This window comes from Balaenoptera acutorostrata, chromosome 2, assembly GCF_949987535.1.
Source record: "Balaenoptera acutorostrata chromosome 2, mBalAcu1.1, whole genome shotgun sequence".
NCBI classification, from domain to species: domain Eukaryota; kingdom Metazoa; phylum Chordata; class Mammalia; order Artiodactyla; family Balaenopteridae; genus Balaenoptera; species Balaenoptera acutorostrata.
Window position 1 is genome coordinate 31,388,649 of NC_080065.1, and position 144,179 is coordinate 31,532,827.

General features: G+C 43.3%; 4 protein-coding genes and 1 non-coding gene across 8 annotated transcripts; 2 read left to right on the forward strand and 3 right to left on the reverse strand.

Annotated features, from left to right (window-relative positions):
• The first annotated feature begins 212 nt into the window (after window positions 1-212).
• On the forward strand, window positions 213-7,413 carry RXFP3 (relaxin family peptide receptor 3). The gene is given in 5 exon segments (XM_007192271.2): window positions 213-405; window positions 4,163-4,434; window positions 4,755-5,307; window positions 5,310-5,611; window positions 5,613-7,413. Coding segments are annotated over 5 exon segments (1,884 nt in total). The 3' UTR covers window positions 6,177-7,413.
• A 5,178-nt stretch (window positions 7,414-12,591) lies between these two features.
• SLC45A2 (solute carrier family 45 member 2) lies at window positions 12,592-51,687 on the reverse strand. Of its 2 annotated transcripts, none has more exons than XM_057539755.1 (7): window positions 51,104-51,687; window positions 48,755-48,931; window positions 31,662-31,987; window positions 26,995-27,138; window positions 26,237-26,321; window positions 15,459-15,673; window positions 12,592-12,846 (listed from the first exon to the last, which is right to left on the reverse strand). In XM_057539755.1, the coding sequence occupies exons 1-7, from the start codon at window positions 51,486-51,488 to the stop codon at window positions 12,622-12,624; spliced, it is 1,557 nt and encodes a 518-aa protein (XP_057395738.1). In that variant the 5' UTR covers window positions 51,489-51,687; the 3' UTR covers window positions 12,592-12,621. The 2 variants fall into 2 exon arrangements, with proteins under 2 accessions (XP_057395738.1, XP_057395737.1); XM_057539754.1 differs by having other exon boundaries at window positions 26,198-26,321; window positions 51,104-51,686.
• Window positions 51,688-60,436: 8,749 nt separating this feature from the next.
• On the reverse strand, window positions 60,437-74,745 carry AMACR (alpha-methylacyl-CoA racemase). The gene is made up of 5 exons (XM_007192234.3): window positions 74,369-74,745; window positions 72,052-72,195; window positions 70,522-70,682; window positions 67,600-67,786; window positions 60,437-61,197 (listed from the first exon to the last, which is right to left on the reverse strand). The coding sequence occupies exons 1-5, from the start codon at window positions 74,625-74,627 to the stop codon at window positions 60,788-60,790; spliced, it is 1,161 nt and encodes a 386-aa protein (XP_007192296.2). The 5' UTR covers window positions 74,628-74,745; the 3' UTR covers window positions 60,437-60,787.
• Window positions 74,746-83,390: 8,645 nt separating this feature from the next.
• C1QTNF3 (C1q and TNF related 3) lies at window positions 83,391-108,092 on the reverse strand. 3 transcript variants are annotated; one of them, XM_007192235.2, is made up of 6 exons: window positions 107,595-108,092; window positions 101,693-101,804; window positions 99,082-99,236; window positions 94,513-94,642; window positions 87,082-87,181; window positions 83,391-85,522 (listed from the first exon to the last, which is right to left on the reverse strand). In XM_007192235.2, the coding sequence occupies exons 1-6, from the start codon at window positions 107,895-107,897 to the stop codon at window positions 85,363-85,365; spliced, it is 960 nt and encodes a 319-aa protein (XP_007192297.1). In that variant the 5' UTR covers window positions 107,898-108,092; the 3' UTR covers window positions 83,391-85,362. The 3 variants fall into 3 exon arrangements, with proteins under 3 accessions (XP_007192297.1, XP_007192298.1, XP_007192299.1); XM_007192236.2 differs by having other exon boundaries at window positions 107,634-108,091; XM_007192237.2 differs by having other exon boundaries at window positions 107,814-108,077.
• On the forward strand, window positions 90,816-90,919 carry LOC114239140 (U6 spliceosomal RNA). Its single transcript, XR_003624322.1, has one exon. It is a non-coding gene; the product is annotated as a U6 spliceosomal RNA (small nuclear RNA).
• Window positions 108,093-144,179: the final 36,087 nt, after the last annotated feature.

Consider the following 144,179-nt stretch of genomic DNA (forward strand, 5'->3'; position numbering starts at 1 on the left):
TGCTCGTCCTGGTCTCATCACGTGCCATTCTTTCCAGCATGGTCTCCCACACAGGGTCAACATTGGTTCTTTGCTCTTCGCCTGCTGGAACAACCTACCTAAATCTGTTGGCCAACTAGTCTTTGGAGTTGGAATAAGAGGACTTTCAACCACCTCCAGACATATTACCCTGCTGTCTTCCTTTTTAAAACAAATATTCTCTTCTGGAACCCATGAAAACAAACTTGAGTCCACGTCTGTCTCTCACTGCCTCCGATATCACCAGTGAGAGCCCTGCAGGAGAAGATGACACCATTTGGCATGGAGCTGCATATGTGGCTGGCCGATGGCTCAAAAAAGTTGAAGGAAGAGATCTAGTGGGCATTGCAGGAGCTGTGACCCCAGCTGCTGCCCAACGCCAAAGAGGTGAGCCAGCAGATCACTGAAAATGTGGGCAAGACGCAGCAGTGCCTGTTGTCCTAAGTGGAAATAGCTGCTGCTTCACTTCCACCTCTGCGTCTCTGAAATCCTTGATGATAACACTTATTTCTCCAAGATTCCTTCAGGTAGGTGGTATGGTTTTGGTTTACTATTTTGGTAGGTAGAAGCAGTTCTAGTAGCTTCTACTTGGTCTTTCCTACCTTAGTAACAAAGATAATTATTAATTCCAATGGAGACAAAAAGTTGTGAAAGAAAAGAATAACAATCATATACTATATATGGCTCAATTGTTAACGTTTACATAGTCATTGCAGTGAAAATGCTGGGGTCTGATCTTTCAAAAGTACAATATAACTAAACTGGGGGGGGTGTCAGAATGTTGGGAGAAGTGGAAGGAGAGGATGTGTGAGAAAAAAGCTAAACTTTCACCTTCCATGGTAGGGAGTAAAATATTAATGCCTACAATGAAAAAATAAAATACCAATATAAGCATTTCAACCAGAGTTATGCAGTATATAGCAAAAGAATCAGTTAAAAGATTTGAATGTGCCTCTGGGCAAAAGAAATATGGAGGGTCCAGCTGTAGGGGAGCTGCAATTTTTTATAATAAGCCCTACGGAACTACATATCTTACTCTTAACAAATGATTCCCATTTTATTGGTATAAGGTCGGCACTGGGCAGCAATATTTTTAAGTGGTTTTAATGTGCAGGTGGCTTTATAGATGGAGGTCTAGCTTAGGTAAAAATGAAAGGTTTTTTAAATAAATCAATTCCCTGGAGTTAGACTTGGATATTCTATAGGAGTAGATAGTTAGGGGAAACTTGTAAGTTACCTTTTAAGGTCTTAGTAGGAAGATTGCATCTGAATGCAGAGTCCAATCAATAAGTGTGTCCTGTGCCCATACATGTGAAAAGTCTGAGCTCAGCACTAAAGGCAAACAACGATGATGATGATACACGCTCTGCCCTGCCAGGCTGACACTCTTAAACAAGATGAGAAATATTCAGAAAGAGCCGCAGCACTTCTTGATAGGGAGGCATGCCTTAAGAGATGTGCTGATAGAGGGTTCTATGATAATTGAGAGGGGAAAAGATCGATACCTATTTCTCAGAGAATTCAGAAAGCTTCCCCTCAGACAGTAACCTTTTGCCAGTAATATTAAACAGTGTAAGTAACATCGAAATATGTTGAAGTGGGGGAAGAGAGAGATGAGAATAGAGGAAGAACTCACACAAGAACATTGTTAGCAAAGGTACTAACTTGGGAAAACAGACTGGCAGGTGTGGATCCTCAGTAACAAAACTTGACAAACAATTAGATTAATGGGGCAGGGGGAGGGGTAACAGCTGGTTTAAAACCAACTAAAAAAGACCCTCTTTTAATTTTTCCATAAGGTTGATCCTTATGGATCAACATACAATTTGACAACATTGTCAATTTTCCAAATTTTACATTGGGAATGTATATGGTAAGATTTTGGTAATATTTTAACAGTATACCTAAATGATATTTGACCATGACTGATATGCCTCTCTCTTTGAATATTTTAGATGCTGGTTGAGAAAAACATGACCCTTGCCTTTAAGAAAAATGGTCTAAAATATCTTAAGGTCATACTGAAAAAGAACTTATTTGAAAAGGGATTTTTTTCTTCCATGACACAGACTTAATTGATACTATAAATTCCTGCTCACAACGTGTGCTTCATTTTCAGAGAACAGATTTGGAAATGAAGAGCCTTCTAGGCTCGGAAGCACTCTGGCAGCATTCTCTGGGAGTCACACTTGGGAAGAGCCTCTCCTAGGGGCTCAGTCTGAGTCCTGCTGCCGAGTACTCAAGGCCTGGCAGACCTCAGGAGCACGTGGTCCCCCCTGTCCTACAGTGAAGAAAATATCACTATTGGGCCTAAATGTGATTTTAAGGAAACTTGTTGAGACCTCCTTCTCTTCCTTTGCTTCCAATCCTAGTATGTGATCAACCACCAGTGGACATTAATATTTCTTTGGGACTTGAAGTTTTTCACATGGAGAGACAGAAAAGGAATAAAAAATAATCCAGATGTTCCCAAACTTGGGGGAAAATTAGTATCACCTGGAAGAATGTTTTTAAAATGTAGATTGTTGAGCCCCTTTCTGACTCCACTGAGAATCAGAATCTCTGTGGCCGCATGGGGCTGGGAGGAGAGCAGCAACTTATATTTTAGCAAGCTCCCCAGCTGACTCAGGTGTCACCTGCTCAGCACCTATCCTCAGAATATTTGAAAACCACAATTCCTCCCCTGTACATACTAGGAAACCGAGGCAAAAAGCTTTCAGGGTATGCCCTAAGCTTCCTTGTTTTTCAACAGCACCTTGAAATATTTTTTAAATTTTTTTTAAATAAAGGAGAAATAAAAATCTGATGGAGAAAGAGAGAGTAAAAATTTGAGTGAAAAGTAAACTTGAAGATGAGGCTACTAAAGCAGGGATAAGAGATGTACACAGAAGCGACCTGTGTATCGGTTCCGCGCAGAGCTGAGTTTCTCCAGATCAGAACTTCTCAAAGGAAGTGGTTTGGTTTGGTTTGGTTTTTATTAAAGCCTTGGCGCCCTCTAGCGGGTAAATGGAGTCGACCAGAGACTACCGTGAAGCGTGTTCTCCGGAACTGAGCTCCCGCTTTGGAATCAAGATTGTTTCCGTTTCCCTTCATATGTTTTGGGTACTGCGTTTCTTTTTCACTATGCTTTTTCTATCACCTCTGCTTTCAAGTCACAAACTCTTTATTTCTGTAAGTAAAGTCACGAGCTCTGCAAGAGTGAGGACAGTTACGCGTAGGATACTTTTGTTTCAGTTTAGCCCCGGACAGTGAGGAAAACATTTCAAATTTCTTAAGTTTATCCTAAGAAATGTACATTTTACACCAGAGCGGTTGATCTGGCATTTAAATAAACTGCAATTTAAGAAGTAGTTCAAATGGTTTATGTTGGTTGCCCTTGCCCAAAGGAACTTAAAAGATTCCTTAGAATTTACTTCCACTGGTCTGAAAAAAAAAAATCACTGGTTAAGAGTTCTGATTATAATAGTAGTGGAAATAGGGGGGCTGGTGGCCAAAAAACATCCCTATGAAATCCTCTATTCCAACTGCATCAAGGTAGAGTGTGGTTGTATATGAGTAAACAATCTGTTGAAGAGCTCTGGGCTGAGAGCTAAACATCTAATGTCTGTGAAGTCGGCGCACCAATTACATGCTCTGCTTCGCTTCAGTTCTCAGAATACACCAAAGCAGAGGGCAACACCTGAACCCAGAGTTTTGTTATGTGAAGACGCTTTGAAAATCCTGACGGTCACAGACACCAATTAAAGTGGTCAGCTAATTCATAAGGGGAAGTGGAGCTGGCGTTTGTGTATTCAGGAAGAGCCCTCATCTGATTTAAGGTCTGGGCATGAAAAAAGAGGCCACTATCATTGCTTTTAAAAAGAAAAATGGGCAGAAGATTGTGCATTTGGGAGTGAGAAAGAAAAAATTCTAATAGTTATGTTTGAGAATAAGAAAGGAAAAGCGATCGCAAATCAAAGGCGACTTTCTCCAGCAACATAGGAAAATAAAGGGTTAGGGCCATTTCCTTTTGAAACTGAAGAGGAAAAGGGAAATTGGCCGCTGGGCTCTTCCTGCCGCGCACCTCTCCCCGCTCCCCCGCGCGGGCGCGGCGAAGTTCAGCACCTCGGAAAGCGCCCCCTCTCCCGGCGCGGGGGTTACGCAGGCTCCTTGGGAGCCCGCGGCCTCGGTTTGGCGGGTGGGAATGCAACTCGCGGGAACGCTGCGGGCAACTCCCTGGGAGCTGACAACAGCGGAGAGACGGAGACGCGAAGCAGCGAGGGCAGCATCGAAAGCCCTCCAGAGAGTCAGAGCGAGGTACAGAACTCTGTTCAGAAACCTCGTCCGTGCAACTGCGGAGGAAAGCGACAAAGGTATTTGAAAGAGAAGGAGAGGGCCCCCAATAGCGGCCTTGAGCGGCAGGGCGGGTATGCGCTAGTGACCAAGTGACAGCGGGAAACGCAGGGGGCAAAGTCTGACTCTTACAGTAGGGGCCCGGAGACTGCCACCTTGGCCGGAGAACCTTTAGACGCCGACCGCTCGCCTTAGGGGCTGTGCTCCTCTGCTCTCGAATTCCCCTTCCGAACAGACGCTCAGCGCAACTCCCGCGCCCAAGGCCAAGCTCCGCTCGCCGGGGACGCGCCTGGCGCCCTGGTCCTAGGCGCTCTCTTCCGCGGCTGCTTTGAAAGCCCCCAGGCACGCCGGAACCCCGGGGGAGCTGGACTCCCTTAGGGCTTATCTCCCGAAACCTGACCTAGAGGCACCTGCGCAGGCAGGTGGCCGCTGCAGCCGCGAAAGCCACCATGAATAAGGCGGCTGGGGGGGACGAGCTCGCAGAACTCTTCAGTCTGATCCCGGACCTTCCGCAGGTGACCAACACTAGCGGCAACGCGTCGCTGCAGCTCCAGGACTTGTCGTGGGAGCTGGGGCTAGAGTTGCCGGCCGGCGCGGCGCCAGGGCATCCCCCGGGCGGCGGCGAGGCAGAGAGCGCGGACACCGAGGCCCGGGTGAGGACCCTCATCAGCGTGGTGTACTGGGTGCTTTGCGCGTTGGGGCTGACGGGCAACCTGCTGGTGCTCTACCTGATGAAGAGTAAGCAGGGCTGGCGCCAGTCCTCCATCAACCTCTTCGTCACCAACCTGGCGCTGACGGACTTTCAGTTCGTGCTCACCCTGCCCTTCTGGGCTGTGGAAAACTCCCTCGACTTCAGATGGCCTTCTGGCAAGGCCACGTGTAAGATCGTATCCACAGTGACGTCCATGAACATGCACGCCAGCGTCTTCTTTCTCACCTCCATGAGCGTGGCGCGCTACCCTCGGTGGCCTTGGCTCTTAAGAGCCACCGGACCCGAGGGCACGGCCGGGGCGACTGCTGCGGCCGGAGCCTGGGGGACAGCTGCCGCTTCTCGGCCAAAGCACTGTGCGTGTTGATCTGGGCCTCGGCCGCGCTGGCCTCGCTGCCCAAAGCCATCTTCTCCACCACGATCGAGGTGATGGGCGAGGAGCTGTGCCTGGTGCGCTTCCCGGGCAAGTTGCTGGGCCGCGACAGGCAGTTCCGGCTGGGCCTCCACCACGTGCAGAAGGTGCTGCTGGGCTCCGTGCCGCCGCTGGGCGTCAATCAGCCTGTGCTATCCGCTGCTGGTGCGCTTCACCTGCGACCACCGCGTGGCAGGGACCGAAGTGGGAGCCTCAGCAGCCGGGGGAGGCCTGGCCAGAGCCAGCGCCCGGAGACGCTCCAAGGCCACCAAATCAGTGACCATCGTGGGCCTATCCTTCGTCCTGTGTTGGCTGCCTCATCAGGCACTCGCCACCTGGAGCATCCTCATCGAGCTCAACGCGGTGCCCTTCAGCCAAGAGTACTTCCTGTGCCAGGTATACGCGTTCCCGGTGAGCGGGTGCCTGGCGCACTCCAACAGCCGTCTCAACCCCATCCTCTACTGCCTCGTGCGCCGCGAGTTCCGCAAAGCGCTCGAGAATCTACTGTGGCGCCTCGCGTCGCCTTCTCTCGCTAGCATGCGCCCTTTCGCCGCCGCCACCAAGCCGGAGCCCGAGGCCCAGGGCCGGCAGGCCCTGGCGCCTCTCCACCAGGCCGCGGAGCCCGACATGCTCTACTATCCGCCCGGCGTGGTGGTCTACAGCGGGGGGCGCTACGACCTGCTGCCCAACAGCTCCGCCTACTGACGCAGCCTGAGGCCCGGGGTACGCAGGAACTGCCAAGTGGCCTTCCCTCGGCGGAAAAGAGTAGAGCGGATTAGGGGATGCTGGGGGCCCCCGGATCAAGAGGTAGGAGGGACGAGGAGAGAGAGAAGCACAAAAGAGCAGCCTATGAAGTGGCCGGGGGACCTTGTCCGGAGAGGGGAGGCTGCGAACCCAGGTGGAGAGAGGAAGGTGGCAAAGTGGCCGAGACCAGCCTCAATGGACCAAGCCACCAGCCTCCGTCCCCCTTGTCTCCACGCACACCCCTTCCTCTCCTTATGCTGTCAACGCTGGGCAGTGTGGGGCGCCCAGAAGCGGAAAAAGGCATCGGGAATGTAAAGCAGCTCGGGGACAAGGAAGAGGGCCTCAGCCAAATGGCGCGCAGACAACTGAGCGCACTTATTCCAGCGACTCCCCCCACCCCCGCCCCGGCTCTTGAAAGGGTCCTCAAGGTGCATCCAGTCGGGTGAGCCACTCACAAAACCTTTGCACCTTGGCTCTGGGACTGCTCGGGCGCGAAGGTCTGATTTGCTGCTTGGCTGAGCGGAGAGCCTAGAGTATGGGACCAAGAAACTTCTTCGGAGTTGGAAGAAAGGAGTGACAATCTTGTTCCGCCCTCAGGAGAAATGCACCGCGAGAGAGCGACCTCCCGTGGGGCGTATGGTTTATCACTTGGGATGGGGAGAGCGGACACACGCGGAGCCCGACTGAGACCCTGCACGGCCTCTGCGCTCACAGGTCGCCGAGACCAAAACCCTCCGGCGTGCGTGTGAGAGCCCCTTCGCGGGGGAGTGGAGTCTCTGCGGGACGGAGCGGACGCAGTGTAGTTCGAGGGGCTGAATAGAGAGACCTCTTCAGGCTACGACCCCTAAAGGAGAAAGGGGGGCTCTCTGGGTCCCCCAGCAGCGACTGCGCCGTGCGCTGGAAGCTGGGCGTCTGGGTTCCCCTGAGAGCCGTGTGGGTACCTGGAGACACTCCTTGCGTTCGGGGCTGCGCGCTGCAAGTGAGCTGTGCCCAGGAGCAACTTGAACAGGTCTGAGTAGACACGTTACTGGGACTGGGGACTCTTCTGCAGCCTCTCCCCCCTCACTCTTTGGGAATCGGAATGCCGGTTTGATTGAGGCTCTGGACCAGCGAGTAGGGGGATCGTTCGGCCGCGTTTTTCATTGGCTTAGATGGAAGATTAAGAGATGCCGTAGAAATGTGATTCCTGAAACCCGAATTCCTGGAAGCTGGAGTCTGATCTTTCAAGGGGAGTTGTGGGGTGGGAGACTCAAGTAAAATCTGTCCTAAAGGGAAAAGAGTACTGAGAGTCTGTTTTGAGGGGATCGCCAGGATTTCAGGTGTGGGGTTTCTTATTGTTCATAACGTCGAGGAGAGAAGGCAGGGAATCAGAATTCCCATAGGACTCTACCTTAACGGAGTTCCATTCATTCTAAGGAGTGCTCAGCACGTTGACATGCATGATGAATTCTTCCTTAACCCCCAGTGTATGGGACCATCTGAAGGGTGATACATTTCTCATAACAATTCCGTTCTGGTCACGGCAGAGTAGTCCTTTCTTGAGGCTGCTCAGAGAGCGGGGATCGAACAATCTACCCATCCAGCTGCCAGTTTTGACAGAGGTGCTACTGTTGTTCTCTTTGGCGACCTAGTTTGGGATCAAGAAACAGGTAATGTAGGCACCTACTGGTGTGCTTATTTTAATACCATAAATAATCATTATACAAACATGTCTGCTTAAATAGCCTCTGGAACTGTCAATTGTTTTGTGATTTTGTTGGTAATTCCCAGTAGCGTCTGAGATTTAAGGCTCAGAATGTGAACTGCACGGCCCCAGCGTCCCTGGCCCTGCTTTCTGTTAACACACACAGTGCAAGCACTCAGACCTTGCCACAAAAACAAAAGCTGCCTGATATCCTCAATCCTGAGTAGCCTTGAGAAGTTACCTTTTTTAGAAAACAGAAAAATGCTTTTGTTTAAAAGTAGTCAAATTAGTCTCTCTTTGCCCTTTAGAAAGAAAACTTACTGATACTGATATTGAGGACCAATGGGCTAATAAAAATTGAACTGTAAGCCCTCCATGTCTCCAAAATACAAAATAAATGAACGAGTAAACACCCACAAAGAACAAATAGTAGCATGGTAGTGTATCTATGTGTAACGTTGATATTAGACATTTACGGAGAGATTCTCTTTGTTAAAGCAACTTGGCGTTTCAATTTTGACGATAAAATAAGGTGTGGGTAGCCCAGGATTTTGGGGAAAATATGCTGAAGTGTGTGCTTCTGGTATGATGGGCACTAGAAACACAGAAGGGGCTGGGGGCAAGGACTTCATGAAAAAACTCTATGAAACGAGTCACCTTGTCCCCATCCAAACCTGAGGACTCCTGAGAACACGGCTAGAGGGAGCAAAGACCAAGATTTCTGTCTGCCACAAGGACAAAAGCATCAACAAGGAAATGGTCAAATCCAGTTGACATCAGCAATTTATTTTTTGAATGCTTGTTGTGGGCCTAGCTCTATCCTGAATGCTGGGATCACAAGCACATTCCTGACATTTAGAAGGGGACAGCGCCATGTACACAAGGCAAATGAGTCATGGGACAGTGAGTTGAATGTCATAGTAAGGGCTAAAAGAAAGTGCTATCTACAGGAACACAGGGATGGAAAGCTTGATTCTACTGGGGGATCAGAGACTTCCTGGCCAAAGCAGTATTTGAGATGGACCTAGGAATATAGGTACAATTTAGATGGGCAGATCTGGCAGTTGAGACAGAGAGTGGTCATATAGAGAGGGCGTCTGAAGCTGAGGAAATGCAGTGATGGAAGGCTTTGAGGTTGGAATGCCAGGTCCATGGTGGGGGAGGGAAGCAAAGCAGTGTGGCTTCCCTTTCTCCTGCAGGATTTCCTAGGATTTCTGTGAAGAATGTAGATATCCCTATACTTGCTTTATTTGTCTGGGAAGGAGACATTTTTGTCTCAGAGAGGATATGTCATTGGTATACTAAGAACAAGTACTTAGGTTCCCAAAGGTGGTTAAAGGCTTTTGAAACTGGATTCTATTCACTCATTCAAACCTCAGTGAAGTTAAGGGAGTAAAGTATTTGAATATTTGAGTGTGACTGTGTGTGTGTGTGTGTGTGTGTGTGTGTGAGAGAGAGAGAGAGACAGAGGCTGTGTGCTCTAGCTCCCTTCTTCATCCCATAACCCATCCAGTGTTCCATCTGAAAAGAGCTTCCCTTGTAATAAAGACCAGGCCCTGATGCCCTGTGGTTGGTCAGAGATGACTACTCTTGACTTCTTGGGGGTCCAGGTAAGAGGACCCTCAGCTGTAGGTCACCCTCCCGGCTCACCCAGTCATTCATTTCAAAATCTTTAATCACCTGAGCAGTCCTTGGAGAAATGATCAGGAAATAAACACTGAACTCAGCAAATAATTCCATTTCCACAGCTTGCAGAGGTCAAGAAGAGGTAGGTGAAGCAGGAGAGGCGGCTGGGTGCTGTTTCTTTCACAATGCTGGGTGCTGTGTCACGTGGGGTCCCGGAAGCCCTGGCTCCTCTTCACCCCACACTGTGGGGTTGGGGGCAGGTGTTCTCCCTGGTCACTCCTCTAAGTCAGTCATGACCCTGCTGTGCTTAGATGGATAACGTGGTGGGGAGAGGGAGGAAGGAAGACTGGGGAAGATGGAATATTTTTGCATGTGAATGTGGTAACTTCATTTGGGAGCAAATATACCAGTAGAAGGCGGGGGGACCGGATTGGGGGGCAGAAAATAAGTGCTGCTGTGGAGAGGAGGAAAGCAGGGCGCAGAGGTTGATAAGTGAAGCAATAGCACGCTCAGTTCTGAGGAGAAAGTTCAGCCCAGTCTGGAAAAAATTAATCTGGAGAAAATGGGATACACTGTGGGAGCCCAGAGAGCCTGTGGCCAGATAAGCGAGCTGCGTGTTCTGCAGGAGGCAGGAAGGAGTGGCCACTTCGGTGTAAGTCCCTGCCTTCCTTCCCCTCACCCCCACACACACACAAACTAGAAGGGCCCAGATCCACAGGGGTGCCCCCGATGTACCGCCCCACACGCTAGCACTGCCCCGGCCACGACCCAAGAGCAGCAGAGATCAGGCTCTTAAAACAAAACGGAGGCAACCAAGAGAACTGCAGCAGCCTGGAAGCCCAAAGGTAGCGAGAGGAGAGCGAGTGCGAGAGAATACAGACCCAGCCTGAGACCACTGGAGAAACTGGGAAGGAGAGGGAGGCCGCCATGCGGTGACAGTGGATCTGGCCTTGCCCTTCGGCTGGTACTCTTTGGTACTCCCCTCAGACCCGGGCAGCCAGGACCCCTGCCCTGCCTCTGATTATTAGAGGGCACTGCTCTGTCCTCCCCTCCCACCTGTACCCCTTCCCACATGGCAAGGAATCCAGAGCCGCCTGGAGCCTGAACTCCACACCCACACCTTCTAGATTATGCTCCGGTACCCAAGACGTGAGAATTCCCCATCTAAGTGGCCCTGAGTCTACAAGGGCTCCGGGGGTCCTGTCCTCTGGAAGGTGAACGCCGCCGCTGAGCCTCTGCACACTTAGGTGTGAGGGGAGGCTGAGGGCGGCTGTTTGCAGGTGTGGTAGAGGCTGGAGGGGTTGGAAGGCTGTGGGTGTGCAGGTGTCCAGGTGCACACAAGGGCCCTCACAGTGCTGGGTGGGGCTAAGGGTGGGGGGAGGAGGGATGGGCCTTCATCAGCGTTCTCACCCTGGGCCCCGGAAAGCAGAAGTTGGGAGTGGGCCTGTGCGCCTTGTGCCCCCAGCAGTTTTGCGAAAGAGAACCCAAAGAACCCCCAGAGCACGGTTCCTCTTCTCAGAAGCCCTACCCCCAAATGAGCTGACACTGCAGGGGGCTGGCCACGCTACCAAACCATCCGTCCTGCTACACAGGAGAAAAACCAGAGAACAGCCCAAATCCCCATGTTCCTGTTCTCAGAGCAGCTCATTTCCTTTCTCCAAATTCCCTCCTAACATGGGAGGTTTTGATAAGCTAGAAATTCACCGGAGGCAACGACTACACTCTCAGACTCTAGGATGAGGCAGGAGGAGGAACCACAAACATTTTTTTCACCTGTCAAAACATGGGGGCAAATCGTTCTGCACCGCTCGGGCACATCCGGTGTTATTCAGACAAACACTTATGAAAGACTGCGGATGGCAGGATCGAGGTCGGGGAGAGCAGGATGGTGAGCCTCCAGAAATAGTGACAATGGCTATCATTTCTCTAGTGCAGACCGACTGCCAGCCTAAGCACTGCTCTTACCGGAAACAGCAGAGCCGGAGAGCCCGGGGTCGAGGCCCAGCTCTGCCACTTAGGAGTGGCGTAGCTTCCGACGAGTTCTGTAATGCCTCTCTGCCTCAGTTTCCTCATCTGTAAAATGGAGATCAGTAACAGCAGCCTCTCTCAAGATTGCTGTGTTAACACAGGTTAAACGCTGAGAAGGGTGGTAAGTACTCCATAAGTGTTACGTATTACAAATGGTCACAGCTCTCTGGGGTAGGAATCATTACCCCAAATGTACAGATGAACGAGTGTGGCTTGGGAGGGTCTGTAGTTTGCTGGGGAGCGGCAAAGCCAGGATCCCAAACCAGCCCAGCTCTAAAGCTCATGGTCTCTCTATTAAACCACGCTGCCGTCAAGAACTCTGGCTTCACCTGGAGAAGAGAAATGGGAGGCAGTTCTTTGAAAGGCTTCCATAGAGACTCCAGCGGCTGGGACAAAAGTGCAGACTGGAGAGAAAGATTTTTACTGTGTCAATAATATGAGCTGTTTCAAAGCGGTAAATCCTCCAGCGTGAGATGCTCAAGCAGACTTGTCAGGGATATTATAAATTAGCATGAATTAATTACGAGCCAGTTAAATATGAATTAAAGATGAGTGAATGAATATCTTTAAATAAATCATTGGCAATATTTTGAGTTACAGTGAATTTGATGAAAAATATGATCCCCCCAGCCGACTATACATGGACACCAGGCTTTAAAAAAAATCACATCACAGAATAAATCCCAGCATCACAGGGACGTGCTAGTCTGCTTCTCAGGTTCCATCAAGGCCTGAAATGCCCTGTGGAAAACAGACCCTGCCTCTCCATTCTGCTGCACTGAGACGGAGGGAGAAAGGCGCGGGGAGGTTCTGTCACCCACACTAGCCCTTCGCCCCCAGTGAACGGAGGCATAGCCCAGTCTCTCCTAAGACAAATGATGCCTGAAATAGGGAAACAGATGTGCAGAGGGCTGGCTGAGAGTGAGGGGTGGGCAGATCACCGCAGCTGAAGTCATAACACGCAGCATCCAATGGGCAGATACAAACAGTGCAGAGCTAAAGAAAAGATCGATTTCCTGCCCTGTGCTCCACTGTGTCTGGCGTTAGGAACGATATCTCTTTATTGACCTAATCCATGTATCTAACAAAGAGAGCCACAAAGCAACAGCCGATCAGTGCCACCGCGGAGGCTGTGATCACCACGACGACGACGCTCCCGGCCGTGTTGACCAGAAGGCCCAGGCCACCGCCGACCAGGATCTGAGCCAGCTGTACCACGCAGGTGAGGGTGGCGCAGTCCACGCCCTGCCCTCTCGCGCTGCTGTCCGGGCCCCCGCCCCGGGCCTGCTGCCTCTGCAAGGGAAGCACAGGAACAGCATTTGATCTGCACCAACCGTACCTCAGGGCAGAAGGCAGCAAGCAAACTTTTTCTATAGAAAGCCAGATAATAAATACTTGCAGCTTGTGGGTTGTATGATCTCGGTTGCAACTACACCACTCTGCCGTTGCGGGGCAAAAGCAGCCACAGAACATAAACAAGTTGGCATTCCAACAGAACTCTATGACACAGGTATTTAAATTTCATGTAATTTTCCCTTGTCACAAATATTATCCTTCCACTGATGTTTTAAAAATCATTTTTAAATTGTCAAAGAATTCCTAGAATTCCTGTCGTGTCTGTACACGACAGGCTGTACAGAAAAGCAGGTGGCAGACCACGTTTGGCCAAGAAGACAGTTTATCAACTCCTGATTCAAGCTCCACCTCTCCGCCTGCACCTTTCTTCCCCACCTGCCACAAAGTCTTAAATTCCACCGTTCACACCTATGGGAGCAAAATGGTTAAGAACGCAAAATTATCTCTTCCTAAGAAGTCAGTAAATACAGTGCGGTAGAAGCTCAATAAATACCCCATTCCTTCTCTTCCTTAGTGTTTAAAGTTCAAACATTTTTAGAAGGATGTTGAATCACAGATATGTGTAGGGGAAGCAACATAAAAAAGCAATTCAACCTTTCAAAATATGGCTGCTTTTTGCTTAGTAGACTAATATTTGATTACTGTTTGATATTTGGTCAGAATTGGTTGATAACATTGCCATTTATTGGGTATCATATATGTGCTAGGCCTTGTGCAAGGCTCTTTTACCTACACTATCTTGTTTCATTTAATTTTCCAACAATTTTCTAAGGTGGGTGTGTCATTCCAATTTCATTGATTAGAAAACTAAGGCTCGGGCTTCCCTGGTGGTGCAGTGGTTGAGAATCTGCCTGCCAATGCAGGGGACACGGGTTCGAGCCCTGGTCTGGGAAGATCCCACATGCCGCGGAGCAACTGGGCCCGTGAGCCACAACTACTGAGCCTGAGCGTCTGGAGCCTCTGCTCCGCAACAAGAGAGGCCGCGATAGTGACAGGCCCGCGCACCGTGATGAAGAGTGGCCCCCACTCGCCGCAACTGGAGAAAGCCCTCACACAGAAACGAAGACCCAACACAGCCAAAAATAAACATAATAAATAAATAATAAATAAAAATTAAAAAAAAAAAAGAAAACTAAGGCTCTGAGAGTCTGAATGATAATTCCTATACTATTAAATGAAAAAAAATCATTGTGCAGGAAAACGCACATTATCCTTTGAATAAGAAAGGGGAAATAAGAAAATAGATTCATAATCGCTGGATTTTCATTAAAAGATACTGGAAAAATAGACAAAAACCTGATGAGAGTGGTTACATGTAGGAGCCCAGGGTGGGGAGGTGGGGACAGGGAACGAGTGGAGGGAGGGGTAGGCGGGAGCCATATGAGGCACACTTGTATGTCACTGTGGTCGTTGAACCACATGATTGAATTACCCCACCTAAACATGAACTCATTTTGAGTGATATCTAATAAATAAACGAATAAGATCCCCAGTATCACAAAGCTGTCAAAAGGGGGAGGCAGGATTTGAATCCAGGGTTCTCTGAGTTCAAAGCCTCTGTGTTTTGGGCCTAGTACCATCCAACTCCCTCTTGGAGGGATAGTTCTTTATGATAGCTGTCTCTTTAGCAGCAAAGCACCTGCCGTGCACTGAAACATTAGTGACCATGTCTGCCAGGGAAGATGACAGCTACAACTCTTGTTTAAAAGGTTTTAACACCTGGTGCAACTCTCTCCTGCTGTGTTTACCAGATCAAATGATGAAAAAGGAGGCCAGCGTTGCAGTCACATGGACACGTGTTCAGCGTTTTTGCAGTTTCCTACTGTGATGGATTAAGCTAATAGCCATCTCTTTAACTTTTACAGTTAAAGAAATGTAAGCCTATTTTCAGGGGGAAAAGTTGCATATTTGGATAAGAAAACGTGGTAATCTTAGAGCAGAAATACCAAACCTAGTGCTTTTTTAGGGCAACATAGGGTCTTGCCCTCTGGCTTGAGTTCCGAGATGGAGATGGGGCGGGCCTCCCTTGAGGCAGCTGGTGAGATGACCACCTGCGACCAGCTTTCCTCCCTGCACACAGGGCATGACTTACTAAAACCCGGACTTCCGAGGAAAACGTAGCTCAACCAGTAACTCCCGGAAATTGCACCAGGCACCTCCGCAGTGGTTGAGGGCCGGGGCCCTCGTGTGGCATCCAGAAACACTGCAGGTACGCTGGACATGTCATGAGCCCAGTTTCCCTTGCTTTGTCTCTGTGTGATTGTGGGCTGGTTTCTCAGCATTACCAACCCCACCTTTCCTAATCTGAAAAATGGGAGTAATGGTACCTGCCCGACTGCTCCCAGGTGCACAGGGCTTCAGAGTAAGGAGGGGGTGGGCTGGGAAAGTGGTCAGGCCTTGGCTAGACCATCGTTACATCTGGCTGGACATTTTAGTGCCGCTGTTTCAAGAAGCCCTGTTTTCCAGCTCTGCTCTACATTTTCCTAGCAAGTTCCCCCAGCCTCCAGGTGAGTCCGGGCGTCACTCAGTGCAGAGGTTCAGCAACGCACCTGCTTCTCCTGCTCCTCTCGGTGGTACGCGGTGATGAGGTTAAAAGGCACGGTGTACAGGGTGCTGGACATCACGCCAAACAAGGTGCATATGACCAGGGTGGAGTAGACATTCGGGAAGAGCCCGATGACGCCCGTCCCCAGGCCAAACAGCAAATACCCCATGAAGTAAAGACCCTTTAATCCGATGTAGGGAACCAAAGCTTTCTGAAAGTCTGTGTGTGGGGAGAAGAGAGGGAGAAATTACAGCTGGCAGTGCCTCACATCATCTCATAATTTCAGAAAACCTTTCCTTTTTTTTTTTTTTTTTTTTTTTTTTTTAAGATTTTTAGAAATTTCATGTAATGTCTGAAACATTTATATTAACATATTTCCATACATATTTCCATACAAATACAAATATAAGATTTTTAGAAATTTCATGTAATGTCTGAAACATTTATATTAACATATTTCCATACAAATAACCCAATGAAAGTTTAGTATTAGTTGTTTTGTTTGTTTTTTTATACTGCAGGTTCTTATTAGGCATCAGTTTTATACACATCAGTGTATACATGTCAATCCCAATCGCCCAATTCAGCACATCACCATCCCCACCTCATCGCAGTTTTCCCCCCTTGGTGTCCATATGTCCATTCTCTACATCTGTGTCTCAACTTCTGCCCTGCAAACTGGCTCATCCGTACCATTTTTCTACGTTCCACATACATGCATTAACATACGATATTTGTTTTTCTCTTTCTGACTTACTTCACTCTGTATGACAGTCTCTAGATCCATCCACGTCTCAACAAATGACTCAATTTCGTTCCTTTTTATGGCTGAATAATATTCCATCGTATATATGTACCACAACTTCTTTATCCATTCGTCTGTTGATGGGCATTTAGGTTGCTTCCATGACCTGGCTATTGTAAATAGTGCTGCAATGAACATTCGGGTGCACGTGTCTTTTTGAATTACGGTTTTCTCTGGGTATATGCCCAGTAGTGGGATTGCTGGGTCATATGGTAATTCTATTTTTAGTTTTTTAAGGAACCTCCATATTGTTCTCCATAGTGGCTGTATCAATTTACATTCCCACCAACAGTGCAAGAGGGTTCCCTTTTCTCCACACCCTCTCCAGCATTTGTTGTTTGTAGATTTTCTGATGATGCCCATTCTAACAGGAGTGAGGTGATACCTCATTGTAGTTTTGATTTGCATTTCTCTAATAATTAGTGATGTTGAGCATCTTTTCATGTGCTTTGTGGCCGTCTGTATGTCTTCTTTGGAGAAATGTCTATTTAGGTCTTCTGCCCATTTTTGGATTGGGGTGTTTGTTTCTTTGATATTGAGCTGAATGAGCTGTTTATATATTTTGGAGATTAATCCTTTGTCCGTTGATTCATTTGCAAATATTTTCTCCCATTCTGAGGGTTGTCTTTTCGTCTTGTTTATGGTTTCCTTTGCTGTGCAAAAGCTTTGAAGTTTCATTAGGTCCCACTTGTTTATTTTTGTTTTTATTTCCATTACTCTAGGAGGTGGATCGAAAAAGATCTTGCTGTGATTTATGTCAAAGAGTGTTCTTCCTATGTTTTCCTCTAAGAGTTTTATAGTGTCCAGTCTTATATTTAGGTCTCTAATCCATTTTGAGTTTATTTTTGTGTATGGTGTTAGGGAGTATTCTAATTTCATTCTTTTACATGTGGCTGTCCAGTTTTCCCAGCACCACTTATTGAAGAGACTGTCTTTTCTCCATTGTATATCTTTGCCTCCTTTGTCATAGATTAGTTGACCATAGGTGCGTGGGTTAATCTCTGGGCTTTCTATCTTGTTCCATTGATCTATGTTTCTGTTTTTGTGCCAGTACCATATTGTCTTGATTACTGTAGCTTTGTAGTATAGTCTGAAGTCAGGGAGTCTGATTCCTCCAGCTCCATTTTTTTGCCTCAAGACTGCTTTGGCTATTCGGGGTCTTTTGTGTCTCCATACAAATTTTAAGATGATTTGTTCTAGCTCCGTAAAAAATGCCATTGGTAATTTGATAGGGATTGCATTGAATCTGTAGATTGCTTTGGGTAGTATACTCATTTTCACAATGTTGATTCTTCCAATCCAAGAACATGGTATATCTCTCCATCTGTTGGTATCATCTTTAATTTCTTTCATCAGTGTCTTATAGTTTTCTGCATACAGGTCTTTTGTCTCCCTAGGTAGGTTTATTCCTAGGTATTTTATTCTTTTTGTTGCAATGGTAAATGGGAGTGTTTCCATAATTTCTCTTTCAGATTTTTCATCATTAGTGTATAGGAATGCAAGAGATTTCTGTGCATTAATTTTGTAGCCTGCAACTTTACCATATTCATTAATTAGCTCTAGCAGTTTTCTGGTGGCAGTTTTAGGATTCTCTATGTATAGTATCATGTCATCCGCAAACAGTGACAGTTTTACTTCTTCTTTTCCAATTTGTATTCCTTTTATTTCTTTTTCTTCTCTGATTGCCGTGGCTAGGACTTCCAGAACTATGTTGAATAATAGTGGTGAGAGTGGACATCCTTGTCTCGTTCCTGATCTTAGAGGAAATGCTTTCAGTTTTTCACCATTGAGAATGATGTTTGCTGTGGGTTTGTCATATATGGCCTTTATTATGTTGAGGTAGGTTCCCTCTATGCCCACTTTCTGGAGGGTTTTTATCATAAATGGGTGTTGAATTTTGTCAAAAGCTTTTTCTGCATCTATTGAGATGATCATATGGTTTTTATTCTTCAATTTGTTAATATGGTGTATCACATTGATTGATTTGCGTATATTGAAGAATCCTTGCATCCCTGGGATAAATCCCACTTGATCGTGGTGTATGATCCTTTTAATGTGTTGTTGGATTCTGTTTGCTAGTATTTTGTTGAGGATTTTTGCATCTATATTCATCAGTGATATTGGTCTGTAATTTTCTTTTTTTGTAGTGTCTTTGTCTGGTTTTGGTATCAGGGTGATGGTGGCCTCATAGAATGAGTTTGGGAGAGTTCCTTCCTCTGCAATTTTTTGGAAGAGTTTGAGAAGGATGGGTGTTAGCTCTTCTCTAAATGTTTGATAGAATTCACCTGTGAAGCCATCTGGTCCTGGACTTTTGTTTGTTGGAAGATTTTTAATCACAGTTTCAATTTCATTACTTGTGATTGGTCTGTTGATATTTTCTGTTTCTTCCTGGTTCAGTCTTGGAAGGTTATACCTTTCTAAGAATTTGTCCATTTCTTCCAGGTTGTCCATTTTATTGGCATAAAGTTGCTTGTAGTAGTCTCTTAGGATGTTTTGTATTTCTGCGGTGTCTGTTGTAACTTCTCCTTTTTCATTTCTGATTTTATTGATTTGAGTCCTCTCCCTCTTTTTCTTGATGAGTCTGGCTAATGGCTTATCAATTTTGTTTATCTTCTCAAAGAACCAACTTTTAGTTTTATTGATCTTTGCTATTGTTTTCTTTGTTTCTATTTCATTTATTTCTGCTCTGATCTTTATGATTTCTTTCCTTCTGCTAACTTTGGGTTTTGTTTGTTCTTCTTTCTCTAGTTTCTTTAGGTGTAAAGTTAGATTGTTTACTTGAGATTTTTCTTGTTTCTTTAGGTAGGCTTGTATAGCTATAAACTTCCCTCTTAGAACCGCTTTTGCTGCATCCCATAGGTTTTGGGTCGTCGTGTTTTCATTGTCATTTGTCTCTAGGTATTTTTTTATTTCCTGTTTGATTTCTTCAGTGATCTCTTGGTTATTTAGTAACGTATTGTTTAGCCTCCATGTGTTTGTCTTTTTTACGTTTTTTTCCCTGTAATTCATTTCTAATCTCATAGCGTTGTGGTCAGAAAAGATGCTTGATATGATTTCAATTTTCTTAAATTTACTGAGGCTTGATTTGTGACCCAAGATGTGATCTATCCTGGAGAATGTTCCGTGTGCACTTGAGAAGAACGTGTAATCTGCCGTTTTTGGATGGAATGTCCTATATATATCAATTAAATCTATCTGGTCTATTGTGTCATTTAAAGCTTCTGTTTCCTTATTTATTTTCATTTTGGATGATCTGTCCATTGGTGTAAGTGAGGTGTTAAAGTCCCCCACTATTATTGTGTTACTGTCGATTTCCTCTTTTATAGCTGTTAGCAGTTGCCTTATGTATTGAGGTGCTCCTATGTTGGGTGCATATATATTTATAATTGTTATATCTTCTTCTTGGATTGATCCCTGGATCATTATGTAGTGTCCTTCCTTGTCTCTTGTAACATTCTTTATTTTAAAGTCTATTTTATCTGATATGAGTATAGCTACTCCAGCTTTCTTTTGATTTCCATTTGCATGGAATATCTTTTTCCATCCCCTCACTTTCAGTCTGTATGTGTCCCTAGGTCTGAAGTGGGTCTCTTGTAGACAGCATATATATGGGTCTTGTTTTTGTATCCATTCAGCCAGTCTATGTCTTTTGGTTGGGGCATTTAATCCATTCACGTTTAAGGTAATTATCGATATGTATGTTCCTATGACCATTTTCTTAATTGTTTTGGGTTTGTTTTTGTAGGTCCTTTTCTTCTCTTGTGTTTCCCACTTAGAGAAGTTCCTTTAGCATTTGTTGTAGAGCTGGTTTGGTGGTGCTGAATTCTCTTAGCTTTTGCTTGTCTGTAAAGCTTTTGATTTCTCCATCAAATCTAAATGAGATCCTTGCTGGGTAGAGTAATCTTGGTTGTAGGTTCTTCCCTTTCATCACTTTAAGTATTTCATGCCACTCCCTTCTGGCTTGCAGAGTTTCTGCTGAGAAATCAGCTGTTAACCTTATGGGGGTTCCCTTGTATGTTATTTGTCGTTTTTCCCTTGCTGCTTTCAATAATTTTTCTTTGTCTTTAATTTTTGCCACTTTGATTACTATGTGTCTCGGCATGTTTCTCCTTGGGTTTATTCTGTATGGGACTCTCTGCGCTTCCTGGACTTGGGTGGCTATTTCCTTTCCCATGTTAGGGAAGTTTTCGATTATAATCTCTTCAAATATTTTCTCTGGTCCTTTCTCTCTCTCTTCTCCTTCTGGGACCCCTATAATGCGAATGTTGTTGCGTTTAATGTTGTCCCAGAGGTCTCTTAGGCTGTCTTCATTTCTTTTTATTCTTTTTTCTTTAGTCTGTTCCGCAGCAGTGAATTCCACCATTCTGTCTTCCAGGTCACTTATCCGTTCTTCTGCCTCAGTTATTCTGCTATTGATTCCTTCTAGTGTAGTTTTCATTTCAGTTATTGTATTGGTCATCTCTGTTTGTTTGTTCTTTAATTCTTCTAGGTCTTTGTTAATCATTTCTTGCATCTTCTCAATCTTTGCCTCCATTCTTATTCCGAGGTCCTGGATCATCTTCACTATCATTATTCTGAATTCTTTTTCTGGAAGGTTGCCTATCTCCACTTCATTTAGTTGTTTTTCTGGGGTTTTTTCTTGTTCCTTCATCTGGTACATAGCCCTCTGCCTTTTCATCTTCTCTGTCTTTCTGTAACTGTGGTTTTTGGTCCACAGGCTGCAGGATTGTAGTTTTTCTTGCTTCTGTTGTCTGCCCTCTGGTGGTTGAGGCTATCTAAGAGGCTTGATGGGAGGCTCTGGTGGTGGGTAGAGCTGACTGTTGCTGTGGCGGTCAGAGCTCAGTAAAACCTTAATCCACTTGACTGTTGATGGGTGGGGCTGGGTTCCCTCCCTGTTGCTGTGGCGATCAGAGCCCAGTAAAACCTTAATCCACTTGACTGTTGATGGGTGGGGCTGGGTTCTCTCCCTGTTGGTTGTTTTGCCTGAGGCAACCCAACACTGGAGCCTACCCGTGCTCTTTGGTGGGGTTAATGGCAGACTCTGGGAGGGCTCACGCCAAGGAGAACTTCCCAGGACCTCTGCTGCCAGTGTCCTTATCCCCACGGTGAAACAGAGCCACCACTCGCCTCTGCAGGAGACCCCCCAACACCAGCAGGTACGTCTGGTTCAGTCTCCCCCAGGGTCACTGCTCCTTCCCCTGGGTCCCGATGCACACATTACTTTGTGTGTGCCCTCCAAGAGTGGGGTCTCTGTTTCCCCCAGTCCTGTCACAGTCCTGCAATCAATTCCCACTAGACTTCAAAGTCTGATTCTCTAGGAATTCCTCCTCCCTTTGCCGGACCCCCAGGTTGGGAAGCCTGAGGTGGGGCTCAGAACCTTCACTCCAGTGGGTGGACTTCTGTGGTATAAGTGTTCACCAGTCTGTGAGTCACCCACCCAGCAGTTATGGGATTTGATTTTACTCTGATTGAGCCCCTCCTACCGTCTCACTGTGGCTTCTCCTCTGTCCTTGGACGTGGGGTGTCCTCCTTGGTGAAGTCCAGGGTCTTCCTGTCAATGATTGTCCAGCAGCCAGTTGTGATTCTGGTGCTCTCGCAAGAGGGAGTGAGAGCACGTCCTTCTACTCCGCCATCTTGGTTAATCTCAAAACCTTTCCTTTTGAAGATTCACTTTTTTTAGCCTTCCTTTAATACTGAGTCAGGAACAGAAGACCCTCCTTATCTGTGCTTGAAAACAGCTGGCTTTTGGAATAAGGTTTGAATCCTTTGTGTAAAGAAGAGCTGGAGATTGCCTTGCTGGGTTGATTTTCTTTTCTGCAGAGAAGGACCAGGCACTGTGTACTGGGCAGCTGAATAGCAACGGGATGCAAAAGAGCGATTGAAAAGCCCGCCTTGGTTATGGGACCCTGGGGCTTCAAGCCATGGAAGAAAAGCGGGGATCTTTCGATTCACAGAGATCTAGCCTAACAAGACCAAAATGACAATCCAGGTCTCTATTAGCCCCACAGCCCAAAGTCAGGTTGGAGGAAATTAACACAACCAGATTGCACAGAATGATCCAACTCATTCAGTTTCTTTGCCCCACCTGAATGCCATCTGCACAACCTGAGAAGGAAGTAAAGAACGTACATCACCTGTAGATGCTCTCCCTGCCTTGCCAGCCCTTCCCAGGCTGGTCAGGGGGTCCTGCTGCACCGGGCAAGTCCCCCTCACTGGCGCCTTCACCCTCTATGGGCAAGTTCCACAACTTCTCAAACCCTCAGTTTTCTCATCAGAAAATGGAACTAATAAAACCCTTCTTGGTGGTTGTTATCAGGATCAAACGAAGTAAAACGTCTAGGAAATCACCCAGCCCAGTGCCAAGCACACAGAAGACATCCAGTTAATGGTGGCTATCATTACTTCAATAAATACAGAGTTTGCTGAATATGGTTGACTCTTAACTGGGGTCCCCTCCCAGCAGGTAAACTTGGCTTGCTCATAAAGAACTCATGGTAGAGCTCATTTTTTAAAATTGGAAATTCAGCTTAAAACATTTTACTATGTTTTCCACCACAGTAGGGAAAATCCCTAAAAAAACCTTTATCTTCCTTTTTTAATCGGTTATTTATTTTTTATTTTTTTTTACTTTTTATTTTATATTGGAGTATAGTTGATTAACAATGTTGTGATAGTTTCAGGTGTACAGCACAGTGATTCAGTTATACATATACATGTATCTATTCTTTTTCAAATTCTTGTCCCATTTAGGTTGTTACATAATACATGTCAATCCCAAACTCCCTAACTATCCCTCCCCTCTCCCCCTTCCCCCCTGGAAACCATAAGTTCTTTCTCTAAGTCTGTGAGTCTGTTTCCATTTTGTAAATAAGTTCATTTGTATCATTTTTTTTTAGATTCCACATATGAGTGATATCATACAATATTTCTCTTTGCCTGACTTACTTCACTCAGTATGACAATCTCTAGGTCCACCCATGTTGCTGCAAATGGTTTTTAATCCGTACTTTCCTTATCTTTCCTCTGCCCCATTCTACTGGAACACATGGACCCAGGGGATACACAAATGATAGATACTAGAAATGTGCCTATTCAAGAGTGAAATTTTCCATATCTATTCAAATAATGATTGGATTTACATTGCATAGACAAGAAACCTAATATTTATCACATTTGTATCAATTATGTATTACATTTGTATCAATTATGGAATTCTGAAAATGTTAAATGGGCCACATTGCTTCCTCTGTTAAATTCATGCCATGCTTGGAGGGCTGTTGTCAAGGTTGAGAATAAAAGCAGTATAAATTTAGGTCAGTTTCTGTTTGCTTAATGATTACATTTATGCAGAAAACATAATCTAAGTTGTCTCAGTACCTAAAAGATACCATCAGTATTCATTAGGGAAATGCTCTCACTAAGTGTATAGGCCAGCCAGGAAGAAGGCGGAAGAGGATAAAGAGATATTTGGAAACATAACTAACTTCACTACGAAGACGGAAAGTCTGGCAAAGAATGCTTTATTCATAAAGAGAAAGCAGTAAGTTTAAGGGCCAAGTTGACTTGTCCTCTGCTGGGTCTGACACCAACGCATACTGTGCCTCTCCTTAGGATTGTAGGGAAATGATTGATTTAAGCCCCAGCTATGGGTAGTAGTGTATGATATGAATAATTGGCTATATTTCAGTACTCAGCGTGGCTATTCTCATTGATCTAAGTGTGCCTGCTGTGCAAAGGAGCTTAAAAACAAGTCCCTTATCACCATTCCCCATGCCCCGCCCAGCAGCCAGATAACCCTGCTAAGCTCTGTCTGGATAGAAATTCTGGGTCTGCACCTGATGTAGTGTGATGAGTCCAGAATACAGGGTTATCGCGTGTGCTCTGGAATTGAGGGAAATGATTGATTCTGCCCACAGTGGGTTGGAGTGCAGAGGAAAAGACTTGAAAGATTGCACAGAGAGGGACCTATTGGAGTTGGGTCTGGGTGGGGAGGTAGAAACAGCAGTTCGGGTGGAAGAAACCAAAAGCAAATACACAGAGGTGAGAATGTCTGTGCAGTGGGTCATTGGAGGAGTTCCTGCGTGGGAGTGACAAAGGTCCAAGTGTGAGCCCAGCCAAACTGTGAATCCCGGAGTGCCAAGATCAGGACTTTTACTCTATCTTATGGGCACGAGAGCCCCTGAAGATCCTTGGGCAGGGCTGGTTGGTATTTTATAAAGGAAATTTTAGTTCTAATTCACAGTGATAGGGATCCCATAGATTTATACATTAATATAACTTTGGAAAACTATTCAAATAGTAGGGATTCTTTATACACAGGGATTTTAACTGGAAAGGCCCTAAAAAATAACATGCTTTTGAATTTTTCAAATGCCATGAAATTCATACAGGAACTCAGACTAGACTAATGGAAGGGTCCCTAGAAGGGATTTTTTGAGGAAAACAAGTTAAACTTGACACAAAATTCAAATACTAATGACTTTTAGAAAAATGTTTTCCTCTTACAAGAATGAGAATAGTAGTAAATATTCCCCCCACCTCTTGAAAGCACAAAGGGATTGAGATGGATAATTTATTAAATCCTTTCGGTCTAACACTCCCTGATTCTAGGTAGTTGAAATCGTCCTCCTGGAGTTTTCTTTTCTTTTCTTTCCTTTTAGTATATGTGCTGCCAAAGCAAGCACCTTGGAGTTTTCTTAATTCGTACACTCTAAGGGGAAAAAAATGGGTTTGCTGAGGAAATGTAAGCTTTAAGCCACCACTATTTGGTTACCATAAATTTGAAAGTAATGAATTTTATGGTTTTATGATTATTGGGCTCATGAATATGCTTATATTAGGTCCCCTTTTCCCAATTGTGCTATACTTTGAAGAGATTTTTCTTGATCTCGAAGCAGGTTTCCCACTGTGCTATGGCTGGGCAAAGGGCTAAATGCCAGACTAGGGGTCATTATATATATTCAGCCTCCGTCCCCACAAGAAGCACAGTTCAGTGACAGAATGATGGCCCTGAGAATGGTAACAGGGATTGTCCCCTACCGCCTCCCCCCCAGCCTGGGCCATACCCCTGCTGTCCCCTGGGCCTGTCCAAAGCCTGGAGCTCTGCCCTGGGGACCAGCTATTCTCCCCACAATGCTGGAGAAGCTCTCAAATTTCCACTCCAAATGGGGGACCTGCATACATTTTATAGGCCAGAGTTTTTACTTAACTCAATGTGTAGAGCACTTGGAGATTTCCATACAAATTAGCAATCACAAAACGAGCCTGTGTGATGCCCTAGAGTTGGAGTACATCTGTTTGGACTTATTTAAAACCAATCCCAGAAATCCCTTTGTTTACAGTGTCCTCACAGGTAATCTTAGCCAAGGGGGGGTTAATAGACTCCAGACCCCATGGAAAGCTGGTGTCTGAGAAGGAAAGCTGTTGTTCTCAATCTGGAAGAGTGGTCCTGTAACATACCACCCCACCCATCTGAGCTTAAGTTATTTTATATGTTCATTTTGTCACCTAGCTTATTAACCAACCCTCTTACTTTCTGTCAAGACTGATAAGCACATCTATGAAACGCTACCAGTGATCTTATTCCAGCAGAACACAGACCTACCGTTAATCAATAATCTTGGCTGTGACTATCCCTCATCCATCCAATACTCCACCACATTGTTTACAAGATTTCCTTTTACTTTCCAAAGCATTTTGATCAGGATCCCACTGATTGCAAGTACAAAGTAATCACTGAGGAAAATGATACCCAGAATTCACTAGGGAAAAGGCTACTTGATGTGGTCCTTCCTAAGGAAATAGTTTTTCCTGACCTCCATATATTTATCAAGAATATGGCATTTTAGAGAGCAAAAGGATAAATATAGAAATACAGATGTATAAAATCCAAGATTCCGCTAGCCCTTAGAAGACACCCTTAGGAGGAGGAGACTCACAAGAATAAAGTGAGGAAAACACAGAGTTGATGCACAAACCCCAACATCCAACCTCGACCCCTCTTTGGTAGATGAGGAACTCTGTGGAGTTGTGTGCGCCGTAGGGATCCCCGTGGTACACAATCTGCAAGAGAGATTTGGGGCCACTGAGTTACCAGTGCAGGGTGGTAAGGAGCCCTTCTCACATGTTCTGCTTCTTCACCCCTTCCTGCGGCACAGACCTCATTCTCCCATGAGCACATCACCCTTTCATCCTTTCACACCTCCATCCAAGGACCCTCAGGAGGTCTTAATGCATAAAGTCTAAACAACATCCCCCTGGATTTTTAACACCCCTCCTTCCGCCCAACAGCTGGCTCCACCCGCCTTAGGCAACCCAGCCACCCATATTCTGGTACAACCAACAGGTTTCTGACTCATCTCTACACATGCCATTCCTATCCCTGCCTAGAACGTTTTCTCCTTCACCCCTCCCTCTCCAACTCCTTCTCACCTTTCAAGATCCAAATCACACTGCACCTCCTTTATTAAGTCTTCTGTGACCGCTACAGTTCACCTTGATTTTTGTTCCTTATTTGTTGTATTTGATCGAGTACTGGTCCCATCGCATAGTGTCCTCTAGCTGTGTAGGGTATAGTAACTTCCCTCTGGAACCTGTCTGTAAGCCAGCTCCTTGAAGGTACTCTTTCCTACACTCTTACTGTGCCCATCTTAGAGGCTGGCTCAGAAGCTCCACAGGTGCTGATGGAGGGATTGGTGTGTGAGATAATGAGCGTGTGCACAGACATGTGCTTTACCTGGCCCATGAAGTCTGTGAAGAAGAGCATGTTGGACAGGAAGGCAGTCCATCCAATGAGGTGGCTGATGCAAAGGCAGCGGTAGTGGGGAGGCATGCTCATCAGCGCCCTCAGCAGTGACTTCGTGGTCATTGTCCTCCGAGTCTGGAATAAAACACCAAACAGGTGTGACGTTCAGTGTAGACACACAGCCAGCTGTGGGAGCAAAGCATACAGCCATGTTACATATCTGTCAGTAGACTATCACAAGAGGTCGCACTTCCTGGGCATGGTGCCAAGGTTTCCATGGAGTGTTCTCGTAGGAGGTGTTCTGTTAAGTACGTGCAGATACTTAGCAGTTTCAGGTCAAGAACAGGGCTTTGGGGACATAAGGGTGAAGGGACTGGAAACAGAGCTTGCTTTGAGCCAAGATGTAAGACACATCTAGCTTCCTATCTTTGAACAACAGAACCACTGCTGAGGATGAAGCTCATAGATCTAAGCCAGCCCCTAGATGGTTATAATTCTTAGATTTCTGGACTTTTTTTTTGGCTACATTGGGTCTTTGTTGCTGTGCGTGGGCTTTCTCTAGTTGCGGCGAGCAGGGGCTACTCTTCGTTGAGGTGCACGGGCTTCTCATTGCGGCGGCTTCTCTTGTTGCGGAGCACAGGCTCTAGGCACGCGGGCTTCAGTAGTTGTGGCAGTGGGCTCAGTATTTGTGGCTCATGGGCTCTAGAGCGCAGGCTCAGTAGTTGTGGTGCATGGGCTTAGTTGCTCTGTGGCATGTGGGATCTTCCCAGACCAGGGACTGAACCCATGTCCCCTGCATTGGCAGGTGGATTCTTAACCACTGCACCACCAGGGAAGCCTCTTTCTTGACTCTTAAAACCTAGTAGTCTGAATTCCAACATGGCCTCTATGATCTCCATCCTCATGATTCTGTTCTGTTACATGGCAAAATGATTTTGCAGATATAACTAAGGTTACTAATCAGTTGGCTTTGAGTTAATTAATAGGGAGATTACCTGGGTGACCCTAATCAAGTCACATCAGCCCTTTAAAAAACATAGAGTTTTCTCTATGTTTCTCCCAGTTGGCTGGGAGCAGAAGGGGAAGCCAGAAAGTCTCAAAGCTCAAGAATTGCTGGCTTTGAAGGTGGAGGGGGCCACATGGAAAGGACCTGGGTGTGGCCTCTAGGAAATGAGAGTGATCCCTGGCCATCGTCAGTTAACAAGAAAACAAGGACATCTACAGCCACAAGAAGCTGGATTCTACCTGCATGAGCTCGAAGCTGATTCTTCCCCATTGGAGCCTCCAGATGAGAAGGCAGCTTCACCAACACCTTGATTTCAGCCTTTTGAGACCCTGAGCAGAGAATGCAGCTGAGCCCACCCAGACTTCTGACCTACAGAACTGTGAGATAATAAATGGGTATGTTTTTAAGCTGCTAAATTTGTGGTAGTTTGTTATGTAGCAATAGAAAACTACCACATAGAGCCAATCAGCTCCCTGCTCTGGGCCAGGTACCTCCTCCTAATTTATTTCTCTGGATCCTGCCATCAGCCAACAGGTGTAAACAAGCCCTATGTCAAGTCAGAAGTGAGAACATTGTAGAACACACACACACACATACAATGACTACATATGCCCACAATTCTTTAATCTGGACTTAAATTATGTTAAAACCAGAGGCTATAATTTATTGGTATCAGTAGTCTTGAGAGAATGAAAAATTTTGAACTATTGACACAACTGTTTTGAAATACAAAAAAAGGAAAGAGCCTTTAATAGCTTGTCATATGAGAGAAGAAAGAAACCTCAGGAATATTAAGCAATCACCTGCCCTGAAGACACTGAGACAATAAACATTAACCATGATGGGGTAATGGGTCTTTCTTGTCAGATTTTTATTTATTCTGAGTCTTGACATAATGATATTGGGTTCTGGCTAGTTTATTTATAAGACAATCTCCTGAGATTTTCTCTTTTAACTGTAATAGCAAATTGTTTTATAGCTCTTAACCTTATATGATAATGCTTTTTATTCTTTGATGCAGAAAAGTGTATTTACTCATTGTAGGTTTGTTGTACAAGTTGATTTTTTTAATTCATCAGTTTTGTAGTATTTATGACCATGCCTCAACTGATTTTTTTATACTTAATCAGTATTAAAAAGTATAGAAATTACCTTGGAGTTAGGAAAAATAAATATTTTCTGCATGTAGAATATGGTATTTGTTAAAATAAATGGTGACCATAACAGAAATCCAATGAAGAACTATTACTTTTTTCCTTGACCACAGGAAGAAGCAATTAAAGGTACAGACTGAGAAACAACAGCCTGATTTTCATGCCTCAGACTAAGTGATTTATCTTCACTTTCTTTCCTTTCTTTCCAAAAATTCAAAATTTTAAAAAGTGAACCTGACCAGCAAGTATTCAGTCTCATTCCAAATATTAATTTATGCTTCTGCCTTATACATAATTTTCAGCCTGCTTCCATTGTTAACCTAATTTTTTTTCTTCCAAAAATAAATATGAGCTTCAAAATTGTGCCTAGTCTTTCTGTAAAAGCTGTGAATGTAAATACTTAAAGTCCCTTTGCATATTTTAACTCAGAATGAAAATTCAGCTGGCATCTTATTCACTGACGTGTCAGTTCCCTTTGTGAAGCCCTTGCAATGATTCTGAGCCGTTGGGAACTGTTTTACTGCATACGTTATGCACCTTTGTCAACTGGACATTGGGTGGTGATGGATTTATAAGTGAAAAAGGCACAGAGCCATCGGGGGAGAGAGAACTGTACAAAAGTGCTCCCAGAAGGAGACTAAATATTGAAGGGAGCAACTGATGGCATGGAGGAACTAGAGATGGATTTTATGGTATCCAGTTTGAACAGTAAATGAAATAATTCAGGCATCTTGCCATTAAAAAAAAATCTCAGTTCTCAAATTGCACAGCCACCCTTGTTTTGGAAAGTAATGACTTTGACAAACAAGATGGCCAGGGCCTTGGCCCTGACACCCTGGAGACACCCATTGCTCAGCTGGAAGCTCCCAAGATGCACTTCTGGAATAGAGGAGTCAGATGCTTGGCTTTGAGCCTAAGATATGTTTCTCTTTTTTTTTTTCTTATGTTGTTTTGCTTTTATTTTTTAAGTCACATAATAGAACCATTCAGAGCCTACAGTGTTGTGCGTGTGGCACATACTAATACAAGTTAATTACATTTGATGCATTTCTTTTCTTAATGGTGTGGAGGGTTTTATGCCTTTCAAAAGACTTCTACTCACTTGATTTCATTTGATCATCACAACAGCCTTGGGGTAGAGTAAGACAGCCTCTGCTGGGTGACTCTTTGAGGGCAAGTCATAATCTATCAATAGGGCAAAGAGGCAGGCATAATCTATAATAGCTACTTACCTTTAGTAAACCCTGCCTTGTTTTGTTCCTTAAACCCTGACATTATTTTTCTTCATTTTCAAAGTAATACTTGTCTATTATAGAAATGTTGAATATACTGAAGGGTTTAGAAAAGAAAATGAAAACCACCTGTTAGCCCGTCACCCAGAGACAATAACTTCAATTAACATTTTGGGTAGGGCTTCCCTCGTGGCGCAGTGGTTGAGAATCTGCCTGCTAATGCAGGGGACATGGGTTCGAGCCCTGGTCTGGGAAGATCCCACATGCCACGGAGCAGCTGGGCCCGTGAGCCACAATTGCTGAGCCTGCGCGTCTGGAGCCTGTGCCCCGCGACGGGAGGGGCCGCGATAGAGAAAGGCTCGCGCACCGCGATGAAGAGTGGCCCCCGCTTGCCGCAACTGGAGAAAGCCCTCGCACGAACCGAAGACCCAACACAGCCAAAAATAAAAAATAAATAAATAAATAAATAAATAAGAAAATCCTTTAAAAAAAAAAAAAAAACATTTTGGGTATATATCCTTTCTATTTTTTCTCTGTATCTGCGTAGCTTTTCCCACAATGGAGATCATTTTGTATATGTATGTGTGTTTTATCTGATATATCATGTCTTAAATAAATCTTCAAAAACACACAGATCTTTTAATGATCAAATGGGTTCCATTGTATGGCTCTTCCATGATTTCCGTGCTGCCTTGCAGAACTGCACAGAAAGGGGGCTCTATCCTAACTGAGATCAGCAGGGAGTGTGAGTGTTCTCCCCCAGGTAGCCTGGAGCCGCAAAGGTTTAAGCAGGTCTCCGGAAACCTATATTCTCATATTTTCTCTATTTACTGTGTGATCAAGATAAAATGAAGGCTTCATCCCAATAACCTCTTAGTTCCTCCAGTTCCCTACCCAGGGATGCTGTTATTTGGAATACAAATTTATAATCCTAATCTAAGAAGTGAAGATACTTCTTGTGTCCTGAGGATGATTCAAGGCTTCTCTTATGGCCTTACATTTTTCAACTGGCTTCATCTTCCCTGGTTTGATGGTCTGAAAAGAGTAAGAGACAGGAGGACTAGAAGAAAATGCACACATTTTTCTACTAGGTGCAAAGTTTTAATTCCAAGGGATAATAGCTATTGGGGATTTGAGGATTCACAAGACTTTTCGCATCAAATAAGCAAACAAAACAAAGACAAAGAATAATTTTTAAAAATCTGAACAAAAGGCAAGAACAAGAATATTTTTCCTAAGTTAATAAAAAAGAATTTGCATCTTTACCTGTTCAGCAGGATTTTTGTTTTTTTCTCCCTGCAGCGCCAGCTCTGGGTTTACATAACCATTTTTAACTTTCTCAATAGACCCATACTCATACATTCTGTCTGATGACAATGCAAGGTCCTGAGGGCCTTGCTGTGGGGGAATGTCCTTGGCAGCATCTCTAAGTGGGGCTTCAGGGATACTGCACAGATGGATAATAAAACACAAAGTGAGCACCAACGAGGAGAAGAAGAACATGACCTGGAATTCTGTGCCTAACAGTCTTCCCAGTTCCAGGTGGGCCCAATCGATGGCACCCAAAAGGTAACCCAGGGCACCTCCTAAACCTGCAAAGCAAGAAAGAGCTGTATTAGCATTATTTAGAAGCATCTTCTCTTTCCATTTCCTTCAGTGGGAAAGCTCCCTGAGGACAGCGTAGGCAGCCTGGTTATGATGGGAGAAGCTAAGACACCTTGGCCAGGAAGCATGGGTTCAAGGCCTGGCTCTAGCATGCACTTGCTGTCACCTTGGACTTCCTCACTTGTCATATGGGGATGATAATAAAAAAGCAACCTACTGGTAGGGTCACGACTGGAAAATGGACTAGTGCCAGACACATAGTAAGCGCTTAGTAAATGTTACCACCATCTGAAGTCCTATAGCTTTCTAAACTGCACTCTCAACACTGCTTAGGAACTAAAATTCCTGGCCCTAAAGGGCTCCAAAGAAGACCAGTTTCTGACTGCAATAAAATATAATTATGTATTGTTGTTGATCTATTAATAAGCTTCTTAGAGTAACACAAGTTTGCAGAGACCTAACAGCCTTAGAATCTGTCTTCTTTCATCTATGAAAAGCTAAAGGTGTGGGTGGAGGGATAAATTAGGAGTTTGGGATTAACAGATACACACTACTGTATATAAAATAGATAACAAAGACCTACTGTACAGCACAGGGAACTATATTCAATATCTTGCAATAACTTATAATGAAAAAGAATCTGAAAAAGTATATATACATATACATATATGTATAACTGAATCACTTTGCTGTGTACCTGAAACATTGTAAATCAACTATACTTCAGTAAAATAAAATAAAAAACAAAAAAAGCTAAAGGTACTTGTTCCCAGTTGACAGCCACAGAAAAAATAAAAACAAATATGAATTTTTAAAAATCTTATCCTCTCACAGGACCTGGACCTGAAGTCTTTCTGGTGCTTTCTTTACCTGCTTACACTTAAAGACAGTGTGACCTGAGGGAGGAAGGACTTCTCAAAATCGATCCTGCCCTTATGGTCTAATATTTGAAATTCTACCATTAGTGATTCATTCTTTTGGGTTCCTGTTTTAAAAAGCAAGTGTTCCTGGTACAGACAAGACATTGCATGTCTCAGCGCCAAAATACTAAGTGCTCCTAAGATGGTCCTTCTGGCAGCAGGCACCAGTGACATTTGAGAACACCGGGCTGCAGCGGGGGTGTACCATGGGGTGGGAGGTTGTCCAGGGAAGTAAGCAGATGAATGCCAAACACACCTTCTACCTACATCACAAGCTTTCGTAGGGCTGATCCTCTGGCAAATACCTTTACATATCAACCTCCCATCATGCCTTACCAAAGACAAATATCTACCTAGTCAGATCAGCTTTCTGTTTGTTTGTTTTTATTTTTCTTGTGTGAGTGAAGGCTCCATTTTATTTCCCAGATAAAGACAACATCCCCACACATCAGAGAATCAACGAAGAAAACAGAGCTTAAGGAATTCTCTATCTCTAACCCTAAACATTTAAACTTACATAAACTCTGACCCCAGGAACACAGATCTGAACGCCAAATAATATGAATCCTAATTTATCCAGAATGGTGGAAGAACGGATGATTCTGGTGACTTCACATTCTGTCTAGTTGCAATTTATCATAGAGGATATTTACAGACAAACAACTGTTTAATTCCAAAAAGACAGCATCATTATGATGCCCTGAGTGACAAAGCATTTTAAGGTGGAATTATGGGAAATGGTGGCCAATGGGGTGCAATGAAAAAACATGTTCTCTGCCAGCAAGGAATATGTGGCCTAGTTATGGGTGATGTGCATATATATAAACAGATCAATAGCACATACAGTGACCTGTTTGGACGGTGGGCGCCCTGGTAGGCTCCGAGAAGGGAAGGCCCTTGAGGTGGTCACACAGTTGCTGATTCAGAGGGCAGCTCTGGGACATATGGTGCGTCTGGATCGCCATTAGACAATGATGCTCTTTATCCAATCATGGAGATGCCGTGGATGTCAGAGGTCGTGTGCTGAGTCAAGCACTCAACCGAAAAGAACATACTAAAAGCCCAGCACTATTTGAGGGTCTATCTAAACCAGGGTTTCTCAATCTCAGCACGACTGACATTTGGGGTTGGATAATTCTTTCTTGGAGGCTGTTCTGTGCATTGTAGGATATTTCGCAACATGTCTGGCCTCTCCCACTGGATGCCAATACAACTTCTCCACTGGTTTTGACAACCACAAATGTCTCCTGACATTGCCTAACGTCCCTCATGGGGCTAAATGGGCCCCAGCTGAGAACCCCTGATATTAATTAACCCTATGAAAAACTTACACGTTCCGTTTTCAAAACTATCATTTGTAACTAGATCAATGGTTGTCATACTGCCATTAAGTTCTCCTATCATGTATGCCTCCAAACTTATTGTTCCACTGAGCAGAGAAAATATAGAACAGAAGACCCCTGCCCATTTGAAAGAACTGATGTGTGAAATAAATCCTCCACTGTGCAACAGAATGGTGGCTTTATTTTATGAATACAAATATGTGGATATAAACATAATGGATTTATATTAAATATTGACTCGAACACTTGAGTCCTACAATTGAAGGGTTTCCTAGTCTAGTTTTGCGTCCACTAGTGTCGTGTACTTCAATAAATATTTGAGTACTAAATATATATAAAAAAACGCTACTAACTTCTGGGGATATAAACATAAATAAGCCACAGCACCCCAATCGCCTCCTCCCCAGAAGATAGTTACAAGCAGAAGAAGCAGATAAGTAAAGAGCTGCTTTAAAAAAAACTGTAATAAATGATGTGAGAACTGTGGGCTGGGTACTCAAACAGTAGAGAGGAGCTCTGAAGAGTTTATTTATTATTACAGAATTCCTCTTAATTAGCAGTGAAGCTCATAAGAGTTCAATATATCAAGGAATCCGAAGATTCTAGAGGTAGAAGGATGTGTGTAGCTCGTCTAGTTGAATTAGATAAGAAAACCGCAGGCTACAGCGGGTAAGTGACAGGAGACCACATAGAAGGAAGGGTTTGTAATTATGCTGATTTCAATTCCCACCTGTGTGTTTTCTATTCATGTGACCTTGGGTGCCTCTCTGAAAATGGGGGCGGTGATCCCTCCTTGTATGAGTGTTGTGAGGGTTAACATGATAATACGTGTAAAGCACCAGCACATATAGTGGCAGAACGAGGTCCCAAACCAAGGGCCCTGTTGACTTCCTACAGAAACCCTAATCCCAAAGCCTCACCCAGAAGCAGGAGAAGCTGACAGCTGCATGGAGGGTGACGATCTGCCTGGAGCTGGCCGGAAGGACTTCGCCATTCTAGGCCCAGTGACTAGAATCGGGGGCTCATTCTGAGGGCTGAGACCTGGGCTAACCACTGACCTAGTGTGGCCTGTAGCAAGTACGGTGGAAAAAATATGTATCTCAAACCTGGAAAGAGTTAGAACTGTTTAAGAGCCTGATCTTTAAAAACATCGTTATAAAGCAGCACTTCTGAGACTTCAATGTGCACATGAATCACACAGACGTCTTGTTAAAATACAGGCTGTCTTAGTCCATTCGGGCTGCTATAACAAATACACCATAAACTTGGTGGCTTATAAACACCAGACATGTCTTTCTCACAGTTCTGGAGGCTGGGAAGTCCAAGATCAAGGTGCCAGCAGATCTGGTGCCTGGTGAGGACCCACTTCCTCATTGACAGCCATCTTCTCACTGTAATCTCACTTGGCAGACGTGGCAAGGGAACGTTCTTGGGCCACTTTTATGAGGGCACTAATTCCGTTCACGAGCCTTCCTGACCTAATCACCTTCTAAAGGCCCCATCTCCTGAGAGCATCACATTAGGCAGGAGGTTTTCAACATATGGATTCTGGGGGGCACAAACATTCAATCTATAGCACAGGTTCTGATTTTAAACATGCAGGTGTAGGCTGAGGCTCTGCATTCCTTTCAAGCTCCCCAGTGATACCACGGCTGCTAGCCCAAATATCACTTTCTGAGTACTCAGGGGATAGAGCAGTTTCCAAGCAACCTGCTCCACCCTCATCTGATATTCTTGGGAATGAGACTTTATTGTCATAGGATATTTGACCAACAAGCCACAATTGATAAAGCACAATGATGTGCAGTCCTGTAAAACTAAGGATAATTTGCAGATATTAATAGGGTTCTATGATTTGTAACCATGCTTTCGTAACCTGGTAGAACTATTACAGAGGAATTATAGTTATATTGCCTTGTAGAAGGTTAATCAGATTTGTATCTAACTTAGTATTTTTTTTCTTTCGCTAAACACACACACATATACATTTATCCCGCAAGAACTTGGGGAAACTGTTCTTTATGTCTTCCCTGTCGGTTCCCTCACTAATCAGTTAAGTAAAACATGCTACAAGTATCTGAAAGTATTTCCAATCCTCTCTTCTCTCGGGGAAGCGGGGAAAAATAAGCAAAATGATTTTGTTTGTCCCAAAGCTAGTGTGAGACATAACTAAAAGTTAGAACATGCCTTGAAGGAATAGTAGGCCATTGGGGATATTATTTTACTAGGCACCATATTAAAATTCTGTATGGAAACATTTAACTTTATCTATTCACACCTTCAGGTATGATGAGGGCCAGCAGAGGGCTGTAGGAACTTACTGAATGCTTTACTTTTTACTGCCTCTGCTTAAACTAAGAATTGTATCTTCAAAATAGTCTCCTAAACAAAGCCTAGTCGTCGCAGCTGTAACAGAGGTTAGCATCAACTCCCACGTCTGCATCCAGGTTACATTTATCTCTGCTGCCAACACCAGCCTCCCTGGGGCTCCTGGAGTCAATCCCCAGGCTATTGGCCAAATCATAAGCTGGAGCATCCAAAGGGCACCTGCTGCCATGTTAGATAACCAGCCTTTACAAGGAAGGGCCCACAAGTGGTCCAGCCTTCTTCATAAAGAAGGCTCCTCCTTCACAGAGCCAGGCCGTGATGTCAAACTCACACCAGAGCCAACCCCATGAGAGTGAATGGCTCAGCAGACAGATATTGCATTTCATAACTAATGATACAGGTTGAACAATGGTTCCTCCTGGAAGACGTCCAAGCGTATAGAAATATGTATTATTTTTTCTTTTGTTCACAACTATAATAGGTAAAATAGGAAACTGGGAGAGTTTCAGGACCAAGGAATCTAAAGAGAGTCTGTCTGAGTCAAACGCGGCACATACCACGTGCCTGGAACTGCTTCCCTGCTTCAGGTGTGGACTGAACAACCTCCACGCTGATGGAGAAAGAGCTCAAGATGAGAGAGCTAGCAGTGTGCTGCCAGCTTCCACACCTCAGCAAGGTGACAGACAAAAGACCTCCACATTCCTGGGAGGCTCATGAGAGAGTCGTTCTGATTCTTTTCTACGTGCTCAGAAAATAGCAATGAAAGTGTCAGACTTGGGGCTTCCCTGGTGGCGCAGTGGTTAAGAATCCACCTGCCAATGCAGGGGACACGGATTCGAGCCCTGGCCCGGGAAGGTCCCACATGCCGCGGAGCAACTAAGCCCATGCGCCACAACTACTGAGCCTGTGCTCTAGAGCCCACGAGCCACAACTACTGAGCCCACGCGCCTAGAGCCCGTGCTCCACAACAAGAGAAGCCACCGCAATGAGAAGCCTACGCACCGTAACAAAGAATAGCCCCCGCTCACCACAACTAGAGAAAACCTGCGTGCAGCAACGAAGACCCAATGCAGCCAAAAAAATAAAGATAAAATAAATAAATTTATTTTAAAAAAAGAAAGTGTCAGACTAGGTTCCTACCTACACCAAACACATACACACTAAATCCCAGAGAGCTAACATAAGTACCAGCTACTAGGTGTGTATGAGTGAGTGTGTGTGAGAGAGAGAAAGAGAGACCTTGACCCCATGTGTTTCTCAATAGAAACTGATAGAGCACTACTCCCACCAAGAACTGTGCTGGGCACCGGAGATACAGCAATGAACAACGCAGACATGACCTGCACTCCTGGAGGCTCAGTGTACCAGGAAAATCAATCAAAGAGAGAGAAGACACAAGCAGACCTGACACTTCTTTACATTTACAAGGCAACTCGTCTCTTAAGAGATACGAGATAATACATTTAAAGTACTGACAATGGTTTCCGTCTGCCCACAACTACCCTGGTATTCCCCTGGGCCCTTCCTTCACAGTCAAGCTGAGCCAGGATGCCTCACTGCTTGGGGGAAGGACATGAAAGTAGAAAGCAGAGAAACAAGAAGGTATCTCCTTGCTTCTGAGTTTCAAAAGCCCTTAGGCTCCAAAGGCATAGATGGTAGATTCAGTAGAAAATGTGACTTAAGAACAAGGCTTCCGCCAGGAAGCCGAGGCAGCACAGGTTCAGGAGTGAGAGCGAGTCCTTCCTTCATGATGGTGGGTCTGAATGTGCACCACGGCGTCCACCACAGCCTAACCACTGAGCTGCTCACGTGGGCCTCTTGGAGGAGGTTCTGCGAGCAGCCCCTCCAGGACCCCAGGAAGCTTCTCACGCTGGAATCCATCCTACTTTCTGCTCACCCTCAGCTACCAGCTCTGCTAGGCCCAGTGGATTACTGTGTGATGTGTCCCCTTCTCCAAGAAACCTAGGCCTTGGTCACCGTGACCGTCTGGGGGCAAGAGTGCTGCACATGGCCGTTTACCGTCAAAATTGGGCAAGAGGGGGCCTTGCTCCTGCCCCATGCGGAGCAGCCCTCCCTCCTCCTGCGGACCAGAGTCAAGTGGCCCTGTCTGTGACCCAGGCATGAGAAACAAAGGGGCATCCAGAGATCTTAGGTCAACGGCACCTTTTTGAGTCACCTGAAGGAAGCTTTGGGAAACAGAACTTCTGACCCCACAGAGCCCAGAGCAGCAGGGCTGGAGAGCATGAACTCACCAGTGGTCCAGGAGACGACAAGAGGCAGAGCTGCCCAGCCCTGCCCTGGGGTCCTGGACCCATGTATTCCACCTACAGGCACACAGCACCTCATAGAGGCCTTTGACCTGAGGGCTAACTGGAGCCGGGAGGGGTGCCCACCCTCTGCTTGGCCCAGTGGGGTGGTAAGGTGTGGGACGTGACTGGCAGACCCAAGCCTGTGCTCCCATCACTGCAGATGACATATGATGTGGACTCCTGAGCAGGGTCAGCGCTCCGAGTTCCTGAGGGGGGCAACTGAGGTCTGGGAGCAGTACTGGCAACCACACCCAGGTACACGCTTCCCCTCTGGGGACAAGGGTCCAGTGAAAGTAACTTGCTTGCAGCTCTGCCCTTCACCCTGGTGTTCAGGCCACCCCTGAGTGGGCTGGAGTGCAGGCCCCATCTGCGGCCAGCCATGTGCCTCACACTGAGCCGACCGATGGAGAACCGGGCTGGGAATTCTTCCTTCCCCATCATCTGGTCCCAAGGGGATCCCCCTGCAGCCCCAGGTGTGAGCCGAGGGACAGGCCTTGGGAAGCAGTGGTGGATGACACAGGGTCAGGACAACCTGCTTGTTTGACCTGGAATGCTCCACGTCCATCCTTGAATGCATTGCTGCTGGACTAAACTGTCAACCGAAAGACAAACACACAACGCAAGAGCTGTGAGATCTGTAGGAGCCTTGTGATCCAGCCTGCTGAGCAAGCAGAAGAACAAAGAAATGCTATGCTTCCTTGAAGGCCAGGCGGCTCCAAGAAGTCTGCAATCTGCCTTCACCCTCTAATCTCAAATCTTCCCGCTTCCCCTTTTCCCTTCGCACAAAAGAAGCCCAAATTCTACCCCGAATTAAGATGGTTCTTTAGGAACCATCTTCTTGGTTTGCTGGTTTCTGAATAAAGTCACTATTTCTTCCCCATCAAAAATAAAATAAAATAAAATAATTTAAAAAAATTAAAAAAAAAACCCAAGGCTTCCCAGGGTAGGCAGGGCATTCATGATGGGTGTGCATATATTGGCGAATCCCTACGGCAATGAAGGCTGTGCTCCTCCTCCTTGGGCTTAGTTGGGGTGGGAGGATGGGAGGTGGGGAGCAGAACCTCCTGCAGGTAGCTTGGGGGACCCAAGAGCAGAAGGGACCAGTACTTTATTTCCTGGGAAGACCCCAGGGGGACATTAAGACCTCAAGAAAGAAACGGCTGTGCGGTGGATGGAGACAGATGAGCTTGTGTGTCAGGCTCTGTCCTAGGTGCTTGACATTTACGACTCATACAATCCTCAGAACAACCCTTTGAGGAAGGTACTACCACTGATTCTTATTATTAGTGGTAGTTACGTTCTAGAAAGTCTCCACAAGCCCTGAATTCGTGAATAGTAAACTACTGCTCTGAGGGGAAATACAGTGTTAAGTTCCTGTGAGCCTCTAGTCTCATTTTCATCAACTGATCAACATACAACCTTGTTTTACGTGTGTTTCTGCTTAAAGATATCTTATTTAATATACGGTAGTTTCATTAACATGGAACCCATGGCTAACAGCACTATAACCCACACCTGAACAAAACTTATTAAACATATTTTCTCCATATAAGACACATCACAACGTTCTTGCACTTATGAATCCGAGACAGTGCTTTCAGCACCACATTTAGGGCCGCTGTAAATAGTGAAATCACCAAAAAAAAATGCAAAGAAAAAAATTGGCACTAAATATACCAGTAAAGGGACATCTGTTTACAGTGTGAGAATCAAAACAAGAAGTCAGAGTGTCACCTTGATCAACCACAGCCGGGAACAAGCACATGGGGCGACTCAAAATTTTTCTCCTCCACTCTGCAGATGCCTGCAATGATCTCAAACAAGCTGCAAGTATTGATTTTGACGGCACAAATAAATTTTAGTGAGCAGATGACTTCACATACACAGAATCCATGAATAACGAGGATCAACTGTATTTTTATCTCTATTTTAGAGACAAGGAAATCAGAGCACAGAGAGTTTGCAGCTCACAGAGCTCCCCACATACGGGCAGGCGTGGGAAGAGCAGAATGGCATGGGGGTGGAGGGAGCCGAGAATCCCCGGGTTCTGAAGGGGCCCTGAAGACAAGGATGAGAGTGAATGCAACTGTGACCAGTTTAGCCTGACCACTGAGACACTGTGGGACCAGGGACAGCCAAGTAAATGCCAGTGTGAACACATGATGCTAAAACCCAGATCCTCCCTGCCCTGAAACCTTTCTACTCTAAGCTCTCAGAATTTAGATGCAATCCTTGGGGAAAGGGGTGGGAGAATATTCCAAAGGGACTGACACTAAGTTTTCTCCATCCTGTGCCAATGGGGCTTAACACAGATGCAATTAAATTAAGTTTGGGGTTTGGGATTCACACCCATTTCAGACATGAAGATTCACCCAACATTTTCCATTACTGAGCATCGGTTATGCTGTAGGCTAAGAAATTTGCAGCAAAGCAATGCCAGAATCATATACTACTTAATCAAACACGCGCACACAGAGAACTGGGGGAGTGTTTGCCCCAGAGGGTAAGAGCACTGAGACCGCACTTTGTGTTCCTGTGAAAGCTGCTGACATGTCTAATGCAATAATGGTTCCCATAAAAGCATTCACCTTATCTCAACATTTTCTAAAGGCAAGTTTCTTGATTTGAGTCTATGAATGACTACTGCTACCCTATTTCAGAGAAGGTTCTTGAAACTTCTCATTTTCTGACGTGACATGTAAAATCTGACTCCTGTTCGTGCTTAAGGATTAGAAATAGTCAAGTCATTAATTGGTCCGATTCTGGAGCCATTTGTGGCTTCCATGAGTTTTCTTTAAGCCTGCAGAACTAATATTTTAGTTCTGAGTTGCAACAGCTCATTTTACTATAAGGTAAATTGTTGAGCACTTTGCAAAATGCTTTAACTCCTCCTAATGGTGACCAAACAACATGGAGCACCTACGCTAGAGTGAAAAAGCTCAGGACTAAGTCACGAGCTGGATCAGGCAGCCCTGGTGGACATGGCAGGTCCTCTCGGCACCCCCGTCCCACTCCTTTCTCCAGCAGCCGCTGCGGTGACCAGTTCTGAGCTAGCCTGGGCCCTCTTTGCTCAGGTACCTTGCCTGAGGGAACCCACACTCAGGTGGGGCAGCACTCACACAAGGGAGGTTAAAACCCATGGGAGCACCCTTGGCCGGCGGAGACTGGGGCCAGTGCATTCAGCTCCCCCACTTGATCCTCCCAGCTGGAGAGTTCCGAGATGCACTATGTAAGGCTCCTTGGAGGGTCCTGGTGAGATAGAGGCAGCCGCTGAGAGCAAAGGCCAACTCTGTAATGCTTCCTGTATTGGCCTGTTCCACTCCCCCCATTCGCTCACTCTCAACCTCTGGAATCCTTTCCCCAATAAGCTATGTGCATACAGACCTTCCCTGGGGCTCAGCTTTGAGGTGAATCCAAACAAAAGCATGACCCAGGTCTTTGGCTGGCTGGCTGGCTGGCTGGCTATTTGGCTTCTGCCCCTAGTCTAGTCTACCGCTACTCAGCTCTGTGACCTTGGGTTAGTCACTTACCTCTCGGCAACACAGCTTCCTCATAGGTAAAATGAGGATGTTAAAATAGAATATTGGTCTCATCAATATTTCTTCAGCATATTCCCAGAACTATTCTAAGCACTGGTGATACAGCAACAAACAGGAAAGACAATATTCCTGTCTTCAGAGAGCTTATATGTTGGCTATAGAGGCAGACAATAAACAACAAACAAATGAACAAATAACATATTATCAGGTAATCAGGAACACATCACTGAGGAGGGGCTATGTGACCAGATTGTAACAAAGAGTGAAAGCAAACCAAGCTGGCCAATTGGTATCTGGGGAAAGATTTCTGGCAGACAACCGAAGTCAGGGAAAAATGCCCTCAGGGGCTCCCTTCTCTAACCTGCCTTTGAGATTCTTTGAGAGGTAGGTGCTGAAATGGGAAAAGAGATGGCTGTTTGGAGACATTAACTGTTTTGCCCTAAGTTATTCACGTCACCCTCAAAGCTGAAGTTTCTGTATCCTGGCTTCTGCTCTGGCCACATCCTCTCCAAGCTGCCTGAGTGAGGCGATATGAAAGTTCACCGGGGGCAGAAACTTCAAAGGGAACCCAGCTGATGAAAGAAATCCACTCATGCAGCAATGAGTCCTAAAGGAGAAGTTAAAACCGACTCTAACATGAAACGTGGTTTCTTTCCACTTGTATAGGTTTGGTCAAAGGGGCCCATATCTGAAATTTATTTTTAGGACTCATTTTGTTAGTTCTTAATTATTTCTAATCTGAGCACTTGTTTCACTAGCATTTTAATGCATACTTTGAAGTATTAAAGAAACAGAAAAATCAAAAGAGGCTGAGCCTAAGAAGTTACCCATTCTTCTTCCGAAGATGTACATGGGGCAAGTTTCTCACTGAGTCATTATATACAAATAAAACTTTCACAGGTCCGGCGGGAATGGAGGAAATCTAGTACATATAAACATTTGGTGTTGAATCCTTTTAAATGGTTCCTTGCTCTGGACCTGGGACCATTTGCCAGGATACTAATAAGTAGCATTGTGTAAAGATTCACACCACTGTGAGGAAACAAAAGTTCAGAAATACCAAGGCGACTCAGCAGGAGGAGGAGCCAGGATGTGAACTGGGACGGCCTTTCCCATCATGTCAGGTCCCAGCCGCCTTTGGTGGGATGGAGCCCGCTGCTAAGGAGAGCAAGGCCTTGGGTTAATTTAGCAACATAGGCTTGGTGAGAAGCATTCTGACACAAGGCAGGAATCTACTTCTGGTGAGTGTGGGTTCCACAGCCTCAGATGCACCCAAAGGTGAAGGCATGGGGTGAAGGGATGAGGGTGGATCCACTAAACACAGCATAGCTACCACATTCGCCAGGGATGGAGGGCAGATAGAGTTACCCTTACACATAAGAGACAGAAGAAGCTGGAGGACTAAAATGTCCTTCTGGAAGCCAGTAGGGTCTTTTCTTAAAAAAAAAAAAAACAAACAAAATCAGAAATATGCTGGAAAATATTTTGGCAGTGAACCCTTTGACACTTACTCACAAAGCATTTGGAATTGTTGGGCCTGGACTACATCTCTGAAATAAATAAAAAAGAATTTCGGGCTTCCCTGGTGGCACAGTGGTTGAGAATCCGCCTGCCAATGCAGGGGACACGGGTTCGAGCCCTGGTCTGGGAAGATCCCACATGCTGTGGAGCAACTAGGCCCGTGAGCCACAACTACTGAGCCTGCGCGTCTGGAGCCTGTGCTCCGCAACAAGAGGGGCCGCGACAGTGAGAGGCCCGCGCACCGCGATGAAGAGTGGCCCCTGCTTGCCGCAACTAGAGAAAGCCCTGGCACAGAAACGAAGACCCAACACAGCCATAAATAAATAAATAAATAAATAAATAAATAATAATTAAAGGTGCTAATAATTAAGAAAAAAAAAAAGAATTTCAATTTACTCGAATGATTGGATTCCTCAGGTAAATGATATCTTGCTGATGATGAAAATCAAAATGGGCCCTAAAACTGAACATGACTTTATTATAAAATGCTTGTTTCAAGCAGAATGTTATAGACATCTCTTTGCCAAGTTCATGTAAATTTGGGAGGTCTGGCATGTATGCAAAGACTAAGCAAAGTGATAATGCACTGCTCATTATTTTTCTCTCCATTTTTTAATGTGGTCTACCATTCAGAGCAAGGACACCACAGTGGGGTCACACATCCACGTTTAACTCAACAGAATTCAATGATTCACACTTTAAAAAGAGGGAGAGAGAGCGCAAGAAAGGTAAAAAGAACATTTTAAATAATATGGGTTGTCCTATCTGCTATTCTGTTAATCGAGCCCACGTCCAGAAGTAAACACTAAAGAGGAGATGAATCTGCAGATGTATTTACCTGTATCCATCACTATGCAGATCTATATACACAAAACGAGGTCTACTGTATTTTATGAATGATCTGAGAGGTGTTTACAAATAATGTGGACTCTCTGTGATTATCACTTAAGCAGGGACTTTAGAATCTAAACTTTAAATAAGGTGAGACTTACTTGTTTTATAGGAGGAAGGTATTTTAAGTTGTTTTTTCTAGTAGAGGAAAGAACTTGCTTTGAGCCATCCACACACCCTCGGGGGTCCCCCTATAGCCAGAGACAGTTGGCTGAGGTTCATGCTGGTCAAGAGACAAAGCAAGGTAACTATATAAGCATATTCATCTGATCGCTGTGATTTGTAAAACTTCCCGAAATACAAGCAGGGTTATAAAACCTAGAGTCTCTTTTTACATAGCTAACACTTCTAAGTGCCTGCTAATGGCAAGGCAATGAGTTGGAAGCCATGGGAGTTTGCAGGTGAATCTTCATGTTTTTACAAATCTTGTAGTTTACAAATCTTGTAGAAGAGATGGATAAATCCACCGTGAGTTATAATTCAGGAGAGAATGTGAATATAACAAATGTGATCAGGTAAAAGTGTGAATATGACTTTAAAATGTAACTACCTCTTCATTATTCACTAAGAGATTGCGATTTGGAAGCTCTGGCTGTCACTTTCTTACAATAGTCTTGGTCTTTAATTGTACTCATGAGGCTAATACTCAGTTGTGTTTGTATTCTATGTGGTAGCTACTAGTTTTGGCCTATTCAGTATTAATAACCACCCCTTCCTCCTGGCTAACAGAACCCCAATTTGATTCAGGGATATGCTCCCCACCCCCCAAAATACCCTCTCTTTTTTCCAACCTCCCAGGCCCCTGGGTGCTCATGTGACCTAATTGTGCCCCATGAGAAACAAGCAGAAGTCTGTGGGGTTCTAGGAAAGCTTTTGCTTTCTTCATTAAAAGACATATGTTGAAGCTCTAACCCCCAAAGTGACCATATTTGGAGATAGGGCCTTTAAGGAGCTAATTAAGATTAAATGAGGTCATAAGAGTGGGGCCTTAATCCATAGGACTGGGGTCCTGATAAGAGGAAGAAGAGGTACCAGGAGTGCATGCACAGAGGAAAGGCCGTGTGAGACCACAGCGAGAAGATGGCCGGGAGCGAGCCAAGAAGAGAGATCTCACCAGAAACCAACCCTCCTGGCACCTTGATCTTGGCCTTCCAGCCTCCAGAACTGTGAGAACATAATTTCTGTACTTTAAGCCCCCCAGTCTGTGGTATTCAGTTATGGCAGCCCAAGCAGGCCACATAGGCCACAGGGGAAGTAAAATTCAGGCTATGTGTATGGTGAACTGTAGCCTCCGCTATCTCTTCCTGCGGGAATTATCCATTTCATTGACACCTGATGAACTTCTGTGCTTTGATTATGCTGTGGGTGGAGCCTCTGACCAAATTAGAAATTAAGTTTGCCTGCAATTTGGAAGAGAATCGAGGGGACTTCTCTCTAGGAAGTGGGCAGAAGAAAGTTTCTAAGCAGCTTTGATTTCCAAAGGGAGAAAAGGGGGAAGGGAATTTCAGTGTGAGTAAAGCCCCAGAAGCTGGAAAGGAAAGGGCAGTCTCCTTGGTTTGTTCCATTAATATTCACTTTGAGCACCTACAATATGCCAAGCAGTGGTGGCGGTACAGGGATACAGTGAGTAAAACAGACCTGGATTCTGCCCCTGGGAACATGCTGGGGAAATGCTCAGAGCGCAGAGGATGTAGCGGGAGTAACGGGAAACAAAGCTTGAAATGTAGGGTAGGAACAGATTGTGGGGAGTTTGAACCCTGTCCAGGAATGTGATCTTGATTCAGTAGGCAAATGGGGAGTGATGAAATAAAATTCATATTTTATGGCAAGACGAGAAAAATTTAAACATAAAATGTTCTCTCTGCCCATTTGGGCCTCCATCCTCCCCTTCAGTGTGCATTGTGCATCTGTATTATACATTAACCAGACCGCTGTATAAGACACAGGAATACTTGCTCGATAAGGAGCAATTTTCTCCTGGCACCAGCAAGGTAACCCCTTAGGAGATAACATTCCTTTCTTAATCCTGTAAGTGGTCACGATGACCCACTACTCACCTTGTATGTGCAGATCTGGACTATGTAAACTGTCAATACGTCATCTGATGTATAACCCTTTGTCTCAGATCTAACTGTGCTCTGACCTCTAATGGGAGGAACAGTTTTAGAGCTCTCTGAGAGACTGTCTCCCGGTTTATAATCTTCAGGTTGGCTTGACTAAAATTCTCTATTTCTTTCTTAGATTGACTGTCGATTAATTCATAATTTGTCAACAGGAGCCACTGCAGGTCATTGAACAGGAAAGTGCCCGGTCATAGCTGTCTTTTAGGAATATGAAGCTGGAAGCTACGTGTTGTTTCAGTTGGAATAGGAAGAAATTAGACACTGGAAAATCAGTTAAAGGATAAGTACGAAAGATACAGTGAAAGCCTAAACCCAGGTCACGTTTGCTGAGACCACTATACACTAGTTATCAGTAGAAAACTTCAAGACATTTCATCGAACTCAATAGAAATACTACCATGTGTTAACCTTGGAAAAGTTCCCAAAATACAGGGCTCAGTCTTCTAACACAGAGGCAGCAAAGCAGAGGTTGTTTGGCCAAGACTAACACTGATGTAAGCCGGGAAGGAGTGGCCATATTGCCCAAAGTACTTAGAGCAATAAGACTCTCAATGTGTCACGTTCAAAAGCCAAGAAGTCTCCCATGATGTTGCTGTAAGTAATTTGCAGATTACGATAAAGCAGCAGGAACTGTGGGATTTCAGTTAGGAAGATGCAGTTTGAATCTCTATTCTGGGACCTTCTAGCTGTAGACAGGGGGCTCGGGGGCCCCACAGACGGGCTGGACTCTTGCTCTCTGTCTGCCCTGGAGCACGGAGGAAATACCCTCTGCTGGGCAGCCCCATCCTTCCAGGGCTCACCAGCCAAATATTTGCTCTAACAACAAATTACTGAGCCAACGGCTTCCGTGCAGGTGCCGCTCTGGCCTGCGGAGACACAAACTGGACAAAACTCAAGATTTTGCTTCTCATGGGACCTACCTGGCCATGGGAGGAGACAGGAGATGTCAAAACATAAAATATATTGGCTGGGCGATGAAGACAATCAAATAGAGTCCCCACGAGTAGACACAGAAATGCTCCCAGGCCAGGATCATACTGTCATCTTGTGCATGACACCCCAGTCCTAGAAAAGTCCTAACTGGAGCTCTATAAATTCATGCTGAACATCAGTAGCATTGCTCTAAATGAAGGACCCAACAGCAACCAAAGGAAGCCGGCAATGGCCCCAAGAAATGGAGAGAGCCTCCCGTTGTCCTCCTGGCATGGCCTTTTCCAAACCAGGAGGTTGAGGAAATGCTAACTCTTTATACAACTAAGAAACCTTTAAGACTTGGGGCTTTTTATTTGCTTGGTTTGTTTCTATTTTTGTTTTCAAATGTGATTCTTGGGATACTTGCCACAGAATCATCTGGGGTAGTCAGTAAAAATGCAATTTTCTAGGCCTCACCTCAAACCCACTGAATCAAAATAACTGGAGGAGGGGCCCAAGAAGCTGCATTTTTAACAAGCTCCTAAGTAATGCTGATGCTACATATTACTGATTAAAAAATAAAACAAAACAAAAAATAAAGTCAAGTCTACAAGGCCTCTTTTCATTTTAGTTGTAAAGGTCTCCACAAATGGCTCTTCAGAAAGCTCTTGTATAAACTTCCTTTGCAAAAACTCCACAGCCTGGTCACAAGAGAAATGCACTGGAGGACAGAGCCCGCGTGATGGGAGCAGTCCATCAACGGATCCATTCATTGAAAAAGTCTGAGTGCTGAGACACTGGATGGCTTCAGTGGAAGGGCCTCCCTATCTGGGGAGCCGAAGGATAGACTTTCTGGAATATTCCCTACCTGTGAAGAGGGCATGGTAGTGGAGGCCCCTCTCCTTATCTCGATGGGTGCAGACATCAAATAAGTAGGCTTTGATAGGCCCATCAATGAAGTCAGCAGCAAAATCAAAGAGAACCACACCTATCATGGTGATGCTGATGGCCCAAATCAGCTTCGTCCTTGGGTCAGCAATCAACGCTAAAAGACAAACAAACATTGGTCTCCTAAATCCTGGTTTAGAATGATCCGCATTTTTATTTCCACCCGGACCTCCTGTCATCAAATTATTTCCCTTTACTTTCATTTTGCTTTGCTTTTCCAAATAAGAAACAGCTTCATTATTTTTTCAAGTTTTAAAAATGATGCAGTGAATGTGCAGAAAAGGCAGCTCTCTAGAGACAGAAAGGAGACTGAGCAGTTGCCTAGGACCGTCAGGGAGAAGGAACTGGGGAGTGACTGCTAATGGTTACCAGGTTTCTTTCTGGTCGGGGGGATGAAAATGTGTAATTAGATAGTGATGATGGTCATACAACCTTGAGAATATATGAAGAAGCACTGAGTTGTACACTTTTAGATGGTGACTTTTATGGTATGTGAATCATCTCTTTAAATAAAGCTGTTTAAAAAAGTATACATGCTGATTGTAAACCATTCCAACCATATAGAAAAGCTGAGGAGATGCTTCTAGATCCCAGCCCCTAGATCTGGTCATCCTTCAGACATCCCTTTACGCACTAACGTAGAGAGGTGTGCACCTGTGCCCTTATGCAGTGCTTCTCAAACTTCAGAGTGTGTAACCACCACTTGGACAACTTGTTAAAACAGATTGCTGGGCTCCACCTCCCGTGAATCTCCTGCGATTCATCAGTAGGTGGAAGGTGGGGCCTCTAGCAGCCCCCCACTGAGGCTGATGCTGCAGGCCAGCCCCAGGGACCGGTTCCGTGGATGACAATTTTTCCACGACAGGGAGTGGGGGGGTGGAGACGGTTCAGGCGGTAATGCGAGCGATGGAGGGGGATGGTTCGGGGGGTGACAGGAGCCATGGGGAGTGGCAGATGAGGCTTCGCTCGCTGGCCCCCCATGGACCAGCACCGGTCCGTGGCCCAGGGGTTGGGGACTCCTGGGTTGGAGGACTCTCCTTTGAGGAGCACTGACTAATGGGATCGTGTTGTACATGATCATTTCAGTTGATGAAGAGAAACTTCACAGTGTTAACAGCTAAATAATATTCATCCTACGGCTGTGCCACAGTTCACTGACTCACGCACAACTATTTCCCTTGCTTTCAGTTTATTTTTTAAACTTTAATATGTAATATATGCACATGTTTTTTTTTAACATCTATATTGGAGTATAACTGCTTTACAGTGTTGTGTTAGTTTCTGCTGTATAACAAAGTGAATCAGCTATATGCATATGTATAACCCCATATCCCCTCCCTCTTGTGTCTCCCTCCCACCCTCCTTATCCCACCCTTCTAGGTGGTCGCAAAGCACCAAGCTGATCTCCCTGTATGTACCTGTTTTTAAAAATACAGTAAAAAAATAAGTGAAAAATAAGCCTACTCTCCCCCTCTCACCCCAGCCCTTTAGTACTCCTTCCCTATCGGCAACAATTCTTTTCAGGTTTTTTGTAATTTCTTCCAGAAATGCCCTACATTTATAGATGTATGCCCTCTTTTAAATATATACAAATGATAACTGATTATCCTGTCTCATTATCATCCATTCTGCTAGCCTGAGAGTTAATGCTCAAAAACTGTGTGCTATTTTTAAGTTTAACGATTCTTTTCTCAATGCAATATGTACTACCACCAATTACTGACTAATTGGTGGTGGCTGATTAATGGCTAGAAAAAGTGCTCACCATCAGGTTTATGTCCACAATTTGCAGTGCAAAAATGTCCCCTTGAGCTACCAGGCTGATGCCCTGTACCTATTAAAAGACTCCACAGAAAGCTGTGAACATAATTAACTCTCATCTGGACACAAAGTTACATTTATTGTAAAAATTTATGGAGCCATTTGGCAGCTGGTTAATTTGAGAAAGTACTAAATAAGGTATAATGGGCACAAAAAAAACCCTATAATTGATAAATATGTAAAAATATGTAATTTAATAAAATAGGTAAAAATATAATCCTATTTTCAAATTCTCACAATTGAAAAATAATGTATCCTGATGTTTCTAAAAGTAAAGGTGCCTAACCACAGAATTTGGGTCACTCAAAGGTGGAAACAGTGTAACTTAGGAGACAGAATCGGTTTTAACCAATTTCTGACTGTGGCGTAGAGAAATCTGCATTCTCCTTTCAGTGAGCTCATAACAGGACCCTTCTCCCGGCCTGCCCACCTTGTGCTGCCCACTGACCTGATACGATAGCGTCCCCGTTAAGGTACATAGCCATGCCCAGGAGCATCACGACGCCCAGCGTGAGGATGTAGGGTCTCCGCCGCCCCCACCGGGCCCGGCAGTGGTCGCTGGCCAGTCCCACCACGGGCTGCAGCAGGAATCCCAGGATAGGGCTCAGAAGCCACACCATGCTGTAGAGACTCTTGGGCAGGCCCACGCTGAGCAGGACTGGGGTCACGTAGGCCGCCTCCACCGCATAGCAAAACTCCCGGCCGAACATGGCCATGCTGTGCATGACCAGGCTCCCTGTGGGTCTTTTGGGCGGCTCCACAGAGCTGAAGGGGCCCTCCTCAGCGAGGGATTTGTAGGTGTGGATGCCAGGCTGCCCACTGCTGTCGCCCATGGCCACTGGGTGAGGAACCAGCCTGCAAGCCCACCACCTCTTGCGTGGCCCTGGGGTTTGCGCTCCCAGCTGGATTTGACGTGGATCCTGGCTGAGCGGCCAACAGAGATGGTCAGGCTGGGGGAGGGGCTCAAATTCTTTCACGCCTCTAAGATCACAAGTTATGATGAGAAGGAAGGGGGGTGGGGCCTGGAAAGCATGATGGAGATTAGCTGCTGTGAGCCCTCTGGCTCCTTAGAGTGTTTTTCTAAAAGAGTCTTCCTTTGTACTGTTCTCTCTGCTTCTCTCTCTCTCTCTCCCCCCCACACACACACACACACTCTCTGACACACAATCACATACAGCTTTGAGACAATAAAGCCCTATAATCCAGATGTTAAGTATGAATGAGTCGGTATCTTTTTCTAAACTTTTTCTAGATATAAATATTCTGTCCTCTCCTGAATACAAGTTTTCTACACACACACATATAGTCAATTAACTAGACTTAAAACAGTGGGAGGTTGCCCCTTCCCTTAAATCACTAGCTCTCTCGCAGCACTGTGATATTTTCCTTCAATGCACTTAACACACTTCAGATAGTTCATGTTTATTCTCCTTCTCCTCTGTTGGTCTTTGATCCCCTTATGAGCAGTGATCTGGTCTGTTTTGCTCATTATGGCATCTAGCATGATACCTGGCACCTAGTAGGTCCTCAATAAACATTTGCTAAAGGAATTACAGAATGAATAAAGTGTATACACAACATTTTGTAATGCCAGTCAACTGCCTGTTTGCTCAGATCCATTCCCTCCCCCTCATACTATGCTCTATACCATAAGGGACTACATTTCCCAGGTTCCCTTGCTCTCTGGCTTCTAGGTAGATTTGTCCAATCAGAGGCACTGGTGGGAAGACTGGGGGCAGGAGACAGGAAGAAATCAGGATACTTCCTCCCCTCTCTTTCTCCATCCTGAGATGTCTCTGGCAGTGGCTGCACCTCCACTGTGGGTCCAGCTGCCAACCTTAGCTTCTGGGTCCCTATAACACTACCTTTCCCATCGATCCTGCAGCTATGGGAGTGGTCTTGGCTTCCTGTGGTTGCTCGTATCTGAGTTGTCTCACTGTCCCCTGGGCTTCTCATCTCTTTTATCACCAATGTAATTCTCCATAATAAATTTCCTCTGTTTTAAAGACTTCGAGTGGGTCATATTTTCCTTGTTGGACCTTGAATTCAGATGAAAATTTGAGTGGCAAGGGGAACATGATCTCATAGGAAAGGCCCTAAAAATGGTTTAACAGCAAGACTTGGAGTCAAAATATTAAAGTTTAAATTCTGGCTCTGCCTCCTTCTACCTGTATTCCCCTGAGCAAATCACTTAAAGTGGTATTTCCCAAACTGTGTGCCAAGGTGCCCCAGGGCACCACAGTGAACTCAAAGGGGTATCTCAAGAGATTTAAAAATTTAAAGAGAGTAAACTCAGAGAAACTCAACATCTTTCAGATACTACATGAAGTAAGAATGAAATAGTTCATACTTGCAACATAAGACTGTACTACAATCCTTTCAATGACTCTAGATTTTTGTGAGGCTGGGTTTTCCACAGCCATGATAAAAAGCAAGTATTGTGGGACTTCCCTGGTGGCGCTGTGGTTAAGAATCCGCCTGCCAATGCAGGGGACATGGGTTCGATCCCTGGCCCAGGAAGATCTCACATGGCACAGAGCAACTAAGCCCATGCGCCACAACTACTGAGCCTGCGCTCTAGCACCTGTGAGCCACAACTACTGAAGCCTGTGCGCCTAGAGCCCGTGCTCCGCAACAAGAGAAGCCACTGCAATGAGAAGCCCGCGCACCGCAACGAAGAGTAGCCCCCGCTCACCACAACTAAAGAAAGCCTGCGCACAGCGATGAAGACCCAATGCAGCCAAAAAAAAAAAAAAACCAAGTACTGTATGAATATCAATGTGGAGCAGAAAACGAGGGTGGTGACATCCAATCTGATTCCAAGGCACGAGAAGCTGCGGTGCCCAACAGGTGCCTATGACCCATTAGTGACTAAGAATGAAATAAGGAGGGAGATCAAGATGGTGGAGTAGGAGGATGTGGAGCTTAACTCCCCCCACAAACACATCAGAAATACAACTACATGTGGAGCAATGCTCACAGAAAAGCAACTGGAAACTGGCAGAAGATCTTCTATACAACCAAAGCTGCAAGAAAGATCTCCATGCAACCAGGTAGAATGAAAAAAAAAAAAAAAAAAAAAGACAAAAAGGCACCAGAAAGGAGAGAGAAAGAATTCCTCAGACAAGCAAAAACTGAAAGAGTTAAGTAATACTAAACCTACCCTAAAAGAAATATTGGAAGGTCTTCTCTAAATAGAAAAGCAAGTAAAGGGGAGCAAGTATAGGAAAGGGGAAACACAATAGGAAAGGTAAATATATCAAAGGATTGAAGATCATTTAAAAAAGCCAGTACATAGATTAAAAAAAAAATTAAAAAATTTTGTAAAAGCAATTATAACTACAATGAACAGCAAAAGGATAAACATGAAGATGTAAAATAAGACATCAAAATCGTAAAATGTGGGGGAGTGGAGTAAAAAACTGTAGATCTTTTAGAATGTGTTTGCATTTGCATGACTATCAGTTTAAAGCAAGTCGATATAGTTATGGGTCAATATACTTGAACTCCAGGGTAACCACCAATCAAAAACATAAAATCGATTCACAAAACCAAAAAGAAAGGAACTCAAGCATACTACAAAAGAAAACCATCAAACCACAAAAGGAGAAATAAAAAGAAATGAACACAGAAGAATTCCAAAATCAACTGGAAAGCAAAGTTTAAAATGGCAATAAGTACATACCTATCAATAATTACTTTAAATATCAATGGACTAAATGCTCTGATCAAAAGACAGAGTGGCAGACTAGATTAAAAAAAACAAAAGCCCACCATATGCTGCCTGCAAGAGACTCACTTCAGGAAGAAAGACACAGACTGAAAATGAGGGCATAGAAAAAGATATTTCATGCAAATGGAAATGACAAGAAAGTGGGGTAGCAACACTCATATCAGACAAAATAGACTTTAAAACAAAGGCCATAAAGACAAAGAAGGACATTATATTATGATAAAGGGATCAATACAAGAAGAGGATATTATACTCATTAGCATATATACACCCAGTACAGGAGCATCTAAATATATAAAACAAATACTAACAGACATAAAGGGAGAAATTGACAGGAATACAATAATAGTAGGAGACTTTAACACCTCACTGACATCAAGGAACAGATCATCCAAACAGAAAATCAATAAGGCAACAGAAGTCTTAAATGACACAATAGACTAGTTGGGCTTATTACAGAAAAAAAACAGAATACACATTCTTTTTAAGCACACATGAAACATTCTCTAGGGTAGGTCACAAAACAAGCCTCAACAAATTTAAGAGAATAGAAATTATTTCAAGCATCTTTTCTGACCACAACGGTATGAAACTAGAGATCAACCACTGAAAGAAAAACGAGAAAAGAATGATTACATGGAGACTACACAATATGCTACTAAAAAGCCAATGGAAAAAAAAAAAAAAAGCCAATGAGTCAACAATGAAATCAAAGAAGAAATGAGAAAGTATCTCGAGACAAATGAAAATGACAACACAACCTCACAAAATCTATGGGATGCAGCAAAAGCAGTTCTAAGAGGGAAGTTAACAGAGATACAGTCCTTTCTCAAGAAACAAGAAAAATCTCAAATAAACAACCTAACCTACCACCTAAAATAATTAGAAAAAGAAGAACAAACAAAACCTAAAGTCAGCAGAAGGAAGGAAATAATAAAGATCAGAGAGGAAATAAATAAAATAGAGATTTAAAAAACAATAGAAAAAAACCAATTAACCCTAGAGGTGGTTCCTTGAAAGGGTAAACAAAATTGACAAACCAAGAAAAGAGAGAGGACCCAAATAAAATAAGAAATGAAAGAGGAGAAATGATAACTGATACTACAGAAATACAAAAAATTGTAAGAGAATACTACGAACAGTTATATGCCATCAAATTGGACAACCTAGAAGAAATGGACAAGTTTCTAGAAACATACAGCCTACCAAAACTGAGCCAAGAAGAAACAGATAATTTGAACATCACTAGAAGTAAAATAGAACCTATAATTTAAAAACAAACAAACAAACAAACAAAACTCCCTGCAAGTAAAAGCCTAGGACTGGACAGCTTCACTGGGGAATTCTACCAAACATACAAATAAGAACTTACACCTAACCTTCTCAAACTACTCCCCAAAATTAAAAAGGAAGGAACATTCCCAAAGTCATTCCAAATAGCCACCATCACCCTGATACCAAAACCAGACAAAGACACTACCAAAAAAGAAAATTACAGGACAATACCTTTGATAAATACAGATGCAAAAATCCTCAATGAATATTGGCAAACTGAATCCAACAATACATAAAAAGGATCATACACCACGATCAAGTTGGATTCATTCCAGGGCTGCAAAGATGGTTCAACAAACACAAATCAATGTGATACACCACATTAACAAAAGAAATGACAAAAAACCACAGGATCATCTCAATAGACACAGAAAAAGCATTTGACAAAATTCAACATTCATTCATGATAAAAACTCTCACCAAAGTGGGTATAGAGGGAACATATCTCAACATAATAAAAGCACTTAAAACAAACCCACGGCCAACATAATACTCAACAGTGAAAAGCTGAAAGCTTTCTCGCTAAATTCAGGAATAAAACAAGGATGCGCACTCTCACCACTTCTATTCAACATAGCATTGGAAGTCCTACCCACAGCAATCAGACAAGAAAACGAAATAAAAGGTATTCAATTTGGAAGGGAAGAGGTAAAACTGTCACTATTTGGAGATGACATGATACTCTATACAGAGAACCTTAAAGACTCTACACAAAAAACATCAGAACTAATTAATGAATTCAGCAAGGTAGCAGGATACAGATACAGAAATCTGCTGCATTTCTTTGCAGTAACAATGAAATATCAGAAAGAGAAGTTAAAAAACAATCCTGTTTAAAATTGCATTTAAAAATACATAGGAAGGGCTTCCCTGGTGGCACAGTGGTTAAGAATCTGCCTGCCAATGCAGGGAACACAGGTTCGAGCTCTGGTCTGGGAAGATCCCACATGCCACGGAGCAACAAAGCCCGTACGCCACAACTACTGAGCCTGTGCTCTAGAGTCCACGAGCCACTACTACTGAGCCCATGTGCCACAACTACTGAAACCCGCATGCCTAGAGCCTATGCTCCACAACAAGAGAAGCCACTGCAATGAGAAGACCATGCGTCACAATGAAGAGTAGCCCCTGCTCACTGCAACTAGAGAAAGCCCGTGCACAGCAACAAAGACCCAATGCAGCCAAAAATAAATAAATTAATTTTAAAAAATACCTAGGAATAAACTTAACCAAGGAGATGAAAGACCTACATGCTGCAAACTATAAAACATTGATAAAGGAAATTGAAGATGATTCAAAGAAATGGAAAGTCCATGCTCTTGGATTGGAAGAATTAACATTGTTAAAGTGGTCATACTAACCAAAGCAATCTACAGATTTAATGTGATCTCTATCAAAATACCCATAACATTTTTCACAGAACTAGAAAAAATAATTCTAAAATTTATATGGAACCACAAAAGACCCAAAATTGACAAAGCAATCCTGAGGAAAAAGAACAAAGCTGGAAGCATAACCCTTCCAGACTCAGACAATACCACAAAGCTACAGTTATTAAAACTTCACACTATTGGCACAAAAACAGACATGTAGATGGAATAGAATAGACAGCCCAGAAATAACCCACACACCTACCGTCAATTAATCTATGACAAAGGAGGCAAAAATATATACAATAGAGAAAAGACAGTCTCTTCAACAAGTGGTGTTGGGAAAGCTGGACAGCTACATGTAAATCAGTGAAATTAGAACACTCCCTCACACCATATACAAAAATAAACTCAAAATGGTTTAAAGACCTAAATATAAGATGTGACACCATAAAACTCCTAGAAGAGAACATAGGTAAAACATTCTCAGACATAAATCGTAGCAATATTTTCTTAGATCAGTCTCCCAAGGTAATAGAAACAAAAGCAAAAATAAACAAATGGGATCTAATCAAACTTATGAGCTTTTGCACAGCAAAGGAAACCATTAACAAAATGAAAAGACAACCTACTGAATGGGAAAAAATACTTGCAAATGATACAACCAACAAGGGCTTAATTTCCAAAATATACAAACAGCTCATACTACCCAATAGCACAAAAACAAACAACCCAATCAAAAATGAGCAGAAGAGGGGCTTCCCTGGTGGCGCAGTGGTTGAGAATCTGCCTGCCAATGCAGGGGACACGGGTTCGAGCCCTGGTCTGGGAAGATCCCACATGCCGCAGAGCAACTAGGCCCGTGAGCCACAACTACTGAGCCTGTGCGTCTGGAGCCTGTGCCCCGCAACAAGAGAGGCCGCGACAGTGAAAGGCCCGCGCACCACGATGAAGAGTGGCCCCCGCTTGCCGCAACTAGAGAAAGCCCTCGCATAGAAACGAAGACCCAACACAGGCAAAAAAAAAAAAAAAAAAAATGAGAAGACCTAACAGACATCTCTCCAAAGAAGACATACAGATAGCCAAAAGGCACATGAAAAGATGCTCAACATCGCTAATTATTAGTGAAATGGAAATTAAAACCACAATGAGGTATCACTTCACACCAGTCAGAATGGCTATTATCAAAAAGTCTTCAAATAATACTGCAGACAGTGTGGATCAAATGGAACCCTCCTACTGTTGGTGGCAACGTATACTGGTGCAACCACTATGGAGGGTATGGAGGTTCCTTAAAAACCTAAAAATAGTGCTACCATGTGATCCAGCAATCCCACTTGCGTACGTACCCAGAAAACACGAAAACTCTAATTCATAAAGATACATGCACCCCAATGTTCATAGCAGCACTATTTACAATAGCCAAGACATGGAAACAACCCAAGTGCCCATCAGCAGACAATTAGCTTAAGGAGATGTGGTATACATACACAATGGAATACTACTCAGCCATAAGAGAATGAAATGTTGTCATCTGCAGCAATATGGATGGACCCAGAGATTATACTTAGTGAAGTAATTATATGATATCACTTATACATGGAATCTAAAAAATAATACAAATGAATCTATGTACAAAACAGAAACAGACTCATAGAAAACAAATTTATGATTACCAAAGGGGGAAGGGGTGGGGGAAGGATAATTTAGGAGTATGGGATTAACAGATACAAACTACTATATATAAAATCAACAACAAGGATTTACTGCATAGCACAGGGAACTATATTCAATACCTTGTAATAACCTATAATGGAAAATAGTCTGAAAAGTATATATACATAACTGAATCACTTTGCTGTATACTAAACACAATATTGTAAATCAACTATACTGCAATTTTAAAAAAGAATGAAATAAAAATAAAAAATGTCTTCAATGTACATGTATTATATTTTTCAAACACCTAATAAGTTGTTGGGACCTAATTATTTATAAGTGGAATGGTTAGGTATTTCTTCTGACCTAGGGGCACCATGAAAAAATTACTAAGACACTAAGGAAGATGTGAACTAAGAAGGTTTAGGACCATCTGAGGCTTGTGTCCACATCTATAAAATGGAGAAACCTGCCCTACCTTCCCCTTGTGATCACTGAAGAGCAACTGAGATACTGTATGTCACAGATGTAACATCTGCTCTCCACTCCCCCATCCTGATGGGACCTGGACTAGCTTCAGGAATCCACCCCTCCCTCAAATACCCACGTGCTTCCAGGAAGTTGAGTCCAGGGGAGCTCCAGGAGCAGGTTGGCTTTATCTAAGGATAAGCCTACCCCCTCTGCCAAACACTGGTGCAGGACTGGCTTGTGACTTATCTAGATCCAAGGAGACACAAGACAAGGTTTGCTGAGGGCTCCTGAGACGGTCTCTTCTTCTGGATGTTGCTGTGTGTGGAAATGAGATCCAGAACTTGCTACATGATGGGGAAAAAAACGAAGGTGAAAAGCTGCGTAGGGAAGTTGAACAGTAGTCCAGGGAAGAGGTAATAGGGGTCTGGATGAAAGCAGCAACGGGAGATGGGCAGAAGGATGGATATGGGAGCTCTGAAAGTGGAACTGACAGCACTTCACTATTGAGTTTCATTCCTTTAATAAATATTCACAAAGTTGCCAGTCATGGGCCAGGCACCACTCTAGGAACTGGGGACTTAGCAACGAAACCTAGCAATGAAACCTACAAAGTCCTTCATAAAGCTTCCGCTCTAGCTTGCACTGGTTAAGGAGTGAGGGCTGGGGCCAGTCAGCATGTCAGCAGTGATATACAGTGTGAAGGAAAATGAAATAGGGTGAGGGGAGAGCGAGTGACAAGGCAGCTGCCATCCTGGACAGGGGTCAGGAAAGGACTCTCCATAAGGGACATCTAAACAGTGGCCAAATGAGGTGAGGCATAAGCCGTGGGGGCCTACTGGGGGCAGAGGGAGACAGGACAGGAGTGGAAGCTGGAGACTGCTAAGAGGAGGAAAAGTCTAGTAACACTTTCAAATGCATGATGGTGGAGTTTACTGATAAAGAGACACATTTGGATGATACCAACAGGCAGCTACACATAGGAGCGGGTCTCGATGGAGAGGTGGCAATTATCTGAAGGAAACCTCAAGGACATTTTCTAAAATTCCAGTTCCAAGACACTGCCTGAATGATTTCCTTACCAAATTAAAAGGATCAGACTTTTCTATCTAAGGACATTCATTCTGGTTAACAGTAGGAGTAACAAAAGGCGATTTTAGTGCTATTTAAAGAACTTTCTTGAAAGTTGTTCACAAACTTAAAAGCATGAGTAAACTTTAGGGGGAAAAAAGCTTTATTTAATAAAAAGCATTATATTAATTCATTTAAAGTATATTATAAATATATAAATATTTTAAATCAACAAATATAACCAATGAAGTAAATTGGAAGGCAGAAAAACTGCCACAATTTAGTATAGGCAAACTAAAAATATTCCTAAGTCAAAAGCCATGATGTTAACTGTTTTCAGAATTCAATCATCACTCTATAATCAGCCTTGTTTCCTGATTAGAATAGTTGGACCACTGTGATATTGTTTTTTCATGTTTCCATGCATACGATTTTTTGTATTATTCTATACTGTAAATGCAATATTCAAATTCGTTTGAGTTGTGGCGCTTACAACTTAGAGATTAGCTCTTGGTTTATTACTTTCAATAATTTTCTCTGACTTAAGCTGACTGATCTCTTCCTGGCTGAAGCCAAACTCTTTGAGAATCTCTTCAGTGTGTTCTCCTACAAAAGGGTCCCTTCTGGACGAAGGGACAGCTGGGGTGTTGGACAGCTGGGGTGCAGGGCGGGGACTCACACCCTGCTCCCTATCAATAATAAATGAGCCCCGATCTCTGTGGTGACCACAGTGGGTAACCTCTTCAAAAGTCAAAACAGGAGTCACGCAGGCATCTGTGCCGTCAAAGATCTGACACCACTCTGCCTTTGTCTTCTTTGCAAATATATCTGCAAATTTCTTCTTCATTTCTGGCCAATCAGCTATGCTCATCTGACTGGGAAGTTCATCAGACTTTAGCCCAAGTCCTGAGAGAAAAACACAATTTCTTAAATTAGTATGCTTTGGGTAAATATAATCAGTGAAAATGAGTTTTGAACTCACCATACTCGCCCAAAACAGGATGTTCTATAGGGTTTCTCAAATGAGTCAAAAGAAGAAATTCAAACTCAACTTGAAGTTGGAGCCAAAGGCTGGAGAAGGTAGTAGGGGTAACAGGACTCAAAACAGACTTTCCAAGTCTTTGCCAAGATTTTATTATTTACATTTCATCCAAAATAGTCTATTTTTAATGGTCTAGTTTCCAGAAACTGACTTCTTCCTTCTGAGTAGGTTTTTAAAAAGAAATTTCCTCATGATGTTACTATCTGTCATATAGAATTAAAATAACTCTACGTGCTTCCCTGGTGGCGCAGTGGTTAAGAATCCGCCTGCCAATGCAGAGGACACAGGTTCGATCCCTGGTCCGGGAAGATCCCACATGCCGCGGAGCAACTAAGCCCGTGCACCACAACTACTGAGCCTGCGCTCTGGAGCCCATGAGCCACAACTACTGAGCCCGCATGCCGCAACTACTGAAGCCCGCGTGCCTAGAGCCCATGCTCCGCAACAAGAGAAGCCACCGCAATGAGAAGCCCGCACACGGCAACAAAGAGTAGACCCCGCTCGCTGCAACTAGAGAAAAGCCCACCCGCAGCAACAAAGACCCAACGCACAGCAACAAAGACCCAACACGCAGCAACAAAGACTCAACGCAGCCATAAATAAATAAAATAAATAAATTTATATTTAAAACCCCCCATATTTCATATAGTGCTCCCAAACCCTACAAATGCTAAAATCTAAACACATTTATACAAGACTACTGGCAGACCTCGTTTTATTGTGCTTCACTTTATTGCACTTCACAGACACTGCATTTTTACAAATGGAAGGTTTGTGACAACCCTGTGTAGAGCAAGTCTATGGGTGCCATTCTTCCCAGCAGCATTTGCTCACTTCGTGCCTCTGTGTCACATTTTGGTGATTCTTGCAATATTTCAAACCCTCCACCAGCAAAGAGATTACAACTCATGGAAAGCTCAGATGATGGTTAGCATTTTTTAGCAATAAAGTATTTTTTAATTAAGGTATGTACATTGTTTTTTTAGATAATGCTACTGCATACTTAATAGACTACAGTATCATGTAAGCATAGCTTTTATGTGTACTGGGAAACCAAAAAATTCATGTGATTTGCTTTATTGAGATAGTCTCTTTATTGCAGTGGTCTGGAACCCAACCCACAAAGTCTGTGAGGTATGCCTGTACCTCTGTTTTCAAGGAAGAAGTATAAAGATAAATGATTAAATTCAAGATTGCAATTTTATAAATACTGTTCATTTCTCTTTATTTTCGTCAAATAAAAGAGCTCTAGGAGGGCAGCGATATTTGACTCATTACTCTCTTACAACCCTGCTGTGACCTAGGAACAAAGGACTTGTAAAGTAACCAAAGACACATGCAAATTGTTCCTACAGCAAACAGGACAGAAAATTATCAGCCAGCCAATCAACAGGGGGCACAGAGCCTTTTTTTCTCTCTCAAGCATGAAGAACCTTGAAGGGCCCATCAACACAAGGGACAGAGAGGATGAAAGCATCTGCCAGGGGATATCACAGGAAGGATGGCTTCTCTGGCCCATGACCTGATCTGTGCTTCCTTTATTGACTACAAGCACCTACCCCTGTAGATACAACCAAACTCCAGTGCTGATTAAATTATACCCAAGGGGACACTTTGTTGGGGTTTGGTGTAACTGTCATTTTTATTCCCTCTTGTAGAAGAGGGTTTCTAAATTTAAATTACGCATAATATTTTGCGTAAGTTTGGCCAAGTTAATCAAGTAATTCTCACTTTTATCATCCTTTCTTTATCTACCATGTTGAAAAACAATGACCAATTGTCATCTGTTCTGAAGATGCAAAAGTGCCTATGGAGGTAAGAAGATATGAATATTGCAGGCTCTTCTTAGTGTTTGGAGGGATATGAGGAGAACTCACATAGTTCTGAACAGCTGTGGAAAAACACCTGTGGTATATACAAGTACATTTTTCTCTGTAGCCACATGTCCCGTTCAGAACCAGGAAAGACATGGAGCCATAGTTTCAGGTTTATCACTATAGTCTATAAGGAAATGTTTCTAAGGGTGTCTTTCACTTTGCTTTCTCTTTCCTGATCGCCCCAAACTCTGGGATTAAAAAACACATAAAACGAGCAGTTGGCCAAAAGCATTTAAGTAGACCACAGCTACTGCTGGAAACGTATTTGCATGCTTTTTTACACAGTTTTTTTTAAAAAAAAGATCAGAATGTGATCAGAATCATAAACTAAATAAAACTGGAGTCAGCAGTTCTCCAACAAACACTATACTTGAGATTACACAGATCATAGTTTGTATACTGGAAAATACTAGAAATCAAAAGACCCCAGGCTCTACCCCTAACTCTGACACGCCAGCTCTTCCATTGTCCTATCTCCCTTTCTCAGCCCACAACTTCCCATCCAGCTCAGGACCCCGCATCAAGGCCCCAGGATAAACTACCAGTGGTTTAGGGTGGGCTGCTTCCTGTGCTCCTGACAGCCTATACGTAACTCTGAATCCATTCCCCCACAGAACACAATTATAGATTGTGGCTAGTTTCTATAGTACAATCAATATTAAATTTCTGCTACTATAAGTCAAAGACTTTCAGAGACTGACCTGGGGACTCAGACACCATTTAAAACTTGGGAAAATATGCTTTGATTTCCAAAAAACTACCTTACACGTACATGTATACCCACACACACACACACACACACACACACACACACACAATTATACAAAATATTTATTGTTTTAAGTACACGTCAAAAACTTTCTGCTCTGTAACACAGTATTAGGCACATATTAAGCAGTCAAAAATGCATGCTGCCAAGTATGCACTGACATATGTACAAAGATTAATGCTTATTAATATACAATAAACATTATGTGTTATAATGTAAACCTGGAAAAAACGTAAATTAACTTGAATAAGGAAGTGGTTAAATAAATTTTAGTACAGGTATACCACGGAATATGGTATGGCTGCTATATAAAGAGGGTGAGGCTGAAGATCTTTGGTACTGACAGAAAAGGATGTCTTAGCTATATTTTTGAATAAAAATAGTTACTAATTATAAATTTATATAATTAAATAGATTACACATAAATTGTAAAAAAGTTTTAATTGTGTTTGTATGTGCACGGGGAAAGTTCTTCAAGGCCACATCCCAAACTTCCCCAAAGTGGAAGGACAAGGGAGAATTTTTACCTCTTACTTTACAAATTCTGTATTGTTCACATCTTTTTCGTTAAAAAAATACATTATTTTGAATTTCTTTCATTTTTTTAAATTGTGGTAAAATACACAAAATATAAAATTTACCATTTTAGTCACTATTAAGAATACAGTACTGTGTCATTAAGTACATTCATATTGTTCTGGAACCATTACCACCATCCGTCTCCAGAACTTTTCATCATCCCGAATTGAAACTCTATACCCATTAAACACTAACTCTCTATTCCCTGCTTCCCCAGCTCCTCGCAACCACCGTTCTACTTTCTATGAATCTGACCACTCTAGGTATCTCATATAAGTGGAATAATACAATATTTGTCCTTCTGTGACTAGCTTATTTCACTTAGCATAATGTCTTCAAGGTTCATCCATGTTTAGCATATGTCAGAATTTCTTTCTTTTGTAAGGCTGACTAATATTTCATTGTTTTTTATATATATCTCATTTTGTTTATCCATTCATCTGTTGATGGACACCTTGGTTGCTTCCACCTTTTAGTTACTGTAAATAATGCTATGAACACGGATGTACAAATATCTGTTCAAGTTCCCACTTTTAATTCTTTTGGATATATACCCAGAAGTGGAATCGCTGGATCACATGGTAATTCTATGTTTAATTTTTTGAGAAGCCACCATACCATTTTCCACAGTGGCTGCACAATTCTACATTCGCAACAGTAATGCACGGGGTTCCGATTTCTCCACATCATCACCGACACTTGTTATTTTCTGGTTTTCTTTTAATAACATTTTGAAATTTCAAAACAACTTTAAAAATTTCTCTACTGCTTATCTGATTTACTACAAGAGTCTCAAGATGTCATGAAATTCTCAGTACTTTCAGATTTCTTTGCCCTGGAAAGCAGCAGGGGCATAGCACAGAGGAGTCGGAGCCTTACAAAAACCTTGTGTATTTATGTTCAGATACTGAGAGCTAAATGAAGGTATGTTCTCAAAGATCTCAGTATATAAGGTGAAATAAATAAATTAATACTACCTCAAAAAATCATTACAGATATAGGGGTTTGTCCGGTTGGGCCTGAGAGAGAAGTAATGTATATGTGACAAGTAAAAGTACTATTTTTGCAAATCAATATTGTAGAAGAAAGAAGATGCTGAGGCATTTCGGCATGGACTATGTAGACTAAACAAAAGCTGACTGAACTTGCTAAGTCCACCTAAAGCACAAGCCACCTGCCAGCTAAGGATCCTTAGTGAACTTTAAAGGGAGAGAGGACATGAAAGATACCACAAAAGGCTGTGACTGCAAAACAACTGGAGGGGTTACAGAGTTTAGACTCAGAAAGAGGAAACCCGGGAGAAGATGATCACAAGTCAAGGGCTGGAGCAGTCTGCCTGCTATAAAATGAGGTGGAGTGTGGATGTTAGAAATGATCATTCTAAACATGTATGTTTTTAAGAAAACAACAAAATACACCACAGAGAGGAGTTAAATTCTGAAACGACAGAGCAAGGACCTTCAAAAATTGGCTCCTGCATGAAAGCAACAAGAACACTGGCACAAATTGTCAGAATCAACATTTTTGTAACTTTAGAAATTAACTAAAAGCTTGCAACAATCTAAGGAGCATATTTAAGAAAAAAAACGACTGAACTCAGTAAGACCAGTGAGCTTTGTGGTGTTAAAACTTAGGCTAATTTCATTCTTCTCTCCCCAGCTCTGTGATAGCCTTGAAAACCAACAGGCTCTCAACAATGGTAGTCGTGAAAACCAGTAGGTTAACAGTCAAGGAAGAGGAGGCAAAATGAGTTTGAAGCTCCCGCAAAATCCTATCCCCAGAGAAGTGCCAATGTTTGGCCTGTCTGACAGTGCCCTGAAAATCCCCATCCTCAGAGCTTGTCTTTATTTGATCTGACTCAGAGCTTACACTGCCCTATTCCTGAGACATTTGTCAGAAAAAAATAAAAAAAGTCAGTTGCAACTGTCATTTAGAATTGCCTGTGCATGGTGATAATAAAATTTCACTGAAGATTAGTTAATTTTATTATTATATTTAAATTCCCTATAGACAAAAACACAAGGTTTTTGTCAGGCACAGACTCCACTATGTTATGTACCTGCTGCTTCCTAGGGCCCTGCACCCCAGAGTGGGAGTGTTGTTCCCACCACTCAGCCCCTCGTATAGCATTGTTCTGCCCAGAATTTTGAATTGACCTCTAGTCTTAGTCTTAATTTCTGGACGGAAAGGCATCCTCTATGATCTAGATAAACCATTTTGTTCTATGGTTTCTCTAACTTATAGTTAAGTTGGTGAAGTTAATATAGTTGATCAGAGAATGTTTTCTGATGCTAGCAAAAACAATCATTTCAGCGATATACAAATAACTCTGAGTAGCACTGCGCATCTGAAAAGCTACCGAACACAGCGATAAAACTCCAAACTTAAAGCTGAAAGATAAATGTGCTGCAACCAGCTTGTCACACTGCTTCAGAGTATATTCTAAAACTTCTTAGATACTAAATTATCTGTAAACTTTAAATTCACATTTCACAGGAACAAAGTAACTTCAGTCCAATTATCAATTAGGGAAGAGGGGATCCCAAATTTTCCTGCTAACTTCTGGCAAGTCAATAAGACAAGAATCTGCAAGAAAGGTAAACTGCAGAAGCATCAAGTGATGGTAACATATTCCAACAAATTCTCATTCACCAAAGTCTCTCTGTGCTCTGGTGACCCCGTCACTGAAGTACCACGAGGGACATCTATCAAGGAACAAAAACTGGTAGAACCAGTAGATCATTTCTAGGGAAGAAAAGGATGTGGGCACACATGGGCAAGATAAATATCCAATACTACGGAGTATGAAATGTGATAAAAACACTGAACTACCACAAAAAGGATTATTATTTTTTTAATCTGAGCTATTTTACAGACTTGTAAAATTACTTGTCAATTTAAAAGATGGGGCAAGTGCCCCACAATATAATGATGGCTATAATTAAGTTAATTATAAAGTGGATATATAATAAAAGACATCATGAACTTCAAAAGATTCCAAAATAGAGTCTAAAAAACATCCACAGAAAAGAGGTACTCACCCTTGAGCAGCAGCTCATAGAACTGGGGCTCTAATGCTCCAACAGCCATGAACCCCCCGTCCGCCGTCCTGTAGGTTGTGTAGAAAGGCGCTCCACCATCTAACATGTTCTGTCCACGAGGCTGTCCCCACAGTCCTGTTTGTTCGGTTTTCCACAGAAAAGAACCTAGATATGCTGTTCCTTCCACCTTTGAAGAAACAGAATACAGTATGAATCCAGACAATTCAACTATAAAAAGCATGATCGATTTCTACTTGAGTTTTTAAAAAATATTTGTATAAAAATGATTATCTTAGAATATAGGGAAGATTATATCTAATTATACAACTTCTTTGATATTTCAAGAAAGTGAGTTAGAGCAGGCTTGTGACAGAGTGAGTTTCTGCACTATTCAGATCAGGGAATACTGTTCAGAAAAGACTTAAAGGAACTACTTTTGTTCTTCCTTTCAAATAAGATTGGCAGAATGTTGATAATTTTTGAAGTTAAGTGAGGGTACATGGAAGGTCATTATACATTCTCTTTACTTTTATATATGTTAACAACTGTCAGGATAAAAAAGTTGAAAACAAAGCAAAAAGATTTTTTTAAAAATCTATCATCTGATCTCAATACCTACAAACACATACACACATATATATGAAGCATATCACATTTTAAAGGTAAATCACATGACAGTTAAATTTAGTTTGTTCTAGTTTGACTCCAAGGCCAAGAAAACAAATTTGAGTATTTAATATATCTTAACTTTAATAATCACTAGAAAGTTACAAAATAAACATAACAGTATGGGTGGCAGGTATATGGGTTTTCAGAGTACAGACAAACTAGTTTGGGAATGCCAACTTCCCACTAGTCCTGAAGTAACGGGAATGGATTCACAAACTCAGGTATGATTATCACAAGGCTGGATGCACTGGGCTATCTAAAGAAGACTACTTCCCCATCCTTATGGCTTTATGATCCTAATGATTCTGGCACCACAGGGAGAAGGCCATCAAAGCATCCTTGTCTCTGAGGTTACCAACGGAGGGGCCCCCTTCCAACTGTGAGCATGGGACTTCTCACAGATTCTGGCTGTAAAACAAACACAAAATATATCTTTAGATACATCCCCGTTTTCCCGTTTAACTTGAGGAAGCTCATGCACACTTCAATTCATGGATCCGACATTTGTTGTCACCAAGTAGTGGAGTTTGTATAAGTGGCCTGTGGTGGTGCTTTTTTCTGAAATGGGGTTACAGAGATCTTAGAGTGTCCCCACATTGAGACATACACACACAACACACATATAGACACACACATATATATACATATACAATCTCTTTTACACACTGGATGTACTGATGAGTCTATTGAAAAAAGATGTCCTAACAGTGTTATGGGTCTGGTTTGGCTCACTCAGGATACAAATAGGCTCTAATTTAATTCCACCTTTACTTGGTGTCATAGGAGGATATAGGACAAGAGACACAGCAGTTATAATCCTCATCTCATCATGAGGCTGCCCAGCACATACTTCTCTTCTCCCCTCACCCACAGGTAGTGTGTGCTGCCACAGACCAGAGCCTTTGACACAGGGAAACTGCAGCCTCAATTTCCCAACCTTTTATATTGTTCTCATCACATAGGCCAATGGCCTGCATGCCAACACACAGCCCCCCAGGTCAGATGAGCTCCCCCAGATCAGGAGTAAACACAGTAAAATGGACTGCACATTCCACAGTTACCTTAACTCTAGTTTCTAAGGCAACAGTCCGATGAAGAGACAACTCCAGGTCATCATAGGCAGGCCTGGATCAAGGATTCTGCTGCTAAAGTCATTTGGAAACTACTGGCCCAAAAGAATAAGGTATCTGGGGACTTCCCTGGTGGTCCAGTGGTTAAGACTCCATGCTTCCAATGCAAGGGGCGAGCATTCGATCCCTGTTCGGAGAACTAAGATCCCACATGCTGTGCAGCACAGCCAAGAAAATTTAAAAAAAAAAAAAAATTTAAAGAATAAGGTATCTATTTCCCCCAATCAGCCTCTTCCTTCAGCAGTCCTCCCCAGGGTGCCAGGGCCACCATCCACCAGGTCTTCCAAGCCAGAGATGGGGGAGCCATCCTTGATTCCTCCCTCTCCCTTCATTGCCAATATCTCATCAAATCCCAGCAATTTTACATCTCAAATGTAAATCCTTAAATCCAGACCCATTCTACCATTAACCATTTTAGTACTCGCCTTTCTCTCTCAGCGTCGTCTCCATCCAATCCATCCACCCTACCACCAAAGATCTGTCCCAACGCAAAGGTATAGTGACACTGGACTGGGCTCTCATCAACTAGCTGTGAGAACTCGGGCAAATTTCTGTGCTTTACTTTCCTCTTCATTAAAATAACAACGTATTCCAAGTGAAATTGTTGTTTGGGGGATTAGGAGAAATCACACAGGAAAAGTGCCTAGGATAACATGAGGCAAGTGTATGAGGGTAAAAACACCGAAGCATCATGACACTTGAGTCTCCCCTCCACAATGCAGCAGGAAGGTCTAGACTGGTCCATTTTACTTGAGCATCATTAAGAATCTTCTCTACCTGCTAAGGGAGACTTCCTGAGCCCAGTTTTGAATGAAGATTTCTTGAAAACCATATTCTAAGCACAAGAGACAGCACGGGGAAAATTGTTGAAGCACAACATAGAAATCAGGTGAGTCATGAAAAGTTTAGAAGATTGACTCCACAAACAGATGATCAAAATATGACATTCTGACACATGTCAAAGATATGAAGCTATTTTAAAGAAAAGGCCACCCTTGGTAACTTGGATTGAAATTTCAAATCTCATTTATCTCTTGTCTTGTTCAGAAGAGGATTTGAGGCAGCCATATATCGACCTCAGGAACAACTAGGAGGCTTATCATTTCCCCCAATCAACACTTACCATGTTTGCATCAATGACCTGACCTTTGCCGGAGCGCGTGCGTTCAAACAGCGCCATCAGGATGCCCAGTGTGCACATGAGGCCACCACCACCAAAGTCAGCCAGGAGATTCAGCGGGGCGTACGGAGCCTCACCACTCCTGCCAATTCTTGATAAAACACCTATACCATTAAAAAAAATTGGGGAACACTAACTGTAAACTTAATGCCTCTTTTAAATAAATACATGAACATCTTAGGGGGAAAACCAATCTCTGTAGTTACTAGTTGTAAGTGAAAACTAATAACCTAATGCTTTTCTAAACCTAAACCTGTTCAGCATATTTGTAAGAAGGCTTTCCCTCTAACAAGGTTCCTTGTTTGACTTTTTTGCTTTCTCTAAAACTTTATTCCAACTAACATTTTCAGAATTCTGTTGCTAAGTTTTTATTCACTGGGTTTTGGGGGGGAAATGGTTGCTATCCACTTAGCACTTTATGGCTTAACAACAGTATAATGCACTTCCATTCTTATTAGAAAGAGATGCAAGAAAATAAACACAAGAAAAAGAAAAGGAATTAAATTTTTAAATAGATGAGAAAAGCCAACTCTACACTCACTCTTTTCCTCAACCTTTAAATGTGTACACACAGAAAATTTGAGACTTCCTTGACTCAGCAATGCAGTTCTTAGAAATCTAGAATTAGGCCATTCTAAGATATGTTCTTTTTTTTTCTTTTTTTAATTTATTTTTGGCTGAGTTGGATCTTCGTTGTTGCATGTGGGCTTTCTCTAGTTGCAGTGAGCGGTGGCTACTCTTCATTGTGGTGCACGGGCTTCTCATTGCGGTGGCTTCTCTTGTTGCAGAGCACGGGCTCTAGGCGTGCGGGCTTCAGTAGTTGTGGCACGTGGGCTCAGTAGTTGTGGCTCACGGGCTCTAGAGCGCAGGCTCAGTAGTTGTGGTGCACGGGCTTAGTTGCTCTGCAGCATGTGGGATCTTCCCGGACTAGGGATCGAACCTGTGTCCCCTGCATTGGCAGGCGGATTCTTAACCACGGCGCCACCAGGGAAGCCCTAAGATATGTTCTTACAGGCAAAAACTCTAGTAAGGTGATATTATGGCCTGAAAACCATGGGCTTTTTCTACTATTCATAGAATTTCTAAAATCATGACTCAGTCAATGATTCTCAATAAAGTGAGGGAGGAGGGGAATCAAAATCAAACTATATCTTTGCAAAATACACAGCAACCATTTCTACTACCAACAAGTCTCTTACTTCCTAGCAGGGGCTTGCTGGAGAATTAACTTCACAAATGTAGTCAGTAAAGGTTACTAGTGAGCACATTACCCCTCCTATGTGTGAAGGCAGGGGGAGGCTGAGAATGACTGTTCCAAGACAAACCAACCCTTTTAAACAACCACATGCTCTTTATTGATTCCAGTAAATATTTAAATCTTCACTCTAAAAAAATTCTTTTTGATAAGTGTAACTGTAGATCTTGACTGGGAACAAAATAAAACGTGTAGAGAAATTATTTTTTTCAACATACCTGACAAAGCCAAGTAGTTGATGTCATGTCCTGCTACCCTAGAGAATCTTCCTGATTGGCCGAATCCACTCAACCTGGCATAGATAAGCTTTGGATTCTCCTTCTGCAGAATCTCTGGGCTGAGCTGGAGTTTTTCCATCACACCTTGAGAAAAGTTACAATTTTTTTTTTAAGAGAGCATGAACTGAGGATGCGTATAATCCCTTCTTTGTGGCAAACATAAAACAGCACTTTTGCAAGGAAAACTAGTAACATTTGTTGTGGGTTTATAGGGTATTGCCAGTAATTAAGGACCCAGAGAGTGAAGCCCCCATTTCTGGAATGTGTGGCTTCCCCCCGACCCCCAGAATGCTATTTCCCTCCAGCACTGCCCTGCATCCCTTCAGGCATACCCAAGCATCTTCAGTCCTCAGAGTGGACATTTTATCCCTTTATTCAGGCCCTTTATAGTTCCCCAAATTCTCTCCTTAGTAATTTATTAGAAATGGTCTGTTCTTTTGGAAGTTACTCTGGGTCTTTGACAAAAAATTCACTTTTGGAAGCTGCTATTCCTTTCAGGACTTTCTCTATGTCTATATCTGCATCAGTGCCTGCTACACTTATGTATGTATATATTCCATCTTCCCTATCAGCTCAGAAGCTCCTCTGGCAGGATTCATGCCTCATCTCTTTCCACAGGCTTATAACGTGCCTCTGCCTCCATAAAGCTATGATAAGTTACAAAAGAACTCTGTTCCTAGAGTGCTGGTTGCCAAGGGGTAGGGGGTTGGGAGAGGGATGGATTGGGAGTTTCGGATTAGCAGATGCAAACTGGTATATACAGAATGGATAAACAACAAGGTCCTACGTATAGCACAGGCAACTATATTCAATATCCTGTGATAAACCTTAATGGAAAAGAATATGAAAAAGAATGTATAAATATGTATAACTGAGTCACTTTGCTGTACAGCAGCAATTAACACATTGTAAATCAAGTATACTTCAATAAAAAAAATAAAATAAAAAGAACTTTATTCCTCTACCTAGATAAACATCAGCCACAATTCCCTCCCCTGGCAGCTATGTCTGTATTCACAGCTCTACCCTTCTCCTAATTCCAAGATTGTGGACAAGTTATTTAACCATGCTGAACCTCCTTCAACTTCAAATACGGTATTATTAAATTATGACATAATCCTAATTACTAAATTATTAGTTATAATCCTCAAATGTGAGGGTAAATGAATTGACACATTTAAATATGCCTGGTGCCCACAGACGTTCAATTCATTCACCAAACATTTACTGCCTTCCTGCTGTATACCAGGCAAAGCTCTGTATTTGTACTTGAGCAAGATGATGGTGGCAGTTGTTTAAGAATCGGAGTGGTGCTACACCCAAACATCAGCTTTAAAAAAGCTGTTAACAACGCTGCCAAGGAAGCTGCAGCAGGTATGAAGAGAAAGAATCCTGAGTCATAGAAAGGAGGAAGAATGATGGGACTGGTGATAACTGAAAGCTGGTAGGGGAAAGGAAGATTTGGAGTCCTGGTTGAAGTACAAGTTTCTGATTCAGGCAACTGGGTGGACATTGGTTCCATTCACTGAAATACAACACCAAGAGGAGATGCCATTTTAGTAGGGAAGATAATGAGCTCAGTTTGGAATACGTGGAAGCTGCAGTGCCCGGGGGAAGGCCAAGTAGAAATGGACAGGAGCTGGGTATTCCGGAAGTCTGTGGCTCCAAAAGGAGGTACAGTTATAGATTTGGCCAACATCTGCCTGTAAAAAGTAAAAATAATAGGAATGGATAAGGTGGCTCCAAGAAGCAGAGTGTAAAGGAAATTGAGCAGAAGCTGGAACTTGGGAACACCAGCATTTAAGGGAGGGAGTTGTCCTGGGTCCGTGGATGGCCTTATGAGGTACACCAAGCTCCAAACGGTAGCAAAATGTCTATGTACCTATATGCAGCTTTCCGGGCAGAGAATCTATGGCTTTCGATCGTTTCTCATAGGGTTCACGATCCTCAATAATTAAGAATGGCAACTATAATAGGGTGACTCAAAAAAAGGGAAACTGGGAAGGAGTCAGAGAGGTATGAGAAAAGCAAAGGCAACAGCAGTATCTCGGAGTCCAAGTATGGAAGACCGTCTCGGGGGCGAACGATCAGCAACAATATCAAATGCAACAGAAAGGTCTAGACAGACAGGGACGGAAAGGGCTCGGGTGGCAACAGGGCAAAGGTGTGCCGAGCCAACCCCAAATGTCCGGCGGCCTCCCTTCTTCGGGGACCGCCCCTCGTCCGGTCTCGCGTCGCGTCGCGATCTGGAGCTCACCAGGGCGGAAGGACTCCAGCATCACATCCGCCCGGGCGCACAGCGACCGCAACACCGCCGCTCCCCGCGGCCGCTTCAGGTCCACGGCCAGCGAGCGCTTGCCCCTGGCCATCCGGCTCAGGTCGCCGCGGGAGCCCGGGCGGTCCACACGCACCACCTGCGCCCCGAAGTCCGCCAGGACCATACCGCAGAACGGGCCCGGGGCCAGGCCGGCCAGTTCCACGACCGAGACGCCCTGCAAAGCCATGGGCACCCGCATCTCCTTCCGAAGGCGTAATAGACAGAGCGGCCCCAACCTCAGCCACTCGGGCCTGAAGCCCTCCTCTGTCGCACGCTCCCTCCGTCCCTTTGGCCCCGCCCCCGTGGCCTCTCCCTTGTGCGCCTGCGTGCGGCCGCGGAGTCTGCGCATTGGTGCGTTTCCTGGCCCCGCCTCCCCGGGTCCGGGGCCGCTAGTGGGCCGGCGGAGGGATCGTTTTTTGTAACTTTGCGGAATTCTAAATCGTGAGCGGTCTCAACCTGGGGAGCCCGTGGCTGGTCACCGACTTCTCCGGACGCTTTTACTCTCGCTGTTGCGATCCCAGCTGTTGTGCGCTTTGGGTTCGTAAACCTCTCCGGCCCTGGAGAAATTAAAAGTACATAAATATTTAAGAACAATGCTAAAGTATGTTTTTCGGTGGGCTGCAGACTGTCTTCTTCACCGTTCTTACTTCTTTCTTAGCCACCCGATGATTCACTCACAGATGGCTTGCGTATAGTGGAATATCAAAAGACCATCTGAGCGTGCGGTGCTCATCAGAGCCAAATCAGAGAGGTTTAAAAATATTTTTAAATTTGTCACCTGCCATTTCTACAGACAATTACGGCTTGGAGTTTTAGATTTTAATGCACATTTTTTAAAAGTACAATAAAATAATCACAAATAGGCCTACTTCTTTCAGTTAGGGGTGCTCCAGGAACTAAGGAGAGACTTTTATAGAGTAGAGGCAAGGCAAGGAAATTATTCATTGGCTATACGTTAAAGCCCAGTTGGCTGTTTGGGTTTGGTTCTTAGCTTTGATTTCCGAAATTTGAGGCATTTACAGGGTTAGATTCGGCCTGCTTACAGAGGCTGCCCAGGTCATTAGAGCCGCATCAGTCTAATGGCTTCCTTGTTTAATTAATTTAACATCTTTTTGTCCCCCTCTATCCCATGTTCCTACCTTTGCTCAAGCATAAGTTTCCTTACCCCCATCCTCTTGTTTTATTTTTATTTTGAGAAACTTAAAGAAAGAGAAATTACCAAAAAATGCTATAGCAGACATCCAGATGCAGGTACTAATATTTTTTAATAGTGGCTCCCAGTCTATTTTTCTAAAAACTAAACAGTACAGATACAGCTGGTGCTAATGCCCAGGATCAGATTCACATGAATCAGATATCTTACCAGCATCAAGCTTTACTAATAAGGTCAAAGATGCAGATCATGGAGATGATAAATGGGATATCTCCTGCCTAACCGGTAGACAAAGGATGTCACAGTCATCAATGATTACAGCCACTGCCAGAGCTGGTGGCCCTGAGGGAACTCAGGAAGGGAAGAATACCTGCCATCTAGCAGCCATCAAGCTGCAGCCACTCTCTATGGTGAGCCCCAAGGAAACTCAGGATGTAAAAACACAGGATACTGGCCCCAGATAGCTGAGGTGCATTTCAAAGGAATGATTTCAGTGAGCCCAGACTCTTGCATCTTCCTGTACATAGAAAAGCGCTAAATTCCTTAACTCCGGATATCTGGTTTTCTTTAATTAACAGTAATCTTTTGATGTTCCGACTACCTGCACCTTGTTGCAAAACTCCTATATATCCTAGCTCTCCCCTCACCTCCTCAGAACTCCTGAGCAGTTCTCTCAGGGTTACTTGAGATGCTGCCCCCCAGGCTTGAAGTCCTAAAAATTCCTGCCAAATGAAACATAACTCTCAACTTTTAGGTTGTGAATACTTTTTTAGTCCGCAGAGACATGATCAGTCAAAGCAGAGGTCTGGGAAATCTCACTTGACACTACAGGCCCTTCCTTCCTTCATTGGACACATACCCCCTGTTACAAGCTGAATTGTGTCCCTTTAACATTCATATATTCAAGTCCTAATCCCAGTACTCAGAATGTGACTGTATTTGTGTTGCAGCAAAAATAGAAATGAAGTTTTCCTTTTCCTGAGAGCAAGGAAAACAAAGGAACAGTGAACAAGCTAGAGAAGAAACGTAACCTGGCCTGAAAGAGTTAATCACTCCTAGTTTTATTTTAACTGTCACTAATCTGTAGTATCTGTAACTAGATTTGTACTTCACAAAATTAACCTCACTCCCTGACACTATGTAAATTACATTCTGCACCTATCACCCCTAACTCTGCGTGAGTTACATCCTGTGCCTATCACTCCCTAACCTTATTACATCCCAGGGCTTACATTCCCTATGCCCCCTTGTAACAAATCACCCCCTGTAGCTTTTGCATTTCAGAGAGAAGGTTGCTGGCCAATAAACCAGAGACAAATGAATCCAATTACCGGAATGCCGGACCCCAATTACCGGGCTGCCTGACGTCAGCTATGACTGTTTTGAAATAATGCAAAGGAAAAAGAATGCAAGACCTTCACTACTTTGATCCTTATCACATACCCCCGGACTGCGAGCCCCACGTATAAAATCTTCTCCGGGGCTTCCCTGGTGGCGCAGTGGTTGAGAGTCTGCCTGCCAATGCAGGGGACACGGGTTCGAGCCCTGGTCTGGGAAGATCCCACATGCCGCAGAGCAACTAGGCCCGTGAGCCACAACTACTGAGCCTGCGCGTCTGGAGCCTGTGCTCCGCAACAAAAGAGGCCGCGATAGTGAGAGGCCCGCGCACCGCGATGAAGAGTGGCCCCCGCTTGCCACAACTAGAGAAAGCCTTCGCACAGAAACGAAGACCCAACACAGCCAAAAATAAAAATAATAAATAAATAATAAATAAAAAAATCTTCTCCGATTCCCCAAGGAGGGGGGAACAGTTCTTGAGGCACTAGCCTGCTGTGTCTTCCCTTCTGCCTGGCAGAAAAATAAAGCCATCTCTCTCATCCTTCAAAATCTCTGTCTCTGTATTTCTGTTTGGCATCAGTGCACAGAAAAGCCGAGATTTCGGCAACATTTGGAGATAGGGCCTGTAGAGGTAATTAAGATAAAATGAGGTCATATGGGTGGGTCCTAATCCAGTATGACTGGTGTCCTTATAAGAAAAGATTAGGACACGGAAAACACAGACCAAGGGACAATCTTGTGAGGACAGAGCAGCAGGCAGCCATCTGCAAGCCAGAAAGAGAAGCTTCAAAAGAAACCACACCTGTTGACCCTATGATCTTGGACTTTTAGCCTCCAGAACTGTGAGAAAATCAGTTTCTGTTGTTTAAACCATCCAGTCTGTGGTATTTTGTTATGGCAGCCCTAGCAAACTAATACACCCTCTGACCCATGATTATAGATGAGGTCTCTAATGAGGTTCTCAGGTCACCAAACAGACTATTTTATATCCCAGAGAGTTACTTAGCTATGGAACCATACTTCCTAAATTCTGGATTTATTTAGCATAATTAATCCTGTGGCCAGGGATGATGCCGAAAGCTCAGCTTCTCTGTACACTGGTGTCAAATCAAATCTCGGGGACAGAGTTTTGGGTGAAGTAGAAAAGGATAGCTTTATTACTTTGCCAGGCAAAGGGGGACACAGTGGGCTCCTGCCCCGAAAAGTTATGTGTCCCAACCCAGGAGGATTTTATGAGGAGATTTATGACAATACTTCCCAAGGGTAGGGTTGCTGACAAGATTAGGGTGTGTGCAGGGTCTCAGGGTCTCCTAATCTTGAGGAGCTTCCGTGGTCCCTTTAATCTTGCCTCAGGTGGTTTCTTGGCTGCTCCTCCCTTGATTAGCAACTGTTTGAATCTACCCTGTGGAACTCAGGGAAGGTCATGGAGGCTGGAGTCTTGCCTACAAGAAATGGGGGACAAAAAGAGGCCTCCGTGCTCAGGAGCCCCACAGGGCCCCGCTCGGTTTCACTCCCCCCTTTTCTTTGATACTCGTCAATCTTGAGGAGAACAGATGTTGGATGAGAAAAGGGAACAATTGTTTCGGATAGAGATGTTAATCATAAACTCAGCAGAGGAACTCAGTTTTAGGGGGACTCAGTTTTAATCCCCACTTCGGTTTTAGCTTTCCCCAAATCTTTCAGGGAATGGGGCTACCAGTGCTGTGACTACTTCCTGCTGAGATGGGGCGTAGTCCTGAAATAGGAGGGAAGGGGGCAGGGCACAACCTTCGAAACAATGACATAGCCCAAGGACATGACATAAACTGATTAGAACCAAATGGGTCCAAGATGGCAGACAAGTCGACTTCCACTGGACCTTGAGCCTCAGTATATGCTCACTGTAACACATCAGCAAGCTAAATAACACACCCACAGGCACTATGACAGTTCCAAGGCTGACCATAAGGATCAAAAAGTGGACGGTGGGGCTTCCCTGGTGGTGCAGTGATTGAGAGTCTGCCTGCCAATGCAGGGGACACGGGTTCGAGCCCTGGTCTGGAAGGATCCCACATGCCGCGGAGCGGCGAGGCCCGTGAGCCACAATTACTGAGCCTGCACGTCTGGAGCCTGTGCTCCGCAACAAGAGAGGCCGCGATAGTGAGAGACCCGCGCACTGCGATGAAGAGTGGCCCCCGCTTGCCACGGCTGGAGAAAGCCCTCACACAGAAACGAAGACCCAACACAGCCAAAAATAAATAAAATAATTAATTAATTAAAAAAAAAAAAGTGGATGGTGGCCCAATTCCTGGAAATGCCCGCCCCTCCCCCTCCCCTCCCAAATAGCTGGAATACTCCTCCCACTCATTAGCCTATGAAATTACCCACCCCTATAAAAACGGACAACCCCATACCCTGGTGCCTTTCTCACCTTCTGAGTTGGCCCACACTCTGTGGAGTGTGTTTCTCTCTAAATAAACCCACTTCTTACCCATCACTTTGTCTCTCACTGAATTCTTTCTGCAATGAGACATCAAGAGCCTGAGCTTCATTAAGTCCTGAAACCAGGTGTGTGATCTCAGTTGGAAGACTGCAGGTTTTGGCTAGGTTTGAGTCCCAGCTGTGTGGGTTCAAGTCCCCATCTGGGTTTAGGCTGAGTTTTAGCCCTGGCACGTGGGTTCATGTCCCAATCTGAGGTTCACGGTTTCAGTCCTGCCTAAATTTGGGGGAATAGATACCGAATTAGAAATATTTGAGTTCCAAGTCCTGGATCCGAGTCTTATATGATTAAGATCTCAATCCCTTGTTCCGCTGTAACAGGGAAGAGCCAATTCTGACTCCATGTTGGATCTGTTCCTTTTACTTTAACCTTTGCTTTTCATTGCTTTTGTTATTATAATCACTGCCTATAGCTGTAAGCATACATAATGGCCTGCCATAGGGAACCGTGCCCCTTTACCTCACAGAGAGACATTCTGACCCTACTCATTTGTGAATGGCTGCAGAAAAGAAGAAATTAACACATTCCCTCCCCATGGGATGCCCGTGGGAGGAGATGTTTTGCAAGATAAATGGCCTTTTTACTTTACATCCTCACCTCCTCCCCCTTTCTGTTCTATAAAAGAAACTGGCATCCACACCCTGATAAGATGGTTTTTCCGGGAACCTAGTCTGCCATCTTCTTGGTCTGTTGGCTTTCTGAATAAAGTCGCTATTCCTTGCCTCAACACCTCGTCTCGGATTTATTGGCCTGTCGTGTGGTGAGCGGAGCGAGCTTGGACTTGGTAATACTGCCATTTTGGTGCAACAGACCCAGTTAGAGGTAAGAGGAGTGACATCCAGAACTTTAGTAGACAGAATAGATCTCATTTCCTTAGGAAATCAGAGAATAAGTCTGAAGCCAGTTGTTTCCAAACCATTCCCTGTATGGGGAAAACCCTTCAAGGCAATCCCGAAGACCTGGAAATAGGAAGCTGACCACATATCTAGCAGTTAGAATTGTCGAAAGGACCCGCATACGAATCTATAGGTAGAAGGTATGAGAAACGATAAGAAAACCGAATTTTCATTCAGTTTGTCAGAACAAATACTTAAAGTTTCCCAAAGGGTGAGATGTCGGGAGTCTGCTCACTGGCTCTAGGCGGGCTCGGCTGGTCAGTCATTGGCAATCTTCTTGCTCTGGTGTGATGTACCCATGGTTTTGAACTTACTGTTTAACTTTTACCTCCTGTGTTAGAAATGTTTCTCTTTCTTTACTCTTAGGAGCTAAGAGTGAAACCGAGTGGGGCCCTATGGGGCTCCCAGGCATGGAAGCCTTTTTGTCCCACATTTCTTGTAGGCAAGACTCCAGCCTCCATCACCTTCCCTGAGTTCCAAAGGGCAGATTCGAACAGATGCTAATCGAGGGAGGAGCAGCCAGGAAACCACCTGAGGCAAGATTAAAGGGAGCAGTAAAGCTCATCTAGATTAGGAGACCCACCACCTGAGACCCTGTACACACCCAAATCTTGTCAGCAACCCCACCCTTTTGAAACTCTGCAGAAGAAAGAAGAATGCAAGACTGTTACTGTGTTGATCCTTATCACACACTCCTGACCAGGAGCCCCGACTATAAGACCTCTCCCTATTCCCAAGGGAGGGGGGCACAGATCTTGAGGTGCTGGCCTACTGTGTTCCCTCTTTGTCTGGCAAAAAAACAAAGCCACTCTTTCTTTCTCCGTAACTCTGTCTCTGTATTTCTGTTCGACATCATTGAACAGAGAGCCAAGATTTTGGCATCAGGAGTAGTCCCCTGTATATAATTCCATAAGGGCTCAATCCTAGCCCACTTCTAGGGGCCACCAGCATACGGAGAGCAATTGGCAAGACCTTGTCCCATTTTAGATGAGTTTTCTGGCATAGCTTTTTTAGGGGAACCACTAACAAAGCTAACCACCTGCCCTGGCCAGGCAAGATAGTAGCCACTTGCATGAGTTATCTTACAAAAGGAGGTCCTGGTAAGGAATGTGGAACTAATAAGCTACCACCAACCAGAAGAATTTGGGAAAGTTCAAAAGGAGAGAGAAGTCGCCAGTCCATATGTCCTACCAACCTCCCAGAATCCTTCTTGCTGGAATCCATCTTGGCTGAGTGATGTATGCGCCACCAGAGAGGACCCTGAGTCAGAATGATTGGTCAGAGACAACCTGGAAACTAATCCCATCACCATAAGACCCGAGACTGAGAGCCTCGTGGCAGAGCAGTTCTCCTGGGTTCCCTTACCCTGCTGCTCTCTACCCTTCCCAATAAAGTCTCTTGCTTTGTCAGCACGTGTCTCCTCGGACAATTCATTTCTAAGTGTTAGACAAGAGCCCACTCCCAGGCCCTGGAAGGGGTCCCCCTTCCTGCAAAAAATGGCCACTCTGGCAGGATCTCTTCTTCTCTACGACTGACATCCTGAGCACTCGGAGTAGTCAGGGAACAGTTTGCCTGCTGATGGACCAGACTCAGAGGCCGCAACCAGGACCGTTTTATCCTTGGTCTCCTCCTGACTCAGACGACTGGCCAGAGAGCCCCGACAAGGAACTCTGGGTAAGGAACTTTATTGACCTCTTTCCCCTTCCCTCTCCCTTTCTTCTTTCCAACCCCTCCTATCCTACCCTTTTTTCTTCTGTCCTGGTCCTGGATGCAGGAGTCTGGTTGAAGGGCCTCAGCCTGACCTGAGGGATGGAGGCTGATCACCTCTGGTGGGCAGAGAACTCGAATTCTGGTCCGGTATCTGGTTTCTAGTTTCTGGCAGGGCTGAGTTCCCATCCTCCCTTCCTAGAAGACTGGGGAAAAGTCCCGTAACACCTGGGCGTCTGCAGGTGACAGGTGCCTTTGATGTGCACCTTAGCTATCTAGGGCCAGGATCCTGTTTTTCTCCATCCTGAGTTCCCTCACAGCTGCAGTAGCTGATGGCCTGATGGCTGCAATATCCTTTGTTTCCTGATGTGGCAAGTGATATTCTGATATTCTTCATCCACACATCCATGCACTTTCCCCTTTTTACTTATCTTCCTTCACTGAGTTGAAAACTCATGGAAGGTAAGACTTGGACTTTAAATGCTGAGTCACTCCTGGAATACCACAGTACCTTTGCACAGAGTAGATGTTTATCAATTCCAGCCAGACTCTTTGTAGTTTACATTTGATCATTCTATCCTCTGTTTGAATATTATTGACTTCGGCTTTTACTCACAATATGCTCAATAAAATTCCTTCAGTATAAGTTATTCGTTGTCCAAGGTTCAAATGTAGCCTTTTCTACACTGGAAAATCACCCAACCTAATCAGTATGTGAAGCTAGTCTACCCTGTACTGCATTTCTGCAGCAAGCAGACACCCATGTGTTTCATTTGTAGAGTTTGCCTTCATTTGGGGTTTAGAATTGTAAAGTTGGTTGCTTAGATGATACATTTAAATTTCCCATGACACCTACCTACCATCTCCTTTTCAGAGCCTCAGTTTTAGGAAGACTCGTAAAATCAGTCTTCCAGATATAACTCTGGTCGTTGGTGAAATTATGAAACTCTGATAATTACCTTGGCCTTCTCCCACCATCTATACTACCCACTCTTCTTCACACTTGGGACTTATTTGCCAGCCCAAAGTGCTTTCTACCTGCCTGCAACCAGATCTTGGGTGTCTCTACCAAGGTGAAAACTGGAATTTAGGCATCAACATAGAAAGACTTCAAGTGTGTGATGAAGGTCCCTTCCCCTCAGGGATACTGATTTCATCACAGGACCCTCTAAACATCGGAGTCTTAAAGACCCAGAGGGTTGAAGTTAGAACAATAGAATAACTGAAAAGTAGAGTTTTTTGTAGACAGTGACCCTGTTCTGTGCCCACACCATTGATTGTATGGCTGTTTACATCATCTGCATGAAAATATTTTAACTTTGTGTTAACAAACCATAGTGGCTTATAATTGTATGACTATTCAACTTTATTAAAAACATTCTAAAACAGTACATTTAACAAAAGTGGGTTTATTTCCATATAATGCTTATTACAGTTTTCTTGCTTCAGTTTTATCTAAAGCCAGGTCAATATCTTACTCTAAGTCACTTTATTAGTAATGCATGCTCTTTAGATATGAAGTCCTTTTGGGCAACATGCAATATTCAGTTGTCTATTGTCAATGCACTTCTAGAAAGTTATGACATTTGGTAAGAGTAAACTTCAACCCCATGACCCTATACCGAGGTGGGGTGGGAGAGGGAGAATATACACAAAACCACAAAAACATTACCAGTCAAGCACATTATAGCTAACATCCATTCACTTTAAAATAGCATTGTATATGGATTCAGGAAGAGTTTCAAAATATTTGTAGATCAAAAGGAAAGGGTCAGAGACTGGTATGAATGTGGAACACATTATTAGCTAAAAGGGCAGCTCTAATTCATTATCTCTGCTTCTAGCTATAGGGGGTAATCAATACAAGTAAACTCATAGTTAAAAATCCTTTGTGGAAATTCAAATTGTAACAGAAAATAAATTAAGGGCTCATTACTTCTAAGGGAATTCATTATGTAATATTTGTTAGATGAACATCTCTGTAGTGCATTTTAAATATGATTCAACATCAAGGTAAACGCATATTCCAATGATTCTTTGCTTAAAGTAAACCAATTTGGGGTACTGTCATCAGAACTTATGGCACATTCGCATGAGTGTCTTTTTGGTGACAAATTTAATCCTTTGAGAATTGATTTTTGGAGAGGTATAGGCAAAAGTCAAGTGGCACAGCTGCTCTGTGAATATTGATTAAATATGATAATCAAAGAAGTCACATAATTTTTTTTTAAACATACAGATTTTTTAAATTTTTGGCTGCGCTATGCAGCTTGCGGGATCTTAGTTCCGTGACCAGGGATTGAATCCAGGCCATGGCAGTGAAAGCACCGAGTCCTAACCGCTGGACCACCAGGCAATTCCCATATATATTTTTATTTTTAAAAAAGATTAAGCAATTTTATTATATGTCTCCTAAGTGAAATACCCTTATATTTTGTATACATTAGTTTGGCTGTATATGTTTGGGTTTACAGCTCCTTAAATATGCCATGTCAGTGTGTGTAAAGTATATTAGGGTAATTTCTAAGCTGATAGAAAAGTGGGTGATTATATCCGTACTGTATGGACCTACACTCACCGCAGGCCAAAGTCAACAAAGCTCTGCTGTAATGTAAGAGATGCAAAGGAAAAGAGTCAATCTGATAATCCAGATCTGGTAAGCCCAATTCTGGATCACAGGAAAATTCTATTTCTAAAAATATAAGGCATTAGAAGTCAAGATTTAATTATAGCACTATCCTTATAAAAAAAGGAGGAGTCAATTATTTTTGAGCATTGTGAATACTTCTGCTGTCTTAAAGCTATCTGGAGTTACTAAAAAATATCTATACTTTATCCATGAATATTGACCCACTGGATCAAAGTGTTACTTCCCAGTCTAGACTTTACAAATATTTCTGGTACCTTGATCCAGGCAAGTGCCCCCTATTCTTTCCTTGGCCCCATCATAATCACTGCATCCTATTCTCTGAAAAGTTGTAAAGAATGAGGAAACCAGACCCTCAGGGGTTCCTGAATGTTGCTATTAGAGCCGCCAAAACTCTTTGCAAATGACTTCTGTGATGGGAACAATTATTTCCAACCTGTATCAAGAAGGGAACTCTCTTTTAGGTGCCTAGGAGTGATAAAGGTTACTGGGTATATTAGTCAAGGTCACTTGGGAAGACTGTTTTGTGGTTTATTCTTCTGAGCTCCTGAGTCATCCCGCATTACTGATGTACCTGTAGTATGATTAACAATGTAACCAATAAAAAAATTTTTAATACAACATGTAGAACCATCAAATCTAAAGTCCCTCAGATCATGACAATACCAGCTCAGCTATAATCTTCCCAAAAGTGGAGCTGGTCTATTCATACTTTTACTTAGTTTCAAAGAGCAGGAAGCCTGCAAAGGTGGAGAAGCGCTGGTGGTCCCCGTGAAGAGCGCCATTGCCCATTCTCAGCCAAACCTCATCCCCTTTGGCCAGCTTCAGCACTGCATGGTTGCTGGATGTATCTGATTTCCCCTTTGTTTCATAACTAGAAAGAAAAAAAAAGGCACCAACGACTTAGTCTTTGCAGTAAACAGCCAGCTCTTTACCAAAATCTGTCCTCCCTTCTCTTCCAGAGTCTCATACAATTACGTATAGTCCTGGGATTAAATTCTCTAAATGACGTGTGAACAGAAATGACATGTGCCACTTATATATAGGATTCACCAATACAGCTCTCATAAACAGCCCCCCTGCTCCTTCCTCATTATGACTGTGTGGAATGCTAATGACAATGACCAGCATGACCTTGGTAGCCATCTGTTGAAGCCCGAGTGTTTGAAGACTGTGCCATGAGAAGAAAAGGAACTTCTATCATGTTCAAGCCCTTGGACCAATGTTATAGCAGTTCAGTCCACCTTAACTAATTTAGAATTTGGTTCTAAAGAAGGGTGCTGCCATAACGCAAACTAAAACATGTTGCATCGGCTCATGGTCAGGCAGAGAGCAGTGAGGAAACAGATATTGTGGGCTTGAAAGTTGGAGACCCCTGTCATGCTAGAGCAAAACATTTAGGAAAATGTGATGACTTGGAATAGAATGCCTGATGCATTAAAATGTCCACAAGCTTGGTGTTCTTTCCTCCTTCTGACCGTGGCAATGACAATGATGTGAGAATTTGGGAGTCAGTTTTATAGATGGCAGAAATGCTTTCACCAGCCCACATCCCTCAAAAACCTGGTGGAGCAACCCTCCTTCCAAACTCCACACAATTCCCTCCTCCACCCTTTCCACCCCATCCTTCCCCAACCTGAAACCGGCCAAGAAAAATTGAGTTCTAGTGTGTTCGAGCCACAATATTCTGGATCTCTTTGTTGCAGCATTTCACCTACCTAACTCATCTTTTTCTCTTTTGGCTTTTCAAAGCCTCTTACTAGAGGCCAGGGTCCAAAAGAAAAAAATATGGCAATCCCCACAAGTCATCAAAAATAACCGAGAAAAGATAACAACCACGAAGTTTTTCACAGAGTTTCGCAATACCCATTTATTTAATTATGGGAAAGGTGTTGGCCTCTCTTCCCTATATCTTAAGCTTATATCAGAGCAAATTGCAATATTTCTTTTTTAAATGAACTTTTTTCCAAGGTGCCTAAGGGCCAGGTTGCTAAGGTAAACATCAGAGACACAACACAGCCTAAAGAAGGAAACCAACTCCCAACTCTTAAACTGCCAGCTCCAGGGATGCTAGAGAAGGCCATCAAAAGGGCTAAACTCTAGGCAAAGGGGGCGGAGAGCAGGAAAGGAGAAGAAAAGACTGAGAGGGAAGGAAAGAAAGAATGAGTTGTGAAAAGAATACAAATGATTAGTTATGGGGAGTGTTGCTAGTCATTAGTTCAAGACCTCTTATCAACCTGCTTATGCTCAAGTTTATCAGATTCACTGCTTCCCAAACAGTAATGATAATCTGGCCATATATTGTACATGGGAGCTCTCAACGACAGCAAGGTTTATACCAGTCTCTGTTGATTCCCATATACCTCCTGGCATTGGCCATCCTTTGAGCGAACAATGGCAGCATAGATATATATGATAGAAAAGGTCACTCACCTATACATGCTGAAGACCGTGTTGCCATTGTGCATGAGGTACACATACACTTCCTCAACATCCTCATGCTTCATCATGCTGAAGGTGAAGAAATACACGCCTGAAAGAGGCCGATATTTATCCACATTTATATTAACTATTGTACATGGAGGACTGGGAGATAGCAGGGAGATATGTCGCATGACTTCACACTTTTGTTGCTATTCTACGTGGTATGTAGGTTCTTCTTGGCTTTTATTTCTATGAGTGTCCCTTTACCTGCTCTCACCTTCAAACTGCTTTAAATTTTTCTGAGACTTTCTCAGTGTGTATACCATGTTTCCCTAACAAGAATACAAAGTCTTTAAAGGCAGGATTTGGCTGTATCTCATGGCCTCTCCTTGCCCCTAAAAAAGTGCAAAGTATATAAACCCATCCCTCGGTTTAGATTAACCATCATTCACACCTTCCTCAGGACACATATGGACAAAGTAGAGAGCCCAGCATGGAGGCACCCATGGTCTTCTGTGGCCTAACAAAATGACCCAAGTGCAACATTGTCATTAGCCAAAGATAAGGAAGTACTGTAGCACAGTGAAATGTTCATCAGTTCTAATAGCTCCAGCAATTTCTCATGTTATTCATTGTAAGTAGGTGAAATTATGTACAATAAAAAGATTCAAATCTGACTCAGCAGCATGACCTTGCTACTAAAAATATGAATCTTTTTCATTAAAATAAGACCAACGTATTTTAAAATACGTTAGTTTTCTTCTAAGAGTCTAGGGCTCCTAATTGAAAGTAACTTAATATACCTGATACACTTTAAATGCCAGTGTAGAAAATACCTTCACTGAAAGATTAAGAAGAATCCAATAGTAGAGAGATGAGCGAAAAGGAAAATCTTCCTAACTCTAAACGATCTTGGTTTTGAGAGTGCATTTTGGAAAGATGAATGAATATAAATCATCAAAATCTTATTGATTTCCATGCTACATTTTTAAACTAATGGCCTTGTCTTAAGCCATTTGAGCTGCTATAACAAAACACAACAGACTGAGTAGCTCATAAATAACAAAAATTTATTTCTCACAGCTCTGGAGATTGGAATTCCAAGACCAGGTGAGGGCCCTCTTCCAGGTCACAGACTTCTGGTTGTGTCCTCACATGGCAGAATGGGCTAGGGAGCTCTGTGGGACCCCTTCTATGAGGGCACTAATCCCATTCATGGGAGTTCATGTGATCTAATCACCTAATTCCATCACCTTGGGCATCAGGTTTTCAGCATGTGAGTTTTAGGGGGACACAGTCAGACCATAGTAGATTTTGTAAAAGAAAACCCCAGAAACGTCTAAAAAAAAAAAAAAAAAGCACCACATAGTTCTATGCTGTTTTCCAAAGGTGCAATCAAGTAAAATAGAAGCTCTAAGGTTACCACGTTGACCCATCTGCCTCTGAGTCAAGTTGAACCAAATAAAGATGTATGATTATGCTTAATTTAGTGCCAGGCTTGCATATTCAATGTGCTGAGAATAAAAGATATGAAATAAAAATGAGTCATGTCCATTCATATGCCTAAAGATTGGTCCACAGATGAAAAGTAAAGGCAGGTAGAAATTAGAGACCCAAAGAAAGTTATTTATATGTGTGCAGTTTTTCACATTTTACAAAACATCTTATTATATGCACACACAACAATTTTCAATGCCTCAAGAAGATAAAGTGGGAATCAAAATGACAGAAAAAGGGACTTCCTTGGTGGTGCAGTGGTGAAGAATCAGCCTGCCAATGCAGGGGACACAGGTTCGAGCCCTGGTCTGGGAAGATCCCACATGCCACAGAGCAATTAAGCCACAACTACTGAAGCCCGCCCGCCTAGAGCCCGTGGTCCGCAACAAGAGAAGCCACCACAATGAGAAGCCCACATGCCGCAACTAGAGAAAGCCTGTGTAAAGCAACGAAGACCCAATGCAGCCAAAAATAAAATATAATAATAATAATAACAAAATGACAGAAAAAGATATTACTTTTCCCGGAAAAAATGATGACTATTATAAAAAATAGATGCAGAAGCATTTTAGAAAGACTAAGAAACCAAATGGTAAATAAATGAAATGACTACAGAGTTGGAAATATAATAAAACAGTGAATCTATATTATATCCACACGTGGCTTTCCTCTGCAAGGGAAGGTACTAAAACCAGAGACAATACATTTGAACTCTGGTTTTCAGGTCATTGTGCTACATAACTGCAAAATTCAGCCTTCTCTGTCCTATCACTCCCAGAGTTAAAAAGTATGAAAAGGTCATTTTATAATCTATTGGATGAGGTTTAAACAGTAAAGTGGGAGTCAAATGATGATTGTTATTGTCTGAATTATGTCCAGCCCAAGAGATTTCTAAAAAACAACTAAATCCTTGAGCTTCAATTATAAAGCCATTGAAAGCAATGGAAGCATTCATTGGGCATATCTACGCATCTACGTAATTTGTGGCACAGACAGTGTTTAACAAAATAGTTATAGGAAAATTATAACATAAGCCTTCAGAGTAGAAAATCACATAAGAAGATTTAAAGCTGATTGAAGCATGATGAAAGATTGCTTCTATCACTTCATATGCCAGTTCATTTCTGACTTCAGCTGGGTAGAAAAATAAATCAAGGCACACATTCAAAGCATTTGTGACGGGCCTTCCCTGGTGGCACAGTGGTTAAGAATCTGCCTGCCAATGCAGGGGACACGGATTTGAGCCCTGGTCGGGGAAGATCCCACATGCCACGGAGCAACTAAGCCCGTGAGCCACAACTACTGAGCCTGCGCTCTAGAGCCCAGTAGCCACAACTACTGAGCCCATGTGCCACAGCCACTGAAACCTGCACACCTAGAGCCTGTGATCTGCAACAAAGAGAAGCCACCGCAATGAGAAGCCCATGCACTGCAATGAAGAGTAGCCCCCGCTTGCCGCAACTAGAGAAAGCCCACATGCAGCAACGAAGACCCAACACAACCAATAAATTTGAAAAAAAAAAAAGCATTTGTGACAAATCTAACATGGCCACTGCACCCATCAGAATTTTCTTTTTTTTCCTTCTCAATACCATATACAGAGACAAGGAAAATTGACAACAAACACCAAAAAAGTATCCATTCTCTGCAAAACTAGGAGACTGAAAAAAAAAATCAATAAACTTAAAATATCAGTTAAGTGCTGTCACATGTCACTGACAAAAGGCAGAGTCACGGGGAGGCAACATGGAGGGCAAGGAGTTTTGAGGAAGCCAAGTGGCAGCAGATCTCAAACAGTGCCCAGAAAAATGCACTCCCTGATGCAGAAGGGCCACTCTGAAATATAGATGCTGAAAAGAAGCTCCTGTGAGCAGGGCTGAGATAAAGCAAAAGTTATGTTTGGGGAGAAGGTTGCTAGATAAAGTACAGAAAGTGTGGAAAGCCATCCTGCAGTGGCAGATCTCAGAATCTGCCAGCAAACATAAGGCTCCTAAAGGCAAAGGAACTGGCAAGTGCAAGGCTGGTTTCAGAAGTTTTCCTAGACCCAGTGCAGTCTGGGGAGACAGAGAAGTGTGGCCACACAGAGAAAACACACAGAGCGGCTGTAGTTAAAAGAAGTGGTGGGGCTTCCCTGGTGGTCCAGTGGTTAGGACTCTGTGCTTCCACTGCAGGAACGCAGGTTCGATCCCTGGTAGGGGAAGTAAGATCTGGCAGGCACTGCGGGTCAGTCAAAAAAGAAGTGTAGAGTGATCGCTTTGGCAGCACATACACTAAAATTGGAACGATACAGAGATTAGCATGGCCCGTGTGCAAGGATGACATGCAAATTTGTGAAGCATTCCATATTTTTAAAAAAAGAAAAGAAAGAAAGAAAGAAAACAAAGAAATGGGGAGTCCCCTGGCAGCAAGGAAGGAACCACCAAGCCACCAAGCCTGGAAGTGTGCTGGGGTCCCTCCCCTTCCCCAAGAAACTACTGCATAGAGCTGATCTAGGAAAATTCTTCAACCATCAGTTAATTTTAGAAAGTAGAAAAGAACAAAAATTATTCACCAAGAAGAAATGTTATCATGTGGTAGATGAAAAATGTAAGCAAAGATTCCATCATGGGTTTGAAATATATTAATGAAGCAAATCCCTCTATGAAAGAACATTGTAAAACAGAATGCAGAAACCCATGGTAGAAATGACCAGACAAGAGGAGGAACTGAAAACCAGGACATCATGACTAATGTAAAACACAGAAAACATTAAAAAAAAAAAAAGTATCACAGAAACAAGACAGAAGAAATTGGAAGAAGCAAAAAGGAGAATTAACCCCCAGAAGATGCAATTTTAAGCATATGCAGGATAGAAATGGAAAAAGCAAACAACATGAAATGGAAGTAAAGAACACCAAAAGATTAGAGAAAGTAATACATGCAGAAGACAGACTAAGAGAAGTTAAAAACAAAACAAATAAAGTGTACTTGGAGTTCTTAAAAAAGTTAAACAGTGGTGTACTAAGGTGCAGGGGGAGGGGGTCAGGGGGATGTTTGTGAGCGGTCCACCCCACAGGGGAGGAGTATTTTATCTCTGACATGTTTAGAACTGCTGGCCTATGATGCTAATAAAAAAATCTAGCTAACTTTAATTGGCTTTATTACAGTTTTTAAATATTCTATAGACAATATATCCCGTTTGCCTAATTTCCTAACACACGTCAGACTGCTCCCAATGCCACCTCACCTTAGTATGACGAGAAGAAAAAACTTTATTTATGTTTTAAAATATAATTCAAAGAAGCTTTCCTGGACAAAAAGAAGGCTTACACACACATATTGAAAGGACACAGCAGGAAAATTTGACCCAGAATGATTAACACTTCTTCTAGAAAACTCACTGGAGTTTGAAGATAGAGAAAGAATTCTTTGGGAAGTCAAGCAGAAAGATTGTCACTTATAAGATGAAAAAACTCAGACTTATGTCAGAGTTCTCCAGACCAAATGCCAGAAAACAGGACCAAAAAAAAAAAAGTAAGCCAAGGTTTTTATTTGCAGCCAAAGTTATAACAGTTTAGAGCATGTAAAGTCTCAGGGAATACTGATGGCATAAGCTTTCTTGAGAAAATTAAAGGATAAAGTTTAGTTAATAAAGAGATGTCTGGGAAACTTTGGCAAAATGACTAGTGGTGAACATTGAATATATTTAACTGCAAGATAAGTCCAAATCATAGGAGGGGATAATGTTGACAAACTAAAATGTAATTGTTTTATACCTTGACAGTGTATAAATGATTCAACCACCAAAAGTTAAAAATTAAGAGAGAAGGTGGGAGACAGAATAAGCTCATTGATTGGCTTATTTGTAATATTTGGGAGATATATATGTATGTATATAAAACACTATCCAAAAGAAAGCTGGGGAAGTTATAATATATTAAACATAGGAGACTTCAGAAATATTATCAAGGATAAAGAGAAACATTATATAATGATAAAAGGTCAATTCACCAGTAGTCTAAATGTCTTGTAACTCATGAGTGGATAAACAAACTGATACATCCATTCAATGGAATACTACATAGCAAGAAAAAGGAAAACACTATTGAGTCATACATAGACATGGATAAACGTTAAATGAATTTTGCTAAGTAAGAGACATACTGTATACATTGTACAATCCCATTTATATGACATTTTGGAATTCTAAGGCTGGAAAACCGATCATTGTCAGGGGTTGGAGTACACAGGGGTTGACTACCAAGGGATAGCACAAGCGCATTTGGGGGATGAAAGAACTGTTCCGTTTGATACTATGGTGGTGGAGATATATCTCTATGCACTCGTCAAAACCCATAGAACTGTACACCACAAAGAACAAATTTTGCTCCTTGCAGAGTTTTAAAAACTCAACTAGAATATGAGAAACTCAATATGAGATTATGACAAATGAATCTAACTGTATTACAAATAAATGAAGTAACAGAACTGAAGGGCATGGAGGAAAAAGATGATCTAAGGGCTTTTAAAGACACTGTTTTGACTGGACAGTAAAAATAAAAAAATTGGACACAAACATTACACCCTAGTTGGTAACTTTGTTTCTCATGGCACACGGGTTTGCAATTTTTTAACTACTTTATTTGTATGCTAAGGTTCAACAAATAAGTAAATATATTATAGATTAAGAGAGCCAGGGTTCTCATTGTCAAAGAAAGAACTTACAAATAAATAAAGAGAATGCTAGGATGAACTCAGTGGTGCTGGATTTGAGTCAGATGTATCAGAATGAACTCATGTTTTTTTGTTTGTTTGTTAACACACAACATAGCTAGATAGATAGTAGGAAAATAAATACAGATATGTATGCATGCATGATTAGTATACATGTGTATTTCCTAACTCTGTCCATTGACAGGACCCAGAAGCAGTGACCTCCTAATAGCGATGAGTACATTTAGCACCCAAGACTTGGTTTCTAAATACTACTCTCCAATAAAAGGAACCAGGACTCCTTGGGAAAATGGGTATTTCCAGAGCTAGGACAGGGGAAAATGCAATATGAGCTTGAAGGAGCTTGTGGCACTAGAAAGTAAGAAAGTTGTTGGGGACTGAATAACGGCCCCCATGTATGCTCATGTGCTAAAATCCCCAGGATCTGTGACTGTTACCTTATATGGCAAAAGAGATTTTGCAGGTGTGATTAAATTCAAGGTTTTGAGATGGGGAGATTATCCTGGATTATCCAGGTGGGAGTAGGGTAATCACTCTGTCCCTATAAAAGAGCCAAGGAGGTCAGAATCTGAGAAGACAAAGTGATGTGACAGTGGAAGCAGAGATTGAGGTGATGTGGCCAATAGGCAGGGAATGGTGACAGCCTCTAAAAGCTGGAAGAGGCAAAGCCCTAGAGCTCTCCAGAGGAACCAGCACTGCCCATACCTGGACTTTAGCCCGGTTGGACTGATTTTGAAGTAATGAGCTCCAGAACTGTTACAGAATAATTTTGTGTTGTTTTAAGCTTGGTTTGTAGTAATTTGTTACAGCAGCAATAGGAAATGAATACAGAAGTACTCAAAAAAAATTTTTTTTTAATGTTTTTAAAAAAGGATACGGCCTTCCTTGGGGTGGTGGCAAAGGAGAGGGGATGAACTCAGTTATGACACATTTAAACTGTGAGAATAAGGGCTTTTCATGGCAGAGGTAACTATGCCCTTAAGGTTTATTTGGTAAGTTTGAATGAGTTAATAATCTAAGTAGCCCATGGTCGTCATCTTTTTTTAAAATGTTTCTGTCTTTTCATATATATATATATGTTTTAACCAGAATCACAAAGAACTCAATTCCCTTAGGGTCTTTCTTTCTTTGTTCCCTCCCCCTTCCTTCCCTCCCTCCCTCCCCCACTTCCTTCCTTCTTTCTCTTGGTTGCTAAATTGATAATTCCAGTCATTTATTTTTACCTCTCACCTGATACTGGGGCCCCAAATCTACCGGTCATGACATCGAAGAAATTTCCGATGTTGGTTTCGACACTGCTGAAGATAATCCCACTGTTCTGATTGCTGAAGTGAGTTGCCAGAGAAGCCATGAATGCAATCTAAGCAAAGAGTTGGTGGTTAATTAAAAGGCAATTTATCTTAGAGAAATAAGGTTTTGATACAAGTAAGTTTATTTCACCAATATTTGTAACAGCAAGATTGGAAATAATTTAAACATTAATCTGTGGAGAAAAATTAAATAAATCATGGTGATTTCTAACATTTTAATGCTATGCATCATTAAAAGTATATATCAACAAACAGTTCTGAGCATGTGTTTCAATGAACATTAGACTTTAAAGTGCTTTTTGAGATATTAAAATTCTATTATCAAATAATACTGGAAAATCTGGATGAAATCTTCCACATATAGCTATTAAATGCCCATTAGCATATACTAAAGGATACAAAAAGTCCTGCAGCCAACTTTTTAACTTTGTGTGCCCTGTGTTATTTTTTCCATAAAAGACACCTGTGATATTATGATTTATAATAAATATATATTTAGTATTCGCCCCCAGTTCTGGCAGAGAACTCCTAAAATCCTCAGAATTTCCTAAGTGTTGAGGACAATCAAGGTGTCTTTTGTTATGTTAATGAGGTAACTTTGGAAAAGCCCCTCAGGAAGGTCTGGTTGCCTGTGGAGCCAACCACGTGATTAGAGAGCTTTGAACTCCCAATCCTCCCCCATCTCCCCCTTCCCAGCCCCTGCCCCCAAACCTCCTCAGAGGAGAGATAGGGGCTGGACAGAGAATCAGTCACCAATAGCTAGTGATTTAATTACTATTGCCTAAGCAATGAAGCCTCCATAAAAACCCAAAGGACAAGTTTTGGAGAGTTTCCCAGTTGGTGAACGCATGGAGGTTTGGGGAGAGTGGCGCTCTCAGATAGGGAATGGAAGCTCAGTCCCCCTTCCCCATACCTTGCCCTATGCATCTCTCCCATCTGGTTGTTCTTCAGTTACATCCATTTATAATAAATTGGTGAGCAAGTAAGTAAAATGTTTCTCTGAGTGCTTCTGTGAGCTGCTTTAGTAAATTAATCAAACCCAAGGAGGGGGTCATTGGAAGACAGAAGCACGGTGATAACCTGGACTTGGATTGGCGCCTAAAGTGGGGGAAGGGTGGGGCAGTCTCGAAGGACTGAGCTCTTAAGTGTCAGAAGTGAGCTGAATTGTAGGACATCCAGCTAGTGTCGGAGAATTGCTTGGTGGTATGGGAATAGCCCACACTCGGAAATTGTACCACCATTGGAGAGTCACATTTGAAAGTCAATGCCAGTCCCCTGTCCAAATGAGTCATTGAAACTGAGTGCGAATTAGATCAATAAATTCTTTAACTTGCTGGGATTATCCATCTTGAATGAATGGAAGTTTTAAGGGAGAGGGGTGAGAGAGGAGAGAGCAAATAATTTGAAGTTCTGGAAGACTTGGGGTGTGGGCAGGGAGGCAGGCCTGGGAGAATCAACACAGAAAAGATGGGGGCAGTCAGAAGGACTGTGTGAGGGCACTGGACACAGAAGAATGAAGAAGGGGTGACACCGGAGGAAGAGATTTAGAAATGGGGATGAAGGGGCCGGAAGTCACCCTCCGTTACAATCTGCCCGGGACCAATCTTGTCTCCACTTTAATGCCTCCTTCAAAACATGTGAAAGTAGTTCTCCCTAATGACCGTAATGTGATTTTAGGGTTAAAAAGCTGATGGAGCAAATGTAATAATTGCCCAGGTGTTCTCCATTAAACTGGCTACTACAAGGCCCCTTAACTAGGATATAACCATTCACAGATTTGGGTTAGTTTCTAGCTTTGAGAGCCATCCATCTTATTAGGTACCTATAACCTGGGCAATGGCATCTGTCTCCTTTTCTTTGTAAATTTATACTGGCACACAGACCACAGGTTGCTAAAATTATTAAGCAGCAGTCATTAGAAAGTTACGAAAAAAAAAGACGTTACGAAACCACAAAAGCAGGTTGAGTAACACACAGGAACTCTTAGTTTACCCTTAAAATAACTTGATTCCCCCCAAAATGATGGACTTTATCCAAGGTCAGACAACTACCACATGTGCCCAAATAAAGGGTAAAGTTTTCACCCACTGATATTTCAGATAGAGTTACTGTACCTTATAGTTCTTTAAAAGTTTCTCGTGTTATAGTATTGTCCATGAAAATATTAATCAATAATCAAAGACAGAAATTGGAAAATTTTATTAGAGCCAACCTGAGGATTATAACCCAGGGGACAGTCTTTCAGAAAGCTCTGAGGACTGTTCTGAAGAGGTATGGGGTTAGGGAGAGAAACCAGTATATATGTGATTTTAGTGAAGGGGTACATGCAATCAAGCACACATCTTGGTAGAAGGTTACTGCTATTCACAGGGAACAGATATCTTAGTTAATGGTTTTAGTGCTTTTCTAAGTAATGGTAAGATGCAAGAAACTGGGTTCATAAATTTCTCTCCTGAAACGATTTAACTGTCTGAGGGCCAGTTCTGTCAGTTTTCCCAGACCACAAAATGCCTCATCCTGATCTTCGCCCTGAATTCCTTTCACAGTGTATTTATTGTAAGTCAGCGACTGCAGTGCCTAATGACTTGGTTCTTATAGAACTGGATGGTGGGCAACATGCTTTATTTTACAATCCCCTCCCTTTTGTTCTTAATTTCAACCAAGGTTTGGGAGGCATTTTGTGACCAATTGTCCCACTGCACTAGGAATGCTCATTCCCAGGTCAGGTGAGGATTTCCTTGATAGGACACTCCATGTGCTATTACTGGACCAGACCCAGTTAACAGTAGCCAAAAGCCTCTGGTCCACCTGTGTTACTAATCTGTTACGGTTCAGGAAATGGCTCCCTCTTGCTGCTTCTTCCTATATCTAGAGTTACACTATTAACAATCATTGATCTTACAGAACTATATATTTGGTCAATTGTTTCAAGTCCCCTAGTCATCATTATTTTTATTGGAGGCTCAGTCACATACTGGTAATGAAAGAAAAAATAATCTTATAAAATAGGCAGAATACAAGTAATATAGCTAGTAACATTAATAAGGTTGTAAGTAAGTAATGTTATCTTCTAAGGAGTTACATGTCTGGCATCAAAAGAAGAGAAATTGATCTTTATGGTTGAGCAGTTATTTCTGCCATTGGGGAGGTCTGGTTAATGCATAATGCAGATGCACAATGCACACTAGAGGGGAAGGAGGAGGCCCAAATAGGCAGAGAAAAAATTATGTTTAAATTTTTCTTGTCTTGCCTTAAAATATGAACTTTATTCCATCAGTATGTTCTCTCAGTTACTTAATTTTAATCACTAGTTACTATTTCAGGAACACATACCAGCCAGAAACAAGCAATAAAAAATGCTAGTTTTCAATTGATAGGAGTCCCTTGGAAGAATTCATCTTAAAAATATTAGCCAAATAAATAAATAAATAATCCAGACTTAGTAATTTTCTTGGTGTGACCTAACCTCACATCTCACATTTGCAAGTTTTAGGTGTTACTGACAACAAGAATTTTGAAGATCACTTAAAAGAGAAATAAAGAACAGATAAATGGGGGACTTCCCTGGTGGCTCAGTGGTTAAGAATCTGCATGCCAGTGCAGGGGACACGGGTTCAATCCCTGGTCCGGGAAAATACCACATGCCACAGAGCAACTAAGCCCACGCGCCACAACTACTGTGCCTGTGCTCTAGAGCCTGAGAGCCACGACTACTGAAGCCCGCGCGCCTAGAGCCTGTGCTCCACAACAAGAGAAGCCACCGCAACAAGAGAAGCCAGCACAGCGCAGCAAAGAGTAGCCCCCGCTCTCCTCAACTAGAGAAAGCCCACGCACAGCAATGAAGACCCAACGCAGCCAAAAATAAATAAATAAATTTATATATATATAAAAAAGAACAGATAAATGGGTAGTGGGCTTGAGATAAAATGTCCAATGATAGCCTCATAAATGAATTTTAAAAACTTTAAGCTGAAATGAATATGGTCTCATGACTCAAAATAAAATGCCTCCAGTAATAAAGAAGATACTGATGAGAAAATCTTTAATAAAAATTAATGCCACGAAATCTGATTTGATAGAATTACTTGTATATTAATATCATATACGTAATTTAAATGTAACAAAATTGATAAATAAATGGAATGGTCAAATATCTACTTAATAATATTTTATGCATCTAAAAGTTTACATATTCGAGTCGCCAAAAACCTTTTTATTGAACATATCTCCTCATTTGGAAAATGGAGATTAGCTGATGTTCAGGGTTGCTTTGTATTTGGTCTAATGAGGGTGTTGAATTTCACCCTTCGTACATTTCTCCCTAAGAATGATTTCAAAGCACGTTGACAGCATAGGTCTTCTGCAAACACCCTGTGGTGGAGATGAACAAACTGAGACAGGTTTACTCAACACTGAGGATGAAGAAGCACTCAAGCCTTCTGATTCCTGGACGCTGAGGGTCATCTGGAGACACGCCAAGACGATTTACCTGCAGTTCTGGTGGGATCCCCGGGTAGCCCTTCTCTCCTTTGGGGCCATGCTGCCCGCGCTCCCCTCGTGGCCCCAGATCACCTTTGTCTCCTTTCTCTCCTTTGGCCCCTTCGTGGCCAGTGGCTCCGTTATTGCCATTGTTTCCATGGTTTCCTTAAACAACCAGACATCATCCCATGAGAAAGACCAGTCACTCATACTCACCATCTATTTTTATACAAATGCAGCTCCTTTCTTCAAAAATGCACAGACTTAGGGGCTTCCCTGGTGGCGCAGTGGTTGGGAGTCTGCCTGCTAATGCAGGGGACACGGGTTCGGGCCCTGGTCTGGGAGGATCCCACATGCCGCGGAGCGGCTGGGCCCGTGGGCCACAATTGCTGAGCCTGCGCGTCTGGAGCCTGTGCCCCGCGACGGGAGGGGCCGCGATGGAGAGAGGCCCGCGCACCGCGATGAAGGGCGGTCCCCGCACCGCGATGAAGAGTGGCCCCCGCTTGCCGCAACTGGAGAAAGCCCTCGCACGAACCGAAGACCCAACACAGCCAAAAATAAATAAATAAATAAATAAATAAGAAAATCCTTTAAAAAAAAAAAAAATGCACAGACTTAATTGTAAAAGGGGACCATCTGAAACAAGCTCAAACACAGCCATGGTGACATCATTGGATGGGATCACTTTTAAATGGGACGCTGAAAACAGCCTTCGATACTCTTAAGGCTCCAGGCTCCAAAGCCTGTTTTTCCTATAAAGCAAGACTTGGATGAAAAATTGCATAGAGACATTATAAAGCATCCTTTATGATAGCAAAGATTTGAAACCACCTAAATGTCCATCAATACTGAAAGGGCTAAATTAAAAAATGGTACATCCCAGTAAATGATGTTATATAGTCACAAAAAAAGAATGCTGAAGAAAAATATTTAATAGCATGATATTTTTAGATAAAAAAGGTTATGAATCAATCAATAGTGATAGCATGATACTATGAATATGTGTATATATATATACATATATAAATAATATAATATAAAATATGTACATGTTTTATCCAAAGGGGAAAAAGACTAGAACAAATTACATAAAAATATTTTGCAGTGGTTTATTTTTTTCTAAGTGGGTGAAGCACAAATGATTTTTCTGTCATTCTATACACTTTTCTGCATTTTTGAAATTTTCTACAAAGAACACGAACTACTTTTATAACTGGAGGAAAAGTAAAATCGTTGATAAAAAATTATTACAGTAATCTTGAAAGCAAGACTTGGATAATGATTTCAACTCTTCACTTTACTTTGCTAAGAGATAATTTCTACACCTCTCCCTTTATTTTTATATTTGTTGAATTCCAGGCCCTTTTCTTGTTTATTTTGTGTGCCACCTTTGGTCAGGTTTCATACCGAGCTTGCAATTCTTCCAGATTAATGAACTTTGACTGGATTTACAAGTTAATGTGCTAATGACAAAACTGTTCCTGATGGGAAGCACATAACCAAGGCCAGACTGTCCTGTGACCTCAGAAGAGTTTAGACCTAAGAAGATTTTAGAGGGATCTGAAAGTCCCCTACCCATAATCACTGTACCGGCTGCCTGCTGCCCTTGATGTTCAGTGACATAGATTCCAAGCTACTGATCATAAAGTCTAACAGAGCACTTTCTCATTCTAAATTTGGTTTCATTTGAGAAGCCACTCAAAAGTATTAAGAAAAATTAAACCTCATTTGTTAAATATTAACATCAGTGGGAGTAAGTCAGAGAAGAACAAGCAGACATTTGCCAAACCCTGAGAAAAAGTTCTATCCCCAGGAATTGACCTGGAGACAAGAAAGTCAGTTAAACCCCCAGATAGATTTGGAGGTCCTGGGACAGAGGGCACCTGGGCTGCCCTTTCCTTGGCTGACCCAGGAGACTAGCAAGTTCCCCAAATGATCCATGTCTGGGGTGCCACTCAGTAGTAGAGACGGCTGAACAGTGGGTCTAGAGGGACCCAGTGGAGCTCTACAGCATGCCCCGTGCCCCCATATGGTGCTGGAGCCCAAAAATGTCCCCATGAGTCCAAGAGAGGCATGAAGGTCAACTGAGAGACAGCTGAGCATGGAAGGACCTGGGGGTTAAGGGAAGAAAAACTCAGCTAGACCTAGAATCAGACAGAAAGATGTGTAGCTCAGTAAAAGAGACTGTGAAGATGACTATATCCCAGACCAGCAAGCTCTCCTCCCCACTCTCACTTCCCAAATCCCCTGAAGCCTAGATCTAGTGCGCTGTATGGAGCACACGGTGGCAGAAACACTGAAACAAGAATATAAACCTGTTAAGCTCCAGTGGTTCCAGACTCCATGCTGGGGAAGGGCCTCCTGGCCTGTAAGCTGGGGCCCCAGCATGCCTAACGCCTGTGGGATTCTGCAAGCAGTATGGATAATAAATACTATAGTTCATACAGTTCCACCTCATTAACTCAATAAGCCCAGTTCCCCACCCAACTCTCTTTTGGATTTTCCATGCATAAGCCTTGGATCACACACAAGTGATTCCAACTCACTGAGCTTCACCCCTGGCTCCTGTTTTGGCACAGTCTGCAATTAGACTGGAAACAACGCATCTCTCTCATCCTTACCTGGAATGCCAGGGAGACCAGGAGGTCCAGGGGGGCCTTGGTAGCCTCGAAAGCTGTAGTCTCCATGACAACATTTGCTGCAGTCTGGGGGCAGTCCTCCAGTTTGTGGAGACTTTGAAAAAAATACAAAGAGAAGCTTCAGAAAAAGATACATGTGAGTAATTAGAACTTTCGAGCTTCCTCTGGCCACAGCCTCTAGGTAAGCTTAATTCCAAACAGCCTACGACAACATCAGAAAAGAAAGTGTGGGGTGACTTATGTCATCTTATGTCAATGGCAAAGGAGTCAGGGAGTAGCTAAGGTGAGGTGAAGATCAGAAGGCAAAGGAAACAGGAGAGTCACTATAAGAACAGGCTCTTTGGAAAATGGGAGTGGGAGTGGAGGATTGGGGCTGTTTCTGGGAAGCATGTTCCTGCTGCTACAGGAAAAGAGAAAGCTCCTTCAGAAAGAGAAAGCTCCCTTTCTTTTCCAACTGCCAGTAGTCTCAGACGTAGCTAGATTGAGTAGATGACCCTCAAATGATAAAAATTACCAACCTCAAATATAGTTATTAAGTCTATCTATATTCATGATACTGGGTAAAGAGTTCTTAGAAATTCTGAATTGTATCACAACACACATAAACTGCCTTAGAAAATTAAGGAAAGAAAGGATTCATTAGTCCAATAAATTCTTATTAATTATCTACATCCTGAAACAACTTTAACTCCCTTTTTTTAAACTTCCACCTTTAGCATGCTGTTCTGTTTCATATTCCACTTGAAAATTTAAAGTGATTAACGCGTTATTTGAACCGAGATTTCATGAGTACTTAATGGATATTAAATGTATTCAAATAGGACACACAGTTCAACGCTTCTTTATTCAATGATAAATTTCTAAAAAACTTGTGCTTACTGTCAAGGAGCTAGAGATTTGGCAGAAGTTGAATGGCAGAAGAGTTAGAGTTGCTCATAAAATTTGGAGTCTCTTCTAAATTGGCAACTTTAAAAAAAATTATTTAATTTATTTATTTACTTGTGGCTGCATTGGGTCTTCGTTGCTGTACACGGGCTTTCTCTAGTTGTGGCAATCGGGGGCTGCTCTTCGTTGCGGGGCACGGGCTTCTCATTGCGATGGCTTCTCGTTGTGGAGCACCGGCTCTAGGCATGTGGGCTTCAGTAGTTGTGGCACGCGGGCTCAGTAGTTGTGGCGCACAAGCTTAGTTGCTCTGTGGCATGTGGGATCTTTCCGGACCAGGGATCAAACCCGTGTCCCCTGCATTGGCAGGTGGATTCTTAACCACTGCGCCACCAGGGAAGTCCCCTAAACTGGCAACTTTTAATGATAGCTTACAAAAGACTCGTGGAAACTTTCCTCGACACCAATTATAATTCAAAAGTTTTTTGAAAGTAGCATACTGTTGCTAAGGGATTCATTTTTTAAAAGGAAAGGATGGGGTGAGAGAGGAAGGACGAGAGAGAGACAGAAAGGGAGAAAGGGAGGGAGGAAGAAGTCATTCAAAATTGAAGTTTTCTCTATCATTAGAAATCCAAGCAGAACAATGGATCAAGGCTTCACACTGCTACACCTCTAGACTTTTATAGCACAGGAAACTCTACTCAATACTCTGTCATGGCCATGGAAAAGAATCTAAAAAAGAGTGGATATATGTATATGTACAACTGATTCACTTTGCTGTACAGCAGAAACTAACACAACATTGTAAATCAACTATACTCCAATAAAAATTACTTAAACAATTAAATTAAATTAAAACAAACAAACAAAAAAATAAGCTTGGGCTTTTTTCCTTACTCTCATTCTTTTTTCCTACAGGTTTCCACCTGGCTATTAAGAAAAAAATGCAGAACAGCATCTGTAGTCCAAGCAATTGCCTGCAATGGCTCAGAGCTCAATCTCAAGTTTTCAGTAGCTAGGATTTGGAGCAATCTCCTAGTCTAGTCTTCTGTCCCCCAGACCCAACCTTGGACAGGTATGGGAGTCTATGAAAACCTTTTATAAAACTGGCAGAGGAAAAGAAAATCAGCGAAAGCAATTGGTCTGAGACAAGGGATTTCAGACACTTGGAAAGTCAGACATCACAGCACCACCCCACCTTCTAATCCAAAGATGCAATCTGAGAAATAGGTATTCTGTAATTTCCTGGTATGATTTTGCTAATATGAAATACAGCTGTTTAAGCTCCAAGAAATCCTAAGCTCTGCCAATAACAAATTTTAGGGAAGGAGAAGGGTGGGGAGGGAGGGAAAGTACTGAAGTGGAACCATTTGTTTAAAAATAGAATTGAAAAACTGAGATGCTAAGAATGTCAGAAAGAGAAGTTGACTGGAACCAGAACTCCCATCAAAGGTCTGTGTGACTTTTGTGAAGTCACTTTCCCCCAGACATCATTTTTCTTGTCCACTAAATTAGAGGATAGGGTAAAGATGGTCATGAATTTTCTTTCCAGCTCTATAATGCAAACAAGGACACTGAAGTCTTTCCCAAAGCCTCAAATGGTGACTTAGAAAGATGTTGTTTTGAAATCTAGTGTCTGGGTATGAGGCGTTAGCGCCAGGAGATGGGGTGCATACCCAACCACTTTGAGAGCCTAGTGCTGCCGCCAAAACAGGGAGAGACTTCTGGTCATTAAGTGGGCCCCTTCCTGAGAACTGTCCTGTGACATTTCACAACATGGTCCTCCCTCTGGCCTGGTCTTTTAGAGTTCAGTCAAATGGAACCATGTTCATGAGCCTTAGAACAAGTTGGACAGGATGTGTTCATTGAGAAGTCTTCTCCCAGGTAAGGGAAAATGATGTTCGAGGTAGTTCTCTATATCACCCTCTTAAGTTTATCAACTCCTTTCCCCAAATTAGGTCACATTTGAACACCAAGTTCATGCAAATGGACAGCATGGGAGGAAGAAAGTCCCTAAGACAAGTTCCATCCATTTTGTAGATGGAGGCCTAGGGGCAGCTACTGAGAATGAAGCTCTACTATTGGGAGATGACTTCAGGAAAGACAGTCCACAGCTCCTTCCTTAACTTAAGGAAGAGGGAAGAGAAAGAAGGTGAAGGGAAGTGGAAGAGGGAGAGATAGGTGTCCAGGAAGAGGAGAGGAGCTGGATAAAGGTGAATAATGAAGAGCTACAGAGAAGAAGATGCCAGGAAAAGAGAGTGCAGGTCTGCTCAGCCCACCTCTACACGTCTCCACACAAACGCTATGGCCAGAGTCATCTTTCTAGAACACACATTTGATCACCTCACTGCCCTGCTATGCACAAACAAACAAACAAAATTTTGCTGGTAAAATAAGGTCTAAGCTTCTTCACTGGCCAACGGAATCCATCAGGTGGCACTGAAATCACTGGTGTCTTCCTCCTATAGCCCAGCTCTCCAGCCACACCCACTCCTCAAGCCTCCCTCAAGGCTCTTGCTGTGGCGCATATTTGTTTATTTTATTTTTTCCGGGGATGCCCACCCTTTTCGTCTCATCTTTTGAGATCTGACTCAGCGGCCACCACCATTCTGACCCTTTTCCCCCAACAGTCTTTTGTGCCTTTACTTTGTTTATCACATGGTACTTAATTACCTGTTGATTTATCCCCACTAGAGCCCTTCAGCATTGTTCAGAGAGAGAAGCTTGAGTGTATTTATCCCCATCCTAAAACATGACTCATAGTAGAAGCACAGGAAACAATTGGTAAAGGAATGAATGAGGGAAAAGGAGGATTAAAAGCGAAGAAGCAGTGTGGGAAGTGAGGCAAGAGGGAAGAACACAGAACAATCCTAAATTCAATGTGGGTCTCCATATCCACCGGCAGAGAGTTGTACTGAAACCTCTAGAATATCAGTGGCTAAATCTCCTCACTATCTCCTGTTGGAGGCTGGTTTGGAAATACTTCAGGAAACCAAGGGAGTTGGAAAGCACCCCCCCACGGCTTAAAAAAAAGAAACCTCAGAAAGTCGCTTCTTTTCCCCCTCACCTGATTTCAACATGCTAGATGCCTAGAGGCACTAGAAGTTGGGGTGGAAGAGAAATGTAATTTGGATTTCAGGGGCCTGTCAAGAATTGATGACCGATGACAGCCTACATCTGCCTTCTGCTGCCTCTGGGGGCTCACATGCCATGACCGGGAAGGATCCAGCAAAGAGCCCATTTTTTGAAGTAGAAAGTCCAGATCAAGGCTTGGACAAAAGCACAAATACCTTTACCACTGAGAAAAACACAAATGAGTATTACTCATTCTTCAGCCAAAAGATTGTCAGATGAAAGAACAATCTCTAAAAGCGGCTTTCAAAAAGCAGGATTGGATTTAGAGGTTATCATTTCTTCCACGGCTCTGCAAAGGAGCAATTTTTTCTTGACCAGGCCCCACAGAATAGTTTGGGCAACTGCATTCGTGGTCAAGTTAGAAGTCCCAGGTTTGTCCCCGATCTACAGCTGCTTCTGCCTGTGATCTTGGTCTGATCACATTACCAGTCTCAACGCAAACTTTCGATCTGTGGTCAGAGGGGTTTAGGTTTCAGCTGCATGGACTTTGTCAGGGCCTATTCAACGCATAGAAGCAGTCAATTCTTGTAGTAAAACTTATTTGTTCAAAGATCATATAATTCAGGGGGGTTCCCTGGTGGCGCAGTGGTTAAGAATCCGCCTGCCAATGCAGGGGACACAGGTTCAATCCCTGGTCCGGGAAGATCCCACATGTTGCAGAGCAACTAAGCCTGTGTGCCACAACTACTGAGCCTGGGCTCTAGAGCCCAAGAGCGACAACTACTGAGTCCGTGCACCTATAGCCCGTGCTCCGCAGCAAGAGAAGTCACTGCAATGAGAAGCCTGCGCACAGCAACAAAGAGTAGCTCCTGCTCGCCGTAATTAGAGAAAGCCCGCGCGCAGCAACGAAGACCCAATGCAGACAAAAATAAATAAATAAAATAAATTTAAAACAATGTTTAATTAAAGAAAACACAGAGATCATATAATTCAGAATAACTCTCCTTGCCCCTCATCTGATTTCAGCATGCTTGATACCTAGAAGGCAAATCAAAATCTGCTTCTTCCTTATGTTGTACACTTGAAGGTAACATAATGTTATATGTCAATTATACCTCAATTAAAAATTTTTTAATTAAAAAAATAATAAAGACATACTTGAAAACCTGTTTCTTCCTGTTCTTAATGTTTTCAATTAAAATGAGTCTCATCAATTTGCCATTCACTACACTGAAACCTTAACTCACTCCCGTACTACCCTGAAAGAGTTAAAGCTTTTTCCTTAGATGCTGTGCTTATACTCAGCATCTTACACAAGTCCTCTGTGATTATCAGGCATTAAATCATAAAACAGAATCAAGTCTGCATTTTAAACACAGACAGTGTGTTTTTGTTTTAACTCTTTGGTCCTTTTTTAAACAGAGTGAACGTAGAGACTTAGCAACCTAGAGTGCTATAAATCAAATAGCCAAGCCTGGCATGAAATGTCATAGTAAACTCGCAAATCAAATGAAAAACTCAAAGGGCAGCTTCTCTCTACTGGGAAGAATTAACGAAGTCCAACTTACGATCTGCAGATGATTATCTCTAATGATCTATCTGCAAAGGTCAGCTCTCCTCCTTTCCGCATCAACAGAGCAAGAAAGAAACCAAATCACAGCAGAGCAGGGCTGGCTGTCCCTGCTCCCCTTTCTGATGGGGCAGCTGTGGCCCCTCTTTATCTCAGTCTATCAGCGCTACCTCTGCTGATTTTCTAACACAGACCAGCCTCGTCCCTAGTATCCCACAGCAACCCGGAGACAGACCCACAAGCAGCTCAGCCAACTTCTGGAAAGCATCGAGCCTAAGAATCATAGCTGAAAAAAGAGCAAAAACAACAACACTCATTAAGCTTTGACAATAATCCTTAAAAGAGAATTCCGAGTACCTGGCCCCAGAATGGGGTGATCTGGGCTAGGTCATCTACCTCGGGGTGCGGTAGCTCATCTGGTCTCAGGGGTTTTAGGTCTGTAGAAGTGTTATTATCCACAGTCCCAGTTTTAGGATAGCTCCGCTCTCTCACTTTCTCCCTCTTGGAGCCGCTACGGCCAGTCTGCTGATGGCTTTGCACTATTCTCGCCACCACTCTATTAGCTCTTCCGCTCACCTCCATGTATTCATCTTGACACAGGCAAAAAGGGAGGAAAAGCAAAGCCAGCAGGTGCCAACAGACGAGCTGCCTTCCGAGCATGATTCTCAACAGAGCCACAGAGCCTCCCGGAGAAGACGGCTAGGGCTCCGGGTGCCGTGGTCTCTTCTGGCAAGTGCCAGGGTTGGAGATGAGACTTGCAGCCGGCCAGGCGGTTTTATACTTCGGTATGTAATAAATAAGGCTGCAGGCCAGAGGGAGAGCAGTCCTCCTCCGCGGGCGGAACGGCCCCCATTCATTACTTTCCCACATCACAGGCAAAACGGTTTGTGTGACAGCTCCCAGTTGGTGGGGTTCATAAATGTCACACCTTGGCACGTTTTTTGTTAAAGTGTGAAGAAAACATGCACAACCAGCTGGAAACAGGCAGCATGTGTCCAGTGGTTTGCTTTTGCTATTAGACATGGAAAGGCTGTGCCTTTGCGGTCTAAGATGCCTTTTGGGAAAACCTCCTCCCGGGCTTGCCAGGAAATTCGGGCTTAACTGCATCAATTCCGTCTGAAATGGCAGTGGGAACGTGTTCAGGGCCATCAGGAGAGCTCTGCCCTCTCATTGTACAGTTAATATTTCCCCACTGTAGCCGCCACTTAAAGGAACTCATTTCTGCCTCTGGCACTGGCAACAGAAGGCAGTTGGGTGACTCCAGAACACTGAGCTGGATTCAGGTGCAGAGTCTCTGGGTTTAGCAAAAGCATTTCCCCATCCTAGGTTTCATTTCCTTTTCCCTGGAGTTCCCAAAAGCCAAAGTTAGATCAAAGTGGACCAAGTCGCTTTATTGCCAAATGAAGATACGACATCCTGCTTCATATTAAAAGAAGGTTGTCTGTCTCTGGCTCCTCTTCCTTCTGACATATTCTTGGTTAAATTGAAGAAATCGAGGGACTTCCCTGGTGGCACAGTGGTTAAGAATCCTCCTGCCAATGCAGGGGACACAGGTTCGAGCCTTGATCTGGGAAGATCTCACATGCTGCGGAGCAACTAAGCCCATGCGCCATGACTACTGAGCCTGCACTCTGGAGTCCACAAGCCACAACTACTGAAGCCCACGTGCCACAACTACTGAAGCCCCTGTGCCTAGAGCCCCTGCTTTGCAACAAGAGAAGCCACCGAAGTGAGAAGACAGTGCACTGCAACAGAGTAGCCCCTGCTCCCCACAGCTAGAGAAAGCCCGTTGCACAGCAACGAAGACCCAACACAGCCAAAAATAAATAAATAAATTTATATATAAAAAACGATGAATCAGATTTTTTAAAAAATAAATAAAAAATAAATAAAATTGAAGAATTGGAAAGCATCAAACCAAACAACCTCCCCCAAGTAGATCAGGATGGAGAGAACTATCATTTCCTTTAGGATACTTGCTACATTTTTAAGAATTCAGCCAAAGAGAAAATGGACATTCCTAACCTCTTAGTGATAATAAAGAGAACTTATATAGCTTTGCCATTAAAAATTGCTTCTATTTCCATATCATTTTATTGAATATTACTCCTTCACTCACATAACAAAAAGTCACTGCCTTCCTCCATGAGGACTGAAGACACCCTGGGACTTAAAAGGCAGTGAGTGGCCAGTATGTGACACTCAGAGGACAAGGGTGGCAGTGTAAGGAGCTGAAGCTGGGGAAGCCGGGCCTGATGATGAGGCAACAGAGCAGCTGGAGGGAGGAAAGTGGCGAGAGGGCTGCTCTCAGCTGCCCTCCTCGCTCAGCAAAGGGGCCTGGGAACCAAAAGCCAACTCTCGATGCAAGATTCATCACTCCTGCCACTGCCAGAACAGCTGCTTCTAGACCTCACATTTATACATGAAAGGATTTGGCGTGGAGGATGGAGTGAGAGAGTGATTCAGTAAAATAAAAGCTCTTCAGTTCACAAATGCAGTGGCCCTGGGAGTCATGCTTCTTCTAAGCAGGCAGCTCCCACCTAGCGGGGTGTAAGGAACTCTGCCATCCCCATTTCATAAGTCTACCCTTGGGTGTCCAGGATTTCCCCACTGGAGGATGTTTTGAGTTCTGTGATGAGCACTCTTGGGCAGATATCGCTGAGGAAGGTAGCACATCAAGTGGTTATCTGGCATCAATTCTTACTGAGGATTTTTGAACAGACCCGGAGCAGGAGACTGGGGACGGACAGCTCTTAGGTGTCCTTGGACGAGCAAGTGGATGGGATATTGCTGTGGGAGAAAAGGCCCAGGGCTCCATCGTCAGGGAAGCCTGGAAAAAACTTTAGGGAGACCACAAAGCAAGAAACGTCTGTGAAATCTAGGTCACCTCATTCACGAGTTTTCCAAGAGCTGTCTCTGGCTGCTCCCACCACCTGGACCATATGATAAGTAGCTCCAAGTCAACCTGTTCTGACTTTCAACTGTATTGAGACTTTCCACTGGTGTTTTCCACCCTTTCATTTATTCTAGTGGTTCTCAATCTTGTCTGCATAATAAAATAAACCAGGGAGCTTCTAAATATATCAGTGCCTGGATCCCATCTGAGACCAATTGATTCAGAATCACTAGTGGGGCCTGGGCACTAAGAGTTTTTGAAAAGTCCCTGAGATGATTCTAATGTGCAGTCAGCGTTAGGAATCACTGACCCATCCTTTCCTTGACGCAGTAGGAATAAATAACAATAATATCTCTCATTTGTTGAGCACTTACCATACGTCAGCCAAGTACTTCTTTGCTTTAGCTCACTGACTTCTCTCAGTAAACCTATTGTTCTCGTCTTATAGATGAGGAAACAGAGGCTCAGAGAAGTAAAGAAACTTGCCTGGTATTGCACCGTTGGAAAGGGGTTATTAGGATATGACTCCATCTGTCTTCCTCCCTTCTACAGCAAAGCAGAAGGCCAATGTCAGGCTGACTGCAGAGAGAAGGCCAGCTCCATAGCGACCAGGACAAGAATCTGGAGTCCGAGTGTTGTGTGTTGAATTGTAGCACCCAAAAAACATTGGGGTCCTAACCCCCAGTACCTATGAGTATGACTTTATTTGGAAATAGTCTTTTCAGACAATCAAGTTAAGATGAGGTCATTAGGGTAGACCCTACCCAGATATGACTCTGTCCTTATGAAGGGGAAAAAACTAGACATAGAAACAGACACGGACACAGGGAGAACACCATGTAAAGATGAAAGCAGAGATGGGGTGATGCACTTACAAATCAAGGAGCGCCAAAGATTGCCAGCCAACTACCAGAAGCTAGAAAAAGAGCATGGAAGAGATTCTCCCACACAGCCCTCAGAAGGAACCAACCCAGCTGACATCTCCATCTCAGACTTCTGGCCTCGAGAACTATGAGACAATAAATTCCTTTGTTTAAGCCACCGACTTTGTGGTAGTTTGTTGTGGCAGCCCCAGCAAACCAATACAGAAAGCATATAAGGAAGCCTTAAAAAACTCCAGACCTCATCATCTTACAGACAGGGAGATGGCAGTCTAAAAAGATTTAGCCAATTCCTCAAGTTCATGGACAGAGAATAGCAAACCTGGCCCAGAGAAGAGTCCCCAGCCCCTTAGTTTGTGTTCTCTGGCACCTTCCCCTGAAATGCATTTTAAACCTTGGCTTATTATTAAATCTTACTTGGGGTTATCATTTCATAATGCTCTGGCAATGTCCCTTGCTCAAAGATGTGAATAAGCTCTGTGGAGACCTAAATGGGAAGGAAATCCAAAAAAGAGGGGATATATGAATAAGTATAGCTGATTCACTTTGCTGTACAGCAGAAATTAACACAACATTGTAAAGCAACTATACTCCAATAAAAATTAATTTAAAAAAATAGATTCTCTCTTGAACTTTTGAAAAAAAAAAAGATGTGAATCAGAGCTGGGCATAATTTCTTTTCTTTTTTTGGTGGGGGGGAAGGTGAGCATAATTTCTTAACTGTGGACTGAAGGTTGAGAACATCTACCCCCAGCAAACTCAGGGAAGGTGCCAGAGCCCCAGTTCTGCACAGCTGTCTCTGGCTATGAAAGCCCACAGTAAATGCCTGGGGACATCTGGCTGCTATGATGTACCAGGACTGCCACTGAATCTTGCTGGCTTGATTGGCTCCTAGGCTACAGCCAGGACGTTGGCACAGATACCACCATGAACCACAGAGGTGCAGACACTGCGAGTACGTGTGAAAAGTCAGCTCCATAGATCTGCTCTGCAAGCCAGAGGCAAATATTTGCTTAGCTTCACAGAGGAGGATGTTATGTGATGTGTAGGGGCCCTGTGGCCTCCCCCAGGACGCTCCACTGTGCCCTCGGTCGAAAGGATATCAGCTCTGGTGTGGCAAGGGACAGTCAAGAACTGTGTGCGATAGAAAGTGTCTTTATATGAATGCCAACTGAAAGGGTAGCTGAGGAAGGCATGTGTTTGCATCATTTCCAGAAAGGAGCAGCTGGAGTGTGACCCTCCTCTCTCCTACCCCTTCCCACTGAAAAATTCTCCCTACACTCAGCTCAGTGAATTCTGAGATTCTAAACTCAAGGCTTGATCCCTTTGATTGGAACCAATTAGAGGTGAATTAAAATGCAAATAAAATTAAAATACTTCCTGAGATGAGATAGATAGTTTAGCTATCCTGGTCATTTATATCTTGATGTTGAAGACCTTTTCAGATTATTTCCAGAGAAGTTTTGTTTGAGAAGAATCTACAAAAAGGAATATAGTGTGTTCAGAAAGGGCCCATTGTCTCTCAATATTAGCTGGTGCTGGGACTTCCCTGGTGGTCCAGGGGTTGAGAATCCACCTTCCAATGCAGGGGACGCAGGTTTGATCCCTGGGGGATCCCTCGGGGAACTAGGATCCCACATGCCACAGGGCAACTAAGCCTGTGTGCTCTAGAGTCCGCACGCCACAACTAGAGAGCCCTCGAGCTGCAACTACTGAGCCCACACTCTCTGGAGCCTGTGCACCACAGCTAGGGAGAGGCCCACAGGCCACAAAGAGGAACCTGCGCACCGCAATGAAAGATCCTGCATGCTGCAACTAAGACCAGATGCAGCCAAAATATATAGATAGATAGATAGATACATAGATAGATAGATACATAGATAGATAGATACATAGATAGATAGATACATAGATAGATAGATATTCGTTGGTGCCATTTTAAGAAAAATAGGTTTGTACTTGACACCAACATGAGGCAAAGTCAGGGGAGGAATTGGTCGGCTAATCAGGGTGTCATCACCTTGGTGGAATTACACATTTTAGGGTCTGACCCTCATTAGGCAAGTGCAGGAGACCCATTGCCAATGTCCCAGGAATGGATGTGTCTTGATGGCCAAAGGAAAGCTGTCAGAGGCTGATTTGTTTTGTTTTGTTTTGTTTTGTTTTGTTTTTTGGCCACACTGCATAGCTTGCAGGATCTTAGTTCCCCAACCAGGGATTGAACCCTGGTTCTCAGCAGTGAAAGCACTGAGTCTTAACCACTGGACCACCAGGGAATTCCCCAGAGACTAATGTTTAAAAACCAGCATTCAAACATTCTCACTTATAATGAAGAATATAACTCTCAAATGGACTATACATGTTGTACATGTTTCCTGGATGACAAATGTTCACTGTAGGAAATCTACAAAAGAAGCCAAATTCTAATCTGAGAGGTGTGTGATAAGCATGAAATTGTGTGTGTGTGTGTGTGTGTGTGTGTGAAATTAAATTTGTTATTTAATATTAATGGCTCGTATCATCATGCGTTTGTGTCAGTAGTTAGGGTCCAAACAGAAAATCAGAAACCATGCCGGATATTTAAACAGAGAGAATGTAATACAAGGAATGGGTTAAACACAGAGATAGTAATGACAGGAAGCAACCATCTCTTAAGGCTGGGAGAACAAAGGGAAGAGGGTGATGGTACCAGAATTCAGAAGCTAGAGGAAAGGGCCCTGCAGAGCTGGAACTCAGATGTCTGAGGAGGGGTTACCACCCAGCTAAAACTTGTACCTTTATCAGGGTGCAATGAGGTTCATTCTGGGAATACAGAAAGATGCTGGACTGGAGCCAACTATAGCTACCAGGGTGAAGGGCCATTGCTCAGATGACACAAAAACAGCAAGCAAAAGGAAAGAGTAAATGTCTTCTGGGATACTCCTCCTCCAGCACCTTCTTCCAGCACCTCCTACTGGTGGACAAAGGAGAAGAGTAATCTGCAGAGTCACAGTTCCAGCATCACAGGACAGATTATTTGAAGCTGGGTTGGAGCCAAGAGACAGCTGCATGGCTTGAACAGAGGGGCTGCACCAGCCCCGTCTCTAAGAATGGTCCTGCTACCGGAGCAGAAGTCAAGTTACTGATGCAGCACTTGAGACCCATCACTCAGGCGGATCTGATTCTCCTTTTGTGAATTTTATTCAGACCATCTCATTTTTCCTAATAATTTCTTTCTGCAGGCAGAGACAATCAAGAGCTTTCTTATTTCCCCTGGAGGCTGCACCCAGAACACCTTGATTGGATTAGGGTATTCATAAATGACCTTTGGAGTCTTTCTCTTTCAGGGAATAGTGGACACTGACATAATGACCTCCCCCAGGACTGGTCAGCCCAAAGTCGTTTTCCTCTTTCAGAAACTGGGGTTTCACTTCTGCCGATGGAGGCCAAATGAGCTTGATCCAGATGCTGAAGAAGCCTGAGGCAGAAGCAGCTGACACTCAGGAACTCCATTTCCCAGCAACGGCCATGCCATGCCATCCTCCTGGTAATTTGAGGCAAAGTACAGTCACATAATCAAGGTGAGACAAGTGTTGTTTTCTCAGAGATCTTGCTGGGCTAGAGCAAGATCCTAACAAATGGAATATATATATACACATACATACATGTGGAGAGAGAGAGATTTGGATGCATATACACATTAACAGAGATTTACTTTAAGGAATTGCCTCATGCAACTGTGGAGGCTGACAAGTCTGAGACCTACAAGACAAACCAGCAGTCTGGAAATTCTAGCAAGAGTCCATGCTGTAGTCTTGAGTCCAAAGGCAGTGTGGAGGCAGGATTCTTTCCTTCTTGCAGACCTCAGTCTTTTCTCTAAAGGCCTTCGGCTGATTGGATGAGGCCCACCTGCATTATGGAGGGCAATCCGCTTTACTCAAAGTCTACGGATTTCAGTGTTTTTTTTTTTTTTTTTTTTTTTTTTTTTTTTTTTTTTAAAGGATTTTCTTATTTATTTATTTATTTATTTATTTATTTTTGGCTGTGTTGGGTCTTCGGTTCGTGCGAGGGCTTTCTCCAGTTGCGGCAAGCGGGGGCCACTCTTCATCGCGGTGCGGGGACCGCTCTTCATCGCGGTGCGCGGGCCTTTCTCTATCGCGGCCCCTCCCGTCGCGGGGCACAGGCTCCAGACGCGCAGGCTCAGCAATTGTGGCTCACGGGCCCAGCTGCTCCGTGGCATGTGGGATCTTCCCAGACCAGGGCTCGAACCCGTGTCCCCTGCATTAGCAGGCAGATTCTCAACCACTGCGCCACCAGGGAAGCCCCCGGATTTCAGTGTTAATCACATCTTTAAAAACACCCTCACAGCAACATCTAGACTGGTATTTGACCAAACAACTGGGCACCAGAACCTAGCCAAGTTGACGTGTAAAGTTAAGCATCATAGGTGTCATTGTAGAAAGTGAATAGATATCTCAGGAGAGCTGAGTACATTTGGTAACCACAAAGAACAATCCAATAATACTTGAGAGTCTGGAAGAGAATTTTCTCATCCTGCAATATTCCAGGGAGGATTAGCACTAGGGGATGGGCCTGTGGAGATCCCTCACTCTCCCTACCTTCAGTGTCTCTAAGCTTCAGCCTTCCTTAGGCTTCCATAGATGTCCCTGCCCCTGCCCAACCCTTCCTTCCGTTACCCATCAGTCCTTATATGTTCCTCTCTCCTGGTCACTATCTCCTTGCCTGAAAAGCCTCTCTGATGCCAGAGTCCCTCTCCACAGTGTTTTGCCGGGCTTATTCAGATGACACCGCGATGGGCTCTCTTGCTGTTATAATAAATGTCTGAACACTCATTTCACACTTACCATCATCTCCATGGCAGACACGGTTTTGTTTAGGGACTGACAACTATTCTCTTTCTTCCTTGTAACGAAATCTTGATTTTGTTCTTCTTTCTGAGGAAGCAAGTCTCAGCCACGGGGAGTAAATCAGGATTGGTGTCATCTTTTTGCCAGTGATTATCTGGGGCGTTGACTTTGACATAATCCAGTGGGAAAGGAATCTGCTAGAGTCTTTGACATAATCCAGTGGGAAAGGAATCTGCTAGGGTACTTAGGGGAAGGACTCAAGACTCCTCATTCTTAAAAAGGGACATGCAAGATGAAAATGTACTTTTTCTGTCTCTTCTTCCACTTAATCTTGTCATGTTTACAGATGGAGTGGAACACTACAGACAACCCCAAGGACGGCAGAAGGGAAAGGTATAAAGAATCTGGTCCTTGAGGGCATCCATGAGCCATTGATTCTAATCTCCAAGCCACTCAACTGTCTTGCTCTGTGAGAGAATACATTATGTATTGTTTATGCCTTTGATAAATGATACTGTCATTATTGTGTTATTACTTAATAATCTCTGCACATTTGCCTTTTTTCAACTAGATTGAAGATCCTTGAGGGAAATAATAATACCATGTTTATTATTGTACAGAGCCTTATTCTGCAGCTTTCACATAGTAAACACTCCATAAATGCCTTTCATTGATAGAATAAATAAATGGAAAATATAACCCAAATTAATAGATTACGTATGGGTTGATTAGTTAAAGCTCCCCTGAGCTCAAAAAAGAAGCCAAGGGATTTAGAGGCTGGAGAATTCTGCCCCCATTTGTGTGTCCCTCAGTACTTCCTGAAGAGGCAGTGTACCCCCTCCTCATGTCAGTCCCTTTTTTCCTCAACAAAGCCTTTTATGACTTTTCACAGCAGAAACGGTGCCCTGTATTGCCATTTCATTGTTCTCTTCCTAGACATTTCCCAGCTTCCTTTGCAGTTCAGCTGGGACCAGGTGACTGGATTCTGGTCAGTGGACATGGGTGAGGTGAACCACTTCTGAACTTGGCCTTGAAAACCTTCAGTGAGATTATCCTACTTTTCTTCTCCCACACTGACCTTGGAGGCCATGTGTTCCAGATGGGGGCTGTGACGGCAGAGCCTCTGTCAGCCTGGGTCCCTGAATGACTGGGTGGGGGAGAACCTTGCTGACCCTTATAAATCATATACTCCAAGTAAGTGATGCACTTCGTTGTGTTAAACCACTGTGCTTTGAGGATGAATTTGTTTTACAGGCAGTCTATATCCTACCTCACCTAATAGGCATCCTTAACTAGATCAGTTCCTTCTCTCTTATGTTCTTGGAGCACTAAAATCTCTTCTTTGTAGTACTTTCCCAGTTAATATTTGTGTTTGTTTGTTGTATTCTTTTTTTTATTGAAGTATAGTTGATTTACAATATTGCGTTAGTTTCAGGTATACAGCAAAGTAATATGTACATATATATCATATCTTCCTTTTCCATTCATCTGTCGATAGACATTTAGGTTGCTTTCATGGCTATTGTAAATAGTGCTGCCATGAAATGAACACTGGTGTGCATGTATATTTTCAAATTAGAGTTTTTGTCTTCCAGATATATGCCCAGGAGTGGGATTGCTGGATCATATGGTAATTCTATTTTTAGTTTTTTAAGGAACCTCCATACTGTTCTCCATAGTGGCTGCACCAATTTACATTCCCACCAACAGTGTAGGAGCGTTCCATTTTCTCTACACCCTCTCCAGCATTTATTATTTGTAGACTTTTTGATGATGTTGTATTCTTTTATTAATGTTGTTCTCTTCACTAGACTGTGTATTCCATGTGAGATCATTTGTTTTCTATTATATTTTTAGTATCTAACATTGTGCCAGGAATATAAGTGCCAATAAATATTTGCTAATGATGGACAGATGGATGAGTGAATGGATGGATGATCGATGGATAGATGGGTGGGTGGTTGTATGAATGAAAGGATGGACAGATGGATATTTGTTTTGGCTTCAGAGTCAACTTGAGTTTGATTCCCAGCTCCCAACTTTCTAGCTGTGTTTCCTTAGCCATTCTAAGTCTCAGGTTCCCAATTAGTAAAATGAGACTAATGATATTTGTCTCCCATGGTGGTGGTGAAGATTAAAAGAGACGGTTCTGTAGTGAGGCACTGTCTTCCCAGCACAGTGCCTGGCACCCACTATCATTGTAGCTCAATAATAGAAAAAAAAAAAGGGTGGAGCTGGAGGAAATGATTAGAAAGAAAACATCTGGTCAATATAAACTTTATTATACTTCCTGCTAGTGAGTAAGCAATTAAAAAGAGCATTTGAGTCATTAAACCTATTAAGAGGTTTCAGATCAATAAAAACAATTTGTTTCTTTTGTGTCTCTTTTCAAGTGCTGGGAGAAATTTTTCCTCCATTGAATTCAGCTTGTTGGTGTCCAATAAATAGTTTGGGAGCCCCGTGTAATTTTAAAAGATATTTCATTAACTTCTTTTATTTCTCAAAGATGCATTTGAGAAAATAAAGATAGATTTCTTTTCTATGCAGAAACAGAGACAAACCTCCAGAAGGAATAAAGCTCTACAGATATATGAATAACTCATAGAAAACTTTTAAACCACCTTGAAAATTAATCATTTGGTTCAGCAAGTAATAGGGCTGCCCTGTCCTGCCTGCTTTCGTGGTTTGCCACAGTTCGTTCCAGGATCTCCTGGAGGTATTAAAGAGCAAAGTGTTTCCACATGAGTAATGCTGATTCCAGACACTCCACCCCAACCACAGAGGGGAATAGATCTGGGGTTGGCGTCCCAAATACATTTCTTTCCAAGCCTGAAATTAGGCCATACAGGAAAGGCAGTCTTGGGTTCTAAACCAAGAGTCTACCCAGCCGTGTCCGCGAATGAGTTTCCTCATCCCATTGGTTCCTGTCTGCTGGTGTGACATGGTGCGCTCACCTTGCAGAGCCATTTGTCCCTCTAGGCTGCCGGACTTCCAATGAAGCCAGTTGAAGGCTATGCCCTATGACTGCATCCTTGGCTGGCCCCACTGAGAATGAATTTGGGTGCAAAATCATTCAGTTTTTATGCGCCTAGCTGGGATGTGCATCCATGGAGAGAGAGGTCACGTGTTTTATGAGCAACAAGAGCATCCCGGCCAAGGATCCTAAGAAGAGCAGAGCCAGCTACAGCTCATTTCATCTAATTCCCCCACCCTGTTATGTCCGAGCAGATAATGGCCTGGGAAAGGAGAAGCAATGTGCCCAAGGTAACGGAGCTAGTTCGTGGCAGTGTTAGAACGAAAACATGGGTCTGCTGACTTCTAGACCGGTGACTTTCGGGCTTCATCGTGAATGGTGTGGTATGTTTCTAGCACAGTGAAATGCTGCTCTTCAGCATTTAGGTGCTGAAGGAAGAGTAAATAAGGCCTTTGCTTGGCTGGATCTCACTCAGGCTTCTGAGGGAGACTCAACACCCACCACCTCCTTTCAGGCCTCCCTGATGAGATAGAATGGCAGCGGAGAGAGCGCTCGGCCGGGTATGGGGAGACTTGGCTTTGGGCCTGTTCTCCATTACTAACCAGCCTGTGGTCTTCAGCACTTGGTCTCCCCATGTTGCCTCCAGAAGCAGCCTTGGAGTCCCCAGAGCAGGGCCCCTGGGGAGGGAGGACATAGAGCTGCTTCCATCTTCTCTCCCTGTTTTGTTCCTGTCCTCTAACAACACAGATCCCAGGCCACTGAAATAGTGCAGGCCCATTGGGTTAACCTTCAACATGGGGAAAGTTTAGCTGGGAAGGTTGGACATCTAGGGAAGGAGTGAAAAATAAGAGGAAAATATATTTCTGTACTTCATTTCCCAGAGATTCAGATGTTCCGTTCTAGGGGTCAGCAATCTTTTCTGTGAAGGGCCGTGTAGTAAATATTTTAGGGTTTGCTGGTTGTTACAATCTCTTTCTCAATGACTCAGCTCTGCCATTGCAGCTTGAAAGCAGCCAGAGACAATACAGGAATGAATCAGCATGGCTGTGTTCTGGTAAAGCTATTTACAAAAACAGATGGAGGCCCTCAGGTCACAGACCCCTGGTCTATTCTAAGCCTGATCTCTCCAGGGTCTTCTTGACTGAATTCAGGAACAGATTGCTCTGTAACTTACAGGAAATATTATCAGTACATGGAAAGATACAATAAAAAAAAAAAAGACAACAAATGATGCTTCTATAAAAGAGCTGTGGGAATCTGAATTTTTCACTTGCTTCATAACCTATTTGTCTTCTTTTTTTTTTCTATTTGTCTTCTTTTTGTCTTCATCTGTATCTTCATGATATTTTTATCATCTCCTCTTCCTCCTCTCTCTCTTCCTCCTCCTTTTTGATCACCACTGTCACCGTTCCCCACCATACAGAGACCAAAATGCATGTGTATCAATCAGGGATGTGGATGGAAGCAATGGAAACCGTCACAGGATGTCTTAGGCAGAAAAGGCTACATTGGAAAGTTGTGAGATGCTCATACAACTGACTGACAGCTAGAGGACCAGACCTGGAAAACATGTTAGAAAGGCAGTATAGAGGGTCCTATACAGGAAGTTAATTGATTATCTTGCAGGAAGAAACATAAGGCTGTAGTGTCACTGTCCTGGGGTCCGATACTGTGTACTCCTGAATACCCATGAAGCCACTATGATTAAATATTAACTGACCCTTTGTTCTTTGTCACTTACTCCAAATCTAAGTCCTGCCTGATTCTAAACAACACACATACCCACTCCGCGGCTAGCAGATGGTAGGTAAGAGAGGAAATCTCTATACTTCAAGGGTTACAGTGGACAGTAGGGCATTGAGCCCCACCAGCACTACACACAGTGAGGACTTCTTCCCATATGGACAAGGTAGAGACATGGGATAGCCAATACAATGACAAAAGTCAATTGGCACAAATGAGAAATTCAAAGCCAAAGTTGACCCCTGGGTGAAATACCCAATTCACGTCTGTGGACTGACATATGAGGGGCGGATTCTAAACTGACCAGAGTGTTGTTGCATGTGTTCTGCCTGTGGGCTCAGGCACGAGGGGTAGGTATGGGTTGTCAACATAATCGGACTCACATTCCCCTGCTGTAGAAGCATTTTCAGTTCATGGCAGGAAGCTTAAGGCTGCAGATTAATCACTGACATGGGTTTATACCCCTGTTGTTGCTGGGTGGTCTGCATCTGTTTTCTAAGTCCACAGGGCCTTTACCAATAAATCGAAGCTCCAGAGACAGACACAATGCTCCAGCAGTTATGCCCATGAAAATCTCATATTTTCCAACGTGCAGTGGGAAATCTGCATACTTGCATCTGTCTTTAACGCTGAAACACACAGCAGCTGGGAGACAGCTGCTCAGCCTTGGGGTCATAGAGTTCATTGCCCCCTGACAGCCGCTCCACATAATCTGGTCAAATGGTCCTGGTTCTAGGTAATAAGCTACTCTGGGGATGTATCACCTAACCTGGTCATTGTCACTAGAATTTTAGGGACCGCTCTTCTCCAATTTAGGCGCAGCGTTCATCAATTTTACCCTGAAATGCATGATTTAACACTTGTTCCAAAAATATTTCATTAGTTTACCAGAAAAGATTCTCTGCTTTGATTGAAAATTATGCAAGGCTTTGATGAGTTCCAATCCGTTACTTTGTGGTTTCACAATAGACAACACACCGGAAAGGGAGAGAAAATGGGGACTGAGTGAATACAGAATCAACAAAGTACAATTTGTAGGTATTCATCATGTTACAGCCTCTTTGCCCTTCTCTTAGAACTGCTTGTGCATATTTATCACACTCTTGGTTTTACCTGTCTTGGAACACACACATTTATATCCAATATTTACACAGAAGTCCTAGTTCACCTTTTTACAACTTTTGACTTTATTCTGGGTTGTAGAATTTTGCTTATTAATTTTTATCATGACTTTTATATTCCAGTGAACCAGTCCAGGTAATTGACGCATTTTTATGATTTGGGATATAATATAGATAAAAAAGAAACAATGAAAAAAATGCAAATTTGGGACTTCCCTGGTGGTCCAGTGGTAAAGAATCCGTCTTACAAGGCAGGGGATGTGGGTTTGATACCTGGTCATGGAATTAAGATCCCACGTGCCCCGGGGCAACTAAGCCTGAGTGCCACAACTATTGAGCTCATGAGCCTCAACTAGAGAACCCGTATGCTGCAAACTACAGAGACCACGTGCCCTAGACCTTGTGCCCCACAACTAGAGAGAAGCCTGTGCGCTGCAACGAAGACCTCACATGTCACAGCTAAGACCCAACGCAGCCAAAAATTAATAAAATAAATAAATAAATAAGTAAATAATAAATCTTTTAAAAATGCAAGTTTAACAAGCACTAGCAACAACCTACTAATGCCATCAGCTGACTCCAGCCTCATCTTTAACTGAAACTGAGCAGACCAAGATCAACCTTGGGTTCCTTTACAAAGTATAACACTTATTAACAATGCTGTGGTATTTCTGGGCTAATACTCCATCTTACATTTCAAAATCTGTGAAATTTTTGTACACCAACTTATTTTTTTCTGAAACTGTCACACTACCTGCTAACCATGTGATGGAGATGTGACAAGCGGTGGTCCAAAGACCACACTCTGGAAAGTACTTGGCCTTTTTGTTGATGAAATAAAATTCATATTTGAAGGCAGGAGAAGAAAAAATTAAACATAAAATTCTCTCTGAGTTTGTTTGGGCCTCCTCCCTTCATCGCTAATGTGCAGTGTGCATCCGCATTACATTAACCAGAGCTCCTCATAGATTGTAGTGCCTGCTTGACCATAAAGATCAATTTTTATTTTCTTCTGATGTTAGCAATGTGACTTCTTAAAAGAATGGTTCTTTCCCAGCTCTGTATGGGGGTCATGGTGACTTGCTGCTAGCTTGTTCCGTGCTTACCTGAACTATGCATCCTTGGTGAACTTTATGTAAAACATCAGTATGTCATTTTAATTACGATTATTTATCTCAAAAATGTATATGCCTGGGCCTTTGACTTCTAACAGGTGGAACAGTTCTCAGAGCTTTCTGAGAGTCTGTTTCTCAGGTCATAATCCTCAATTTGGCTTGAATAAAGTTCCCTCTCTTTCTTCTTTATTTGATAGTTAATTGAACTTTCATCAACAATGTCAAGTGGTAAGTAGAGCAGGTGGCACAGAAATATTTAGAGCCTAAAATCACTGACTTTGGGGTTGAAAGGGAATATAGGAATCATCCACAACACTGTTGAAGGTCATGGGCCATGTGAATGGCTAATTTTATGTATCAACTTGCCTGCACCACGGTGCCCAGATACTTGGCCAAACATTATTCTGGAGTGTGCTTTTAAATCAGATTAACATTTAAATCAGTGGACTTTGAGTAAAACATGGGGTTCTCTATAATGTGAGTGGGCCTCGTGCAATCAGTTGAAGGCCTTGAAAGAACAAAGAATGACCCCCCCAATCCCCCACAAGCAAGAAGGGATTCTGGCAACAGATGGCCCCTGGAATTGAACCACATTGACTCTTCCCTAGGTCTCTAGCCTGACAACCTACTGTACAGATTTTGGACATGTCAATTTTCATAATTGCATAGCCAATGCCTTAAAATAAATCTCTGTTTCTCTCTCCATATATTGGTCCTGGTTCTCTGGACAACCCTAACACAACCACTAAGGATGAATGTGTGAAACTAAATCAAGCAGAGGAGAAAGGTGACAATGAACTTGTAATAATAAGAGTTTTAGGTGTGGCTGGACTTCTTCTTCAGGAAATAGTTTGCAGGGGGACAGATGATGTACAGAACTTTTATCTTCATGCTACATGTCATGAGGACAAAAACATGCAGCCGTCTCCTAAGCCATTTATTCCCAGCTTACTTTTGCCAGTTGACAGATCTTCCCTATAATCCTCTCTCTCATAATCCATTCTTTGGGAAGACGCTCCCTTCAACAATTCTAGAATGCTTATAAATGTGCTTTCTAAATCTTTTAGCAGCAATCCTTTGCTAAATGCCTTTTTTTTTTTGATGACTAGGGAAAGTTTCTCTGGATCCAGGAAACTTGTCTTTATAGCAATGAGGAAGGCTAGGAGCCTGAGGCATATGCTTCATGCTGACCAGTTTTATTCAAGGATAATGAGGCATCCCTGTCTGTGAAGTAAACCGGGAAATACCTTGAGTTCCTAGAATCCACGGTTCCTCCAACAGAGCCAGGTAAACACTTTTCTTCCCATTGTAAACATGCCAGTGGATACTTTCAGTAAATGGCCTTTGGATGAAGCCCTAAGCTGGCTTAGGCAGGAGGGAGGCCTCCCTTGGCTCCTCAGATGCCTGAGCTCCAACCTGGACCATCCTTGATGAGAAGGAAGCAGATTGCCTCTGGCTTATCTGCTAAGATGGCTCAGTCTACTGAGCAGACAGAGCATGTCTGCGAGTTTCCAGACACTCTTACAGAACAAAGAACAGTGTCAGTGACAGGGAACCTCCTCTGGAAAGTTTCAACCTGATTTATTTCCCCATCATATTTATTTCCCTTCTGTGGATGTCATATGAGGCTTCTCTTCACTTCAGACCTAATTCCCCCACCCCTTTACCCTTGCCCATCTTCTCTGAAGTTGCCGTAAAGACCATGAGCTCTTCTTGAATTCTGATTCTGTTGTCATCAGTTGAAAGTTGCTGATTTGGGGTGGAGGGTGGGAGTAAAGCAAAGTGGTGGCGGGGCTGGAGAGAGAGAGAAGCAAGGAGTAAGGCGGAGACCAGTTTAACTACTTTCCTACTAGAGTTCCTGCCAAAGTCTATATACTTACCCATACTTTGTTTCCACGGCTCATTGAGCAGCTACTCTGTACACATCCAAACACCCCAGGAGGCTCAGCAAAATGTCATTCTCATCAAAATATGATACCTTCAACCCAGGCAAAAGCTTAAGTCAGACAAATGATGGGCCGGCAAGGGAGGCTTGGCTGGCTCTCAGTGCATACCAGAGCATGGAGAAGATGGAATGTCACCAGCAAGCTAGCTCTGCGTTTCCCCCTTTCTCTAGCAGTTGGTCTAGTTCAAAGCCTTAGACAATGTATTAAGTTGCAGAAAGTAGACTTTCAAAGCCCACTGTTGGAATCACAAATGTCCTAACATGCTGTCTGCCATGAGACACAGTCAACTGCCTTGTCTATTTCAACCAGTAAATCTAAAAGAAGACGCTTAAGGCACACATAGGAGCCCCCTCTTGCTCCCTTAGGGGTGGAAGATGGGCACAATTTACTCTCCTTCCTTACTGGTCCCAGCAGTTTTTCTGTTCATAACAGCATTGTCACATTGCATTGCAGCATATATATTTACTATTCTGAACTCCTAAGTTCATTTAGGTAGGGAAATCCATGCTACCTATTTTGTTTCCCTAGAATCTACCCTATCACTCTAATTTAGGTTACAATAGTGACTGTGCATTACTCTTTAAATGAACAAATAATTATTGGCACAAAGTAGGCTTTCCATAAATATACTTTGAATAACTGAAAAATTAATAAATGATGACATCTTCAGCACTGACAGCCGCAAAAGTCCCCAATGATACTTCCCCCAAATCTTCACAATGGAATCAAAGTGCTAGGCGTTGACCAAAACATAGTCCCTCCTCTCCAGGGACTCACAGTCAGAGGAGGAGGCCATCAGGAGACCAAAGAATTACAGCCACATGAAAAGTTACGGTGAAGGTTTGAACTGGGTGCAGGAAAGCAGAGGGGAACCTGGAGATGCCAGCTAGTTCTTCGCCTCTTAACAGCCCTATTGGTCTGCTTGAGCCATCACAACAAGGTACCACAGGCTGGGCGGCTTAAACAACAGAAATTTATTTTCTCACAATTCTGGAGGCTGGAAGTCTGAGATCAAGGAGCCAGCAGGTTTGGTTATCCCTGAGGCCTCTCTCCTTGGCTTGCAAGGGCCACCTTCTTGATGTGTCCTTACATGGTCATCTGTGTGCATCCAAATGTCCTCTTCTTATAAGGACACCAGTCAGACTGGATTAGGACCCACAGTAAAGGCCTAGTTTTAATTCAATTACCTCTTCAAAGACCCTTTCTCCACATTTGGTCACATTCTGAGTTACTGGGGGCTAGAGCTTCACCATGTGAACTTTGGGGGCACACAGTTCAGCTCATAATAAGAATGATGACCCACAAGGAGCCTGGACCACACCTCAGGCACCAGCATTCCTGCCTCCAAAATGTGACGAGTCCACCACAACCACCACAGGCCCTGGGCTCTCTCCTCTGTCTCCCCCAGGGTCTCTGAGGGTATTATTACATGATGGGGAGTAGCCGCCTTCCTCAGTGCCTGATGGAAGGGTTGGTCATGTCCTTAAGTGATACCCTTCTAAAGATGCAATCAGCCTATAAAATGTGACTATTTATACCAGCTTGGTCACAGAGGCCTTTGATGCAAATATTTCCTCATTTATTTATTTACTTATTTTTAACATCTTTATTGGAGTATAATTGCTTTACAATGTTGTGTTAGTTTAGGCTGTATAACATAGTGAATCAGCTATACGTATACATATATCCCCATATCCCCTCCCTCCTGCGTCTCCCTCCCACCCTCCCTATCCCACCCCTCTAGGTGGACACAAAGCACCGAGCTGATCTCCCTGTGCTATGTGGCTGCTTCCCACTAGCTATCTACTTTACATTTGGTAGTGTATATATGTCAATGCCACTCTCTCACTTTGTCCCAGCTTACCCTTCCCCCTCCCCTTGTCCTCAAGTCCATTCTCTACGTCTGTGTCTTTATTCCTGTCCTGCCCCCTAGGATCTTCAGAACCATTTTTCCTTTTTTTTTTTTTTGATTCCAGATATATGTGTTAGCATACAGTATTTGTTTTTCTCTTTCTGACTTACTTCGCTCTATATGACAGACTCTAGGTCCATCCACCTCACTACAAATAACTCAGTTTCGTTTCTTGTTATGGCTGAGTAATATTCCATTGTATATATGTGCCACATCTTCTTTAGCCATTCATCTGTCGATGGACACCTAGGTTGCTTCCATGTCCTGGCTATTGTAAATAGTGCTGCAATGAACATTGTGGTACATGACTCTTTTTTGAATTATGGTTTTCTCAAGGTATATGCCTAGTAGTGGGATTGCTGGGTCATATGGTAGTTCTACTTCTAGTTTTTTAAGGAATCTCCATACTGTTCTCCATAGTGGCTGTATGAATTTACATTCCTACCAACAGTGAAAGAGGGTTCCCTTTTCACCACACCCTCTTCAGCATTTATTGTTTGTAGATTTTTTGATGATGGCCATTCTGATTGGTGTGAGGTGATACCTCATTGTAGTTTTGAATTGCATTTCTCTAGTGATTAATGATGTTGAGCATCCTTTCAAGTGTTTGTTGGCAACCTGTATATCTTCTTTGGAGAAATGTCTATTTAGGTCTTCCACCCATGTTTTGATTGGGTTGTTTGTTTTTTTGATATTGAGCTGCATAAGCTGCTTGTATATTCTGGGGATTAATCCTTTGTCAGTTGCTTTGTTTGCAAATATTTTCTCCCATTCTGAGGGTTGTCTTTTCATCTTGTTTATGGTTTCCTTTGCTGTGCAAAAGCTTTTTAAGTTTCATTGGGTCCCATTTGTTTATTTTTGTTTTCATTTCCATTTCTCTAGGAGGTGGGTCAAAAATGATCTTGCTGGGCTTCCCTGGTGGTGCAGTGGTTGAGAATCTGCCTACCAATGCAGGGGACACGGGTTCGAGTCCTGGTCTGGGAAGATCCCACATGCTGCGGAGCAACTGGGCCCATGAGCCACAACTACTGAGCCTGCGCATCTGGAGCCTGTGCTCCGCAACAGGAGAGGCCATGATAGTGAGAGGCCCGCGCACCGCGATGAAGAGTGACCCCCGCTTGCCGCAACTAGAGAAAGCCCTTGCACAGAAACGAAGACCCAACACAGCCAAAAATAAATACATTTAAAAAAAAAGATCTTGCTGTGATTTATGTCAAAGAGTGTTCTTCCTACGTTTTCCTCTAAGAGTTTTACAGTGTCTGGCCTTACATTTAGGTCTTTAATCCATTTTGAGTTTATTTTTGTGTGTGGTGTTAGGGAGTGTTCTAATTTCATTCTTTTACATGTGGCTGTCCAGTTTTCCCAGCACCACTTATTGAAGATGCTGTCTTTTCTCCATTGTATATTCTTGCCTCCTTTATCAAAGATAAGGTGAACATCTATGCATGGGTTTATCTCTGGGCTTTCTATCCTGTTCCATTGATCTATATTTCTGTTTTTGTGCCAGTACCATACTGTCTTGATTACTGTAGCTTTGTAGTATAGTCTGAAGTCAGGAGTCTGCTTCCTCCAGCTCCATTTTTCTTTCTCAACATTGCTTTAGCTATTCGGGGTCTTTTGTGTTTCCATACAAATTGTGAAATTTTTTGTTCTAGTTCTGTGGAAAATGCCATTGGTAGTTTGATAGGGATTGCATTGACTCTGCAGATTGCTTTGGATAGTATAGTCATTTTTACAATGTGGATTCTTCCAATCCAAGAACATGGTATATCTCTCCATATGTTTGTATTGTCTTAAATTTCTTTCTTCAGTGTCTTATAGTTTTCTGCATACAGGTCTTTTGTCTCCTTAGGTAGGTTTTTTTTTTTTTTTTTTCCTTATTTATTTATTTATTTATTTATTTATTTATTTTTGGCTGTGTTGGGTCTTCGGTTCGTGCGAGGGCTTTCTCCAGTTGCGGCAAGCGGGGGCCACTCTTCATCGCGGTGCGGGGACCGCTCTTCATCGCGGTGCGCGGGCCTTTCTCTATCGCGGCCCCTCTCGTCGCGGGGCACAGGCTCCAGACGCGCAGGCTCAGCAATTGTGGCTCACGGGCCCAGCTGCTCCGTGGCATGTGGGATCTTCCCAGACCAGGGCTCGAACCCATGTCCCCTGCATTAGCAGGCAGATTCTCAACCACTGAGCCACCAGGGAAGCCCCTTAGGTAGGTTTATTCCTAGGTATTTTATTCTTTTTGTTGCACTGGTAAATGGGAGTGTTTCCTTAATTTCTGTTTCAGATTTTTCATCACTAGTGTATAGGAATGCAAGAGGTTTCTGTGCATTAATTTTGCATCTTGCTACTTTACCAAATTCATTGATTAGCTCTAGTATTTTTCTGGTAGCATCTCTAGGATTCTCTATGTATAGTATCATGTCATCTGCAAGCAGTGACAGCTTTGCTTCTTCTTCTCCGATTTGGATTCCTTTTATTTCTTTTTCTTCTCTGATTGCCATGGCTAAAACTTCCAAAACTATGTTGAATAATAGTGGTGAGTGTGGACATCCTTGTCTTGTTCCTGATTTTAGAGGAAATGGTTTCAGTTTTTCACCATTGAGAACAATGTTAGCTGTGGGTTTGTCATATATGGCCTTTATTATGTTGAGGTAAGTTTCCTTTATGCCTACTTTCTGGAGAGTATTTATCATAAATGGGTGTTGAATTTTGTTGAAAGCTTTTTCTACATCTATTGAGATTATCATATGGTTTTATCCTTCAGTTTTTTAATATGGTGTATCACATTGATTGATTTGCATATATTGAAGAATCCTTGCATTCCTGGGATAAACCCCATTTGATCACTGTGTATGTTCCTTTTAATGTGCTGTTGGATTCTGTTTGTTAGTATTTTGTTGAGGATTTTTGCATCTATGTTCATCAGTGATATTGGCCTGTAGTTTTCTTTCTTTGTGACATCTTTGTCCGGTTTTGGTATCAGGGTGATGGTGGCCTCATAGAGTGAGTTTGGGAGTGTTCCTCCCTCTGCTATATTTTGGAAGAGTTTGATAAGGATAGGTGTTAGCTCTTCTCTAAATGTTTGATAGAATTCACCTGTGAAGCCATCTGTTCCTGGGCTTCTGTTTGTTGGAAGATTTTTAATCACAGTTTCAATTTCAGTGCTTGTGATTGGTCTGTGTATATTTTCTATTTCTTCCTGGTTCAGTCTCAGAAGGTTGTGCTTTTCTGAGAATTTGTCCATTTCTTCCAGGTTGTCCATTTTATTGGCATATTGTTGCTGGTAGCAATCCCTCATGATCCTTCGTATTTCTGCCACGTCAGTTGTTACTTCGCCTTTTTCATTTCTAATTCTGTCGATTTGAGTCTTCTCCCTTTTTTGCTTGATGAGTCTGACTAGTGGTTTATCAATATTGTTTACCATCTCAAGGAACCAACTTTTAGTTTTATTGGTCTATGATATTGTTTCCTTCATTTCTTTTTCATTTATTTCTGATCTGATCTTTATGATTTCTTTCCTTCTGCTAACTTTGAGGTTTTTTCGTTCTTTCTCTTATTGCTCTAGGTATAAGGTTAGGTTGTTTATTTGAGATGTTTCTTGTTTCTTGAGGTAGGCTTGTATTGCTATAAACTTCCCTCTTAGAACTGCTTTTGCTGCATCCCATAGGCTTTGGGTCGTCGTGTTTTCATGGTCATTTGTTTCTAGGTATTTTTTGATTTCCTCTTTGATTTCTTCAGTGATCTGCTGGTTATTTAGTAGCGTATTGTTTAGCATCTATGTGTTTGTATTTTTTACAGTTTTCTTCCTGTGATTGATATCTAGTCTTATAGCATTGTGGTTGGAACAGATACTTGATAAGATTTCAATTTTCTTAAATTTACCAAGGCTTGATTTGTGACCCAAGATATGATCTATCCTGGAAAATATTCCATGAGCACTTGAGAAGAAAGTGAATTCTGTTGTTTTTGGATGGAATGTCCTATAAATATCAGTTAAGTCCATCTTGTTTAATGTATCATTTAAAGCTTGTGTTTCCTTATTTATTTTTATTTTGGATGATCTGTCCATTAGTGAATGTGGGGTGTTAAGTCCCCTACTATGATTGTGATACTGTTGATTTCCCCTTTTATGGCTGTTAGCATTTGCCTTATGTATTGAGGTGCTCCAATGTTGGGTGCATAAATATTGACAATTGTTATATCTTCTTCTTGGATTGATCCCTTGATAATTATGTAGTGTCCTTCTGTGTTTCTTGTAATAGTCTTTATTTTAAAGTCTATTGTGTCTGATATGAGAATTGCTACTCCAGCTTTCTTTTGATTTCCATTTGCATGGAATATCGTTTTCCATCCCCTCACTTTCAGTCGATATGTGTCCCTAGGTCTGAAGTGGGTCTCTTGTAGACAGCATATATACGGGTCATGTTTTTGTATCCATTCAGCCAGTCTATGACTTTTGGTTGGAGCATTTAATCCTTTTACATTTAAAGTAATTATTGATATCGTATGTTATTATTACCATTTTCTTAATTGTTTTGGGTTTGTTATTGTAGCTCTTTTCCTTCTCTTGTGTTTCCTGCCTAGAGAAGTTCCTTTAGCATTTGTTGTAAAGCTGGTTTGGTGGTGCTGAATTCTCTTAACTTTTCCTTGGCTCTAAAGGTTTTAATTTCTCCATCGAATCTGAATGTGATCCTTGCTGGGTAGAGTAATCTTGGTTGTAGGTTTTCCCCTTTCATCACTTTAAATATATCCTGCCACTCCCTTCTGGCTTGCAGAGTTTCTGCTGAAAGATCAGCTGTTACCCTTATGAGGATTCCCTTGTATGTTATTTGTTGCTTTTCCCTTGCTGCTTTTAATATTTTTTCTTTGTATTTAATATTTGATAGTTTGATTAATATGTGTCTTGGTGTGTTTCTCCTTGGATTTATCCTGTATGGGACTCTCTGAGCTTCCTGGACTTGATTGACTATTTCCTTTCCCACGTCAGGGAAGTTTTCAACTATAATCTCTTCAAATATTTTCTCAGTCCCTTTCTTTTTCTCTTCTTCTGGGACCCATATAATTCGAATGTTGGCACGTTTAATGTTGTCCCAGAGGTCTCTGAGACTGTCCTCAATTCTTTTCATTCTTTTTTCTTTATTCTGCTCTGTGGTAGTTATTTCCACTATTTTATCTTCCAGGTCACTTATCCATTCTTCTGCCTCAGTTGTTCTGCTATTGATTTCTTCTAGAGAATTTTTAATTTCATTTATTGTGTTGTTCATCAGTGTTTGTTTGCTCTTTAGTTCCTCTAGGTCTTTGTTAAACGTTTCTTGTATTTTCTCCATTCTATTTCCAAGATTTTGGATCATCTTTACTGTCATTGCTCTGAATTCTTTTTCACATAGACTGCCTATTTCCTCTTCATTTGTTTGGTCTGGTGGGTTTTTACTTGCTCCTTCATTTGCTGCATATTTCTCTGTTTTCCCATTTTGCTTAACTTACTGTGTTTGGGGTCTCCTTTTCACAGGCTGCAGGTTCATAGTTTCCATTGTTTTTGGTGTCTTCCCCCAGTGGGTAAGTTTGGTTCAGTGGCTTGTGTAGGATTCCTGGTGGAGGGGACTGGTGCCTGTGTTCTGGTAGGTGGGCCTGGATCTTGTCTTTCTGGTGGGCAGTGCAATGTCCAGTTGTGTGTTTTGGGGTGTCTGTGAACTTAGTATGATTTTAGGCAGCCTCTCTGCTTATGGGTGGGGTTGTGTTCCTGTCTTGCTAATTGATTGGCATGGGGCATCCAGCACTGGAACTTGCTGGCTGTAGTGTGGAGCTGGGTCTTAGAGTTGAGATGGAGATCTCTGGGAGAGCTCTCACTGATTGATATTACATGGGACCAGGAAGTCTCTGGTGGTCCAATGTCCTGAACTCTACTCTCCCACCTCTGAGGCTCAGGACTGACACCAGGCCAGAACACCAAGACCCTGTCAGCCACATGGCACAGAAGAAAAGGGAGAAAAAAAGAAAGAAAAAAGTTTTTTAATAAATAAAATAAAATAATAAAAGTAAAAAATTATTCAAATAAAAAAGTAATTTAAAAAAAGAGCAACCAAACCAATAAACAAATCCACCAATGATAACAAGCACTAAAAACTATACTAAGCTAAACATAAAAATCAGAAACAAGTCAGTTGCAGACAGCAAACCCCAAGTCTACAGTTGCTCCCAAAGTCCACTGCCTCAATTTTGGGTTGATTTGTTGTCTATTCAGGTATTCCACAGATGCAGGGTACCTCAAGTTGATTGTGGGGATTTAATCCGCTGTTCCTGAGGCTGCACAGAGAAATTTCCTTTTCTCTTCTTTTTTTGCATGGTTCCTGGGGCTCAGCTTTGGTTTTGGCCCCACCTCTGCGTGTAGGTCACCCTCAGGCATCTGCTCCCGCCCAGACAGGACTGGTTTAAAGCAGAGGTTGATTAGGGGGCTCTGGCTCACTCAGGCTGGGTGGAGTGAGGGGTACAGAATGTGGGGTGAGCCTGTGGTGGCAGATGCTGGCATGATGTTGCTACAGCCTGGGGCACACTGTGTGTTCTCCTGGGGAAGTTGTCCCTGTATCACGGGACCCTGGCAGTGGTGGGCTGCACAGACTCCCAGGAGGGGAGGTGTGGATAGTGACCTGTGCTCGCACACAGGCTTCTTGGCAGCTGCAGTAGCAGCCTTAGCGTCTCATGCCTGTCTCTGGTGTCCGCGCTGGTAGCCGCAGCTCACACCCGTCTCTGGAGCTCATTTAGGCAGTGCTTTGAATCCCCTCTCCTTGTGCACCCTGAAACAATGGTCTCTTGCCTCTTCAGCAGCTCCGGACCTTTTCCCGGACTCCCTCCCGGCTAGCTGTGGTGCACTAACCCTTTCAGGCTGTGTTCATGCAGCCAACCCCAGTCCTCTCTCTGGGATCTGACCTCTGAAGCCCGAGCCTCAGCTCCCAGCGCCCTGCCCGCCCTGGCGGGCGAGCAGACAAGCCTCTCGGGCTGGTGAGTGCTGGTCGGCACTGATCCTCTGTGCGGGAATCTCTCCGCTTTGCCCTCCACACCCCCGTGGCTGCGCTGTCCTCCGAAGCTTCCCCCCCGCCTACCCCCTGTCTCCACCAGTGAAGGGGCTTCCTAGTCTGTGGAAACTTTCCCTCCTTCACAGCTCCCTCCCAGAGGTGCAGGTCCCATCCCTATTCTTTTGTCTCTGTTTTTTCTTTTTTCTTTTGCCCTACCCAGGTAAGTGGGGATTTTCTTGCCTTTTGGGAGGTCTGAGGTCTTCTGCTAGTGTTCAGTAGGTGTTCTGTAGGAGTTGTTCCACATATAGATGTATTTTTGATGTATCTGTGGGGAGGAAGGTGATCTCCATGTCTTACTCCTCTGCCATCTTGAAGGTCCCCCCTATTTCCTCATTTAAATGACATCACTGTCTGGCTCTGTGGGGCTGGCCTTGAAAAACTTTATAGAGCCGATAACGTGCTTCTCCACATTTGCCTCAGCCTTCACTGGACCCTTCTTCTTCCCTATTCTCCAGAAAGGTCTGGTGTTTCCACATAGCCCCTTTCTCTATCTGAGAGAAGAGGCCCACCATGTTCGCTGATAACCCAGCACTGAGGTGTTAACCTTCCCACAATGGTTACATTTTTCCAAAGGAAAGGACAGGGCGATTTTTAACTCAAAAGAATACATGACTGTGATGCTTTTCATGAATTTCACCAAGGGCTTTTCCTAAACCTTAAATATTCAAATAACTCCTTTTTGAAATGCCTCAAGAGTCTTTCCTTCTTTAATTGCTAATATTCTCTCTCATCAGAGGTGCTCATTTATCATTGGTTTTGCTGGGATACAAGAGGTTCCCTAATAGCATTTTATGGACTTCATGAAACCCTGGACCTTTTATAGTATCTGCAATGTTACTTTGAGATCAACTTACCTGGCATTTGCCTTCTGTCGCATTAGCTAAAACTCTGGGAGAGGCTGAAAGACAGAGTTGTGAGGCGACTGGCAGTGACAGAGGCTAGCATCAAGTGAGGAGGGAGTAACAAGTGGGGGTGAGGTTTCCATATGGTTAGTTCATTAGTGACCTTTAGCTCCTTGTTTGGGGGCTTAAATAATGAACGTTTGGATAGCAATGCCTCTCTGCATTTCTTTCACACCTTCCTGGGCATATATGCAGCTTACTAGAGATCGCTTTCCTCAGCCTGAAGGTAGGAAGACTCAGAAGGAAAAGTGAAAATAATTTTAGATTTAGATCTATGGCAGACTACTGGTTTAACTACAGTATCTGTTCTCCCCTACTTCTTTAGTAATAAGAACATGTACAGGGCATAATGGCCACTTAGAATAGGGATTACATTTCCCAGGTTCCCTTGGGGTTAGGTGTAGCCATATGAGCAACTTTTGGCCAGTGAGATATAAGAGGTCTTACGTGTGATGTCTCTATCTTTCCTCCTTCCTGCTGATGGGAATGTGGATGTAATAGCTGGAACTCAAGCAGCTATTTTGTACCATGAGGTGGAAGCCATATGGGGAAAGTGCCTCAATTAACTAAAAAGAACCTTGGCTATTGCACCCCCCAAGTTTCCTTGACTATTGTGGAGCTAATGTACCAGCTCTTGGGTACTTAATTCTGGACTTCATTGATATGAGAGAAATGAACTTCAGTCTTGTTTAAACCCCTTTACCTCTTTAAAGGTTAAATTTTCTGTCACCTGGAGTTGAACATAATTCTAACCGATACAAGATTTTTCCAGGTACATTATTCCCCTCAATCCTCAATTCTATGTTCTTGTGCACAGGGAGAACTAAGTGCCATTTCCAAACTAAGGTTACAGCTGTGGTCCTTGTTTTTTCCTTAAGAGTTGACCTCAGGATGGAGGAAATCTGGAATATGTGAGGTATGACTCAGGTAGAACAAAACAAACAGATTTATTGTAATGTTATCTACAGCTAAAATAAGAGCAATATGAAACTGAATGACCAGAAAATTAAGGCAATTAACATTTATAAAGCAACTAACTATATGCACATATGATACAAAGCACTGGGGCAGGTGGAACAGTCCCCAAAGATGTTCATGCCATATCCCTGGAACTTGGGCAAACACTACATTCCATGGAAAAAGAACTCTGCAGATATGACTTAGATTACAGATGTAGAATAGGGAGGGGCTTAGAGTTGGTTGGAGGCAGAAGAGATGCAGCAGGAGGGGAAGTTGGAGAAATTCCAAGTGTGACAAGGTCTTGACACACTTTTGCTGGCTTGAAGATGGAGGGGTCAACTGACCAAGGAATGTAGGTGGCCTTAAGTCGCTGAGAAGGGCTCCCAGCTAAGAGAGATTTCTGGCTGACCACCAGCAAGGAAAGGGAGTGAGTGAGTAAATGATGATGTGGCCATGGCTATTAAAAATGAAAAGCTTTTTATTGACAAGGAAGATTCTCACAATATATTAAGCATCAAGAAAAGTCCAGTGAAAAAACTGATTATATAATAAGCATATGTGTGTCTACAGTGCAAAATTTTTCAAAGTCACAAAACTCATCTGCAAAACCTACTTTTTATATTTGTTCCAAACCTAAACTCAATTTGTATCTTGAGCTGCCATTCCCTTTGGAAGTAATATTTCCAGTACAAGACATTTGATTAAGTTAGTAATAATTCAATCACTTCATGTATGAAAAATTTCAGTTTCAGGAAGCTTCCTGAAATTTCCCCATTTTCCCCCCCAGGGTGACAGCTAAGTTCTTGGGAGAAAGGTTATACCTGAAAGCTATAGCTAAAGTACACCCTTAGGGACACAGGAAACACCGGTTTTCTGTGCCCCTCTGGGGCCAGGGCAGCCGCTCAGGGGATTCTCTTGGGCTCAGATGCCAGTACGTACCCGGCAGCCATTTCTATTTTCGCCACAGATTCTTCTCTTTTGGTGTGTGCTTCCATGTGGTTTACCCTGAACGTCGGACAGAGTGTTTCTCTATTTTCAGAAGTAGTGAAGGAAGGAAGGAAGGTTGAGTGAAAGAGTTTGGGGCTGCAGTACTTCCAGGGAAGTTTGGTAAGGCCAATGCGGAGTCCTCGAACCAATGTCACCCATCCCAGAAACGGGCCTTCCTGCTGTCCCTGCCACACCGGGTCATCGCTGGGAGCAACCCATGAAAAGGCTGGTCTCCATGGGAACCCGATGATGTATTTCAAGCATGGCAGCTCGATGTTGGTCATTTATGAGATAAATAATGAGATCCAAAATATTTCCAAAGCCTTGTATCATCCAGATTGAAAGGTCAGAAATTTTAAAAATTAATTTATTTATTTTTGACTGTGTTGGGTCTTCTTGCTGCACGCAGGCTTTCTCTAGTTGCGAAGAGCGGGGGCTACTCTTCGTTGCGGTGCACTGGCTTCTCATTGTGGCGGCTTCTCTAGTTGTGGAGCATGGGCTCTAGGCACGCAGGCTTCAGTAGTTGCGGCACCTGGGCTCAGTAGTTGTGGCTCGTGGACTTAGTTGCTCCGCAGCATGTGGGATCTTCCCAGACCAGGGCTCGAACCCGTGTCTCCTGCATTGGGGGGCGGATTCTTTTTTTTTGTTTGTTTTTAACATCTTTATTGGAGTATAATTGCTTTACAGCGGTGTGTGGGGGTTGGATTCTTAACCACTGCGCCGCAAGGGAAGTCCCTGAAAGGTCAGAAATTTTTGAAAAAGCCATTTATAGCTAAAGCATCGTAAGGAGCTGAAAATATATTTGATAGCTGGAAATTCTTCATTTTTTCCTTTGGTCAGAAAGTCATTCTCCTTTTCCAGGCTCCAGTTGACATTATCCCTGCACTCAAGGAATGTACACTTAGGTGGAGAGACAGATATTAATCATCAGCACAAGTACAATTGCAAATACATTTATACAATCAAGTGTGTATGCATACACATTTTTAAGATAATTGGGGCCATGTTTTAGTCATTTTCTATACATTCTTTTATTGAATTCTTTAAATTGGGGTGGATTTATGTCTCTATAACTAAGAGTTCTTGCAATGATGACAATCAAATGCCTCTGTGTCTATGGAAGTTATTTAAAATATGTCTACTGCACAGCCCGGGGGTCCCCTTTCTTGTGATGGCCACCTGGAAGATGCTGGTACACGGCTGAGTTCCATGACAGCAATGAACAGGATCAGAATATGCTGTTCCAAATTTGCCACATTGGCTTAAGGATTATTTTGAGCTGAAGGCAATTGACAGGCTGCAGACTGACAAAGAGTCTCTCCTTGATCAAATTTTAGTTAGGCGCCTCTGAGCCCTCTCCTCTGCTAACCTCAACTTTTGTACGTGTGTGTTGTCTCTATATTGTCCGGTTAGCAATACTGCAGGTCAGTTTAGCTAGAATCCCCACCTTCGCTATCTGATCACCCTCGACAGATATCTAACCAGGTTCCTCATCCTCCACCACTGTCCAGGTGATGTCTGATGGCTCTGGCTTGCCTTCAGCAAGAATTGCACCCCCCAAGTTTCCTCTTAGTAATTTTCCTTCCACTGACCCCACCCTGCTCCTTGGCTCTAAGTCTCTTCTTGCCTCTGCTATATTTGAAACTGAGCCCAGTTCTATATTGAGGTCTCTTTTTCCCTATTGCAATAGCCCTGAGAAAAACCTGTTTTTATCACTTTACCATCCAGTTCCGATATTTCTTTAATGAGACACAGAGATGCTCTCTATTTGCCTAAAAGCAGGGCATAAATTTCCCTTCACGGAGGGATCCCCCCCCCCCATCCCCTCTCTCATACCAGGAAGGGCAGAACAACTCTGAATCACCATTAATCCCCGGAGAAGACTCTAGACTCTTATCAGTCCAGAGACACAGGGGAGGAATCCGCATAACAAATCTTACTAATCAACCATTATCTTCCATTACTTTCCTCCATGTATTTACTTTTCCACAATTTACTGCCTCTAAAAGTTCAAACTCCTTTTCCTGTCTGTCACGTGTCCACAGTTTTATCTCTTTTTGCTAAAAATGATCTATAAGCTCTCAGGCCTAACCTCCTCTGAGGGTCTTTATTTCTTTTATATGAAGGTTTCCATGCACACATAAAAAAATTACCGTCAAATAAAATGTGTATGCCTTTTCTCCTGTTAATCTGCCTTTTGTCAGTTTAATTTCTAGGGCTCCAGAGGCAGAGCCTAACAGGGCAGGAAAGTTTTCTTTTTCCTCCTCTACAGCTTAACAAGGCTGAAAATCGCATGGAACGAGGAAGAGAAAAGGCTCTGAAAGGGAGCGTCATTCCTGGCATCAGTATCATCTGTGAGAAGAGAGAGTTTTGCTGTGTTGCGACCTAATGGTTATTTGCAAACTAGACTCTTTCTTAAATAGACTCTGACATTTGAACGTGAGAATTATCCTTAAATGCATACTATTGATGTTGGTTGAACTTTGGGTTGATCTGCCCATAAGACCCTGGAAACAGGTGGCCGCTGATTGGTTGGTTTGAAAGTTTCTTTGACCGCCGTTTAGTAAGATGGGCCTGCCACAAAATACACAGCCCCAAGCATCCATTTGTCTCTACTTATTAAGGTGATGGCTATTCCCAGAGTCATCATGGACCAACTTTGTAGAATGTTTTATTTATCTGGATCCCCCGAGTTGAGTCCCTGTGGGTTAAGGGTCCTGCCTCCTGCATCCTCCATGGATTCCCACTGCCTGATCACCAGGATTAGAGAAAGCCAAGCCCCACCACTTTACTGGGACAAGGAGATGCTCTTATCTACCTCCTTTGTCTCTTGCAGGCTTTGTTATGGGGGTGGGGGGAAGCACACTCATTGCAGTTTGTGAGGGAAGGCTCTATGCAATCTGGCTTTCTGGCTCTCTGACCACAGCCATGAAGTTAGCTTTCAAATGAGATTCCCAGCTGCTCCCTCTGACTTGACCCCAGGCCACATGGCAACTGGCTAACCCAGTATCAGAGCCAAGCCACTCTCGGCGGCTCATCTGTGAATCTTATTCTCCTGGGATTATAGGAACATCTGCAAGGTTCATTGTACTCTGCAGAGTAAGGAAAAGAAAAATGCCACATACTGGCTTGTTAGTTAGAAAGGAAAGACTTTCCTTGGAGCTGGGCCGTTTGCTTCTGAATAGCAATGTAAATGAAGTCATTCTGCAGCTGGAGCATCTGAAGCCACTGGGCCCAGGCTCAGTGACAACGATGTCCGACCAGGTCCTATCCTGGCAGATGGGAGGATTTAAGGGCAAGCATGCCGAGTCATCGGTGTCTGTTCTGAGACCCCTACACTCAAAAAAGTGGGATTGGGACTTCCCTGGCCGGCCAGTGGTTAAGACTCTCCGCTTCCACTGCAGGGCGCACGGGTTTGATCCCTGGTCGGGGAACTAAGATCCCACGTGCCGCGCAGCATGGCCGAAGTAAATAATTAATTAATTAAAACAAAATGTTAAAAGACACCTACATTAAAAAAAAAAAAAAAAAGTGGGATTAAAGTAAAGCAGGAGACATGTGAAGGTCCGAAGAACTCCCAGACAGTCAGCATTGTAAAACCCTGAAACAGACAGCGAGTTAGGAAGAGCATTAAGATCTTGTGACCCCGTCATCCTCAAGAATTAAGGACCCACTCTGTTCTCCATCCAGAGGCAGCACATTCCCCTAAGACATTCATCTCTACGTCACAGCCTTCTTCTTGGTTCTTCTCTGGGGGCCTTTCATTTGGGGTTTCTGAATTTTATGATACGTGCCCATTCCTCTAGAAAATTATGGCAAACGTAATAAACAGGTTTGAACTGTCTAGAGATGGCAGCTAGCCTGTGGCAGGTGGTTGCAGTCATCAGGCGGGTGAAACCGCCGGTGGAGGATTTGCTTCTCATCGATGCAGAGTCTGAAATTAAGGCTCTCTCCTGGCATATGCTGAAGAATGCGTCCTGTACAATTATAAATACACCTGAATTGTGTCTCACAAAAAGATAGGTTGAAGTCTTACCTCCCTGTACCTGTGAATGGGCTGTAATTTGGAAATAGGGTCTTTGCAGATGTCAAGGAAAATTTAATTAATACTCAATCAAAAAAAGAAATGGAGGGCTTCCCTGGTGGCGCAGTGGTTGAGAATCTGCCTGCTAATGCAGGGGACACGGGTTCGAGCCCTGGTCTGGGAAGATCCCACATGCCACGGAGCAGCTGGGCCCGTGAGCCACAATTGCTGAGCCTGCGCGTCTGGAGCCTGTGCCCCGCGACGGGAGGGGCCGCGATAGAGAAAGGCCCGCGCACCGCGATGAAGAGCGGTCCCCGCACCGCGATGAAGAGTGGCCCCCGCTTGCCGCAACTGGAGAAAGCCCTCGCACGAACCGAAGACCCAACACAGCCAAAAATAAATAAATAAATAAATAAATAAATAAGAAAATCCTTTAAAAAAAAAAAAAAAGAAATGGAGAATGTTATTCGCGCCAACCTGAGGATCATAACCCAGGAGACAGTCTTTCAGAAAGCTCTGAGGACTGTTCCGAAGAGGTAAGGCGGGGGAGGCCAAGTATATATGTGATTTTGGGGAAGGGGTACATGCAATCAAGCACACAGCTTGGTAGAAGGCTACTGCTATTCACAAGGAACAAATATCTTAGTTAATGGTTTCAGCGCTTTTCTAAGTATGGGAAAATGCAGGAAACTAGGTTCATAAAACTTTCTCCTGAAAAAAATCTAACTATCTGAGGGCCAGTTCTGTCAGTTTTCCCAGAGCACAAAGTGCCTCATCCTGATCTGCACCTTAAATTCCTTTCAGGGTGTATTGTAGGTCAGTGACTTCAGTGGCTAATTCTTTTAGAACTGGATGGTGGGCAACATTCTTTATTTTAAAATCCCCTCCCTTTCGGTCGTAATTTTGACCAAGGTTTGGGAGGCAGTTTGTAACCAATTTGTCCCACTGCACTAGGAATGCTCATTCCCAGGTCAGGTGAGGGTTTCCTTGATAGGACACTCCATGTGCTATTAGTGGACCAGACCCAGTTAACAGTAGCCAAAAGCCTCTGTACCACCTGTCTTACTAGTCCGTTATGGTCCAGGAAATGGCTCCCTCTTGTTGCTTCTTCCCATATCCAGAGTTACACTATTGCAATCATTGATCTTATAGGACTATATATTTGGTCAATTGTTTCAAGTCCCCTAGTCATCATTATTTTTATCGGAGGCTTAGTCACCCATCTGGTAATTCAAGAAGCAATACTCTTGTAAAATAGGCAGAATACTACTGGCATAAATATTTAAGCTAAGAACTTCCATTAGGTGTGGCCCAGTATCTCCCCAGGTCATCTGACCCAGTCCGTTCCTTACCAATCACTATTTTTAAGGGAAATTACATATTGGACATTGCACACAAAGTTCACCAGAGATTTCTGCACTTACATGGAGAGTGGTGGGTCATCATGACCCCTTACAAGACCAAGAAAGGAATGCTGTCTTCTAAGGAGTTATATGGCCAAAAGAAGAAAAATTGAGCTTTATGGTTGAGCAGATAGTTCTACGGTTGGGGAGATCTAGTTAATGCGTAATGTAGATGCACAATGCATACTGAGGGAAGGGAGGAGGCCCAAACTGGCAGAGAAAAATTTTATGTTTAAATTGTTCTTTTCTTGCCTTAAAATATAAATTTTATTTCATGACAGATATACTTAAAGTGTCAGTTAAAATGAAGTCATACACTTCCTCCTATTGAAGCAGGGCAGGCCCTAACACAGTGATTGATGGCCTTATAAAAAGAGGCAAATTTGGACACACTGGAAAATGCCAGGTGATGACAGAGGATGAGATTGGAATGATGCAGCTGCAAACCAGGGAAGGCCAAGGAATGCCAAGTATTGACGGTAACACCGGAAGCCAGAGAAAGGTGAAGAGTGTTCTGCCCAGAGACTCAGGTGGAGCATGGCCTCACCCACACCTTGATTTTGGACTTCCAGCCTCCAGACATATGAAAGAATACATTTCTGCTGTTTTAAGCCACCCAGTCTGTAGTACTTTGTTACATCAGTCCTAGGAAACAAATACAGCACCGTACTTTTTCTTTTCCTCTTTTGATGGGAATCACATGAAATAGAACTTATCAGAATTCCTGTGTTTGCGGACATGAACCTATAGCAGTCCTGGAAGCAGTAAATGTATGTAATTACATATTCTATGCATCCTATCAATCATAATATGCACATTTAAATAAATCATGATGGAGTAAACATGGATCTTCTTTCTATTGTCTCTACAGAAAATGAAATTATAAAATTATTGTCACATGGAGAGGCAATCAAATGGTATACAGCCAAAAATTTTCAGAAAAAGTATTCAGAAGTGTAAAGTATTCAGAAAAGTATTCAGACAGTTATTTAATAAAAATGTAATGTTATCTTCCTGACATTTGTGATGTTTATGGTATTTGTCAGTGTAGTAGGTTGAACAGTGGTCTCCAAAAAGAGGTCCACATCCTAATCCCCAGAACCCATGAAATTTACTGTATATGGAAAAAGGGTCTTCGCAGATATAATTACGTAGGGTCTTGAGATGAGATCATGCTGGATCATCCAGATGAGCCCTAAATCCAATGACAAGTGTCCTCATAAGAGACACACAGAGGAGCCAAACAGAAGAGAAGGAGACAACGTGACCACAGAGGCAGAGATTGCAGTGATGTGGCCATAGGCCAAGAAAGCCAGGGCCTGCTGGGGAAGTTCCCAGAAGCTAGAATAGGCAGGAAAGGATTCTCTCCTAGAGCCCCTGAAGGGAGGGAGTGTGGCCTGACTGAGAGCTTGATTTCCAACTTCTGACCTCCGGAACTGTGAGAGAATAAATTTCCCTTATTTTAAGTCACTAAGTGTGTCGTAATTTGTTATGGCAGCCACAGGAATCTAATACAGCCCATTGTTGACATTTTGTAATTTGTTGTGATTTCTGTTGTTCTGAATAAATGATCACTTCCATGCCTACTTGTGTATTCATAGCCTGGTATTCGTTTTCTTAAAGAGCGCTCTCCAAGTTTTCCAAGCTTCAGACTCCACAAACCTGGACTTGTGTGTTGTTGTATTTATTTAAAGGCGGTGGGAAATGCAACCCCAGGCATATCTGGGGGAATCCTTCCCCCTTTCTAGGGTCAGACAAGTATCCAAAGAGCTAACATTTGGAAACAGGAACTCTGTGGTTGCTTCCTGGTCATGCTGAGGGGTGGCCCATTTGAAGTCAGGAGAGTTGGGTGGCTTCATGTCCTCCGACCTAAGCAAAGAAGCAGGAATGTTTTGCCTCAATCTCTAAGACCATCATCGCTCTTAGCTTTCTTCCATACCCGATCCCTTCAGAAGTCCCACACTTGTCTTAGCCAGCTGTGTGGTAACAGGGCACAGGCCTCCCCCATTCTCAGAAACTCCCCAAAAGCCAAGTGACCACGGCCATCAGTGGGAGGCTGTCCCCTCTCCACTGGGCCACTTGCTTCTCCACTCTCAGCACCCTCCGGTTCTCAAACAGAAGGCTGGCTGGGAGTTTTTCCTCGCCACGTTATTATTACTTTTTCAGC

Coding starts and splice junctions, on each gene's coding strand:
- SLC45A2 (XM_057539754.1), bottom strand. CDS start 51,488: ATGGGCGACAGCAGTGGGCAGCCTGGCATCCACACCTACAAATCCCTC. Junction 15,674..26,197: donor GTTTTCCTCACTTTATTCTT/GTGAGTCTCCTC, acceptor CCCCACACACAG/ACTTTCAGAAAGCTTTGGTT. Junction 12,847..15,458: donor GAGAGGAGCAGGAGAAGCAG/GTGCGTTGCTGA, acceptor CTTCCCTTGCAG/AGGCAGCAGGCCCGGGGCGG.
- AMACR (XM_007192234.3), bottom strand. CDS start 74,627: ATGCGGGTGCCCATGGCTTTGCAGGGCGTCTCGGTCGTGGAACTGGCC. Junction 67,787..70,521: donor AGGTCATTGATGCAAACATG/GTAAGTGTTGAT, acceptor GTTTCTTCAAAG/GTGGAAGGAACAGCATATCT. Junction 61,198..67,599: donor CTATGAGCTGCTGCTCAAGG/GTGAGTACCTCT, acceptor TTTTTCTCTCAG/GACTTGGGCTAAAGTCTGAT.
- C1QTNF3 (XM_007192235.2), bottom strand. CDS start 107,897: ATGCTCGGAAGGCAGCTCGTCTGTTGGCACCTGCTGGCTTTGCTTTTC. Junction 101,805..107,594: donor TCACCCCATTCTGGGGCCAG/GTACTCGGAATT, acceptor TTTTTTTCAAAG/TCTCCACAAACTGGAGGACT. Junction 99,237..101,692: donor TGGTCTCCCTGGCATTCCAG/GTAAGGATGAGA, acceptor TGGTTGTTTAAG/GAAACCATGGAAACAATGGC.